General features: G+C 40.0%; 14 protein-coding genes and 1 long non-coding RNA gene across 21 annotated transcripts; 8 read left to right on the top strand and 7 right to left on the bottom strand.

Moving 5' to 3' along the window:
* The first annotated feature begins 1113 nt into the window (after window positions 1–1113).
* LOC103439660 (hypersensitive-induced response protein 4) lies at window positions 1114–3389 on the top strand. The gene is made up of 5 exons (XM_008378236.4): window positions 1114–1453; window positions 1562–1682; window positions 1753–1844; window positions 2112–2208; window positions 2774–3389. The coding sequence occupies exons 1-5, from the start codon at window positions 1259–1261 to the stop codon at window positions 3142–3144; spliced, it is 876 nt and encodes a 291-aa protein (XP_008376458.1). The 5' UTR covers window positions 1114–1258; the 3' UTR covers window positions 3145–3389.
* A 4220-nt stretch (window positions 3390–7609) lies between these two features.
* On the bottom strand, window positions 7610–13275 carry LOC103439662 (uncharacterized). Of its 3 annotated transcripts, XM_029106091.2 has the most exons (4): window positions 10518–13268; window positions 8388–8621; window positions 7997–8204; window positions 7610–7854 (listed from the first exon to the last, which is right to left on the bottom strand). In XM_029106091.2, the coding sequence occupies exons 1-2, from the start codon at window positions 12839–12841 to the stop codon at window positions 8606–8608; spliced, it is 2340 nt and encodes a 779-aa protein (XP_028961924.1). In that variant the 5' UTR covers window positions 12842–13268; the 3' UTR covers window positions 7610–7854; window positions 7997–8204; window positions 8388–8605. The 3 variants fall into 3 exon arrangements, with proteins under 3 accessions (XP_028961924.1, XP_070681574.1, XP_028961926.1); XM_070825473.1 differs by having other exon boundaries at window positions 8001–8621; window positions 10518–13275; XM_029106093.2 differs by lacking the exon at window positions 7997–8204.
* Window positions 13276–16647: 3372 nt separating this feature from the next.
* LOC103440085 (peptidyl-prolyl cis-trans isomerase FKBP53) lies at window positions 16648–20227 on the top strand. Its single transcript, XM_029106094.2, has 11 exons — window positions 16648–16798; window positions 16970–17043; window positions 17173–17408; window positions 17502–17641; window positions 18039–18384; window positions 18566–18691; window positions 19115–19379; window positions 19455–19539; window positions 19623–19664; window positions 19761–19809; window positions 19927–20227. The coding sequence occupies exons 1-11, from the start codon at window positions 16786–16788 to the stop codon at window positions 20003–20005; spliced, it is 1455 nt and encodes a 484-aa protein (XP_028961927.1). The 5' UTR covers window positions 16648–16785; the 3' UTR covers window positions 20006–20227.
* A 998-nt stretch (window positions 20228–21225) lies between these two features.
* Window positions 21226–22979, top strand: LOC103439664 (probable rRNA-processing protein EBP2 homolog). Of its 2 annotated transcripts, none has more exons than XM_008378239.4 (2): window positions 21226–21460; window positions 21920–22979. In XM_008378239.4, the coding sequence occupies exon 2, from the start codon at window positions 21929–21931 to the stop codon at window positions 22820–22822; it is 894 nt and encodes a 297-aa protein (XP_008376461.1). In that variant the 5' UTR covers window positions 21226–21460; window positions 21920–21928; the 3' UTR covers window positions 22823–22979. The 2 variants fall into 2 exon arrangements, with proteins under 2 accessions (XP_008376461.1, XP_017189001.3); XM_017333512.3 differs by having other exon boundaries at window positions 21459–21625.
* Window positions 22980–28551: 5572 nt separating this feature from the next.
* On the bottom strand, window positions 28552–32485 carry LOC103439665 (AT-hook motif nuclear-localized protein 6). The gene is made up of 5 exons (XM_008378240.4): window positions 31413–32485; window positions 30160–30227; window positions 29765–29896; window positions 29352–29513; window positions 28552–29175 (listed from the first exon to the last, which is right to left on the bottom strand). Exons 1-5 carry the CDS (start codon window positions 31780–31782, stop codon window positions 28879–28881), a joined length of 1029 nt encoding a protein of 342 aa, XP_008376462.1. The 5' UTR covers window positions 31783–32485; the 3' UTR covers window positions 28552–28878.
* Window positions 32486–32916: 431 nt separating this feature from the next.
* On the bottom strand, window positions 32917–37568 carry LOC103439666 (65-kDa microtubule-associated protein 3). 4 transcript variants are annotated; one of them, XR_011582913.1, is made up of 15 exons: window positions 37198–37568; window positions 36611–36698; window positions 36291–36497; window positions 35907–36158; window positions 35586–35795; window positions 35343–35498; window positions 35089–35248; window positions 34846–34997; window positions 34676–34763; window positions 34440–34513; window positions 34241–34315; window positions 33882–34155; window positions 33655–33762; window positions 33429–33518; window positions 33303–33335 (listed from the first exon to the last, which is right to left on the bottom strand). XR_011582913.1 is itself a non-coding variant. In XM_008378242.4 (14 exons), the coding sequence occupies exons 2-14, from the start codon at window positions 36680–36682 to the stop codon at window positions 33106–33108; spliced, it is 2040 nt and encodes a 679-aa protein (XP_008376464.1). In that variant the 5' UTR covers window positions 36683–36698; window positions 37198–37568; the 3' UTR covers window positions 32917–33105. The 4 variants fall into 4 exon arrangements, 2 of the variants coding, with proteins under 2 accessions (XP_008376464.1, XP_008376463.1); XM_008378242.4 differs by lacking the exon at window positions 33655–33762 and having other exon boundaries at window positions 32917–33335; XR_003775046.2 differs by having other exon boundaries at window positions 33303–33518.
* A 4083-nt stretch (window positions 37569–41651) lies between these two features.
* Window positions 41652–44867, bottom strand: LOC103439667 (protein YLS7-like). Its single transcript, XM_008378243.4, has 4 exons — window positions 44494–44867; window positions 43408–44314; window positions 42917–43191; window positions 41652–42653 (listed from the first exon to the last, which is right to left on the bottom strand). The coding sequence occupies exons 2-4, from the start codon at window positions 44141–44143 to the stop codon at window positions 41841–41843; spliced, it is 1824 nt and encodes a 607-aa protein (XP_008376465.1). The 5' UTR covers window positions 44144–44314; window positions 44494–44867; the 3' UTR covers window positions 41652–41840.
* A 2265-nt stretch (window positions 44868–47132) lies between these two features.
* LOC139197471 (cleavage and polyadenylation specificity factor subunit 1-like) lies at window positions 47133–48641 on the top strand. Its single transcript, XM_070824924.1, has 2 exons — window positions 47133–47662; window positions 47807–48641. The coding sequence occupies exons 1-2, from the start codon at window positions 47334–47336 to the stop codon at window positions 47874–47876; spliced, it is 399 nt and encodes a 132-aa protein (XP_070681025.1). The 5' UTR covers window positions 47133–47333; the 3' UTR covers window positions 47877–48641.
* A 937-nt stretch (window positions 48642–49578) lies between these two features.
* On the top strand, window positions 49579–58767 carry LOC114825909 (cleavage and polyadenylation specificity factor subunit 1-like). The gene is made up of 5 exons (XM_070824923.1): window positions 49579–49642; window positions 56925–57078; window positions 57670–57805; window positions 58209–58354; window positions 58666–58767. Exons 2-5 carry the CDS (start codon window positions 56929–56931, stop codon window positions 58753–58755), a joined length of 522 nt encoding a protein of 173 aa, XP_070681024.1. The 5' UTR covers window positions 49579–49642; window positions 56925–56928; the 3' UTR covers window positions 58756–58767.
* A 264-nt stretch (window positions 58768–59031) lies between these two features.
* On the top strand, window positions 59032–69265 carry LOC108173742 (uncharacterized). Its single transcript, XR_011582914.1, has 5 exons — window positions 59032–59175; window positions 59428–59603; window positions 59845–60016; window positions 60173–60629; window positions 67970–69265. It is a non-coding gene; the product is annotated as an uncharacterized lncRNA (long non-coding RNA).
* Window positions 69266–70187: 922 nt separating this feature from the next.
* On the bottom strand, window positions 70188–71333 carry LOC114825910 (uncharacterized). Its single transcript, XM_029104958.1, has 2 exons — window positions 71300–71333; window positions 70188–70699 (listed from the first exon to the last, which is right to left on the bottom strand). The coding sequence occupies exons 1-2, from the start codon at window positions 71331–71333 to the stop codon at window positions 70188–70190; spliced, it is 546 nt and encodes a 181-aa protein (XP_028960791.1).
* An 8477-nt stretch (window positions 71334–79810) lies between these two features.
* LOC103439669 (protein PSK SIMULATOR 1) lies at window positions 79811–81857 on the top strand. Its single transcript, XM_008378244.4, has one exon. It carries the CDS (start codon window positions 80042–80044, stop codon window positions 81593–81595), a length of 1554 nt encoding a protein of 517 aa, XP_008376466.1. The 5' UTR covers window positions 79811–80041; the 3' UTR covers window positions 81596–81857.
* A 2968-nt stretch (window positions 81858–84825) lies between these two features.
* On the bottom strand, window positions 84826–85278 carry LOC103410359 (putative zinc finger A20 and AN1 domain-containing stress-associated protein 8). Its single transcript, XM_008349074.1, has one exon. It carries the CDS (start codon window positions 85276–85278, stop codon window positions 84826–84828), a length of 453 nt encoding a protein of 150 aa, XP_008347296.1.
* Window positions 85279–86341: 1063 nt separating this feature from the next.
* On the bottom strand, window positions 86342–87369 carry LOC139197833 (uncharacterized). Its single transcript, XM_070825820.1, has 2 exons — window positions 86719–87369; window positions 86342–86566 (listed from the first exon to the last, which is right to left on the bottom strand). The coding sequence occupies exons 1-2, from the start codon at window positions 87367–87369 to the stop codon at window positions 86342–86344; spliced, it is 876 nt and encodes a 291-aa protein (XP_070681921.1).
* A 25349-nt stretch (window positions 87370–112718) lies between these two features.
* LOC103439670 (disease resistance protein RPM1-like) lies at window positions 112719–116031 on the top strand. The gene has a single exon (XM_008378245.4). It carries the CDS (start codon window positions 113011–113013, stop codon window positions 115846–115848), a length of 2838 nt encoding a protein of 945 aa, XP_008376467.1. The 5' UTR covers window positions 112719–113010; the 3' UTR covers window positions 115849–116031.
* Window positions 116032–120363: the final 4332 nt, after the last annotated feature.

Here is a 120363-nt window from a genome sequence, read left to right on the forward strand (position 1 = left end):
GGGTGGAGGGGAGAGGGTGGCTTGGTCGAATGCACCGTGGAGGTGCATGGTGATTTGAAGCCCTTATATAAATCATTGATTTTAACCATTACAGGTGATTCAGTGGTTAAAGACGAATTCCAAGCCCGTCTTCCACACGGCAGTCTTGGGATTGACTCTTGGCGCTGGTGGATGGTACGATGGTGGGCAGGCTACAGCTGAAATGACTTTGTGAGTCTTCTCGGCCACTGAAAATGTGAACTGTCATGGCGAAGTCACTAGCTGGTATGCTTTAAAGAACAAAAAAAAAAAAATTAAATCATTGATTTGTTTTCAAGATTTGAAGCCCACCAGAATTTCTTGTTAGATGATTGAAGCCCAAAATCCACTTACATGGGCTTAGAGCAAGTCTACCCCTAAGGACTTTATGCCAGCACCCAGCGCATTTATCCACTCAAGTGAATAGTAATAGATCTAAGTGAACAGTAATATACCAAATCATCTCCACCCCTAACAAAAAATAGCTAGTCCATTTTATTAAAATATTATTATTTTTATTATTAAAATATTATTATTTTTATTATAAAATAATAATTTTATTTTTAATTTCTGAATTTATAAAAAATAAAATAATAATAATAATAATAATAATATCTAAATTTATTAAAAAATTTATGTATTTTTTAAAAGTGAAATTCTTAATTTTTTGGGGGAAAAAACGTGAACCGTTGATCTGTGATCGGACGGTCCATTTTAAAAGTCAAATTTAATTTTTTTTTACCGTTGGAAATCCAACGACATACATTTCGCCACGTCGCCCACCCGGGGTTGGGGTGTGAGTGCGCCTGCTAGGCGGGCCCAACCTCTGAACGTCTGTCGGCTACTGGCCATAAAGGCCGCGTGAAAGGCACGTGCCAGCCCAATTGCCCGGTTCCTTGCTCAGTCAAATTTGGGCTGGCCTGGAGACCAACTTGGGCTGCGTCCCAGGCAAAAGGGTGGGCTGGAGTGGATTGACTGACTCCTAGCCTGATTTTTGTACTTTGTGCTGGGCTATTCCACTTCCGGTGGACTTGCTCTTAACTCTTAAGTCCAGCCCAATATACTGTTCTCTACGGATAAATACTCGCTTATCCAAAAGCCCAATCGTACAGAAGTCGGTCTCTCTTCCCGAACCGTATAAATAGTCCTCGGCGGTCATCGTCCGTCATCAAACCCCGTTCTTCCACAGTTCCCAAATTTCGCACCAAAAACCTACACAGTCCAGTCCAATCCATTCCAGATGGGCAATTCGTGCTGCTGCTTCTGTATCTGCATAGAGCAAGCGAGCATAGGCATCTTGGAGAGGTGGGGCCGTTTCGAGAGGCTCGCCGAACCCGGTTTCCACCTCCTGAACCCATTGGCCGGTCAATGGGTCGCCGGCATCCTCTCCACCAGGATCGCCTCCCTTGATGTCCGTATCGAGACCAAAACCAAGGTAATTCTTATCATCTATGTGAAATTCATACAGCAAAAGCAAGAATTTTGAGTAAATTGTAAATTTTTTGTTGGTGTTTGGATTGAAATTTTGTGCAATTTTGGGCAGGATAATGTGTTTGTGCAATTGGTGTGCTCAATTCAATACAGGGTGGTGAAAGAAAATGCTGATGATGCGTTTTATGAGCTGCAAAACCCCAAAGAGCAGATTCAAGCTTATGTCTTTGATGGTATTTCCTATATTGGTTAATTGGGTTTTTAATTTTTACGCGAATAATTGAATTGAATTGAATTTTGTAGTGGTTAGAGCTCTGGTTCCGAGAATGACACTGGACGAGCTCTTTGAGCAGAAGGGTGAGGTTGCTAAAGCCGTGTTGGAGGAGCTTGAGAAGGTAACATATGAAATGATGTGACGAAGTGTTTACTGTATTCGTGATCGTTTTGACGGTAGGATGCATGATTGTAACTATTTTATCGTCCCAGTGCTTTGAATTGAATGAGTTTGAGTTCAATTGGATTGTTGTGATTGCTTCTCACCTGTTTGTTTCGAGCAAAATTTTGTTGTTTATTGTTATGTTTCCTTCACTCTGAAGCTTGTAATACAAGAAATGTTTTGTTTTACACGATTTCTTACGTTGTATGCTGAAATTTCTGATCAGGTTATGAGAGAATATGGATACAGCATAGAGCACATGCTGATGGTTGACATTATACCTGATGCCTCTGTCCGCAAGGCAATGAATGAGATCAATGCAGGTACAATTTTCTTTGATTCGTTCCCTGATTTTAGTCTTACACCTGGACATTGTTTCTGCTTGTATTGCGGTCGGAAAACACATGTTTTGGGAGTTAGTATATTGTTGGACCGTGAGTCTCGGTTAGCCCCAGGTTTTGAGAACAAACATTTTGGAATGTTTATGTGCTATGGTTTACTCAGTTGCGTCTCTTCCGATTTTTGTACAGAAGTGTATGATACTAGTGACATTCTGACAAGATATTCTTATGACGTATCTGGCCTCATAATGTTTAGATTCTGCTGTTATGTTAAGCCGTAAATAAATTTGAGTTTGCTTCGTGAAAGTACTTTATATGTTGGAGCGAACAAACGTTGCTTTTCTTAACTTTGGAACATTTTCACCTAGATTCCTAGACTCGAGGTCATCTTAGAAGCTGAACTTATTTATCATATATTCCTGGTTATCTCGAAATGTTGAAGTTTGCAAACTGATCATTAGTTTGCAGTCTTTATATATGTTTATGGCTTGTAATATAAATGCTTATTCTTGTTTATTTACTAAATAATGGAGCATCTGTACTGCAGCTCAAAGGCTCCAGCTAGCCAATGTATACAAAGGAGAAGCAGAGAAGGTGCTTCAGGTGAAAAGGGCAGAAGCTGAAGCTGAGGCCAAGTACCTTGGCGGAGTTGGTGTTGCCAGGCAGAGGCAGGCAATCACCGATGGATTAAGAGAGAACATCTTGAATTTCTCAGGCAAGGTGGAAGGCACCTCCTCAAAGGAGGTGATGGACCTGATCATGATCACTCAGTACTTTGACACAATCAAAGACCTCGGAAACTCGTCCAAAAACACTACAGTTTTCATACCCCACGGTCCGGGACACGTTAGGGACATCGGTGATCAAATACGCAACGGACTAATGGAGGCATCTAGTGCTCAGCTAAACGCCGAGTGAATACGTCGTTTGGATAAATTCTTGATCACAATACTTTTTTTTTATCGAATTCGAGTTGACACGAGCAGGTTAGGGTTGTTACATAAGATATAGTTTATGCAATCCGATTCGTTTAATTTTGTTTGCATTTCTTTTGGAATGAAGAACATGGTATGTACTTGCACCATGTCGACTCTGTGTATATAAAGAAACAGTAATGCAGCCCAATATACATAGGTCTGAATAAAGTTATTATTTTGAATGAATGTTATTAGGGATTGTTATTTGTTGAGTCCTGATCCTCTCCGGATCCTCTTTGTGAGGATCCGGAGATCCGTGAATCGTGTTCGTTTATTGTACATTGAGCAGTTATAAATCATTTTAAATATTTTTATTTAAAAATAAACATAAACAGTACTTGATAGAAACTGATCGCACTATTTACAATGAACGAATACGATTCATGGATCCTCAAGATCCTTACCAAAAGGATCCGGAGAGGATCCTAATGGTTATGTGTTCTTAATTATTGAGTTCGACCACGTTTTATTTTGTGTCAAGAGTTAACAAAGTGGGCTCTGTCATGGGCCCACGGGAACATGGTCCGTTGTAGTCTGGACTAGCTCATTTGATTCGGTTGGGTCTCAAGTTGCATCCGAAGGCCCAAATCCAATTTTTGTTATGAATTGTTTTTATGAAGATGTAGGGTAAATTATTTGGAGTGATTCTCAAATGTCACGTTACGGTGTTATGAATCTACGTGTTATTATATGTTGCACAACAATATTGATATATTATGAGCAATATCGTAATGAAAATACGTGTAATAAAATTGATCGATTGGTAGCATTACTCAACAGTGTGATAGATTTGTTGAAACTTTCGTGAATTTTTATTTTATTTTAAAAAAGGTTCAAAATTATTACAAAAATTAAAAAGAATAGGTAATTTCGAACCTGGGAAGTATGGGTAAAAAAAGTCATCTTACCTAGTAGGATATTTGACCACATGCAGGATCACGGAGGTTATGCTTGGCAATTGGTAATTGGTATGGAATGTAATGATATATAGCACAAAATTCAAAGATGGATTTGTGTAGAACAAATGAGTGGCATACTAGCATTACAAATACGACGGCCCTATTCTATCTTGTAGACCTTACTCGACCTAAAACATTATATTTTGGCTCCACACAGATGTTGTGTCGTAGGGCAGGCAATAAGCAAAGAAAAAGTTAACCTAAAGTTTAATACTTAATCAACCTACTAATTATAAAAAGTGTTACCGTTAAACGTGGACCAATTAGTAAAAAACATAAAGTAAAATAATACGTTTTAGGTGGCCAACTTTGCATCGTACAAAAATGTAATCATAAAAATGAAGGGAATATTTAGAGGAGGATTTTTGGTAATGATAATGTATGATGACCATTAGGGTGAGATTAGATAATTGGAGATTTTGATTTGATGGGAGTGCACTTAATTTGTTTTCTTCGTTTCTGGTATTTACTTAATGACAAGAAATTATAATGACACAGGTGAGGTCTGGTAGGATGGATTTTTCAAACTTTTAAGGCTCAACATGTCGAGCAATTATACAGTATGCTCGGAATGCGGTCACGTGACGTTATTATTTTTTTCAAGTTATAATATGTAAATTTAATTAATACTTAAAATGAGAGATATCAATTATGTCCAAATTTATTGTAACATGTAAAATAATACAATCCGTAACTTGTGTTCTTGATAATTATAACCCTTTCTCAAAAGAAACGACAATCTTAGTTATCTTACCCTTATATTTAGGGTGGTGTTATCCACCACCTCTTTTTAATTTATATCATTTGATCATCTTTAATTCATTCGATCCGATGATCAAATAACATTTTTTTTATTTGATGTTGTTAAATTCAAATTTGTGGTTAGATTTTGGGTTTTCGAACAAGAAAAAAAACAAGTTTTCACTTAAAAGAAATAATCTCTTTCCAATTTAGCCACTTGGTAGGAGAAACCTTCTTGGAGGGATGCCTCTTGTAACAAAGTCAAACGAAAAAGGGGCAAAAGTGCACAAATTAGGATACAATGTAAAAGAAATAGTGAGAGCCTAGTAAGACTACTAGTGAGTCCTTATGCACATCCAATCATTTTCAAAGTGCTAGGCTCACTTGTCCATATGTGCGCGAGTGGTTGTGAGCGGTTAATGCATGTGAGTTCTGAAATGTATGCATCAACAGTTCAAGTCACATGCATGTCTGTTATACATCAATAACTCCCAATCACTTGTAGGTACCATTTCGCTACTCTAATAAAGTGGATAGGTTCGTAGTCATTACAATCAAAACTCAAGGACCACAACTTTTGAGAATCTTTTTATTCATCACCCTCAAATAATGGTGATACTTACCATCTTATTTATCACCGTTGAATGAGTTAAAATTTCAAAATCTGTATAGATCTCAAAATTTAAACTCATCAAACGATTAAAAATAGGGTGGTACCACCACTTGAGGATGGCAAACAAAAACTCCTCCACAACTTTTAGGTGTGGGGTTAGTGGTTACAGATACAAAAACTTTGTGAAAAATATTGATTAGAGTACTATCCTTGTCATGATAACACATCATACATATGGTTGAAGTTCATGTGGAATGAAATCATAGAAAGACAGACACCGTAGAATACCAAAAAACACAAAGGCAGGTGGTACACATATATTATTCATTTCCCTACCCCACCATCAAACACCCAATTTAACCTTTACTTTTAGCCTTGGCACAAATGGAAAGGTTGTTCATTTGTGACCGAAAAGTCACGGATTCGAGTCGTAAAAACAACCTCTTTATAAAGTAAAAACAAAACTGCATAAGATAAATGTCTCCCCCCGCGACCCTCACAAAACGGGAAGCCTCATTGACTTGGGGTTGCTCTTTCTTTTACCAAGCATGTGCAAAAACTTGAAGGTTAGTTGGATTGAAAAATGATGTATATACTTCTGCATAAATTCCATATCTAATCATTACTAATATATTATCATGACCAGTTTTTCACTTTCCCGTGTCAACTTGCTCAATTATTGGCGGAATACAAAGAAAATGTTTCCATTTGTCCTCATAAAACTAAAGTCACCAAAACATACAAAGGAGGGCCACAAACAAGAAATACCTACCAAAATTAATTTCATATCATGTCAATTCATATACTTAGATACGTAATTTTTCTCGAGTACTTACATTCATTCAGTGTCGACACGTTTGATTGTTGAATTCGGTCTACCTGCTCAAACTAAGTGGCCGAGGAACATCCAAATACATATCGACACTAAATGTTTACAGGTACTCAAGAAAAATGGCGGACATAGGGCTTCAAAATTCAAAAACAATCAAGAAAAAAAAAAAGAGGAAGAGGAGAGATGATATAAAGGAAGAAAGCTAATTATGGAGGAGCATTGAAAGTGTGAAGATTCTTGTAGAAAAGAGTGTTGTCCTATACTAATCATCATATCTACTTTCCCTTTAACAACATGAGTGGAGAGTGAACAATAAATCCATCCTCCTATACAAGTCTAAATAAAGGCTTAGGCTTGCCCTTTCTCTTCTAGTTGGTGAGTAGTCAGTATTTTGCCTCCCCCTGCCGACAGGACCCCCTATGCCTTAACCAAATTCAGTAGCAAATGAAATCAAGGGTAGAAAGAAAAAGTAACAAATTCTTACTCCACCACTAACTACACTTAACTCAAAAGTGAAAACTTTGAACTTCGGCAGAGCTGTTTGACTAGGAAACTCTCACACCGGATGGGAACAAAATACAAGAGGTTTCATGCTTTTGCGAATGACATAGTGGGGGAGCTCTATCCAAATTTTATTTTTTCATCCACAAACCCACTTGGTATTTTTTTTCAGTCTACTGCTCAGTCAAGTTACTATATTGGGTTTCTATGGCAAGAGGATGTTATGATTGGTATGGTTTATTGAAAACTCAACTGAGTATGATTTGAAGGTGCACCAGAAAGTGTAATAATTCTCCAAAATTTGGAAGTGCTGTTATAAGATACTAAAACAATGGCCAACTCAACGAGTGACTTCGGGGTTGGTTTGGTATTGCTGTGTTTTGAAAAAAAACTGATGTGAGAATCAGCGGCTGTGAAATAAATCAGCAGAGTGTTTGGTAAATTTTTTTGTAAAGGTGCTTTTGAAAAAAAAAAACAGTCTAATAGTGGGTCTTTTCATTAAAGAAGCACTGTAGCTCCGTGTGCTTTGAAAAAAAACCAGTTTTCCAAAGCTGCAAATAGCAGCTTCAGCTTATTCTCATAGTAGCTTCCAAAATAAGCCTTTTTTTTCAGTTTACCAAATACGTAAAACCCTCACAGCTTTTTTTCATGGGTGCTTTTTTTTTAAGCACCTCACTCCCAAACTAGGTCTTCATATGCCACTTTGTCCTCTGTTTTTTTTTTTTTGGTCCCATTTTTCATATTGTATCGTTCTTGCACATTATTTAGGGAAAAAAATCAGAATTAAATTTGAATGTATCACCTGCTACGGCCACGAACTGAGTTTCCTGAATCCGATTTTCAGAACTCTGCAAAAAACATAGTATGTGTATATATATAGTGAATACCACATAAGTATTCTCCCATCTTAAGGCAATTGCCACAAGGCTAAGGTCTTTCTCGCAAGTTGAACCACTGATGAAATCCGTTTACTTGTGAAGCACATAACCCGTTTCAGTTCTCAGCCTGCACAAAGAAAGGTGTGGCACTTAGGTTAACAGCTTCAGACACTCATGAAATTTTCAAAAAGTTGGGATTTTAGGTGGAGCCAATGTTGAAAGGGGCTTGGAGATTAAGTATGTGAATAACAAGTAAAAGAATCACCAACCTACTTATGCTCAATATTACTAGCCAAATTACATGCAGATTCAGTTCAAGTTCGTTGCAATATCCCTTTCAGTCATATTATGCACATCCCCTCCTTGCTTCCATTTTGCTCAAGACTTTTTAGCAATCATGGAAGGCCTATCTGATAACTGTGCGGATTGCAAATTTTCATCCTCCAAAAACAAAGTTCGAAAGGGCCCAGTTGGAGACTAAAAATGTCACAAGACATGGAATGTTTAAAGCACAAGTTACCAAAGATGATTAGAAATAATCTTAAGCTAAAATTTAAAACAATAAACACACAAATAGAGGGAGAAAAAAGATAGAGAGACAGACATACAACAGGGAGAGATAAGAGAGAGAGGAATGATGAGATATAAGGCCCCTTGTACCTTCCTTTTCGTTGACCATGACAACTAAAGCACTGAAATGGACTTCCACTTCCCATGGTGGGGCTCTTCAATTTCAGAAACTGATATACCAGCAGAGCAAATATGCCTAGTTCAATCAGTGTGAAGTGTGTCTTTGGCTACAAAGATTCGCTCTTGTGTTCTTACGAGGTTTGACCCATGTGATGACTCAAGCCCGGTTTGCCATCCACCCAACCCATTCAAGAAAACCCTATCCTGCAGCAGAAAGGAAGTGTCAAACATTTCAAACAAATGCCATTCGTGTCCTTCGGTGATTTCATTTCTCAAGCAAATACAAGAAGTTCTACGCTTAAATTAGAACATACCATTACTCGTTCCAAACATTAAGCTTTGACAGATATTTCCATCATAGGCCCGAATAGGTGTTCTTAATTTGGTATAAACTATAATTTCCCCAAAAACAAAGAAAAAGGAGTCCTTTGTACGATAGCTATACATTTCAGGTTATAGGGAAAACACAAAGAGAATAAGTTAAATGGTTAAAAGACTGAAAACATAAACATATTGGTATTGCCACTTTCTAAGAGTCCTGCCCAAGAAATTAAATCATGACAAGATACTGAGGCCAATGCAGTGCTAATTTGTACAGGTTGTACAACATACTCAATCTTGGTCATGAGCATCAATTCTATGTATTAAGTGTGGTACATGTCTATCCGAGATCTTAGGGCACCAGAAACAGAACTGCTGCGCATCTACTTGTCTAAACAATATGTCGTTCAGCATGGCACTTCATTTTGTGTTCAAGCACACTTAGCATAGAAGCCAATATTGAGAGTGTGACTGCATATCCAACAGATATACAATCCCTACACATATCTTGTCCAATAAGAAGTGGCACAGTGTCTTCCTATTGACTATTTCATTAGAAGTACAGAAAACTAGCAGTGGTACGCATGTAAGTGTCCTGGCGGGCACTTCAACCAGAGCGGTTACACTTTGGGGAATGAAAAATAGCGTAAACAAAAATTATAAGTTGAACAATAGAGGAACAGAAAAGGTTAGTTGTAATGAGCCATCAAGTGGCCAAATTGGTTTGGTATTCATCTTTCATTGATTCAGAACGTCATTCCTCATGGTCACCCTAATCCATATTACTACTGCAACATATAGGCATCACTTCAATAATAGAGCTCCTATTTTGATGTTTTACTATACTTCTTTCCTCTTCCGAGACAATCTAACATTTTTATATGTCCATTCACTGTCCAATTTGGTTTCATGTCATTATGTTGGGCATCTTGCATATTTATTTGAACACTAATACCACTATAAGCATCATTAAAAGGTCGTACCCAGTGCACAAGGCTCCCGCTTTACGCAGGGTCTGGGAGAGGTGAATGTCGGCTAGCCTTACCCCCATTTATGGAGAGGCTGCTCCCAAGTCTCGAACCCGAGACCTACCGCTCATGGGCGAAGGCACTTGCCATCGCACCAAGTGCGACCTCTACTATAAGCATCATTAATGCATAAAAATAGTCCCGAAGAATAAAAAACCAAAATTTTCACACCAGCCATACATGACCATCCAATTCTTTATATTTTACGTCATGAGCTAAACTAGATGCAGTAAATGGAAGATGTTACATAGGAGGACTTATCCAAATCAAACATCTAATACTCAAGAAGAAAACAACAATCAATAACTGATATCAACAATGGAAATATGATGAAGCGCATTTTTTTTTTAAGACAATGAAGAGAAACTGGACTTTGGAGGACACCGTATTAAACATAGAGAAACATACATCTCAAACTTCTCTTGAAAAATGTTACAATTTTATATGCAATCCCTGGACCACTTTTATGATTATAAAGATCAAAGGGCCTCTTGTTTACAAAGTACAAACCGAAGAAACCCACAATCATGTTTTGGCAAGAGATTGACTATTTCATTAGAATCATGAAGATATGCCAGTTTCAATAATACAATGTTCAAAATTCCTTCACATTAACCTTCCCTTCGAGCAATAACACTGAAATCTTTTACCTAGATGTGAAGTATATAGAAGAAAAAATAAAAAGAGAGGAAAGAATTCAATAAATCCTAGAGTTACAGAATCCTAGAGGAGTCAAAAAGAAAAACATTACACTGTGGGTGCATCGGAAAAGACCTCAGTCAGCATGTCATCCTCAACGTCTGCAGTCCCAAACAGCTCTGCTTCCTTTTCTTCCTCACTAGAAAGATCCCTTCTCTCAATTTTGGCATGAGCTGCAATAAATATCATCTTCTGTGCCTTTTCCAGGCCTACCCTTGAGTGCCTATGTACACGAATCCATCTCATGAAAGACCAATTGCACTTAAATCCACACGAGGTTGCATGGAGGAAGATAAGTCTCACTGCAACCCTCCCCAATGTCTTTAACTCACTTAGACAAGTTTCCCACACAAGTCTGCTGCTCTGTGGGTTAGCCATTTTCATCTTTCCAGTTACAGGATCTCGCTGTTTAACCTGCACTGCCTGAGCGTAAAGTGGGTCCATTCCTTCCGTTCTCCATTTCATGAGCTCCATCAATGCAACATGAGCTTCTTCTCTGGAAACCAACCTGGTAATGAGCTTATCTACATCCTTCTCCTGCTCATGTGTCAAGCACTTGAATGGTGGAAGGTACTTTCCACTAGTGTCCCTCATCAAGTATATCGGGTCAAGGATAAATGCAGCCGACCATGCTGGGTGGTAGTTCTTTCTGAATCGTTTTTCAACTATTTCCTCAACAGGTCCTTCAACAATGTTGAACTTGGCACACCAATCCTTTACTTTTGTTCTCAATTCTTCCCAAAGGGGTAGACATTGCCCGATTAATGGCCTCTCAGCCTCAATCTCCTGAGTCATCCCTCTGATCATCTTAACAAGTGAATAAACTGCCTCCAATTCATTCCAAAATCCTTCAGTTTGAATCATCCCTGCAACTTCCCTAGCAATTGGATCCTCCAGACATATCGCCTTATAAAAATCAACCAAGACAACCATTTGGAGTATGCGGGCACAGCTCAATATATCCTCCAGCATTGCGTAGATAGGTGCAAAGTTCTTTGAAGTATCACATTTGGGCGAAGGAACTTGGAGCAACCCAGCATACTCAAGCTCTTGTATCTTGCACTTCTCGAAAGCATGCCTAACCTCAGAGTTGCTATTTACAAAATTCGCAACCTTTAAGCAATTTTCAATGACAACCCTAAACAGTGGAAGCTCTTTGTTAAAATCCTTAATCAAAGACATGAACCCCTGAAGCTGACAGGAGACATTCACCATCCAATGGTTCTGAGTCTCCAAGTTCCTCAATGCCTTGGCCTTATATTTGTCTGCAACGATCCCCACACAACGCTGCACAGCATTCCCACATATTCCAGTAACTGAATCCCACAACACCTCCTCCGCATATTTCGAAGAAACTGACCCGCCAGTAAACACCACCTTCTGGAAAACACTAATCCCATTTGGAAGATTAACTGTGAACTTAACAACATTCTCTTCCCCACAAGAATCCCCGCTCTTCCACCCATCAGAAGCAACTTGGAAAAACATTGCATCTCTAATCCTAGCTTCAGACTCAGCTTTCACCTCATCAAACTTAGCATCAAGTCGAGCACCAGAAAGCTCACGCTGCAGCAATGCAGGCAAGCCCACCTGGCTAAGGAAAGCCCTGAACTTGGGATGCTCGAGGCTCGAAAATGAGACTGACCCACATGACTCATAGAACCACTCAGACAGTAGTTGAAGTGCAGAATCAATCTGCTCCTTACTAAGAGTGGCACCAGGTGAAGCTTTGGGACTCTTAAGTTTCTTCACACTATTTTCTAACATTGCCAAAGCACCCAAATCCTCCTTCCCACCAGATAACACCAAATGGTGCTGATCCAGCCCCATGCTTCTCGCAATCCCAACAGGGTTTGGAGACTGTGAGAAATTATGGTCACCGCCGAAGCGGGAAGACTCGATCATAGCTAAAGAGTGAACCTGTATCGGACTAGGACTAATGTGCGGAGGAGCTTGAGAAATAGGAGAAGGACTAGTACCCATTTGAGAGCTCCGCTTTCTGTGATTGTGAGACGACGGAGAAGGCAAGGAAGAAATCGGAACCGGAGATGCCGCCGCCGATGAATTGGGCCGCAAAACAGAGGTGAAATTCGGGCAGGTACCCCGTTTGAGATGCTCTGAGGCGGTTCTGGAGGGGTTGGAGGCGGAGAAGACGGCGTCGCAGAGTGAGCACTTGAGCTTGACGGCCTTGGGGATGTTGGAGTTGGGGATGCGAACGAGAACGGGCTCCAAGTGAGCCCAGTACCAAGCTCCTTTCCCCTTGATGGCCTTTGTTCGAACAGTTACCAGGCTTTCGAATCGCCGGTTGAGGGCCCTGGCGGCTATGTCGTCCGGCGAGAGAGATGGTTCTGTTGGGGTTGAGTTTGTGGACGCCATTGAAGCAAACGAGTCGAAATTGGAGAGTGTGAGTGACTCAGTGAGTGAGTGAAATGATGGGTTTTCAGTGAAAGAACCAAGCTTTTAGGTGAGATTGGTCCCTCACGGTGGTGGGTTCGGGGCATTTAGCCGGAAAGTGAAGGAGATGGCAAACTGGGTTTTGGGTTCGGGTTCGGATTCAAGCAGAGGTCCGTTTCCATGGCGATCTCGGCGAGTGAAAGAGTAGGAAAAGATGGGAGCTTGAAGCTTTTGAAGTGGGCTTTAATGGTGGAAGGTTTGTGAAATTCTCAAAGATTCAGCTGCAAAACTGCTCAACTGCACCTTCATCACACAACAGAAATGAAGGAGTAACGGAGACATTCATATAGTGCAGACTCTGCAGACTCTAGAGAGAGAAAAAAATAGAGAGGAGAGAGAGAATTTTATTCGACATGTTAAAAATACAAAGTTTTTTTACTATTTATTCTTCTGACAAACAAATTTTTTTCTTTCTTTTTTATTGTTTTTTCTTTCCATTTTTTTCCTGTTTGTGAGAATTTTTGTCCAAGACTTGCAAGTTTTATATGGTTCTACTGTTTTGTCAATGTCTAAAAGTGCTTGAAATTTCGTAGTGTTTTCTTTGATTTGGAATTTCAAATATTTACTCTCTATGCTTCTTGATTTGAGATTTTCTTGACCTTAAAATGACTTTTGTTTTGTATTAAAGTGATATCTTGTTGATTTATGATTCGTTTGGAAATACTTTGAAATGGTTAAAGCATTTTGTATGAAAATATTTTTGGTATTAATCTTTAAATCTTAAAAAAAAAAATTTGAAGTGCTTGTTACAAAAAACACATAACTAGTGTTTCTTACAGAAAAGAAATCACTTTAAGTGATTTGGAATTCAAAAATATTTTTCTTGACCTTAAAATGACTTTTGTTTTGTATTAAAGTGATATCTTGTTGATTTATGATTCGTTTGGAAATACTTTGAAATGGTTAAAGCATTTTGTATGAAAATATTTTTGGTATTAATCTTTAAATCTTAAAAAAAAAAATTTGAAGTGCTTGTTACAAAAAACACATAACTAGTGTTTCTTACAGAAAAGAAATCACTTTAAGTGATTTGGAATTCAAAAATATTTTTCTTAAAAGCGCTTTCAATTATTTTAAATGAATTTCAAAATGAGCTTAGTATTTTGTATGTTTTTATTTTGAATTAATATATATAAAGACCATAACCTATATCCTTAAGTTTTTCATTAAATTAGGCATTTGTTTCTCTCTCCAAATTAGCATAAAAAGAAATAAATTTTAGAGAAATGTAGCAAATGCAATATGATTATCTATTAACCATGCATGTATAAGTTTAAAAGTTGGAACCAGTTATTTGATTTTATGATGTGATCATCATGCTTGAAAGTTTGGTGGAGTGGTTACAAGTGTGACCCATAAACACTACTTTATGTTTAATTATTATTATGGAATTAATTTTATTATAAAAAAGAATAAATTGCAGTAAAATTACCAAAAAAAATCAAAGGAGAAGTTCATGAACATAAAAACATTTGTTTATTATGATATTTAAAAAAGTGGTAATGATTTTATACAAAGATGAACATATATATATGTGTGTGTGTGTGTGTGAGACTGCATTAGGTATATGTGGATGTGAAAAGTCAAAAAAGTATCCTTAATTATTTGAGTAAGAGGAGATGGCATCTTCACCTAAAGCATATGGGTGCTATGATCTATCCAACCTAAAGCTTTCTTCACATCACATAATTTTAGATCTAAGGTCCATTTCAAATTTTCAAAATAGAAGGTTGGGGAATGTATCAGAGACACGGGTGAGTACGTTCAGTGTCATAATATAAGTGACATAATTTTTCAGGTATAAAACTTTTTGTATTATGACACTTAGTGTACTTAGCCGTGTTTCTAGCACACTGAAAAATCTCTTCACATCTTACACATTGAACTGTGAGATTTTGGACTAAGCCATGAGCTATTCATAATAACTAGTTTTCGAACTAGCTAAATGAGTTAATTATGTTACCTCTCATTTACATGTAAAAATAAATGTCATTAGGCAATAACTTTAATTTAAATCTTTCAATTTTTTTGAGCCTAGACAATTACAAAAGTCGCCTACAAAATTTCTTCCAAACTTATTAGGCTAGATAAATTGTAAGAATAAATGCTAGTTTTGTAATATGAATATATGGATAAGCCAATCGGTTAAGATAGTGTGCTTGTCTTCTTACACAAGAGCTTAATTTCTCTCTCGTCATAACATAATATTTTAGAATATCACATCATCAAAAGAAAAAAACAATCTTGTTCTGTAGCATCATTTTCACATTATTTAGCTAATATAATTTATCTTCCCAAGTGCTGAATGATAATTAGGACTTTATCTTAAACTTACTCTATCTCAAGTTCAAACCCTTCATCTTTCCCTTCGATTGACGTAGTTTATAATAATTTGTCCACCAAATTGTACTCTTATCACCAGCCCAAAAAAAAATCACCGGCCCAAAAAAGTGTGCAAATGGGCTCAGAGGGAGCCCACTTACAAAGCCTGCACATTTCATCAATTTTAGCGTGCTGGGCCCATTTCTCAATCCATTACATTTCCCTTTATTTTATTAGGTAAATTACAAAAAACTACATCAACTATTAAGTCATTAACAGTTTCATATCTCGTCTTTAAAAAGTTTCAATATCATACCTTATCTTAGAATTTGTTGCAATGTCATACCTTCCGTCAGTTGACTGTTAGTTTCTCAGTTAAATGCTGACGTGGCATGAGGCGAGGCCCACTTTTTATTAAAAAATTTATTAAAAGCTTAAAAAAAACATTTATTTATTTTTAAATATTAAAATAATAATTAATAAAACAAACAAACAAACAAACCATCAGTTCGTCTACCCCTTCCCCATCCTCTTATTCTCTTCTTCCCCATCGTCATCTTCTTCCCTTGACCCCCTACCTGCAACCCAATTCATCATCCCCCCGCACCTGCACCCACCCTCCCTCCACACCCACCCTCGCACGCTCACCCACCCTCTTCCCTCCTATACACACCCCACTCCTTAAATCCACACCCATTCCTCCCATTTTCTCCACGCCCAGGTTCTCCATCCAAGGAATCGACTTGGCGAATGTGGTTTCCTGATTCCACCTTACGAACCCGGCGATGGCGTTAGACGGGATCTGGGTTTTTTTTTTTTTGGGTTGCAGGTAGGGGTCGGGGGAAGAAGATGAAGATGGGGGAGAAGAGAGGAGGAGGAGGAAGAGGAGGGGAAGACAAACTAATGGTTTTTTTTTTCTTTCTGGGTTGCAGGTGGGGGAGTCGGGGGAAGAAGATGAAGATGGGGGAGAAGAGAAGAAGGGGGGAGGGGTAGACGACTGATGGTTTTTTTTAATTAATTATTATCTTAATATTAAAAAAATATGAAATGATTTTTTTTAAGTTTTTAATAATTTTTTAATAAAAAGTAGGCCTCGCCTCATGCCACGTCAGCATTTTACTGAGGAATTGACAGTCAACTAATGGAAAATATGACATTGCAACAAATTCAAAGATAAGGTATGACATCGAAACTTTTAAAGATGAGGTATGAAACCGTTAGTTAGTAATAGTTGAAGTAATTTTTTGTAATTTGCCCTATTTTATTTTTTCATCAAATCAAACCAAACACCAAAAAGAAGAAAAAGACAAAAGCTTTCGGTTGCGTTGAGGTTTAAAATGTTAATTTCGCGCGTGAAGCCTCCTCACGCCACGTGGATATTATAGCACCTGTTGCATACAATAACCGTGCTACAGCAGGTATTCCAAACTCGAGGAAAGAATTAGGGTTTTAAGAGCCGCGTGAGGCTTTTGCCAGGGTTTTAGAAAGAGCTCGGAGCCTCGGAGCGTCGGAGCGTCGCTGTGCGAGCCAACGATACAGGAGCGATGGTATTCTGGGGTCAGTCTTCTTTCTCATTTATAATTATTTAATTTCATTTATTTTATGCAGTAATTTTTCACAATATTTCTTGAATTCGGAAGAAAATATAGCGAAAATTCTACGATTTCTCAGAAAACCGAAAGGTTTGATAAATTATTTATTTATTTTTGGTTGAATGTTAAATTGTAGGAGTTGAAATAAAACCAGGCGGATCGTTTGGGTATCAGTCGGATGAATTCGAAGGAAAGCTTCACATTACTCAGGTAATTTTCCTTTTTTTTTTTCCTGAACCTTCTGATTGCTCAGAGCACTCTGATTTTTTTAAGAAACCGTTGCGAATTGGGTGTGGTATGATGGTGAATTTTCTTGTTGACGTTGTGTTGATAAATCAGGCGACTTTAGGCCTCGGTGAATCGAAGGAGAGGTGTATAGTTCAGTGTTCCATTGGAAGTTACATTTCAGCCTTTGTGTGTTCTTTGTTACCAAATAAGAATGAATCGGTCCCCTTGGATCTTGAATTTGAGCCGGTTGATGGTTTGGTGACCTTCTCGGTGATTGGAACCCGAAGCATCCACCTCTCTGGTTACCAAGTGGATGAGAGCGAAGATGAAGGAGATGACTATAGATCGTATGTGCTAATTCATTTCACCTTTTGTGAGTTTGTTTTTGTAAGATTTTTATCTTTTCAACGGTAATTTTTATCTCTCTACAACAATTAAAGGGATTCTGTTCGGGAGAATAATGCCGAGACTGAGTCAGAGTCAGAGTCTTCAGAATACGATAATGATGATGATAATGTTGAGTTTATTGATGACGAAGATTTTGACATGTACCCGCCCTCGCCTGTTCCCAATAGTGGAGGTAAATTGGCATATTGGAAACCTATTAGACATATTTTTATGATTACTTGGAATAGATCTTTCATGAATTTCGTGACTGGTTTTTCATATTGGATCTGATATGAGACAAAGCATAAATATAGTTAAACTTTCCATGATGAAAGTTTGATTAACTTCATGATGTTAAATTTCAACTAGATCTTAATCTTCTCTATATTTTGGCGTACTCCAAAGTCCAAACCATTGTTTGGCATTATGTTATACTTAAGTATGGTTGTCTTGTTTAATGAAGTTGTGTTCCGCTGCTGGTAAATGGAGCTGTGATTTATTCATGATTGTCACTTTTTCAGCTGTGATTTATTCATTATTATGCTGCTATGTAGTGCCTGACTCGGTGTTTTCTTTGGCTTAAATCTTAGTTGTAATTGAGGAGATAGAGGACGATGACAAACCTACTAATGGAAACAGTCAGTCCAAACGACAAGTGAAAAAGAATCAATCGAATGACTCTGAAAAGAACACAAATTCTCAACATCAAATTGTTGTCAAGAAAAATGCCAGTGTCACTGTTTTGGAGAGTGAAGATGAAGATGGGTTTCCAATATCCACTAAACAGAAAACCAATATTGAGAAGCCTGAAGCAGCAACCGAACAGAAAGATAACAAAATTACTGAGAAAACCAAGAAGAAGAAAGTGAAAGATAGTGAGGCTGCTGGGTCAAAAAGGAAAGTCGAAGATGTTCACCAAGATGGTCAGCCAGAAGGGTGAGTAATTGACCATTTCAGTGGTTAGAGGTTTATCAGCTTTTAGGTTGGGTTTTTCTTTGATTCCCTTAGTCGATAATCAACAGGCATTTGACAACTTTGTTTATATTGTCTTGTTCTGTGGTGCCTGCCAAATATTCAGTTTTTGAATTTATTGAAGTGTTTCCTCAAATGATGTCAGGGAAAAGAAAAATAAGAAGAAGAAGAAATTGAAAGAGCAAGCTAAGGAGGTAAATGCTGATGACAATGAAAAGCAACCTGAGGTTTTGAAGAGCCAAGAGCATGAGCAAAAGCTATCTAATAAGGAGTGAGATCTGCTACATAATCTTTTCGTTATTTTACATAGTACATTTATGTTGTGTTTTCATTGAGCCATGAAGAGAAATTACCCCTGCCCCTCTAATGTATAGATTGTAAGATGGATTTGAATGCAACAAGCTTCAGTAATGCGGATTAGAACAAATACACGTTGGCTTTATGAATCTTTATCTGTCCAAAACTCGAGCCTTTTTTTATTTAATAATAAATTGAAATTATATCTTATATGGCCAACTTAGTATATATTTTGCTAAGAATTCCTGTCAGATTAGTAATTTGTACCCAAGCCAAGAGGTTGAATGGTTGGCACGATAAGACCTTCACTAGTGGCTTAGATTTGTTATTCACTATTCTCTCTCATACATTTGCTTTGTTGTTTTTACATTGAGTAAAATAGTATGTTCATACACAGGAGCTCTGACGTCGGAAAGAATTATATTCCTGGTGAAAATCTCACCGAGGGGAAAAAGAAGAAGAAAAAGAACAAGAAAACCCAGGAGAGTGAAATAAAACTGCACATGGATGAAACTGTTGGTAACATGGAAGATCAGAACGAACCTGCTTTGGAGCAAACCAGTGGCAAGCGATCTAAAGGGAAAACCTTTCCAAATGGATTGGTCGTCGAGGAGCTAGCTATGGGAAAACCTGATGGCAAAAAAGCTTCTTCAGGAAAAAAGGCAAGGCTTAGCCCTTCAGCATGTTTACATTTACCCTTTAAAGGATTCATGATGCTAATATTTGTTGTTTTTCAGGTCAGTGTTCGATACATTGGCAAGCTAAAGAATGGCAACATATTTGACTCCAATGTGGGAGGGCCACCTTTCAAGTTTCGCTTAGGTACGTTAATGCCATTTTACACGAATCAAGAAATAACTCAACTTCACTATGAGCGTCTCCTCATATTTTTTTCGGTTGTGCAGGTCTAGGACAAGTTATAGGAGGATGGGATGTTGGGGTTAACGGTAATTTTCTGAGATGTTCAAATCTGTCTTAAATCCGATCTACAACTTTTACTAAGCAGCTGTTGCATCTTTTAATGCGTATCTACCTTCCTCCAGGTATGCGTGTCGGGGACAAAAGAAGACTCACTATTCCACCAGAAATGGGGTATGCCATGATCATAACTGTATCTGCCCACGAAACAGGGGGACCTAAAACCAGTTGAACTGTTGTCCTTTTTTCGCATTTCCGCAAAACTTATTTATGTGTTTCCTTTGGATGCAGTTATGGAAATAAACGTGCCGGTAAAATACCACCAAACTCATGGCTTTTGTTTGATGTTGAGCTGCTCGATGTGAATTGATTCAGCTGTGGATTTGCTCCGTCCGCTTCCGACTTTTGAGTTCTTGTTCTGCTCGGAAAATAAACCGTGGGGATGCTCCGTCCGCTTCCAATTTTGACTAAAGGATGATGTTGCTTCTTTTTTCCTTCATTTCTTCGTAAGGACCTAGTTTTTGATCAAAACTTCAAATGAATACTTTTAGTGACGAATTTTCCCAATTTATTTGTACATTTTTGCACTTCACCCTCGCTTTTCATTAATCTTTCCTATTTAATAAAAATCTCTGTCGATAAAAAGAGGATGAAAATACCATTTTGATCCTATCAACAAAGCAAAAAGAAAAATAAATGTTATGGGCAATATAATTTTGCTGTTTTTTTCCTCTCCCTCACATGCGAGTAATCCCATTTGCCACCGCCATCTCTCTTCCACATTTCTACTATAAAAATAAAAAGGGAAATTTTATTTGAACTCATTTATTTTTTTACACCCAACTTACTCTCTACATCCATATTATTTTTTATTAAATAATTAAAATCTCTTTAAATCCAAATTTATTACCTAAAGTACCTTCTTAAATCCAATTCAAAATGTAAAGTTGTCTTTACACCTAATTATAAATAAAATCTCTTAATTGAATAACTTTTTTTTTTCAAAGAAGCTCGAAAATAAAACCATTACGCATCCTTTGCCCCCTCCTAGCATTTTCTATGGCTACTGTTTTTTCTGCTACAAAACCAAGATATTTGCTCTCTTTACCAAACCAAGACACAGGTTCTCTCTCTCAACCAAACCATTTACTTGGGTTGCTATCAACACCATCCATCATCGACAAAAAAAACTTATTTTTCTCTATAAGAGCTACTAGGATTTTAACTAGAATGAACGTAGGATAACAAGGAGTGATGTATGGTTTAATTATAGTAGGTGGGTATTGATAAATTTTAGTTTTATTTTTAATTCATCTTGTACTTAATAGTAATTATGCAATAGGGTAAAAATGATAATTAACATTTAAAATTTAAATTGAGTGTATAAAAATGTTACATGGGTTTAAATAAAATTTCCCAAATAAAAAACTAAACTCTGAATGTGTTGCTAGACAAAATGTTTTTGGATTTCAAAAAAATTTAGTGTGTTTTCTACAAAAAGTATCAGTCATGTGCTCGTAGGAAGCACTTGAAGTCTTTTTTTTAGGATTCATTTGCGTTGCATTTACTAAAAACTAGTCAATGAATCCGAAAAACGAATAATAAATATCCTAATCTGAATAAACACAGAAGCATTCCCCACATCCGAGGTCAAAACAGCTAACAAACAAGAAGGTAAAACTGGATATATAAAGGCCCAAGCCCACCAGTTTTGAGCCCAAATATTAAGCCCTTAAGCCAGATCGTAAAACCCCCTTCTTTGCGTCGACCAACACCATTGGAAAAATTAGGGTTTTATCGAGGTTTCAGAGGCCACAGCGGAAAGGTAATATTTTTCGCACTCAGCTTCCTAAATTCCAACCCTTAAAGCAATCTGATTTGAGCCCTATACTTTCATCATCCTCTTTCGATTTAGCTGTAATATTATCTGGGTTTTGAGTTCGGAGTTCTGATTTTTCCCATTTTCTGTTTGGTTGCCGAGAAAATTTGTGTAAGAAGTATCCCATTTTTGTTGTTTTCAATTTTCCTGAAATCCCAATTATATGTTTCTAGGGTTTGAATATGTTGTTCATAGGTTGTAGTGCGATAATAATATGATTTTTGAGGTTTGATGGAGTTTAGCTGGAAATAATACAATTATGTCGGTATTTGGAATGCTTCTGTGTTTATTCAGATTAGGATATGTATTATTGTTAGGAATTTGTTATTTGTTTTTCGAAATTCGTTGATCGGTTTTTGTACATTTTGCTTATTAGTATGTGGGAATTGTGTTTCTTTTTAATAGGTTTACTAAATGGGTGTGTCCAATAAAGAGTCCCGGTTGTTGAACGAGGATTTGATGGAAGAGGATGATTTCGAAGATGTTGGGTCTGGGTCAGAATCGGAGGCAGAATCCGAAGAGGAGGGTGATGTGAAATTGGAGGACCCGTCGAAGAAGGCCATATACAACAGAGATGGTATAATGGATAAACTTGGTGATATAAGCTGGCCGGAGAATGCGGGATGGGTGCACAAACTCTCTGTTGACATTGATCAAGAGCAAAAGGTGGACGTGAATGATGACTTGACTCGAGAGCTTGCCTTTTACACACAGGCTTTAGAGGGAACGAGGAAGGCCTTTGAGAAGCTTCAGTCAATGGGGCTTCCTTTTCTGAGGCCCGAGGACTACTATGCAGAGATGGTGAAGTCAGATTCCCATATGGAGAGAGTGAAGAGCCGGCTTTTGGTAGAGAAGAAGAAGATAGAGGAAGCGGATGAGAGAAGGAAAGCGAGGGAGTCCAAGAAACTATCTAAAGAGATTCAGGCTCAGAAGTTGAAAGAGAGAGCTAAGCAGAAAAAGGAGGACATAGAATCTGTGAAGAAGTGGAGGAAGCAGAGGCAGCAGAGTGGGTTTGCCGGGGGTGACAAAGGCAGCGAGTTGGATTTGGCCTTCGAGGATGCGAAACCATTCGAGAGGTCAAATAAGAAGAGGCCATTTGTGGCTCCAGGAGATCGGTCTGGAGGGAAGGCAAGACAAGGTGGGAAGCCGACGGGAAAAAAACCAAAGAAGAGGGAAATTAAGGATTCCAAGTTTGGATACGGAGGGAGGAAAGGTTCCAAGAAGCAAAATATGGCGGAAACGACTAATGATTTGAGGGGATTCAACAAAGATAGTCTCACATCAGGAAATAAGAAAAGGAAGAGGTGATAGCATCTTATGACTTTGTTTTTTGTTCTACTCTCGTGTTCCGGCAAGGGCTTGCCCGTGTAGCCTATTGATTTTTTCCCGTGATTCTGATACATGTGAACTTTTAAGTTTTGTTCTGCTTTGCTTTAGCATCTTATGTAGTAATATTTATTGCTGATGGAATGTTGTACTCATCTGATACTGGTATTCATCCGTTCTACTCGTACGAAATTTTCGCAGTATTCATGCGGTCCTAAATGGTCTGTACTTCGTATTCTATTAGCCAGATTCAGACCTGCAGGTCTGGTGATTCCTGCTCTTTGGTCCCCTCGGTAATTTTTAGTTCTCATGTTAAAAACGGAGGCAATCTCGACATTATTCTTGGTGCCCTGGGCTTTGTGGCTGCCGGGGTTGTGGGAGGGAGCTTCGGCTGACGGAGACGGACGGGAGAATGGAAAATTATCTTGTTGGTGATATGAAGTACATAATTTTATGAAGGGGGACAGTTGGAGCGTGGGTTAAGTAAGAAAATCTGGTTTTACTGCAACATTTTACAATGCTACTCTATGTCTTTTACTTAAGGTGGCGATTTTGGCGCTCTAAATTTAGCTTCTCCAATCATTTATTTATAAAAAGAGTAAATTGTAGCAATGGTTCCTCAACTTTAATCAAATTGGAGCAATGATCCCTCAACTAAAAATCCATTGCCATTGGTCTATCAACTCATCAAAATGTGTAGCTATGATCATTTTTATCAATTTCGTTAGAATTTTGTCAAAATAAATTATGTTGGAAGGACCATTGCTACAATTGAGATTCCTCAACCCATCAAAACATGTATTTATTGTCTTTTTGGTCAACTTCATCAGAATTTTGTCAAAATGAGTTATGTTGGAATGATCATTGCTACAATTGGGTTAAAATTGAGGGACCATTGATTCAATTGGGTTAAAGTTGATGGACTATTTCTCCAGTTGGATTAAAGTTAAGGGATCAATGATAATTAATTTTTAGTTGAGGGACCATAACTAAACATTTTGATGAGTTGAGGGACTAAGGATAATAAATTTTTAGTTTAGAGACAATTTCTCAAATTGAGTTAAAGTTAAATGATCATTGCTACAATTTATTCGTATAAAAAAATTCACTCGCAGTTGGACTATCGAACCTTAAACTTAGAGTGCAAAAATCTTTACCCTTTCTCGTCTATGATGTCACTTTTCGATGACGTAGAGTTCAGGAGAAAACCAAGGAAGTTCCATGTGAGGTTCTTCGGAGGTACCTGTATAAACAAAACGACCGAATACCCACAAAAAGGCAAAGTTGAGAAGTTTCATCCCAAATTTACAATTAATTTTTTTTAATGATTTGATTTAAAAATACAACATGTCATTTTCTCAATTAGCTTTCACACCACACCTAACCATATGCTCCTCCAACATGTTCTCCCACAAAAAGCTTGTCACAGACACTTCTTTCAATCCCCTCCACACCACACCACTGCTTATAAATAGCTTCATTTCCTTGTTCTAAGACCACCATAAACCCGCCTTGCCCTCGCTTGTGCTCGTCGAGAGTTATCCAGTCCAATCCAATCCTACCCGTTGTTTGACCATGTTGGATTCTACATTGGACTTGCTCACTCAGGCTGCTTCCAACTCTCTATATGTTTTCTGCTTCTGCAACTTGATCATAGTCATGATCCTCGTTGGTTCAAAACCCTGCTCTTACGTTGATCAAGAAAGTGTCTCAACGGTCACCAGCAGCTACAAAACCAGAATCTCAAATGATCATAAACAAGTTGAAGATGATAAATGCGAGCAGGAGGGTACTATGTTCAAATCACCAATTGTTTTCGGCCAAGTGGCGAATCCCGAGAAAAAGCTCGCCACTGCCGGAGAAGACAATGGCAGTGGCGATCATCACAATGAAAGCAAGGAGTGTGACAATGAAGATGAGCTGAGAAGACGAGTGGAGGAATTCATTGAAAAAGTTAACAGAGGATGGAAGGCAGAGTTGTTGATATCCTCACATTTAAATTTAATCTAAGCAGACCCTGCGTAAAGCGGGAGCTTTGTGCACTGGGTACGATTTTTTTTTTATCGGATATTTGTATTAGTTTGGTTTTAGCAGGAGAAACAGTCTCTTTGCAGAATAAGGGTAAGACTGAATATGATAGACGTTCCTCTAATGCTTATAAAGCAAGAAGCCTTGTTGAATTGGATTCATCTTTTTTATTTTTTAGTTTGGTTTTAGTGATCAAGCTTAAAATTTGTACATTTGTAACTCTAATCTGATTTATTGAGGAAACTTTAAATGCTTGTGCCACTTTTTCTCCCGACTCTTTAATCTTAGTAATGCCGATTTTAAGAATAAGTGATTGTCCATCTCCGACTTTAATTTTAATTGTTTGAAATTCATCTGCACCTACAATCGTTTTGTGAACGGAGAACAAGTTGGTAAGAAAAAGCCACTTTAGGGTTTGGATGTTTCGGATATTTAAAACACAGAAAATGCATTTGATTCTCGTCTCACATGGATAAAGAGAGGAAAAAAGTGCTTGAAAAAGTTACAAAAGGGCATGTTCGTTTGTAGCCTGCAGGATATAAGATGTTGAACTTCTTATCTTCTCTCGTATATTTCGGGCCGTCATTCAACTTTCATCACTTCCCACCTGGCAATAACATTCGCTTTATAGTCCCTTGTCTCAAAATTAAAAGTTCAAGATCGAGCATTTCCGCTAGATTTTCGTCTTTCGACGTGGGATACAAACAACAATCAAGTCTTATCATATTAAGTGGAGTCGGTTGTATAAATCTTAAAATATCATTGCATTCAGTTTTGCGTCATATCTTCCGTTAGCTCTAAGTACTTTATATATTTTCTTATAGTATATTTCAAAGTCTTTGTAGGTCTTCATCAACTACTTTTGCTCTGAAATTTCATCTCATAGTCGCATCTTCTAATCGAAGCATCTATAGGTCTTTGGTTCACGTGTCCAAACCATCTTAACTAATTTTCTCTCATCTTATTTTCGATTCCGAGCATTCCTACTTTACCTCGAATATGCTCATTCTTAATTATATCCTTTCTTATGTGCCTATACATCAATGTTTTAAAAAACTCACCTCGAGGCGCGCCTAGGGCGCCCTTGAGGCTGGGCGCCATGGCTAACGCCTCAGTTTTGTTGGAGTGGGCGAAAGGCTTCGCCGGAGCCGCCTAGGCACGCCTCAGTGAGTTTTTTTTTTCCTTTACTCCCAAACCCAAATTTTGGGTAGGATTTTAACTGCCTCATACCTCTTCCTTGTATTTTTGTCTCTATGCCTTTTTTCTGATTTTTTTATTTTTTATATAATGGATGTGTGTAGAGGTCGCACTTGGTGCGATGACAAGTGCTTTCGCCCATGAGCGGTAGGTCTCGGGCTCGAGACTTGGGAGCAGCCTCTTCATAAATGGGGGTAAGGCTAGTCGACATTTACCTCTCCCAGACCCTCCGTAAAGCGAGAGCCTTGTACACTGGGTACGACCTTTATATAATGGATGTGTGTGTTGTTCGCGTGCATTGTTATATGTGTGCTCATTGTGCTTTTCATCATCTATTTTATGCATATATAATATAATATATGTATATATATGTGTGTGTATATATATTTATAATATATGTGTGTGTTCAGGTGATTATTGATTAATAATCTTCTTATTTTTAATATAATATATGTGTATGCTCAGTGTATATATTAAAAAATTTAGGTCCCGTGAGGCCGGGCTTCCCCTCGGACGCCTCGTCCACGCCTCATGCTTTTAATACACATACATTCACCAAACCATTCTCATATTCTCTTCCCTCATTGTTTTTCAACGTGGGATACCCTTTCCAAATTATGTTGCCTCTTCTTTGCCCTCTCAGTTCCCATACACTCTTATCCTCTCTTATTTGTATGATCACGGTTAAGCTACATCAACATTTTATATTGATTTTTAAGAAAGCTGTCGATTTGAAGGCCAGGTCAATGCCATTGCCTGTCATTGTACGTGTTAGTCTCAAAGCAATTTCGAAGCAAGTTGGTAATCATACATGAATATACAACCGCTACCACCAACCTTTAAATACGATTTAATTTAGACTATTCTTATTCTTATTAGTCTCTTTCACATAATCACCCAATGTTGTATTTTGTCAACATCTTGCTAAATTTAGTCAATTTTAAGGGGTCAATTATCATTATTATTATTTTGTAAAATAGACTAACTGATAGCTTTTTTATGGCAGTTCATTTTTTGAAGTTCGAAAAGACTTATAGATGCATTTCAGCTTAAGGAGGGTCATTTAAACATAGGTAAAGTGAATAGTATCATGATTGACTTTTTAGTGCAAAAATATGATTTTTCATTAAAGTAAACAGTATCGGGAGCTTTCATTAAAGTTCCCTTTAAACATTGATATAAATGTCATAATTTAATCAAGACATGTACATGTACTTCATTTTTGCAAAAGAGAAGAGACCAATTAGGGTTTTTCTTTTACAAGGCTATATGTATTCTAAATTATTATAATAGGTAGAGAGCGGGAATGCAGACTTGGGTGCACAAGACAGACACAACGTTTTGAGTAACTGTCCTATCGCACATATAACAACTCACTCTTAGTCAAGTAATACTTTCAATATTGAAAGGACCGAATTTTCCGGCTTGTGTTGATTTAAAAATAAAAAAAAAAAGGCCAAAAGAAAATAGAAGACAACAAAGTTCCATAAATCCAGGAATGGTGATAAGGATGTGAATCATGTGATGACATAAGAGGGAAGGAAAAGGAGAGGATGAGAAGGATCCATGTGAGGTTCTTGTTTGGTACAATGGACTTTTCATTAGGCTAATGAAAAAAGAGGCCCTACAATATGGAGCAATTTTTCAATATGTCAAAAACACGATTTTGTTATGCCAAGTGTTATAATAAAAGTAGTTGGATATTTAAAAATAAAAAAAGCAATGCATTATAACATTTGGTGTAACAAACCGTGTTCCGGCACATTAAAAATTTTCTACATAATATGGTTGAGAATAAGCTTTCACATTATACAGAACATCATCTCCTTTCATCTTCTGCACATAACTAAAGCTTTCCACCCCCACCCTTCCTCCATCCATACAAGCTTGCTTTTAAATCTCTCTCTCTCACATACCTTCACAATGCTTGGTTCCACGCTAGAATTAATCACACAGGCAGCTTCCAACTCCGTGTTCATCTTCTGCATCTGCAACTTGATCATAGTCATTATCCTCGTGGGATCAAAATCCGTCTCCAACAACGATGAACGAAGCAAAAATCGTATCACAAAGGCCGCCAGCAACCGTGCGGATGATGAACAAGGCATGGAGGAGGCCAAACACGCGTGGAAGGAGAAGAATGGCTTGATGCAGGTCAGTCAATTTAGTGTACAATGAACAGAACGCATCAGCCGACGATGGTAAATTCAGCAGCACCGATGGAGACAGCGACGATGATGAAACTGACACTGACGATGAGCTGAGGACGAGAGCAGAAGAGTTTATAGAAAAGGTTAATAAGGCATGGAAGGCAGAAGTACTGAGAACTTCATGTGTATTCTAGGCAGCAATCTTGTGTTGCAGTAATAAAACTCTACCGTGGCAATGTAAAGAAAAATCATTCAAAGAGAATGTACTATAAGAAAAAAGCACTTACGCTCATAAGCACTTTTGAACGTTTAAGCACTTAAAGTTTGTAAGCAAAGAGTCACAACATCCATTCATATTCCAATTTTCAGATAAAAAGAACTTGAAGGACAAATGACTAGTTATGTTTTTCATACATCTAAAAATGCTACATCATACAACACTAGAAATACATGGACACAACAGCCACGTACGTGACGAGCCTGATCACGATCAAAAGACAGACCTAAAACCTAATAAAAAAGACTACCAAATCGGGGTTAAAACCAACACAAGGTACGTTAAGCCTAGTTTGTCTTTCGTAAAACAGTCAAACAAGGTTGAGAGAGCTAGAGTCTGAACAGTACAATTAAGATACAACCGTCACACGAAAGGAAAAAGCATGATCAATAAGAAACTTCACAGTTTGCTTGACCAGAGCCTTTAGATTCCTCTTGCAACAACAATGATTTACTCTCAGAAGCTGAGTTCTTGTAGCTGTGCACGGGATTCAGAGAATTAGAATGATCCCCGTGGAAGGAAGGAGCCATCAGAATGGGCTTTACTCCGCCATAGACCTTCATTTCTTCACCAGACACTGCATTGACTATGATAGGGACAATCGATGATGATACAGGCTCGAGTCTCTGCTTCTTTGGCTTCTGTTCCAGCTGGTGACCTTGCAGAAAACTGCCCACCACAACCTGATGCAGTCAAAACAGTTTGGAGGAAAACATTAATTACAGAATTCGTTTTTTAGATAGTAAACTACAATACCACAACCAATTTATAACATAATATCGAAGTGCTAGATTACTTGATGGTCAAAATAACAATTTAAACTTGTCAAAATTACTATATAATTGTATAATGATGTTACCTGCACGGGGCCAGCAGCGATCAGCATACCAGCAAGTCCACCCCCAACCACTCTACCGTCTGGACCTGCCAAAGCAACACTCATGCCACCGGATCTGCTCTTTGTTACTGCATTCTCAGTTGGTATATACGATCCTGACAAGGACAGTATCTCAAAGCGGCCCTGTAAAATCAGCAAAAAGAATTTGAGATGTTCTGAGCAACAATGACATATACTGTCTTTTCTTCAAGAACGAGAACTTCCATGATCATAAAGAAAATACTACTGAACGTTATGTTCTTATATATAGAGCGATTAAAAACAGAACGCAACATGCACGAGACCGATTACGTAAATAGCTTGCAGCCAGGAACTTACATTGATACAATAATAACTAATAACAGATAATTTCAAAGACAAGCACACTGCCGTACCTCATACGTTAAAGTACCCCCAGAAGAACTGGCCTGCCTAAGTGTAACATTTGAAATGGTACCATTTGCGGAAAGTATGCAAATAGCTCGAGCTCCTTGTTGAGAGAATGACATGATCTTCATTGTAACATCCTGCAAGAACCATAATTACCATCAGAAATCAAGTACAACCTTGATCCATAGCAATAGTACTGGAAGAGGACCTGAATCAACTTTCTAGTTTGTAATTTTTGTTTGACGTTGTTTTTTGCTCGTCTTTTAAACGTCTACAAGAATAATAACTGGTTTCACGAATTCTAAGATGAAAAGCTTTCGGTATCAATTAGAATAGTAGACCCGACAGTTTGTACTGACATGAATATTTGTTTCACATATAACAATTTTCTGATGCATACCTCGCCGGAATGGACAGTAAGGATGTGTGGTGTAAAGTTTGCACCAACCGAGTATGCAATTTTCTCACCTACAAAAAAATAAAAACCGTCAGTGAATCCCAAATCAAATGATCATTTTAAAAATTGGAATTTGCATGATTAAAACGCCCAGAAGTATCCCAATTAAAATACAAAATTCTAGTTCAAGGATCTAATCACCAAAACGTAGAGCAATCAAAGAGACGAAACATTAACAAACAAGTGAAGTCTCATCTAATGAACATAATACTCGTAAACCTGAAAACGACAATGCAAGGAGATAATTAGATGAATTCTAGGGGGATAAAGAAGAACAAAGCCCGGAAATTGTTGCCTAGTTCACAAGCAGAAATAATCGCCTCAAACCAAAATGATTACCTAATAATAGAAATTGAAAACTCCATTAATTTCATAACAAAGGTCACAGTTACGCCTAAGGGTGGCTAAAGAAACTGCTCGTAATCCTCAGGAGACGGGAGCTCTTGAACATAAGGTGAGGTGTCAAGAGTGGAATGGTCATATTGAAAAGAGTGGTTAACGTCAAAACTGACCCCAAAACATATTAAAATTGTAATTAGGAGCATATAAAGTAGGTGTTTATATCCAAATTCTCTGCTTGTGCTTTCTAGTTTCTTCATTTGTTCTCTTTTCTTTCTTATCTGATGCAAATTAGGCCAGAGTCAGCAAGGTGCTTAAGAGGTAATCACCTAATTAGGCAAGTCTAATCCAGGCACGCCAGCCTAATTAGTGGACTCTACCTATTGGACAAGCTAGCTACCTCAATCATTCTCTCATTCTGTTTCCTAAAGGCAAAGAGAGTATAATATAAATTGCAGTAGCCAGCAGAAAAAATCAGTAATTCCAATCCACATAAAACACCATTTACTTCCAGATCTGACACGGGAATCTGATCACAAAGGGTCCACTTGCAAACCAAATCCAACCAACATTCCCTTCAAATCTCACTCTAAAAACACAAATCCAATCCCAAAACACACACACACACAACAGTAAACATGATACAATCTGTTGACGGGGATTTTTGAATCTGCGTCATTATGCTCAATAAAAAAACGCTGATCCAAAAATCCCCGTCAACAGTGTCAGAGCTATAACAACAGATCATGATCATTTCATCCCAAATGTAAAACAGTAAAAACGGTAACCAACATTAACCGAAAGTCAAAATTTTCAAAGCTTTTATTTAAAAGGGTTGTTTCGTTTCATTTCGTTACCTGAGTTCCCAAACACGTCATGCTTGTGAGACTTCTTGATCGAGTCAACGGGCTTGCCTCTGCCCCTCTTCCAGGCGGAGAACTCTCCGGTCAGCGGAATCGACGACGAAATCGGCATCGGGGACAATGCCGAAGACGGGACGGGCTTGCTGTCGGGTCCGTATTTCCTAGGCCTGCCCCTCTTCTTCTTTCCGTCCGTACCGATCCCGGTCAAGCTCATCGGCGACGCCGTCGGAGCTGCCGCCGTTGTGGGTCCCCCACATGGGCTAGGGTTTTCATTTCTTGGGGCAATCCTGTAATCATCTGGAGCGTTCTCACCGCTCACTGCTACACCAGAAACCAACTTGTTGTCTTTCTCCTCCATTTGCATATGCAAATTTGCAGACACACAAAAACCACCCAAAACCCTAAAAAATCTTAAACCCTATAAACACTTGAAACCCTAGAATCTACCCATTAAAGTCTGCAACTTTAGGAAGCAAAAAAAAAAACCCAGAAAATAATTTAACTGAAAAACAATAACTTGAGCAGATTTCTGTTAAAGTAGGCTAGAAAGTTCCAAACTTTCAAAAAATTTGGAACCCAGAAACCACAAGTCGTCTCTAAATGCAGAAAGCTGAAGAACTCAGTGCTGCAACTCCTCCGGTTCTGAAGCTTGTCTCCACCATTGCAGAGAAAGCACAGAGCTCCAATGGCAGAAACTGAAATTTCAGTTAAAAAATTGTAAACCACTTCAAAGAAATTACAAGGAAACAAGCAACACTGATTTCAGAAATACTTCTGAGAAACGTGAATTTAGGGTTTTGCAGGAAAAGGAGGAGAAATAAATAAAGTATAAAAATTTGGAAAATTATAAATAAAAATGAAATTGTTATAATTAAATATTGATGAAATTTTATTAAAAAATTAATATTCTAATTGCAAATGCAAAGTATAAATTTTAGTTAAGAAAATGTTTCACGTCCGTCTTGGAAATTTAATAAAGGTGAATTTAATAAATGGGCAATGATACTAAATTTGAATATTAAAAAAAAACAATCAAGTTTTGTTTGAGAAAAGAAAAGGGCTCTTCTATTTTTTATTACCATTTATTTATTTAAAGTTGTATAAATAAATAATTCTCTCAAAGCTGTAAAGCTAACGTTAAGAGCTACACCAATTTTCCAACTACTGACAACTCCTTTGTCTTTTCAGAAAATTAAACTTTGACTGGAAGATTTTAATTTGAACTAAACACCCTTTTAGTTTGAGCTATCTACTGTTAATGCCATTTGTAAATAAAATATGCCCTTAAAAAAAACAACCAAAATCAAAATCTCGAGAAAAAAATTATGAAGAAGAATCAAATCACGTATTCTTCTAGATTTGCTCTTACAAAACATAATTGTTGTATATTGGTTGTCTGTCTTGTACAAAAACATTAATTCGTATTAAATATGAGAGTTACCCTGATTAGCTCTATCAAAATTCTCCCGAATAAACCATAAAATCGAAACGAAGAAGATTAGAAACTTAATGATCACATTAATCAACAGGGAAGAGGTTTAGACATTCTTAGACTATGTACATAAAACCAGGAAAGCCAATTACAATTGACTTAAAAATCAAAAGAATCCAATACAAAAGGGAAAAGAAATGCTAAAACAGCAATTTTAACTCTCAAAGTCTCACCAAACTTTAACTAATTAACCTATCAAACTTGTATCATTGGCTTCACATGTGTTCTAGGGAGCACAAATCCAGCTCTTCTTTCCTCGAACGAGTACTCAATCTCCTCAGGAATCTCTTGGACCAAGTTGGTAGCAAATGGAATTGGTGGAGGAGGAGGAGCTGGTGTGATAGCTGTCTGCATGGGAACTGACACAGTTGATGGTGTCGTTGGCACGAAGATTGGCATCACCTTGGGCGTCTTGTTCGCTTCGTCTGCAACAGTTCTAGGCTTCAGAGGAGTAGTAGCGAAAGCGACATTTTCTGTTGGAATGGAAACGGGAACAGAAATGGGGGAGAAGGGTTTACGAGTCGTTGGTGTCTCCACTTCAGAAGCATTTGGGGCACCAAAAGAGTGCTTTTTAACAGGAAGTCCAGCAACATCCAAGCCTCGTCTACCTGCATAAGCAAAGACGTGGATAAAGATACATTAAAATTTGATTGTTCGCATGTTTTCGTATGATGTCTGGAAAGCAGACTTTTTTTTTTCTGAAACACTAGACAGCAACAGAGATATGGTGTTCCAGTGTCATGCCTCATGTTTTGTTTAAAATGAACTCAACAGAAGCTTCTGAAACACCGACGCAACGAAGAATAAAACAAACATGTTTTTAGGTACTACTACCAGAGTCAGAGTCCCCCCCTGCAAGGAAACAGACGGTGAATAACCTTCAAGGCAACTAAATATATCCTTTTATTTTATTTTCAATACTCTCATTTGTCAACCAGACACAAATGAGAACTATTGGAGAAGAGATTAACCTGTGGACAAAGATGAAAAGCTATCATCCAGCTGATTGTTTAATTGCTCATTTTGGTGGACTCGGTCACCCTTTCTTGAACGCGGACGCGGAGTACCTTTGACGGAATGAAGTGGATCAGGTTTAGGAGCTTGCATTGAAAGTCTTCTATTGCTCGCACCTCCAGTTGACATTCTTGGACCCTTCTTTACACTCTGAGGTTTCGATGGACTTGGCTTTGACCCGTAAAGTGCCTCTTGTTCAGCTATCAACTGACCCTGAATCTTTTTCTGGTCCTGAAAATGGGAGATGAAGAGTTGTTACACGGTTCACAGTAAGATCTTCAAAGAAATATGTCCAAGTGAAACTGATGGGCCATACCCGCTGCCTTCGACGTTCTTGCTCCTTCTCCTCCCGTAATATAGTATACTCTTCAAGCATGGAAAGAAGACGAATCTGAACAGAAGTTGAGAACAAAACAATACAAATTGTTTCAGAATTTGTGTGTATGAAAACAAAAAATAAACTCAACTGGAATAGACCTCCTAGAGACTTCAGAAATACAAGGGAAGCAACTTACACCATCATATGTGAACTCAATGCCCCTCTCCTTCTCCCATGATATGGTTTTTGAAGCCAATGCATCCACCATTGCTGTATAAAAAACAGGATTGTAAAAACACATTTAAAAAAAAAATGGAAAAAACTGAAACCAGCATAAACATAACCAAAACAATATTCTTGACCAACAGTTTCATATATAGGCTAGTCTAGAATTATTAACCAAGGGTGCCATTTTACAAATGCGGTCAATACCTGGAAGTTTATTAACCAAAGCACGTGCTTTCTCAGCACGCTTGAGAGTAAGATGAGCTCCTCTTCCAGCATTGTATCGGTTTTCATCCTACACGAACGCAAAAAGGAACAAGTAAGCAAAGGGATTTCAATGTCGTGAAGGGAGTGACATGGTGATGGAAACAACTAACCCTGTTATACTCCTCGAGCCAGCACTCCTCATCACAAGCAAACAACCACTTCTCAACTTTTTCAAGTATGTCTTTCCTGCTAAAAGCTTCCTCTTTAACCTTTGAAACCTGAAGCTCAATTTGATCAAGGACACAAGCAGGGTCCACATCTCCTGCACAAGAAAAAATGATGCACGCGTTCAAAACAATTATGTAGGAATTTTCTGTTACCTCATGATATGCTGTTAAGAATTTAAGATGCACCTGATTCTATAGCTTCAATTATGTAGTCAATTGCACTATCTGCTTCTAGGACCATGTGTGTCTTTCTACAGATTTCCTCTAGCTCTGATCTCTTCTTAAGAACAAGCTCTTTCATTTTACTTGATTTCAACTCTTCCAACCGAGACACTTCTGCCTCAACCTGCCCAGTAGATTTAATCCCAGATGAATCCTTGAAAAATATACTGATCCAATAATATGAAATAATACAGAATTACAATATAAAAAAAACTCACATAATTGATAAAGTCCACAGAGAGTGTGTTTGGTTCAGTTATCTCATGTTCTGAAGCAGCTATATTGCAGGTTATATTCTGAAACATCTGTTGCTCCTCAATTGGCGTATCCATCAAGTTCCACAGCTCTAACATGGTAGTTGCAAGATCTTGAAGCTGTCAGAGATTAGGAGGATAATATCATTCAATTAAATGCACATAACTTCGACTAGAAACTCAAAAACGACAAAGAACATTCTTTACCTTCTGCATTCTCTGTAATTTAACCTCCCGCAATTTTTGTATTGCAGCAAGCAATCGCTGAATTGTATCATTACTTATATTCTTGCTTCCTTCGGAATCAACTAAACTGGGATGAACCTCACTAATTGTCTGTTTGTAGTCCATACCAAGAACTGAGCAAAATGAGTTCAATGTACACAGGTGGTCCTGTATCTGCTTAAGCCGATCACTCTGCACAACAAGAAAGAACAGATAAATGAGGACTTAAAGAGCATAAAAGAATACAAAATCAGATTAAGATGATATGCAGATGGAAAGGAAATTGAAAAAATAACTCCCAACCTTCTCAGTTTGGAGTGCATGTAGATGTCTGTGCAATTCTTCAAGCCTTCTCAATGACAAATCAGTTTCATCCACACCCGGTTTAGAAGAACTGTAATCTGTGCTTCCATTAATCTCACTTGAAATTTTCCGTATCTCCTCTAGAACTTCCAGAAAGTTATTTTTCCTGTCACATTTTCTTTTCTTCATCTCCTCCAGCTGTGGAATAATTTTGCTGAGCTCTTCCTTCAAACTTCCGGCACTTTGATCAGACTGAAATGACAAAGCAATTTGTAAATAATTCTGATTTTAAACAATAGCCTCCTTAACTTCAATGGGAACAGGTCATTTAAACTATTTATCTACGAAACAATAACAGTTATCTACAAAACAGTCGATCCTGACCTGTCTAATATGTACCGGTCGCTCCCCCATTGCAGAACATATTGCAGCAAGTTCTGCTTCCGAATCAGCAATTGCCTGCCGTAGCTGTGCCCTACACCGATTTGCCTGATCTACCTTTCTTCTGTATACTTCTAGACACTCCTGCTCAAGCTCAAGCAACATCTTATCCCTATCTTTGTCAGTCTCTCCGACTTCATTCCAAATTATCTACAATTTTCGTATTAGACAAGAAACAAAGTGAGATTAGTACTTTCAAGTACTCCAATTTCCATTTAAAAAAAAAAAAAAAAAAAAAAAACTAGACAAGTATTCTGTGATACCTGAAGCTCATATAGAAGTGATCCACATGTTGTTTCCATTTGCAGAAGCTGCTCACTTTGGAGATTAGACATATTGAAGCAGTGCTACCTGCCATAAACAATTTTCACCATCAAACCCTCACTATATGCATTGCATAAATTGACCATAAAATTCTTAATCATCTCTAAATAGCAACAAAATATATGGAAAAAAAGCAACGGAACCCTAGATTCCTCAAAGCCCAGACAAAAGTATCTCGAACTGCAGGTTTCTCCCAGAATTTTGGAGAAAAAGAAAATTACATCACCAATTCTAGTCCATATTAGGTCAGATTTCTATATGACACCAATTCTAAAATTGAATGGAAAATTCTCTCTTTTACAAATAATTCCCACGCAATTTAGCTCAAAGAAATTAAAATCAAAAGAACCAACCAGACCACAGGCGACAAAATCAACTAGAAGAAGCTGAGGAATTTTTTTTCAACAATTCAAAAATTTGATATCAAAATTCAAAATTTCAAATTCTTTCTCGAGAACGAAACGGGGAACTGGGGAAAATTGAAGAAAAATAACGAAGACGGGAAGAGGAAAACCCGGAAACAAACCTGAGAGAGCAAATCAACGAGCATAAATTTTCTATCTGCTGTATGAATTTTCTTGCCACAGCAGAGGCCGGCAATTGGAGGATTTTCCCGAGAAAATGTGGGTCTCGTTTCGTTTTTCTTCTATTGGAAACTTTGGGGGAAAAAGGTAGGATTTGGGGTTTGAATTTTAATGGAGATGTGAGATGCGTAACCGAAATGGGAAATGTTTAGAGAGAGAGAGAGAGAGAGAGAAGCTGTTTGAATGAGGAGAAAAGAGGACCGTTGAAGAAGGCAGAGGGGGCTTGTTAAAGATTTGTTTTTTAATGATTCTCCGGGACGAAGCAGGTCACGCACCAACGGCATTTGAATTTCAAATTTTCAGGAGAGGACTCAGATTTGCTGTAGTCGATTTATCGCTGCTAATATGTATTTGTCCAATGGAATTTTGCCATTTGTGATTAATTCTAAATAAAAAATTTAAAATAATTTATAATCGCACGATAAAATATAATGATTTCTAAGATTCCATAATTTGGATCCGAATGGGATCCAAATTCGAAAAATTGGATATAAGATTGTGAAAGAAAATTAATATTTTTCAAAAACACAATCTAACGTATACCAAATTTGAAAATGATATTGGATCAATGCGACAATAAATATGAAAATAAATACTTAAATAAGATTTATCTATCTTATTTCCTTAATGAAAAAAGAAAGCATTTTTGTCAAATTTAAACATATTTAAGTTAATTAGAATAGTCTGCCTCTCCTCTTCACCTATGTAGTTTAGGTTAGAATAATCAAAGAACCATTTGGAAAAAAAAAAATTCTAAATTGGAATTTTAAAAGAAAGTTTCTTATTGATCAAAAGTGAAACGTAGGACACGAGTACACAACTAATAGCTTATTTGGAAAGTAGTTTTTTTTTTTTTTTTTTGAATACATCAATATTTTTACACTAAGAAAATAAAGAGTTCGGCAAAACCACACAATATGTTGTCTAATTTGATATCGAATTCGTCATTCACAAGATTCGAACCTAAGACCTCTTACTTTTAAATGAAAAGGAATACCACAAAACCATAGTACAAAATGACCTATTTGAAAAGTAGTTTAAGTGACTTAAAGGTAGCGTTTGGTACGCAGACGGGACAGGATGGAACGAATGTTCTGTGTATATTTGGTACGCCCAGGATGGAACATGATGGTTGTTCCGTTCTGCGTTTGGTAGCACATGGACGGAACGGAACCAAAAACTTAAAATGACTAAAATACCCATGTTCCGTTTGTTGTTTGGTACAATTTTATGCGTGGAACGGGACAAGACTTTTTTTTTTTTTTTAAGTTGTTCAAATTTGAACACTATTATCCATTATTTGTTTTTCTTGGTCCAAATTTTATTCGGTATATGTTGTGTTCCGCATGCAAACCTCTTTAAAATTTGTAATTTATGTCTTCTATGATTTGTTGATGAAGTCAGACTTCCTCGAGCCAGTGAATATTGAAAGTAATGAGTTCTTTAGCATGAATAAGATGGCTAAGATGGTTCTGTTCATGGTTGCCATGCAATGTTGAAAAATATATAAGTTTAATGATCATGCATGTCGTAACGTTTTAGGGTTTAAACATTCAAAACTTAAATAGGTTATATTACAATTAAACATTGGTACTCAGCTTCTGTGGAGGATCGACACCTCTTTCACGTTTTAAATGAAAATTTTAACCAACAATTACATTTTCTTAACCACAAAATTCTACATACCAAACATTAAATCCATGACTTTGGACACCAATGACTTTGCTGGGGAAGCAATTGCGCCTCCAGATTTTCTGCGCGCTGGTATTACCGTTTTGAAGATAGTAAGGACGAGGGGGGCCTTTTGAAGCATTCATCTCTGCATGTTTCATGAACGGTTAAGGGGGAAATGTCATGAAACCCTGATTGTTGACCCTTTCATTTAATGCATGGCGTTGCATTGGATCCAGCGGCTTCACGCCTATAATTAGTGCCCCGTTAATTTGCATCCCATTCTTGCTAAGAGCCTTCTGAGCATCAGAGTAACTCTGCACCACCAGCAAAGTGAATGGTTAACAATTTTCAATAGCAGTTGCATTCTTGCAGGATACCTAGCCAAACTGAGCAAACGGAGAGTAGAAAGATGGAATATAGGTAAGTCTTTGGCAACCAAAACACAGAGACAAACATGGTCTACATCCATTTTCCCTCATATACGCACGGCGCACACATAATGGTGTTACAAATTCCTTCCATGCCATAAGCCAATAGCAGTAGCAAATAATTATAATGTGATCTTGTGATTACTTCCTTAGACACAAGTATTACTGATAATCTTAATCAATATTATGCCTCCGTGAGGCTATGTCTGCAACCAAGGCCAATAAGCGATCTTACTTTTGACATACATGGCAGCATCCCGCCAATAATAAAGCCCAACTTTAAGCAGAAGTGATGCACAATGCCATTATTATATTTGACAGAGACAAATCCATACATTTTACAAGTAAAACATCTTTCATAACACATAACAAAAGATAAGTCATAAAAACAAACTCAGCTATTTCCAACTACTCAAAAATTTTAATTTATATCAAAGTTTTGGTTAGTTTTACTCCCAATTTCAAGGGCATTTCTTACAGAGAGTCGATGAGTTTGACTCGCAAACTCTCCAATTGACGAATTCATGGTAACATTACCAGTTCAAAGAGGTGAAGAAATGAAGAGAAGATCAATGATTGATACAAGAAATTTGATTCATCAAACTCAAAATAATGGAGAAAAAAGAACCTGATATAGAATGTGCATCCAGTTGGCATCTCTTGGACCATGAACATGTTTCAAAATCACTCCACATTTTTCAAACTCTCGTATAACTAAATTTGTATCAGCTGGAGGGAATCTGGAAGGAAAAATAAGAACACCATCAGAAGCCTAAATGTGGATAGCTGAGCAAAAATTACATTGTAATTACTCAATAAGTTAGACAAGCAAGCCATAACTTTAGTGATTGAAGACTTGAAGACCAAGTACAACCAAATAAGCTTCAATCAGTTGAACGACTGACCTAAAAAGTTGGAGAGAGCTATGTGATAAAACAATACAATAAAGTGTTCTACGTGTTCCCAACATTTTTCTTTAGAGTACATAACAAAACATTTCCATGGTCCTTAAAACTGTGAACTAGAAGCTCAGTATAGCAATTCACAAAAATTAACTTCTATTCAACATACATGCATAGAAAATATCAAACACCATTATATCCAATAATTTACACAACACTTCACCGTTAACTAGTTGACCATTTTTTGAGTTTCCTTTAGGGATATCTACTAAGTTGTGTCTTACCCCTAAGTTCTAACAGTTGATTACCAAACAAGATCTCCCTTTTTTATTGTGCAAGGTCAATAAATTCTAAGTAATGAAGTAGCTAAGAGGAGCAGAGACTTGGGAAAGGGTTTGTGGTTTGACACACAACTTGCTCACCAGTAAGTAGCTAAGAAAGACAATATTTCAAACTTACAATCACATTTGACCAGGAATACATCCAAATGATCACTGACGACTTCAAGTTTAAAATGCATTGTAGTGGGATATTTGATTCATGCATATCGGGAACCTCCAATAACTGGGAAACTAGGATAATTTTTTTTAAAGAAAACTCTTTCCTTGGCACAACAACCACATGGAAATAAGGCCAGAGCCTTCTCATTTCCTCCTCAACTCATAATGGCAACAACTGAAGTCAATTAGATGAACCAACCAAAGCAGACCAAAACAGGTAGTGGAAATTACAAATGTTTTGCATATTAACTGGGTGTTAATGAAATCGAAACAAGCAAATCAGAAAAGAATAATAATGCCACTTCAAATTTACATCAAAATTAGGACCTCCTGGAAGCAATTATTTTACAAAGAAAGAGAGACCGAGAGGCTACACAAAAACAGATCGAACTTGGGGAGATGCAGAGCTGCTACACGGAAGAGGATGAGAAGGAAGGTTGCGAAGGAGAGATGCAGATGTGAAGAGGTTCACAACGGCTGAGAAGAAGAGAAGATAGTTTTAGGGTTTGTTGTATGATTTAGATGATGTAAATTTTGAAAAAGATAAGGAGTATTTTTGTCTTAAAATGTTGTAAATTTGTGTCCCACGGATGTGGAACATGTCGTTCCAGGGGGAGGTGGAACGAAAAATCATCCAAAACTTGTCCGTGGAATAGAGCATTCCACTCATTTTAAGCGCACCAAACGTGGGATGAAACGCCTCGTCTCATTCTGTTCCGTCCTGTCCCGCATACCAAACGCGACCTAAATGCTTCTTGCAAAAACACCAGTTATGAGCTTAGCAAGCAGTTCAAGTGCTTCTATAGGATTAATCTGCATCTTTACTAAGAATTGGTTTCAAAATATTTTCTCCAAAAACACTTTCAGTCATTTGAAAACGCTTCCAAACGAGTTCTAAACAAGCAAAGCACTTAATTTTATTCAAAAACACATAATGGTAACTAAACTAAAATTGCTCTCAAAATACAAATTTAGCCGCTAATCCTCCCACCTATTGCAACAAATAATTACTGTACAATCTTTTTCTTATATTTATAAATAATTTAAACAAAAAATTATACCATGCAAGCTTTGCCCCAACTCATGAAGAAGAGTTGTTGCTGCCCTCATACTCTCTCCTTATAATTTCAAGCACAAATTCATTCCATGTATCGACCGGACCCGGCATGCACCAGTGCAAGCAATCCTGTGGCGGAGGCCTTCCGTCAGGGCCCCGCTGTGTTTTCTTGTTAGGGTCGGGGCTTCTGTACGGGCCTGGATGCCCGTCGTGGCGGTACGCAAAAGGTTTCGTGATATCCATCAGTTTCAACTTCGACTTGTTTGTCACACCTTTCTGAATCGCACGGTTAAAACCCAAAACTTGTTTTTCATGCATTATATTCGTAAAGCCATTTTCCACTACTTCGCCCAGTGCAAGAGGCTTTACCTTCCCGGTGCATGATCCTCCAGTGTTCCAAGCTCCACCCTCGTAATGGTCAGGTGAATAAGAACGCACAATGGCGATCCCCGTATAATTCGGATGTCTAGCAACAGCAGTGAGAATTGTCTCGACAGATATTCCAAATGCTTCAATGTTGTTAACCTTCATAGGCCTTGATTTGTCCGGCCACCATAACTGCCCTCCCACAATCTCGTTGTTTAAGATATAGACCGACTGCTTGGCAAACCAATGGCCGGAAGAGAAAACAATCACATCAAACTGTGGGATGAGATCCATGAATTTGTCATCAGGGGCATCAAGGTGGAGCTTGGCCACACCCTCTGGAGCAAAATGAAATGCCTCAGATGTTTGCTTCACAAGCCACGACGACCAAATCCGGACAACAAACATAGATGTCGACTTGAAATAATAACGTTGCATTCTCTTGTTCCCACGGTTTTTTGGAACTTCTACCTGCATACACCACACAAAGATGCAAGCACTGCTAGAGTTACTTAAAACAGCATTATCTGCAAAAAAGGATGGAGATGCAATTTCATACAGCTGCTTTGAAACGCAATCGCTAAAAACGAACTCCACAAAACTAATTCCACATGCATTTAGAGACGTATAATACTAGCAGGGTTGATGAATCCAGCGTTGCGAAAATTCCATCTACTATAAGAAAAAAACATTTAATTCAAGGTAACTAGATCATAAAAAATTTAGACAATTACCTGCCAGAGCATGCACAACAATGACTCCATATGGTTTCGAGCAACCGAATCACCAATGAAAGCTATTGTTTTCCCCCTCATCAACTCTAGAAATTTCCTGGCATCAAAACGTGGCAGGTCACACTGAGAGGGCTTCCATCGCCAATTCTCATACTGCTTGTCAGGTCTCCCATTTCCCTGGCAATTTTGCATCTGTGTCAAGACAGGGCATGTATTGTTTGTATATACCGGTCCTGCTGAATCATAAATCCAACTTCCACTGTATAGATCACAGCCTGCATAATACGAACAGAAGTAAGTCAAATTCAAAGAAAAAAGTACTTGAAAATGTTATAGCAACAAGTCAAATTTCAGAAGTACAAAAGGCTAAATTATACATAAGTTCAATCAGAGTACAAAAGGCTAAAGAGTATAGCAAAATGTTAAATTTCAGCAAACATGAAAACATAACGGAACAACATGAAAGCATAACGGAACAACATGAAAGCTACCTGAATCAACGGAAACACCACTGGTTGCATTGTTGGGCAACTGAGAAGAAGCTGATGTAGTATCATTGGGCTCGAGTGCAGGTGCTGATATATCCTTCATCTCCTTTGTTTGCGAAACTATTGATGGATCACTTGAAGTCGAGGACAGTTGTGGATTGGACTCGTCTGACAAATTCTTATCAGTTTTAATCATACCGTCATCAATTGATGAAGTGGTTGAAACTGCAGGCTCTGATGGACCAGTTGAGTTTACTGATCCAACATTTTCATTATCTGATGAACCGGATGAATTCTTTGCCACATCTGGCAGATCTTTGATCTCTCTAGTTTCTGAAACAACCAATGAACCATCTGAACTCGAGGGTGCTTGTGAATTCGACTCGGTAAGAATATTCTGATTAACAACTTTTGTTTGTGGATCCACTGAACTTTTCGGAACTTTTGAATTAGACTCCGATACCATATTCTTATCGACACTATCTACATTGTTTGGAAGGGGAGCATCGTGGTTAGTGGGATTCCCTATAGAGGTAGAATAATCCAACTTCTGCATACTATCAACACCATAGAAATACCAGCTAACCGTTGAACCAATCGGGTAAGTCACTAAAACCCAGGAAGCAAAAAGTAAGAACAAAGCCAATGCCACCCCGGAAACTACCATCCACGAAAGAGCTTTCGGGTAGGAAGTCATCGAAATCGAACCTTTGGACGAAGCCCAAGTCAATGAAGTCATCGCTTTCCAAATCAAGCAATTCGTGTGAAATAAACTATCTAGCCTAAATTAAACTACCAATGGAAAACCCCAAAAGCATGCGTTCAAATGGCTAAAGAAAAAACCCAACTCATCATTTTCTTTCCAAATTAGGAAAACCCCAACTTTGAGCTCAACCTCCTCCAGCAAACCCTGAAAACATACGCAACAACAACTCCAGAAATTACATGTAATTCAAGCAACACAATGTTAAAAATGGAAACTTTATAATCATGCTTAATGATAATCACGTTTATAAGTAAATTTAATTACTAAAAATGGACAAACAACAATGGCTTCCAAAAGGGTATGAAGATCTAAAGAAAATATACCTTGATCAACGCTACACGCAATAGAAGATCTTGAAGCACTTAAAAGGAAACAACAAATGGAAGCATGAAGATTTGTTTACAGGGGAATTGGATTCCTGGGTAAGTGAAAAGAATGGGAAACTTGGATTCCCGACCTGGAAAGTTGAATGCTTTATGTACGGAACATGGAATCAGATCAATGGCGGAGAGCTGGTAGAAATGGAAGTAGTGGATGAAGATCTGGAAATAGGGGGCTTGGATTTAAAGAATCAAGATGAAAGATGAAAGATTTAGATGGGAAAATTATAATCTTGTTTTTATTTTTTATTTTTTATTTTTGGAAACTATTATAATATTGTGTTTTTTTGGCAAAACTATTATAATCTTGTTTATTTGAGTGATATGCGGCAGATTGAATTAGACGATTCGTCTTCTTGGAATATGTTTGGGCTGTATGGTTTGGGCCGTATAGATTTTTTTTTGTCAAATTTCTAACCGATTTTATTATTATAATTATGTACTTAACCGTGTTCTATGTATACTAAAAAATCACTCCGCATCGACTTACAATATAATTATGGGCCATGCTTGACATTTTGTGACGATCAATTTGTTGTAAGCGTCAAATTTAGAAACACTACTTTCTTGGGGAAAATATAAACAATACTAAATATCGACTTGTAAGAAATTTGTTGAATACTTAGATGAATGCAGATTATATGTTTGTTTCTAGTATTTTTATTATCTTCTAATACTTTATAATTTATATATCATTCTATTTTGTAATTAATGTATTCCAATGCTTAAAAACAATAAATTTACTTAAATCCGCCTAATCCCTCTATGCCCCTAGTTAAGCTCCGCCTAGTCGTCTAAGCACTAAGCTTTAGTCTACCAACCGACTAACGTCTAGCATCATTTAGATACTTGATAACAAAACGACATTTTTATTAAGAAGTTAACAGAAAATAAAAAAAACTTTTGATTTATTGGTTTTGAAGGAATTAATACATAATTGGGCCTGTTGTTGGGCAGCCGAATACAGCAAACCGACAACAAAATAACAACACTTGACAACCTTGGGCTCTGCCGTTTCAAATATGTCCAATATTAAGACATTAATTCCAACAAAAGATTTTCCTGAAAGCAAAATTTGGGGCAAATGCAAATGCAAATGCAATACACAAATTATATTATAGTTTAAATTGCCAAGATGCTTTTGTACTAATTTTTTTTAATCACGATGCACTAATTTTTTTTTAAATAATTAGTATTTAAAAATTATATTATAGTTTGTGCAATACTAATATAATTTGTGAGTAGTGTATTGCATCTTGGCAACTAAAAAAAATTATATTATAGTTTAAATAATTAGTATTGCACTAAATTTTTTTAATAACGATGCACAACTCACAAATTATATTATAGTTTAAATTGCCAAAATGCTTTTGTTATGCACATGACTCAATATACTTTCATAACATTGTTGCGAAATACACTTTTTTTAATCACACTTGTGGCAGAAAAATTGTCACATTTCGGCCCGGAACCCCACCACATCCCGGGCTCGACTCCACCGTAGCATGATATTGTCTGCTTTGGACCCCAACCACGCCCTCATGGTTTTATTTTTGAGAACTCACATGAGAACTTTACAGTGGATCACCCATCATGGGAATGCTCTCGCACGAACTCACTTAACTTCGGAGTTCCGATAGAACCCGAAGCTAGTGAGCCCCTAAAAGGCCTCGTACTAGGAAGAGATGAGAATATACATATAAAACTTACAGGATCCACTCTCCTGGACGATGTGGGATGCTACAAAAATTATAGCTCATTTGAAGAAGAATAAAAGTGCAATTGAGGGTAGTTTTATTCACACCTCACAAATTTATCAAGCCACCCCATTTTAAAAAAAAATCCTACAAAATTCTAATTTTATCGAATTTAAAATTTGTCATGCCTTTAAAATTTAAATGTTAAAGGTTGAACCAAAGTCACACGTAACTCATACAAAACTGCTGACTCTCCCCCCTTCTCCACCTCAACGGTCCATTAGTACTGTTTGGTAAGTGGGACGGGACAAAACGGAGTGGGACGAGGCGTTCCGTCCTACGTTTGGTGCGCCTAAAACGGGTGGAACGCGCTGTTCCACCAGAAGAATTTTAGGTGAATTTTCGTTCCGCTTCACCCATGGAACAACTCGTTCCACGTCCGTGGAACACAAAATTATAACATCTCTGTCTCCTTCTTCCTTCTTGTTTCGGTCCGAGAGCATCTTTACTCCCTCTCCATTCCGTCCCATCTTATCCCATCCCGTCCCGTCTCATTCCATTCCTTGGTACCGTTTGGTACGCAGACGGAACGGGACGGGATGGAACAGAAGGGGACGGAACGGGACGGAACAGGACGGAACGGATGATGTAAATATTGAAAAAGATAGGGAGAAATTTTGTCATAAAATGTTATAAATTTGTGTTCCACGAATGTGGAACGGGTCGTTCCAGGGGAAGAGGTGGAACGAAAAATCAGCCAAATTTCGTCCCATGAACAACCCGTTCTACAGTTTTCAGACGCACCAAACGTGGGACGTAACAGCTCGCCTCGTCCCGTCCCACGTACCAAACGGTACCTCTGCTCCCGTCTGCACACCAAACGATCCCTTAGGATCCAACATCCTCCCGCCAAACACCGAATTATCCCTAAAGGTTTAAGCTTTCACTCTCGCTCTCACCCCACACCCTCCCTTAAACCCTCATCTCCGTCCACACCCCATTTCGTCGTCGTTTCTCAGGAATCTCACAGTCAGAGTCTTCTGCTACCGAATTCTAAAATCCTAGGCTTCCCACGCATCAGCGGAGATGAGCGTCGCGGCCTACAAGATGATGCACTGGCGGACGGGCATCGAGAACTGCGCCTCGGAATTCATCTCCCACTCACTTGCCGGCTTCGTGTCTCGAATGCATCCGATTCAGACCGACGATATGGAGTCCAACTGGCCGCCCACCCGCCGAGAAATCGGCCCCATTCCGGACCTCGTCGTCACCGCCGGAAACGTCCTCGAAGTGTACGTTGTCAGACTTCAGGAGGAAGATGGCGCCAGAGGCTCTAGGGCTTCCGGAGAACCCAAGCGTGGTGGTCTCATGGATGGCGTCTCTGGGGCTTCCCTCGAACTCGTTTGCCATTACAGGTCCATTGCCCCAGTTAAACCCCTCTTTCGATTTTCATGGCGTTTGGCCTGGAGTTTAGCTCGAATTCGCTAAATTTGTCTGTCGTAATACTGTTTTTGAATTAATTACTGATGGTTTCTATTCAAATTTTTGTTTGCATGCAGTTGGATTGCTGAATGCACGGTAATGTGTAACGGTGGCGGTATTATCTGGCAGAGGCGGCGATGGTTATAGAAGAAGAGATTCTATTGTCTTAACCATGGAAGAAAAAATCGATAATATCGCCGATATTATCGGTTTTTTGCTTTACCGATATTTTAATAGGTATCCGAGGAATTTTCGTCAAAATATTGTGATATTTTAGATAATATCGCGATATTTTTGGTTTCTTGACAGTCAGTCACAACCTCGCCGGAGAATCAGAATAACTCTGAGCAAGAACGAAACCTGCAACCAAACGGAACAAAATCATCACTATCTTTCAACAAAAATCACCACTTTATACCAAAATCAGTGACAAAATTACACTAATCCGAGAAGCAAGGGCTTGAATTCGAGCAAGATCTGGAAGAAAACAGTAGAAGCTGAGAGATCGAGTACCTCACCGGCAGTTACAGTGATAAAGATCATCATCTTTGGAAGGCCGCGGATCGGACGGAGCTCAGAGATCAATGAGCAAGCATTTCACAGATCGTATTCGATCAGCGGCTGAAAGAGAGGAGAGAGAGAGAGAGCAGAGGGAGACGCGGATGAGGAGGATCGCGCCGATGGGGACGACGGAGGAGAGGTAGAGGTCGCGGCCCGCGGGACATGGTGACGGGCTCGACGAGGAGGAAGGCGAGGGAGGAGCAGAGGGAAAGGAAGTAGAGGGCGCCGATGAGGATGACCGATTTGAGGTAGAGCCACGGGGTGCGAAAAGGGGTATGTATGTTGCTTGGCTCTTGGTTGAAAAGGGGTGCGAAACTGAGAAACAATGGAGAGATTGAAAGGGATGGTCTGCTACGGAGAGATAGAGCCTTTTGAGGCTCTGGGCTCGAGGAAAGGGCAAAATATGTAGCAGCTGCTAGGGTTTTTCAATTCAAACAGGAAGCTGTTGCATCAGCATATATTGTAGTTGTTGCTGCACTTTGACACAAGTGTGGACTTGGACGTGTTGGGCCGTGTTTCTCTTCAATAGCACCAGGTCTTCAGTTCGAATCCAGGTGATCTTTGTCCTTTTTCTTCTTTTCTTTTTGTTTTATTATTTGTTTATTTTAATTTCTTTGTTTTCTTTTCTTTTTTCCTTTTCTTCTAGTTTATTTATTTTAGGCTTTTGTTTTATCTTTTACAGTTTTTATTTTTGTTCTTCTTCTTTTCTTTTTGTTTTATTATTTGTTTATTTTAATTTCTTTGTTTTCTTTTCTATTTTCCTTTTCTTCTAGTTTATTTATTTTAGGCTTTTGTTTTATCTTTTACAGTTTTTATTTTTGTTCTTCAATCTTTGTTTATTTTTACACACCTTGAGGACAAGGTGTGCAATAAGTTTGGGGGTGGGAAAGTAAAATTTTAGGATTTTAATTTTTTAGGCTTTTGTGTAAAATATTGTACTAATTCATTATATATAAATGATTATGGTGTGTTTAGACTTCTTTCATTAATTACTACATATTTTCTACACTCATAATGTTTGTCAGCTCGCTATATAATTAACTTGATATTGTTAAATCCATCATGCAATGCATTTCCTTCCAATTTTTTGTGATAAACTAATAGATAATTGACTAAATAAACATCCTGCAAAGTTTCAATAAAAATTTCCAAGTTTTTCTTACAATTTCCGTGGTTTCCATGTAATTTTTATCGATATCGATATTATCCCGATATTTCCATCGATATTTCCGTGTTTTCGGACTACCGATATTTCCGATATTACCGATATTTTCTTCCTTGGTCTTAACCTTTGAAGATGCAAAAATCTCAGTTCTTGAGTTTGATGATTCAATTCATGGACTCCGTACTAGGTGTGGTAATAAAGATTAATTATTAGTCTTAACAAGAACTTATCAATGTGATTAGTGCGTACGCACCTCAAGTAGGGTTGGATACGAGTTCGAAGGAGAAATTTTGGGAAGACCTTGGAGACTTGGTGCAAGGAATTGCTCAGACGGAGAAGTTATTTATAGGAGGAGATTTAAATGGACACGTGGGCAGGGAGACAGGCAACTATGGAGGTTTTCATGGTGGCCATGGTTTTGGGGAGAGAAACGAGGATGGGGAAGCTATCTTGGATTTGGCAATGGCATATGATCTCTTCTTAGCCAATACCTTCTTTAAGAAGAGAGAAGAACATGTGATCACCTACAAGAGTGGGTCGTCAAAAACACAAATAGATTTTCTTCTAATGAGGAAAGGGGATCGTATAACTTGTAAGGATTGCAAAGTTATACCAGGAGAGAGCGTGGCTAATCAACATCGCTTGTTGGTGATGGATGTACATATCAAAAGAGTGAGAAAAAAGAACAAGACTTGGAAGTGCCCAAGGACTAGATGGTGGAATCTAAAAGAAGAAAAACAAGCTATTTTCAAAGAGAAAGTAATCACCCAGTGTGTGTGGAATAGAGAGGGGGAAGCTAACCAAATGTGGGATTCCATGGCTAGTTGTATCCGAAAAGTAGCAAAAGAGGTATTAGGAGAGTCCAAGGGCTTTGCCCCACACCAAAAGGAATCTTGGTGGTGGAATGAGGAGGTACAAACAAAGGTGAAGGCTAAGAAGGAATGTTGTAAAGCCTTATACAAGGATAGGACCGATGAAAATGGTGAAAGGTATAGAAATGCGAAGCAAGAGGCGAAGAAAGCTGTGAGAGAAGCTAAGTTAGCGGCTTATGACGATATGTATAAGCGACTAGATACCAAAGAAGGAGAGTTGGATATCTATAAACTAGCTAGAGAAAGGGAAAAGAAGACAAGGGACCTAAACCAAGTGAGGTGCATCAAGGATGAGGATGGAAAAGTTCTTGCTACAGAGAACGCGGTTAAAGACAGATGGAAATGTTATTTTTATAATCTTTTCAATGAAGGACATGAAAGAAGTGCTTCTTTAGGGGAGTTGAGTAACTCAGAAGAGTGTAGAAACTACTCTTTTTATCGTAGAATTCGGAAGGAAGAAGTGGTTGTAGCTTTGAAGAAGATGAAGCATAGAAAAGCAGTAGGCCCAGACGATATACCAATCGAAGTGTGGAAAGTTTTGGGAGAGACAGGTATAACATGGCTCACTGACAATTTCAATAGGATTCTGAAAACAAAGAAGATGCCAAATGAGTGGCGAACGAGCACTTTGGTGCCTATCTACAAGATTAAGGGCGATGTACAAAATTGCATGAACTATAGGGGTATTAAGCTAATGAGTCATACAATGAAGCTCTGGGAGAGAGTCATTGAGCATAGATTGAGGCAAGAGACACAGGTTTCGGACAACCAATTCGGGTTCATGCCAGGGCGCTCAACCATGGAGGCAATCTATCTCTTACGAAGATTGATGGAAAGATATAGAGATGGGAAAAAGGATTTACACATGGTCTTTATAGATTTGGAAAAAGCGTATGATAGGGTCCCAAGAGACATTCTTTGGAGGATTTTAGAGAAGAAAGGAGTACGAGTAGCATATATCCAAGCTATACAGGATATGTATGAAAGAGCAAAGACTGCCGTAAGAACTCATGAAGGACAAACCGAAAGCTTTCCCATAACTGTAGGATTACATCAAGGTTCATCCTTAAGTCCTTACCTTTTTGCGTTGGTAATGGATGAGTTAACAGGACATATTCAAGATGATATTCCTTGGTGTATGCTTTTCGCAGACGATATAGTGTTGATAGATGAAACTCAGGAAGGGGTAAATGCAAAGCTTAACCTTTGGAGAGAAGTGTTGGAATCTAAAGGTCTTCGCCTAAGCCGATCAAAGACAGAATATATGGAGTGCAAGTTCAGTGCAAATAGAGGCCAAAACGAGTTAGGGGTGAGGATCAGAGATCAAGAAATAACAAAGAGTGACCGTTTTCGTTACCTAGGATCTATCTTGCAAAAGAACGGAGAATTAGATGGAGATCTCAACCATAGAATACAAGCTGGATGGATGAAGTGGAAGAGTGCATCAGGCGTTTTGTGTGACCGCCGTATGCCACTAAAGCTCAAGGGAAAATTCTATAGGACGGCAATAAGGCCGGCGATGCTGTATGGCACAGAATGTTGGGCGGTGAAGCATCAACACGTACACAAAATGGGTGTAGCGGAGATGAGGATGCTTCGTTGGATGTGTGGGCACACGAGAAAGGATAAGATTAGGAATGAGGATATCCGGGGTAAAGTAGGAGTAGCCGAAATTGAAGGAAAGATGAGAGAAAATCGGTTACGGTGGTTTGGACATGTGCAAAGAAGGCCTACTGACGCTCCGATTAGAAGATGCGACTATGAGACAGAGGTTCAGGGCCGAAGGGGTAGAGGAAGACCTAGGAAAACTTTGGAAGAGACCCTAAGAAAAGACTTAGAGTACTTGGATCTAACGGAGGACATGACACAGAACAGAACACAATGGCGTTCTAAGATTCATATAGCCGATCCCACTCAGTGACTTGGATTTTCCAAGTCTCCAACCGAGAAGTTTTCATCACTCGGGAAATTAAGGGAACACTACCTCAACCTACATGCTCCACTCACAAAGCTTCAACATACAAGCTTCAACAAAAGAAAATTCAAAGAACTTAGCGAAGAAGGCTTTGGTGTATTTAACACAATACGTTGAAATGAAGGAAAGCTTATTTATTGATATCCCCGATAAGTTACAAATATGTACATATACTTGAGTCAAAATAAACAAACAAGAGGGAGCCTTCACAAAGGTTGCTTAGGAGAAGTCTCAGCAGTCGGTAGAGCCCCAGAAAGAGAAGGCACCGGAGGGGGATCATTCGGAGCCTCAGTACTGGACAGAACCCTAGAAGGAGGAGGCATCAGAGGTTGATCATTTGGAGCTTCATTAAGCGGTATAGCCCCAGAAGACGAAGGCAATAAATGCCTTTGGAACAAACCCACAAATCTCTGATGATCAAGTAAAACCTGACCATCAGATTCCTTCATCTGGTCAAGCTTCCTCTTCATGTTTGTAGCATAGTCATGTGCGAGCCGGTGCAACTGTTTATTCTCATGCTTGAGCCATCTAATCTCCTGTTTGAGACTCATCACTTCAGCCGCCAATGATTCAACTTGGCGGGTTCGAGCAAATAGGCGTTGGGCCATATTAGACACAGAACCTGCACACTGAACACTGAGAGCCAGAGAATCCTTAACAGCCAACTCATCAGACCGTTTGGAAAGTAGTCTGTTATCTTTGGGAGTGAGAAGGTTCCTGGCCACTACCGCAACGGTCATATCATTCTTCATCACGGAATCCCCAACGGTAAGAGGACCAGTAGGGGAGACGAAGGATGGGCGCCATATGTTGTCTGGAGAAGGCGAGGCTGCCTCTTCAACAAGGTTCAAGTCAAAACGACGGTCGGAGGGGCCAGACATTTTCAAAGGTGTTGAAGAGAGAAGAGGTCGGACAAATCAAGATCTTAGAAGTGCAAGAATGAAGCTTCTACTGGTGGATATTCAAGTGTGCTTTGGAACTTAATGTCAGCCCTTATAAAAATCTGCACTCGACGAAGCTTCAGAAATCGAAGAGGTGCCTGCTCAGAAATCGAAGAGGCGTTTGCTTTCTCAAAAGCTGGGCTGCTCAGAGACCACGAGGGTCGATCTCAGAAATCGAAGAGGCGTTTGCTTTCTCAAAAGCTGGGCTGCTCAAAGACCACGAAGGCCAATCTCAGAAATCGAAGAGGCTTGCTTTCTCAAAAGCTGGGCTGCTCAGAGACCACGAGGGCTAATCTCAGAAATTGAAGAGGCACCTACTTTTCCAGCCTTGTCAGCACCTGTCACACGCACACTCAGCTTTGCGGAAATTATGGGCATTTTGTCGAAGATTTCTGGCGAAGTAGAAAGCACATGAATCGTACTTCAATCACCCACTTCCCACACGCAATAGTAGCTCATGGGTACCACAGATAACTTTGCCAAAGTTCTCTGACAAAGTTGAGACACGTGAAGCTTGTAGCTCCCACTACATCGCTCTGACCAAGAAGGGTAAAATAATAGCAAAGAAACAACACTAACAAAGTTTAGACACATAAATTTTGAAGGTCTAGCTACCATATTATTACCCACAAGGGTAAAGGAACAGTACCGCTGCTGGATAATTGGAAAGTCCCGGTGTGTCAACCTCTAGCAAACATGCCCAACCTTTACTCACATTCGAGAAAACACTCCCAACAAGATTGCTTGCTCCAAAATCGAAGAGGCACCGCCCTCCGAATCTCGAGAGCCAGACTCCCAACATGATTACTTTCTAAAAAATCGAAGAGAGGGTAAAGGAACAGTACCACTGCTGGATAATTGGAAAGTCCCTGTGTGTCAACCTCTGTGCTTCGTGGCAAGGTAGATTAGCAAACATGCCCAACCTTTACTCACATTCGAGAAAACACTCCCAACAAGATTGCTTGCTCCAAAATCGAAGAGGCACCGCCCTCCGAATCTCGAGAGCCAGACTCCCAACATGATTACTTTCTCAAAAATTGAAGAGACACCGCTCTCCGAATCTCGAGAGCCAGACCCCCAGTAAGATTGCTTTCTCAAAAATCGAAGAGGCATCGTTCTCCGAATCTCAAGAGCTAGATCCCCGACAGGATTGCTTGTTCAAAAACCAAAGAGGCACCACTTTCCCAACTTCAAGAGCTGGATCTCCTTGGATAAAGCTTGTCTGTAATCTTCACACGCAACATCAGCTTTCTAGATACCAGACCACTTTTTCAAAGTGCTCTGATAGAGTTAAAACATGTGAAGTTGGCAGCTCCCACTACCGTGCTATGACCAAGCAGGGTAAAGGAATAGCATTATTACTTGATGTTAGGGAGACTCCTATATATGTCGACCTCCATCCCCAACGGACAGGCAGACCTGCAAAAATGCTCAACCCTTCCTCTTATCTGAGAGGGCACTCCCAACGAAGCCTTTCAAAATATTCAGCTTTCTTTCCCCCCGATAACACCTCTGTAAACAAGCTATAATAGAGCAAGAATATCTCATATCATCAGGGTTAAAAGTAAGAGTATCCTATATCATGCTTTTTCCCTGTCTTTTCCTTTGGCCTTGTTCTTACCTGCAAGACAAGGAGAATGAGAGCAATCAGTCAGCACTTGGAATCAAGCTTCCAGCCAGGAACTGACTGCCTGGAACCCCTTACCTGATTACTTACCTGGCATTGCTCTCGAGTACTCATCTTCAACATCTTATGCTTCCAGGGAAGATACCGCATCTGCCTGAGGAACAGATAGGGCAAGTGAGAAGGATACAAGGAAGCATGTGGAGACAAGCGTAACAGCACACGTGCCGATACATCCACTACTCTGTCAAAAGCCAAAGTATCCTATATCAGCAGGGTCGAACGTACTCTAGATTTGATGGACTTGTTTTGACCCTCAAATTCTTCAGTCGGCCTTATACTCTAGAGGAAACCAGAAAACCCTCCAGCCTAGTTCAAGAATAAGCCTGTGGAAAGTTACTTCTTCAAAAGCAAAAGTATCCCATATCATCTCTTCTCATTTTTCTTCTCTTTATCCTTCATGCTGCCTGCAAGATAGGGAGAATGTGAACAATTAGCCGGAGCTCTGATTGCTTACCTTGTCTGTCACCTCTTTCAGCAGATCCCCTAGCTCGGCGACTTGGGGGACTCCTACTACATGGTTTGTATCGCGCTTGACCAAGCCTGAAACTATAAGTAAGCTTCAAGTGAAATTGATACATTACCTTGTGCATCTCCACCAGTTACAGATGCCACCCTTGGATGGAGGAAGAGTACTTCCAGAGAAGATGTCACATCTACCTATGAGACAGATAAGGCAAGTCAAGACGATACCACACTCCGGTACTTAGAAGTTTCGTGGTTACGAGATCATTCTCCCACAATATTTCCTAATGTCATTTGTACTAAATCATTCACTTGTACTCACTAAAGGAGAGCTTGAACCTATGTACTTGTGTAAACCCTTCACAATTAATGAGAACTCATCTATTCCGTGGACGTAGCCAATCTGGGTGAACCACGTATATCTTGTGTTTGCTTTCCTATCTCTATCCATTTATATACTTATCCACACTAATGACCGGAGCAATCTAGCGAAGATCACAAAAAGTGACCGTTTTCGCTACCTAGGATCTATCTTGCAAGAGAACGGAGACTTAGATGGAGATCTCAACCATAGAATACAAGCTGGATGGATGAAGTGTAAGAGTGCATCCGGCGTGTTTGTGTGACCGTCGTAGGCCACTGAAGCTCAAGGGAAAATTTTATAGGACGGCAATAAGGCCGCGATGTTGTATGGCACAGAATGTTGGGCGGTGAAGCATCAACACGTACACAAAATGGGTGTAGCGGAGATGAGGATGCTTCGTGGGAGGTATGGGCACACGAGAAAGGATAAGATTGAGAATGAGGATATCCGAGGTAAAGTAGGAGTAGCCAAAATTGAAGGAAATATGAGAGAAAATCGGTTCCGGTGGTTTGGACATGTGCAAAGAAGGCCTACTGACGCTCCGGTTCGAAAATGTGACTACGGGACAGAGGTTCAGGGCCGAAGGGGTAGAGGAAGACCTAGGAAAACTTTGGAATAGACCCTAGGAAAAGACTTGAGTACTTGGATCTAACGGAGGACATGACACAAAACCGAGCGCAATGGCGTTTTAGGATTCATATAGCCGACCCCACTTAGTGGGAAAAGGCTTTGTTGTTGTTGTTGTTGTTGTTGTATTAGTCTTGCTGTTTCAGTTGATGTCATATCATTTGAAGTTTCCTTTAAGTCCAAATCAGAACACACTTGAATGTTTTTTTTGGAAGTGTTGTAGTGTTGGAGTCACGAATGTTGAATCCCGAGTAAGAATTTAATTGTGAATTTGCTAATAAGGGAATACTCCATCTCCTCTAGCAGGCTTCTATACATCAACTGAATTTTACAGTTTTACTTGAAGTTGGTTGTGTAATTTAGTGATTGAAGAGCCTTAAAGTCTCTAATCTGTATTCTTTCTCGTTATTAACTAGTTATATATTTTCCATAGTTTGCTTAATCGTGTTATTACCTGAGTTTGGTTATGTATATGTTTCCAAAGTTTGTTTAACTGTGTTGCAAGGTGATATTAATTCATTGACGTTGACCTTTTTCCCAGCTCCATGCACTGTTTTGAGGGCCCAGAGTGGCTTCATTTGAGAAGAGGCAGAGAGTCATTTGCAAGAGGCCCATTGGTTAAGGTTGATCCCCAAGGCAGGTTCGGAGGCGTTCTTGTTTATGGCTTTCAAATGATAATTCTTAAAGCTGCGGAGGTCTCTTTTGCCTCCTCCACTTTGCATTTTGATCATCGTAGTGGTACTAGCAGTCTCATGTTGAAAAATTATGGCTTAATAAGTTAGTTTCGATTCCTGATATATTTACAATAGGATTTGGAGGGGAAAAGGAAAAACTGTTGGTTTAGCGACAGTTCTAAGCATTGGCTCCTATGCCCTTATTAGGAGCATACTCAAATTGGTCTACGATATTGTGTCAACAAATTATTGGCTCTCATATTCAACAATGTGTTGCTTAGTATTGGTCACTGCGTCTTAGGCTAAAAAGGTCGTACCCAGTGCACAAGGCTCCCGCTTTACGCAGGGTCACTGCGTCTTAGGCTAAAAAGGTAAAATTAAAGAAGTTAATTCTCTATTCCTGCTTTTTAAATTGTACGATTTGGAAGGGAAAAAGTGAAACCTTGTTGCCTTAGTAACAGTTCTAAGTGTTACCTATGCTGTATGCCTTTGTTAGTAGTGCTTTCAATTATTGGCTTGGTCATTGTGCCTCAACTCTCATGGTCCTCTAGTAGATACGTGATCTATAAAAGAGGGTCCTCCTGTATCTCAATTTGTATATCTTGTTGTCAGGGTGGCTCTGGTTTGGTTGGGGACGATGATGGTTTTGGTTCCGGAGGTGCAATTTCTGCTCGTGTTGAGTCGTCTTACATTTTTAATCTGGGAGACATGGACATGAAGCATGTAAAGGATTTTACATTTGTACATGGTGAGTTTGGATGTGGAATAATCTTTGGAAGAAGCAATATTTGTAAGACATTTAATAGACAAAGATTGTATTTGGATTTGTGGACTAAAAAGAAGATATTTGGATATGAATTCTTAGCGTGCATTATTTAATGAGACTTTAGATATTCTATGATAATGAAATTCATATGTGAATTTGAGTATTTGAAATTAACAGAATTTCATATAGGTTGCATAATTCACTTCATTATAATTATATTTATATTATTTAAAGTGTTATTTTCCTTAAAAATAATGTTGTGGTTATCAGTATCCATATTTTCTTGTCTTGCATTCCCGAGTAGGTTTGAAACAAAATAGGTTAGTTCTAATAACTTCTTGTGGCTTTTTATCTTTTAAAGTTTGACATAACGTATGTTGTATAGGTTACATTGAGCCTGTGCTGGTTATCCTTCACGAGCAGAAGCTTACTTGGGCTGGGCATGTCTCATGGAAGCACCATGCTTGTATGATTTCTGCACTTAGTATCAGCACAACTTTAAAGCAGCATCCGCACATATGGTCAGCTGTTGTAAGTTCCACCAAGATAAATTTATCTTCAAATTTTGAAATTACTCATTATAAATTTCTTTTCTTTATGTCCCCAACTATTTTTTTTATGTTCATACAGTCATTTTGATCCATAAAATCAATGTTTAAGCATTCAGCTGACTATGAAAATGTGAACAAATTTTTCTTGAAAGTCTTGCATGCTTTTGCTATACTGGAGAAATGTGTATGTTTGATCCAAGTCAGATGACCTGAAAGATTATCCTTCTTAATGTGGGAATATTTGGGAAGACATCCTTACATTCGATCTATTTTTACTTATATTTGTGTCAGAATCTCCCACATGATTCCTACAATCTGCTTGCTGTACCATCTCCAATTGGCGGTGTTCTCGTGATTAGTGCAAATTTTAATCTATTATAATAGCCAGGTAAGTTAATTTATTATAGTGGTTTTATTAGCTGAAGCACTTTTTTATGAGGTTTTTACCAACTTTATGCAGTCAGCCTCATGTGCATTGCCATTAAACAGTTATGCTGCTTCTGTTGATAACAGCTCTCTCTCTCTCTCTCTCTCTCTCTCTTCACACACACACACACACACAACCAACACACCCTTGTATTCCCTCCCTCCCTCTCGTCTCTTTGGCTAATCTCTCTCATCCACACTTTGTTTTTATATAATTTAATGTATTTTCTGTTTTATGCAGTCAAGAGATGCCAAGATCTAGTTTTTAACTGTGGAGCTTGATGCTGCCAATGCAACTTGGTTGCTGAATGATGTAGCCTTGCTGTCTACAAAAACTGGGGAGCTACTATTGCTCACCCTTGTTTATGATGGACGGTTAGTAATTACAATTTTTTTTTTTTTAATTTCGTTTGAGCAGAAGAAGCAGAGCTTGTTACTTTCTTCACCACCAGTGCATGACTTGCTAATTGTATCATCTTCTGTACCATAATATCTTGTACTTGGAGGGTATTATCATTTATATTTTGTATGATTCGGGAATTGTGTTGTGATTTTTTATGATGTTAGAAATACAAGAGGGCTCAAAATTTCATTTTATGAGATAAAGTCAGTTATTTCTGTATTCAGGTTTCAGAGGTGTACGCCAAAGATTTCAAGGGTGCCATATCTGCATTAGCCTCACTTCAAGGTCATCTGTTGATTGAGCAGGTCCTAAAATTACGTTAAACAAGTGGAATGGCACTGAACTGAATGGTGTGGCATTTTTTGATGTTCCACCATTGTATGTTTTGAGCTTGAATATTGTATGTATACTTCCTTAACTGTCTCTTTTAAATTGATTCGTTGTTTGATACCTGGATATCAGTACTTGAATATACGATTTAATTATGTGATGTGAAATCTGAGGGTGCACGTTGAAATGTTTCAAACTTCTCAAGTTGTGTCTTTAATTTGATTCTTGGTGTATAATGTTAGTCGTAATTTATTAAGATATGATTCTGAGCAATATGTGACCAGTGTCAATGGCCAAATTTGTCTTTGCAGGTCAAGAATTTTTCCTCCTTGGTGACATTCACAAAAGCATTTACTTTCTCAGTTGAAAGGAGCAGGGATCTCAGCTAAATCTGTTGGCCAAGGATTTTGGTAACCTAGATTCTTTTTTATCGATGGAAGTTTGCTGAGGCTTGTAGTTGCAGATGAACGAAAGAACATTCAGGTTAGTGCCTTGTAGCTGAGATATATTTTAGTCCTCTTTTAGGGCTCTCTTATTATTTTATTTTTTTGTGACTAACGATTCTTTTGGTTAGTTTTTCATCCCTGATTGTTGGAGGGATAGTTTACTTATTTTAAACACATTTTCTATGCCAAACAGATCTTTTTCTACGCACCAAAGAGGTCTGAGAGTTGGAAAGGCCAGAAGCTTCTCTCACGGGCTAAATTTCTTGTTGGTACCCATGTTACCAAGTTCTTGCGGTTGCAGATGCTCTCTAACTCAGGGACTAATCCAGGCTCCAACAAAACTAATTGCTATGCTTTGTTATTTGGTACCCTGGATGGCAGCATTGGTTGTGTTATGCCTCTTGATGAACTCACATTTCGTAGGTTGCAGTCACTACAGAAAAAGCTTGTTGATGCAGTTGCCCATGTTGCTGGTTTGAATCCAAGAGCTTTCCGCCAGTTTCGGTCAAATGGAAAAGCTTATCTGCCTGGCCCTGATACCATAGTTGACTGCAAGCTTCTAACCCAGTGAGTTCCATGTTCCTTCTATTTAGATTACCGTTCAAGATACAAAAGATTTTGCTGCCTTGCTTTTTGGAGAGAAATATTCCGTCATCTTTGTAAACCCAACAACAACAACAACAACAACAACAAAGCCTTTTCCCACTAAGTGGGGTCGGCTATATGAATCCTAGAACGCCATTGCGCTCGGTTTTGTGTCATGTCCTCCGTTAGATCCAAGTACTCTAAGTCTTTTCTTAGGGTCTCTTCCAAAGTTTTCCTAGGTCTTCCTCTATCCCTTCGGCCCCGAACCTCTGTTCCGTAGTCACCTCTTCGAACCGAAGCGTCAGTAGGCCTTCTTTGCACATGTCCAAACCACCGTAACCGATTTTCTCTCATCTTTCCTTCAACTTCGGCTACTCCTACTTTACCTCGGATATCCTCATTCACAATCTTATCATTTCTCGTGTGCCCACACATCCCACGAAGCATCCTTATCTCCGCTACACCCATTTTGTGTACGTGTTGATGCTTCACCGCCCAACATTCTGTGCCATACAACATCGCTGGCCTTATTGCCGTCCTATAAAATTTTCCCTTGAGCTTCAGTGACCTACGACGGTCACACAACACGCCGGATGCACTCTTACACTTCATCCATCCAGCTTGTATTCTATGGTTGAGATCTCCATCTAATTCTCCGTTCTCTTGCAAGATAGATCCTAGGTAGCGAAAACGATCGCTTTTTGTGATCTTCGCTAGATTACTCCGGTCATTAGTGTGGATAAGTATATAAATGGATAGAGATAGGAAAGCAAACACCAGATGTACGTGGTTCACCCATATTGGCTACGTCCACGAAATAGAGGAGTTCTCATTAATTGTGAAGGGTTTACACAAGTACATAGGTTCAAGCTCTCTTTTAGTGAGTATAAGTGAATGATTTAGTACAAATGACATTAGGAAATATTGTGGGAGAATGATCTCGTAATCACGAAACTTCTAAGTTCCGGAGTGTGGTATCGTCTTGACTTGCCTTATCTGTCTCGTAGGTAGATGTGGCATCTTCTCTGGAAGTACTCTTCCTCCATCCAGGGGTGGTATCTTTAACTGGTGGAGATGCACAAGGTAATGTATCAATTTCACTTGAAGCTTACTTGTAGTTTCAGGCTTGGTCAAGCGCGATACAAACCATGTAATAGGAGTCCTCCAAGTTGCCGAACTAGGGGATCTGCTAAAAGAGGTGACAGACAAGGTAAGCAATCAGAGCTCCAAGCAATCAGTCCCAGATCAGAACTTTGATTTCGAGTTCCGGCTGATTGTTCACATTCTCCCTATCTTGCAGGCAGCATGAAGGATAAAGAGAAGAAAAATGAGAAGAGATGATATGGGATACTTTTGCTTTTGAAGAAGTAACTTTCCACAGGCTTATTCTTGAACTGGGCTGGAGGGTTTTCTGGTTTCCTCCAGAGTATAAGGCCGACTGAAGAATTTGAGGGTCAAAACAAGTCCATCAAATCTATAGTACGTTCGACCCTGCTGATATGGGATACTTTTGCTTTTGACAGAGTAGTGGATGTATCGGCACGTGTACTGTTACGCTTGTCTCCACATGCTTCCTTGTATCCTTCTCACTTGCCCTATCTGTTCCTCAGGCAGATGCGGTATCTTCCCTGGAAGCAGAAGATGTTGAAGATGAGTACTCGAGAGCAATGCCAGGTAAGTAATCAAGTAAGGGGTTTCAGGCAGTCAGTTCCTGACTGGAAGCTTGATTCCAAGTGTTGACTGATTGCTCTCTTTCTTCTTGTCTTGCAGGTAAGAACAAGGCCAAAGGAAAAGACAGGGAAAAAACATGATATGGGATACTCTTGCTTTTAACCCTGATGATATGAGATATTCTTGCTCTAGTATAGCTTGTTTACAGAGGTATTATCGGGGGGAAAGAAAGCTGAATATTTCGAAAGGCTTCTTTGGGAGTGCCCTCTCAAATATGAGGAAGGGTTGAGCATTTTTGCAGGTCTGCCTGTCTGTTGGGGATGGAGGTCAACATATATAGGAGTCTCCCTCACAACAAGTAGTAATGCTATTCCTTTACCCTGCTTGGTCATAACACGGTAGTGGGAGCTGCCAGCTTCACATGTTTTAACTCTGTCAGAGCACTTTGAAAAAGTGGTCTGTGGTATCTGGAAAGCTGATGTTGCGTGTAAAGATTACAGACAAGCTTTATCCAAGGAGATCCGGCTCTTGAAGTTGGGAAAGTGGTGCCTCTTCGGTTTTCGAACAAGCAATCCTGTCGGAGATCTGGCTCTCGAGATTCGGAGAACGATGCCTTTTCGATTTTTGAGAAAGCAATCCTGCTAGGGGTCTGACTCTCGAGATTCGGAGAGCGGTGTCTCTTCGATTTTTGAGAAAGTAATCATGTTGGGAGTCTGGCTCTCGAGATTCGGAGGGCGGTGCCTCTTCGATTTTGGAGCAAGCAATCTTGTTGGGAGTGTTTTCTCGAATGTGAGAAAAGGTTGGGCATGTTTGCTAGTCTATCTTGCCACGAAACACAGAGGTTGACACACAGGGACTTTCCAATTATCCAGCAGTGGTACTGTTCCTTTATCCTTGTGGGTAATAATATGGTAGCTAGACCTTCAAAATTTATGTGTCTAAACTTTGTTAGTGCTGTTTCTTTGCTATTCTTTTACCCTTCTTGGTCAGAGCGGTGTAGTGGGAGCTGCTTCACGTGTCTCAACTTTGTCAGAGAACTTTGGCAAAGTTATCTGTGGTACCCATGAGCTAATGTTGCGTGTGGGAAATGGGTGATTGAACAGTAAGATTCATGTGCTTTCTACTTCACCAGAAATCTTCGACATAATGCTCATAATTTCCGCAAAGCTGACAGGTGCTGACAAGGCTGGAAAAGTAGGTGCCTCTTCGATTTCTGAGATCGGCCCTCGTGGTCTCTAAGCAGCCCAGCTTTTGAGAAAGCAAGCGCCTCTTTGATTTCTGAGATCGGCTTTCGTGGTCTTTGAGCAGCCCAACTTTTGAGAAAGCAAACGTCTCGTGGTCTCTGAGCAGCCCAGCTTTTGAGAAAGCAAACGCCTCTTCGATTTCTGAAGCTCCGTCGAGTACAGATTTTTATAGAGGCTGGCATTAAATTCCAAAGCACACTTGAATCTCCACCAGTAGAAGCTTCATTCTTGTACTTCTAAGATCTTGATTTGTCCGACCTCTTCTCTCTTCAACACCTTTGAAAATGTCTGGCCACTCCGACCGTTGTTTTGACTTGAACCTTGTTGAAGAGCCAGCCACACCTTCTCCAGACAACATATGGCGCCCATCCTTCGTCTCCCCTACTGGTCCTCTTACCGTTGGGGATTCCGTGATGAAGAATGATATGACCGCTGCGGTAGTGGCCATGAACCTTCTCACTCCCAAAGATAACAGACTACTTTCCAAACGGTCTGATGAGTTGGCTGTTAAGGATTCTCTGGCTCTCAGTGTTCAGTGTGCAGGTTCTGTGTCTAACATGGCCCAACGCCTATTTGCTCGAACCCGCCAAGTTGAATCATTGGCGGTTGAAGTGATGAGTCTCAAACAGGAGATTAGAGGGCTCCAGCATGAGAATAAACAGTTGCATCGGCTCGCACATGACTATGCTACAAACATGAAGAGGAAGCTTAACCAGAAGAAGGAATCTGATGGTCAGGTTTTACTTGATCATCAGAGATTTGTGGGTTTGTTCCAAAGGCATTTATTGCCTTCGTCTTCTGGGGCTGTACTGCGTAATGAAGCTCCAAATGATCAACCTCTGCTGCCTCCTCCTTCTAGGGTTCTGTCCAGTACTGAGGCTCCAAATGATCCCCCTCCAGTGCCTGCTGTTTCTGGGGCTCTACCGACTGCTGAGACTTCTCCTAAGCAACCTTTGTGAAGGCTCCCTCTTGTTTGTTTATTTTGACTCATGTATATGTACATATTTGTGACTTATCGGGGATATCAATAAATAGCTTTCCTTCATTTCAACGTATTGTGTTAAATACGCCAAAACCTTCTTCGCTAAGTTCTCTGAATTTTCTTTTGTTGAAGCTTGTATGTTGAAGCTTTGTGAGTGGAGCATGTAGGTTGAGGTAGTATTCCCTTAATTTCCCGAGTGAGGAAAACTTCTCAGTTGGAGACTTGGAAAATCCAAGTCACTGAGTGGGATCGGCTATATGAATCTTTGAACGCCATTGTGCTCGGTCCTGTGTCATGTCCTCCGTTATATCCAAGTACTCTAAGTCTTTTCTTAGAGTCTCTTCCAAAGTTTTCCTAGGTCTTCCTCTACCCCTTCGGCCCTGAACCTCTGTCCCATAGTCGCATCTTCTAATCGGAGCGTCAGTAGGCCTTCTTTGCACATGTCCAAACCACCGTAACCGATTTTCTCTCATCTTTCCTTCAATTTCGGCTACTCCTACTTTACCCCGGATATTCTCATTCCTAATCTTATCCTTTCTTGTGTGCCCACACATCCAACGAAGCATCCTCATCTCCGCTACACCCATTTTGTGTACGTGTTGATGCTTCACCGCCCAACATTCTGTGCCATACAGCATCGCCGGCCTTATTGCCGTCCTATAAAATTTTCCCTTGAGCTTCAGTGGCATACGGCGGTCACACAACACGCCGGATGCACTCTTCCACTTCATCCATCCAGCTTGTATTCTATGGTTGAGATCTCCATTTAATTCTCCGTTCTTTTGCAAGATAGATCCTAGGTAACGAAAACGATCGCTCTTTGGTATTTCTTGATCTCCGATCCTCACCCCTAACTCGTTTTGGCCTCCATTTGCACTGAACTTGCACTCCATATATTCTGTCTTTGATCGGCTTAGGCGAAGACCTTTAGATTCCAACACTTCTCTCCAAAGGTTAAGCTTTGCATTTACCCCTTCCTGAGTTTCATCTATCAACACTATATCGTCTGCGAAAAGCATACACCAAGGAATATCATCTTGAATATGTCCTGTTAACTCATCCATTACCAACGCAAAAAGGTAAAGACTTAAGGATGAGCCTTGATGTAATCCTACAGTTATGGGAAAGCTTTCGGTTTGTCCTTCATGAGTTCTTACGGCAGTCTTTGCTCCTTCATACATATCCTTTATAGCTTGGATATATGCTACTCGTACTCTTTTCTTCTCTAAAATCCTCCAAAGAATGTCTCTTGGGACCCTATCATACGCTTTTTCCAAATCTATAAAGACCATGTGTAAATCCTTTTTCCCATCTCTATATCTTTCCATCAATCTTCGTAAGAGATAGATTGCCTCCATGGTTGAGCGCCCTGGCATGAACCCGAATTGGTTGTCCGAAACCCGTGTCTCTTGCCTCAATCTATGCTCAATGACTCTCTCCCAGAGCTTCATTGTATGACTCATTAGCTTAATACCCCTATAGTTCATGCAATTTTGTACGTCGCCCTTATTCTTGTAGATAGGCACCAAAGTGCTCGTTCGCCACTCATTTGGCATCTTCTTCGTTTTCAAAATCCTATTGAAAAGGTCAGTGAGCCATGTTATACCTGTCTCTTCCAAAACTTTCCACACTTCGATTGGTATATCGTCTGGGCCTACTGCTTTTCTATGCTTCATTTTCTTCAAAGCTACAACCACTTCTTCCTTCCGGATTCGACGATAAAAAGAGTAGTAGTTTCTACACTCTTCTGAGTTACACAACTCCCCTAAAGAAGCACTCCTTTCATGTCCTTCATTGAAAAGATTATGAAAATAACCTCTCCATCTATCTTTAACCGCGTTCTCTGTAGCAAGAACCTTTCTATCCTCATCCTTGATGCACCTCACTTGGTTTAGGTCCCTTGTCTTCTTTTCCCTTTCTCTAGCTAGTTTATAGATATCCAACTCTCCTTCTTTGGTATCTAGTCGCTTATACATATCGTCATAAGCCGCTAACTTAGCTTCTCTCACAACTTTCTTCGCCTCTTGCTTCGCTTTTCTATACCTTTCACCATTTTCATCGGTCATATCCTTGTATAAGGCTTTACAACATTCCTTCTTAGCCTTCACCTTTGTTTGTACCTCCTCATTCCACCACCAAGTTCCTTTTGGTGTGGGGCAAAGCCCTTAGACTCTCCTAATACCTCTTTTGCTACTTTTCGGATACAACTAGCCATGGAATCCCACATTTGGCTAGCTTCCCCCTCTCTATCCCACACACACTGGGTGATTACTTTCTCTTTGAAAATAACTTGTTTTTCTTCTTTTAGATTCCACCATCTAGTCCTTAGGCACTTCCAAGTCTTGTTCTTTTTTCTCACTCTTTTGATATGTACATCCATCACCAACAAGCGATGTTGATTAGCCACGCTCTCTCCTGGTATAACTTTGCAATCCTTACAAGTTATACGATCCTCTTTCCTCATTAGAAGAAAATCTATTTGTGTTTTTGACGACCCACTCTTGTAGGTGATCACATGTTCTTCTCTCTTCTTAAAGAAGGTGTTGGCTAAGAATAGATCATATGCCATTGCAAAATCCAAGATAGCTTCCTCATCCTCGTTTCTCTCCCCAAAACCATGGCCACCATGAAAACCTCCATAGTTGCCTGTCTCCCTGCCCACGTGTCCATTTAAATCTCCTCCTATAAATAACTTCTCCGTCTGAGCAATTCCTTGCACCAAGTCTCCAAGGTCTTCCCAAAATTTCTCCTTCGAACTCATATCCAACCCTACTTGAGGTGCGTACGCACTAATCACATTGATAAGTTCTTGTCCTATTACAATCTTGATTGCCATGATTCTATCTCATACCCTCTTGACATCTACAACATCTTGTGTCAAGGTCTTGTCCACGATGATGCCAACACCGTTTCTCATTCTATTTGTGCCCGAGTACCAAAGTTTAAACCCTGAGTTTTCTAGATCCTTTGCCTTAAGACCAACCCACTTAGTTTCTTGTAGGCACATAATATTTATCCTTCTCCTCACCATAACTTCCACTACTTCCATAGATTTTCCCGTTAAGGTTCCTATATTCCACGTTCCTAAACGCATTCTACTCTCCTGAACTCTACCCTTCTGTCCTAGCTTCTTCTCCCTCCCCCGTCCAATGGAATCAAAGTACTTCTTTTGTGTGTCCCGTGTAAAGTTGATAGGTGCATATGCTCCCAAACAACTTTGAGTGGAGTCGTTCGAAAAGAAGTTTCTATGGCCCCCTTGCTCATTTAACACTGCATCCGGGTGCCTATGGAGATACAGCGACCCTTGCTCACTTATCACTGTGCTCGGGCCACACAGCGCGCCACTTACGGGTGACGCCCTAGCTTTAGCGCGATTTCGTTCTGAATTCATTTTCATAAGGATTCGACGTAACTGTAGAGTGCCGGCTGTCGACTACCTGACGCCCTCCCCCTCCTCCTTTACCCGGGCTTGGGACCGGCAATGTAAGATAAACTTACATAGGCGGAGTTCATCTTTGTAAACCCAATAATGCTAAATACTTTCCTGATGAAATGATGCACGCTTCTAATTCTAGATCAACACCATCAACAGTATTTGATGGCATGATAAAAACTGGTACTTCAATTTCCATCCTCCAACTTATGAGATGCTTCTATTGGAGGAACAGCTTGAAATTGCAAACCAGATAGGGACGACTCGTTCACAAATTTTTACAAACTTAAATGACCTCGCTATAGGAACGAGCTTCTTGTAAGTGCTGCGTTTACCTTGTTCGTGATTGTTGGGTTCCGCTGAATTGAGAAGAAAGAGGAGGGGTAAGAAGTGGGAAATACTGTTGCTCCACTGCGGTAGTTTTAGGTGACAAGAGTTGAGAGTTTCCGGCTAACCAGTATTGCTAGGCTCAGTGAATCGTTCGGTTTTGTTGTGACGAGTATAACAGCCTAGCAACCTAGTCATTTGTTTCCGCTGATGGGTTGTAAGTTATCATAGTCGTTAACCTTTGTCGGAGACCGCTACATTTGTTCACATGTAATAACCGTATTGATGAAATTACCATGAGTTTTAACCACCTCAATCTCTTTCGAACTCGATTTTCTTCTTTTCAAGGACATTTCTTTATGCGCTTCTGAGGCGTAATGCCATTTTTTTAAATATTACAGCAATGCCTTGTAACTCAAGACTCCTCTTTCGCTTTTGTGAAAGGAAGTTGAAATTCTGGATTTGAATGGAAATCAAATTATTGCACATATCAAACTATATTGTTTTCTGAATATATGTTGAAATTCCAAATTCTTTTGGAACGGAACTGGAAGGGCGGGCAGAAGTTCGTTGGTGTTGCAGGAAAGGAATGGCCTTTCTAACGTATATTCCGTCGTACCAACATGGCCGCACTGATTTGTTTTCGATTGGAGCATCAAGCAACTTCAGTGATGGTGAGCTGGTCAAGTAAGGAGAATCGACAAGGTGGAGAAGATTTAAAAAGAATCTGCAGCAGTGAGAGTCAAATGACTGATCGTGATCGTCTGCAGAAGTTGTTTGAGTCTTCAAATATGTAAGCCTGTTCGCTGAGGTGAACAAGAAGGAGGCCCTGTATGCCCTACTATACGGCTGAATCACCATCTTTCTGCCCGAGCAACCTGGTCCCTATTCGCTTGCTTGTTCGTTGGATGCGTTGTTTGTGTAACACGTATTGAGGAAGTCAACTTCTGATATTAATTTAAGACAGATTTGGGTATTGGTTTTTTTATGTAATTTTCAATTCCAAAAAATTGTGGATTATAATCTCTTGATTTCGATTCGATCTTTCCAAAAATCATATTTACTGATTACATTGTTTTGTTCGGTAAATAGAAGATTATGAGGAGTAAGGTAAAATGTTTGTAAAACACAAAGTAAAAAGTAAATCACTCAATCGTTGTATGAACTTTGAACGTCCTCTCCTTCCCCACCAACGAGAATAACAATCAAATATGAGGTGAATATATCTAATAGAATTTTAGAAAACAACTGCACGAGGTAAACAATGGCAGACGGAGACAGCAGGAGTGGTTTTCCACTGTTCCATAAACCTCGTGGGCCTATCATGACGATGCGCGTGTGCCCTAATTTACTAATTACTCAAGTGACTCTCTCTCCTCCTCCTCCTCTTCTCCCTCTTCATGTAGTGGACCTAATTTTTATTCTATTCGAAACATTGTGACGTGATGTTATAATTTAACTCAAATTATATAATGTATGCCAATCACGGTTGGCTGAGTTGGTAAGGATTGTTTTTTTTTTTCTAGACCAAGACCTAGGTTCAAGTTCCGTTGCCAACAATTCTTCTTAGTGGATGATACGTAAAAACTAAAAAAGGGGGTAAACCCCTATCTAAAAACTAAAAAAGGAGGTAAGACCCCCTCTGTAAGTCCTTAAAGAGACTTGTGGTATGTCCTAACCCTAAGATGGAATAGCCTCCCCTCTCCCTTAACTTTCAGCAAATAAACAAATGATATTATGTATATTTTTTTTATATAGAAAAAATACTACATTAAAGAGAAAAGTCCCTAGGGCAACCGATTTGGGTACAATAAAAAAGGAAGGCCTGACGGGTTTCCTACGGAAGAGTTCTATCCTAAACATGAAAATTAGAGACTGAATAACCCACACTAGTTATAGCATCTGCCAGAAAATTGACTTCCCGAAAGACATGCTTCCTGCAAATCTCCTTAAATGACATGGCAAGCTAGCAAATATCCTCCAGGATGACCTTCAATCTCCAAGGGGGGCAATAGGCTCTACAGATAGACTCAATCACCAGCTTTGAATCACCCTCCACCATAATGTGAGCCAAACCTTTGGCTTTAGCCATCCAAAGGCCATCCCTCAACGCCAGGCATTCTGCAGTCGAAATAGTGTTTTGACCAATAAATCTAGCTCCTGCAACAATAGGCTCTCCCTTCTCATTTCTAATCACAAACCCAACAGCCGCACCTTGATTCACCACAGAGCCATCAAAGTTAAGTTTAACAAAACCAACATTCGAAGGGGACCATCGAATAGAAAATGGTGGAGAGGACCTGCTACCATTGTAAACCACAGGAATTATACCATTGGCATCTATGAATTCCCTCCCTATATTGGGGTCCGACTTAACGATCCAGGTAGGGTTTGGAATTTTATTTTGGAAAACCACAAGATTCCTCTCCTTCCAAATCTGCCGGCAAACTAGTAAAACTTTACTGAGATCACACAAACCTACATCATTCTTAACAGTTAATTCATTGAGCCAATCATTAAAAGGAAGAAATTGATTTACTCTTATGTTGTTAGAGATAACTTGACAATTCCAAACTAGCCTCACAAAATTACAATTTATAAATAAATGAGATATGTTTTCATCCTCTAAATTACACATAGGACAGGTGGATGGGATATTATTGACATATGTTGATAATCTGTCTCTTGTATGAAGCCTTCCAATTACGAGAAGCTAACTAAAATTTTTAACTTTACGAGGGAGTTGAAGCTTCCACATTTTCTTAAGAAGCTCTCTTACATTCTCATTGTTATTATCACTATTTTGTATCCAAGTTGCCGACTTAACTAAGAACTTACCATTTGCATTAGGCTCCCATCAACACATATTGCATTGGGGAGTTATGGGGAAGGGAATACTACATATTTTATTCACAATGTCCTCATCGACTAAAGATGAAAGTTCATCTCTGTCCCATTGTCCATTATTAATGAATTGACTCTCCTTCATGTTTAGATCGATGTCATTAACATGATTGGGAGAAATAAAGTTGGATAGAGGGAAAGGAAAAACCCAGTTATGGGTCTAGAAGAGGATACTCTCTCCATTTCCCACAACCCAGCTCAGCCCCATTTTGATAATATCTCTAGCCTTAAGGATACTTTTCCAGGCACAAGAGTGGTGATGTCTGACTTTAGTGTTAAGCTCTCTCTTCAAGTATTTATTCTTAACAATCTATACCCACCAATTTTGATTATCCGTTAGGACTTTCCAGCCAAGTTTTGCTAAACGAGCATTATTAAAGTGATCACTTTTCATAAATTTCAATCCACCATTTTCCTTAGAGCTGCAAACTCTATCCCAAGCCACATGGACAAGTTTGCAATCTTTTCCCCAAAAAACTTTCTACTTTCACTATATATAGTTTTTGTGATTTTCTTCGTTCATAGAGAGAAGAAATACTCTAGAAACCACCCAAACGCAACAATAATTGAAGCAATTGGGCAGAACCCTAACCCTAGAAATTTTCCCTTTTCCCCCTGTCGACTCTCATTTTAGTGAAGCCTTTATTTATATTAATATACCTTAGAAGTGAGCCTTATAAAATAATTTATCATTTGTATTATAACATGTGTTCTTAGATATACACAAAACTTTCTCAATGAAGTCCTGCACATAGGAAAAAAGATGATGATAACTCACGTGCAAATAATTCGATCCATCTCTTTGGGCAAGGGGAATGAATGACTGGAAACATAGAAGAGAAATATAAAGAGCATCTTCTAATTAGGGTTTCGGTTTCGTAAAAGAAAAGTGCATGCATGTGGGAAGGTGGTGTTGTGTTATGGGACCAATGGATTCAAAGAATGTCGAGCTAAAGCACAACATTAAGTCCTTCATTTCAAATGTGATGAATGGGAGAGAGGCCATGGAGTGTGAGGAGTTGTTCCCTCTCATGTCCCAATCCATCACTACTACTTCCCTTATCTCTTTCCATTTTTTATAGGTATATATTTCTTTGCAATATTTTGTCAACTTTTTTTGGGCATAGCGTTTTTAATATTTTTTTTTTGGCGCAATGGAAATGTTGCTCCTTTATAATCAAAAGGTCACGGGTTCAAGTCATAGAAATAGTCTCTTTGCAAAACAAGAGGAAGATTGCGTACGGTAAACGTCTTCCCCCACCGAACTCTCGCAAAACGGAGAACCTTACTAACTTGGAGTAGCCCTTTTAAATTTTTAATTTTCCAAAAAAGGCATTGCACTACTAGAAAATCTAGAACTAGAAGTGGGATTTTAGTAGTGCATACTGATGTTATGAGAGAGAGAGACATACTGATGTTATGAGAGAGAGAGAGAGAGGAACACAAGTGTTTTGACAATGGCCAAAGTTGAGGTAGTGTTTGAATTTCTGTTTTCTAATGGGTCCAATTCCACGTCCAAATCAAAACTTTGGCAATGGCCACCCTGATGATTCACTGCTTCTTGACAAAACCAAAATTAACTTTTAATTTGTTTTTCCTTTTTATCTTTACCTTTTTAATTATTTTTTACATGGTCTCTTTTACTTCATTACTGTCAAAACGACAGCCCCCCGAGCATTAGATGACAGTAAAACAGCAGCATAAAACAATGTTCTTACAATCTCATTTTTATTAGCATGTCGCCTTTCCTTCCCTTAATTTAGGAAAACTCGTTTCATGTTACTCTCTCTCTCTCTCTCTCGTTTTAATTAGAATTAAGTATTTCCTTCCCTTGATTTAGGAAAACTAGTTTCATGTTAGTCTCTCTCTCTCTCTCTCAACATGAGTGTGTATTTCTTTTCTTTCATGACCGATCATGTTAAGAAAGAAATAAAGAGATAAGAATACTGATTTCGGTATAGGTAAGTTACTCTTGTCATTTAGGCAGGATAAATGATACCATAATTAATATCTTTTCTTTTGAGGCTTAAAAAATCTTACACTCAATTCTCAAGTTTGTTAGTACATCATACGTGGTCATTTTGATTTTCCCCTCCTCCTGATTAATTTAAGTCAAACTTGTGGTTTTAGTGGTGCAACCTCTCGAACTTTGTGCTAGCAGCCAAAAATTAGTGGAGGAAAGGAAACCCTAAATCTATACGAAAATACTCAATTAGGTAAAATGGTTTTCATGTACCATTATTCAGATTTTCAGATGAGAGAAAGAGACTTGCACCAATAATCCGAGTCCAATATATTCATTTCAAACAGATACACACAAACATATATACAAGCGTGTTATATAGTCATTTCGAAATCATATCAGATTTTGAGTCTTTGACTCAGAAGTGTGGCTTAAATTAAAAGCTTGCAGAATGTCCTTGGACTGTAAGGAGTTCGCATTATCCATCCATATGCCCTATAATTAAAAGCCTACGTCAGTCATCAAATACATTCAAAAAATTATTTCCAATCTTCATCGATCGATCCCTTTGACTTGATCGAGAAAGTGGGAGAGACTATATATACATATATACATATGTATATATCATCACCCACTTAGTTATAGGGGTGTGATATCTACACACCTAATTTTATTTCTCACACACTTTTTTCATTTTCGACCGTCGGATCAGATGAATTGAAGAAAATCAACGGATAAAAATTAACAAGAGGTGTGTGAGAAGTAATTTGGGATGTGGATAGCACATCCCTAGTTATAACTTATATAGGATGATGGCATCAGCACCATTATTATAAAGATATACGTATATTTATGTATATATGGTTTAAAATGCAGCCACTTAGCATGGTCTGACTCTGACCTGACCATCCCTCCGAGTCGACGTTGATAATGATTTCCTTGTTGAATGATGTTAAATGAGGGGGTTTGCGTGAAAGCAATGACAGGCCAGCATGCTCCAGTTCCAGCCACTTTGGCCATGGAAATCAGATTAAGACAGTCCGCATGGTGCAACACACACTTGAAAATTACCAATTTTTGTAGTCTCTTTTTCGATCATTTGCTAATTAAATATGATTTTAATTTGTTTTGCCTTAGCTCTCATAGTGTACTTGGTTACCATCATGAAGCTAATTGGACCCTCTTCTTGTTTCATCATCTCAATCCTTGACCTAGTACTCTCATAATTAGATGGGTCATATCCATATATATCAACGTAAAAAACTTGCAGTTTAGTTGGTCAAGAGTCTTACCATCCAGGTCTTGTTCCTTCCTTTGTATTATCAAATGCATAAATAAATAAATAAGATTTCTAAAATGATCAAAATACAAATCTTTGCTAAAATGATTCAGAATCTTGTATATATGTTGTCACTATTTGCTTTGAATTATTTCAGTAATTATAATTTGTAAACTCTTCATTTCAACCAATTTCTCTAAAAAAAAGCTTATCCATATCCAAGTTGGCCATATGAATTACACATATGTATACACTCTTTTCACCATGATAGTACTGTGATTTCGGAAAGTTCAATTATATATAACACCATTTGAATTATAAAATCGAAACTTTAGTCAACGCTCAAGTAATGGAATTGACTATATCATGTTGTCTCCCATGCAGATGCAATGCTGCCTGTTTCCGATTATAAATTTCAAATTAAAATTTACATATATGAAGTTATTTTGAATGTTAAGAAGTAAATTGAAATAAGTGGTGGATTGCCTTAGTGGATAGGGTTTTTCTAATTTTTTTTTTCAACTCCAATTTGTTGAAATTTTTTAGATTGACAGGTCCAAGGGTTCCATTCTAACAACACCGATATTGTTCCTAACTTTACCACCTACTCAATCCGTCAGGTGTGGGGTTTTACTACAAAAGGCTTCGGTATTAGTTAGAGTAGGGTGATCATATTTAAAGCCACCCTTGTTGACTACCCTCACCGACGTGGGACTAGCAACATGCCCCCTCACGTGTAAACCCATTTAGTGGTCCACACGTGAAGATCCACACATCGGTAATTAAAACAACCCAATTTAATGGTTCACACATGGAGATCCACACATCGGCAATTGAAACTCAGAGGTCACCACCATGGAGTCTACACTTGTTTTCAGTCTTTTCAGGAAGGATATTGTCTCAATCCGTCAGGTTTTAGTGTTTTACCACAAAAGACTCGGTAATGTTAGAGTATGGTAATCATATTTAAAGCCACCCTTGTTGACTTCCCCCCCCGGATGTGGGACTGCCAACACATTTCAGATCCTAAACTGTTTTTGTATAAATTAAAATAGTTATATCGCTTATAATAAAAAAATTATACTGAACATTAATTTATATCAAATTTAGCGATCCTGCTTCATTATTTGACTAGTTTTTATATAGAAGTCAAATGCAGCATTTTATAACAGATACAAAGTGCATGTTACCCATTTTTTTTCAGCTTAGTCGGCAGAGAATCCAAGATCTTCTTTGATTCAATAACATTCGGTACATTGCATTCGTAACAAAAAGCCATATTCGCATGTAAAAAACAAAACCCCTTCTTCTTAATTTATTCTTTATATACAATATTATCTGATCAAATCACAATCTTCGAAATTGATGTAAACAATTTAATTCTAAATTAATAAAATTTCTTGTCTTTGAAAAAAAAAATGGTAATCTTGGATTTGCACTGATACTCGCAACTTCGATAATATTTGACTGTTTGACTAATGGTAATCATATTAGTGTGCGTAATTATAAATTTATAAGAACACTATAACAAATCTGGAATCACGTACGATCAGGGGTTAGAGCTGTTTAATCTGCTTGTGCGACGGATCTAGTTTTCACCAATTGTCCATTCAGTTTCTGCCAAGTGTCATGGTCGTGCAGATGCAGACCAAGAATATACTGGGAGCTTGGTTGGCTTCCTTTTCCAACAATTCTTGAAAAGCTAGCTTTTTTTTCAGCAAAACAAACAAGTGGTACGTAGTACATTGCTATCAGTTGATCTTTTATATCACTGCAAATCCCGTTGCCTCTAGATATTAGCAATGCAACAGACAAAAGACAAAAAAGATGTTAAAAATGGTGCATACTCAAACCCTATTAATATATATATATATATATGTGTACATACATACATATGTGCACACTATGATAATGGATAATACTTTTCTCATTTCGGTAAGGAGGAAACCCTAATAGTTATAGTTGATCTTGTCAATATTTGTTTCCACACATACAGATAGTCAAACAAACAATTCCGAGTTTTGCAGTAAAATAATGACACGTAATGGAGAATTACTTCGTTACCAAAAATAAAGAATTTATTATTCTAATATAATATTGATCAACTTGATATGTATCATAATATTGAAATCCCCGCAAACAATGAGAAAGTATAAAGCTCTTAACCCTCCCATTCATTACGAATTATATACATACGCATGTCAAATTAACCCCTTCTATGCAATATCCATGTGAACTAAGGACTCATTAGAACAAAACTTGGCAGTCGGCATTGCCTTTTTATCTTTGACAGGATGAAAATTGTAATAATTAAACTAGTTGTACGTGTTTAGAGAGAAAGAGAGAAGCACTTTAACCAAGATATGGAGATGGAGAGGTGTAGGAAGGGGGTGATGGCTTGCCTATTCATTTTCCGACAAGTAAACAAAGGAAATCGTCTCTGCCGTTCCATTGGTAGGCAAAAGCTACGGCAAAGTAAAAAGGAAACAAACCTTTGAACATCGTCTCTCTCTCTCTCAGGCAGCAAGACCACACTTCCTGCTCACCATGTGATGAGGAATGAGTAATCTAGTGCCTTTTATTTAATCTTATATATATCCCTATTTTGTCTACACCCAAAAATACTTTTTTTTTTCGCCATACAATTATGTTATTTAGATGCACACAATAACAGAGCTACGGAATTAATGGATTCAAATAATGGTCATGCTTGGTCTTTCACTAATTAATCTCGTTTGATGTTCATTCGAGACGTCAATATTTAATATTTACCCTAAAATCTTTGATGATGAAATATCTTTAAGAAATAACGAAGGTAAAGGAAAGGAGATTGAGGATTGTGAGGCATGGTACTGAAACATTTCTCAACATTGTGAGGTTGGGAGCTTCTTTAATTATATCTCGATTGTAAAAAAATTCTGACTCCGTCACCAAACACACTTTATTAACTACATTGATAACACAATATTTTATAAAGACAAGTCTTACTATCGTTTGTGAGATTATATGTATTAAAGTATGTGTTAACAACGTAATCAGTTTTGTATATTCAAACTTGGTGTATTATCATTATGTTAGCTAGCTAGCTAGGATGCATGGTGAAGCATACTCTCCATCATGTCACTCTTCCAAGTCAACCTAAGGCCCCGCACAGCCGCTACCCTTCGATGAATTCAATTTCAAACAACATATATACTTAAGGTTGGTATTTGCACTATAGGAATATTACTACCACATCTAATGGCACCTAAAAAAATGTGGTTTGTGGCCAACTCTTGGGTCAAAATCCTACTTTAAGCTAAGGAAAGGTAAGGGATATTACAATTTTGTACCACATTAGTGTATTATCTGATATTGCAAGTGATGCGTACATGCCACGTCAATTAATGAATTTATCTCATTAAATGTTAATTGTATGAATCACTTGCCACATGTGATAGTACACCAATATGGTATGTCTAGCATTATTCTTTTAAGTTAGCATATCAACCTTTCTTCTTTTTTTCTTTTCATCTTTATCATTTTACATAGAATACAATATAATATTCCTGGAGAAATTTAAAATATATAGATCCATGATCAAATGAGAATTATTAAGCAGTATATACTAAATAAACTTTCTTGTTTCATAGAGCTTATAGGACCTAATAAGTCCTTCGGGTTAACCCAAATGACGAAGAAAAATCGCCCATAATAATTCATTTTCCTGTAGTGTATAGGTTACGAAACATGTTAGGGTTCAACTTCCTCAAACGTAAGAAGGAAGTTAAATAGATCTTATTTGGTAGTATTGTTTTCCCAAATTAAGCTAATTACTAATCATAACAAAATTTAGTTTGTGAGGTCACTACTTTTCTTCTTAGATTAGAGCTGGCTTTGCCATTGGGTACGCATCTTTCCTTCTCAAGTTAAAGTTGTTGGATAAAATAAATAATAAATAATACACGACAAATAAATCAGTTGATGAGAAACTAGTTTATTTCTTCAGAACAATCAAAAGGAAAAACCAATAATGGTATGGCCCTCCTACTCCATTTTTGTAGAACAAACAGCATCTAAAAAATAAAAAATAAACGTTTTCAGCATACAAACATCCCCCTAACAGTTCCTCTTTACCGACTAATGTTTTAACTACAAAATTAACCGGAAAAGACAAACCAATGCTTTAACTACAAAATTAACCATGCCTTGTGTAGGTGGTCGTGACAGCGGCGGCAACGTTCTGCCATTTCAAGATATGAATTAGGATTATGCTGTACTATATATATTGTAACCGATTGGTCTTGTCTTGCTTTCTCAATCTGTTGTGAGTTTTTTGCTTATCTGTTTGTTGGGCTGGTTGGCTTTATCCAAATGTGGTACATTATATTGTTCAATGAATGTTTCTCTTTCGACCAAAAAAACCATGCCTTGTGTATGTCGGCGTCACATTTTTCTCAAATTCACTCCTTGAGAAACCTTTTAGTGACAGATATTCTGTTACATATTTGTTTAGATGTTATGATATGTATGGACAACATAGTTGTTTTTTCGTACTGTTTTACACAATTAATATAGAAACTTAAAAGTTTCTATAGACTGAAATCAAACTCACAGAGTCTGGTGTGAGTCTTAAAGAGTGAGTGTAGTTGTTGAGTGTCATACATGTATCTAATGAGTCTGGAGTCCTATATAACAGCATACCACAATTATTAAACTCACCCTACTAAAGTAAATAGTAGTGTGTTATAGGAATCAAACTCAGATAACTTATCTATTCTATTAAGAGAACCCTCCTTGTCAACTTTTTGCCCTCTTTTTTTTCTTTCTATTTACCCTCATTTTTGATACACAATATTGACATGAAGAGGACAAATTAGTAATTTTGTATATTTTGAGAAAATGACAATCATATCCCAATTTTTCCGATTTTACTCTCACTTTTGATACACAATATTTACATAGAAAGATAAAACATTAATTATGTAATATTAAGAAAAAATATGCACTTATTAAGAGAAACTGTCACATCATTATTATTTCATACTCTTTTTAAAATTTTAAAAACTAATTAAACTCCTTAATAAAAATTAGAAAACAAAATAAAATTGTTCACACATCCAAAATGTGTGCTCATTTGCTAGTTCATATATAAAAGAACCAAGCCGACATAAACCATCTTGAAAAGCAAAAGCAGTAAAAAGTTTTGCGACCTTGCGTGGTAATATCACTGTATGCACCATGTCATTTACCCACGCTATAAAACCTAGCACGATCAATTAGTAACACGTGGGGTCGTGCGACCATCGTATTTGAAAAAATTTCTTAATTATACACATATTTTGATAGAGACTGACAAGTAATATCAAGTGGCAATGACCGAAAATTCCTCCTCTCCCTCTTTTGATTTTATTTAATATTTTAATATTTATTTATTAGACTTTATATGTAACGCCCACAGCACCTCACGAGCTTAATTTACATGTACAAAGCTTAGCCAAAGCTTTTCTTCCTCCACCACCTCCCTCCATTATTTCCACTATCTTCCTCTGTTCTCTCTCTCTCTCTCTCTCCAACTCCCACACTTCAATTCTCTCTCTCTTTCTCTCACTCACTCGTTCTACTCAGACATCTTCTTCTTCGTCTTCTTCTCAAATTTAAACATTTTTGTTAATTTATCATAAAATATTTACTCATGGCACTTGAGACTTTGCTTCTCAAGGTGAAGACAGCAATCTCCCACCGCTTCGACGTCGTGCGAACCTTCACGCACCACCCGCACCACCAACTCAAACCGGTAAGGAAGTCAAACGTCGGCGTCTTGGCCTTCGAGATTGCCGGCCTCATGTCGAAGCTCATCCACCTCTGGCAGGCCCTGTCCGACAAGAACATGATCCGCCTCCACAACGAGTCCATCTCCCCCGAAGGCGTCCGAAAAATAGTCTCAAACGACGACGATTTCCTCCTTGCCCTCGCCTGCGCCGAGCTCGTTGAGAATCTCCGCCTCCTCGCCAACTCAATCTCCCGACTCAGCACCAAATGCGAGGACTCCCACCTCCGCTCCTTCGACCGCCTCTTCCTCGAGTTCGCCAACTCCGGCCGCGATCCGTACAATTGGGTGCTCGGATTTAAAGAAATGGATGCTAACAATGTCAAGAAGTTGGAGAGGTATGTCACGATCACGTCCACCCTCCACAGAGAGATGGACGAGCTTAGTGCGCTCGAGAGCGCGCTGGGAAAAGCCTGGAAGTACAACGAGTACGAAATTAATAATCATTCCGCGCCGATGACAACTAGTACTAAAGAGCAAAAAATCGTCGATCTTCAGCAGAAGATCTTGTGGCAGAGAAATGAGGTGAAGTATTTGAAGGGCAGATCGTTGTGGAGCAGAAGCTTCGACACGGTCACTTGGGTTATGGCGAGGTCGATTTTCACTGTTCTTGCGAGGACAAAGCTCGTTTTTGGTATCGGACAATGCCCTCCGTCGTCTTTGCCTCGGAGTCTCTCGGCCTCAGCTACTGTCCATCCGTCCAACCAATCGACATGTCATTTCGTATCGGGGCCCTTGAGATCCCCGAAGCTTGATCAACAAGATTACAAAAATTCTCTGTGTAAGACGTACGTCACGAGTATCACAAAGATTGACCATCAAGATAAAAAAAATTCTCTGTCCAGGACCATCGTTGATATGAAAGACAGTTCGGAAGATATTGGGTTTTTTGAGTCCTACTCGAAGCTCCTCAAGCCACCGGCGAGCACATTAGGCGCGGCGGCCTTGTCGCTTCACTACGCTAACTTGATCATAGTGATGGAGAAGATGATAAAATTCCCACAAATGGTTGGCGTCGACGCGAGGGACGATCTCTACTCGATGTTGCCGAGCAGCGTAAGGTCTTTGCTACGCGCCAGGTTGAGAGGGGTAGGGTTTTCCGCCAGCGATCCGGTACTAGCCGGCGAGTGGAGGGAAGCGTTGGGGAAGATCCTAGAGTGGTTGGCGCCGTTGGCGCACAATATGATAAAATGGCAAAGTGAGAGGAGCTTTGAGCAACAAAACACGATGCCAAAAACAAATGTTATGCTTTTGCAAACTTTGTTTTTTGCGAACAAGGACAAAACGGAGGCTGCCATAACTGAGCTGCTTGTGGGTTTGAATTATATTTGCAGGTTTGAGAGGGAGATGACGGCTAAGGCCTTGTTTGAATGCAATAACTCCATTAATGGGTTGCACAATTTGCAGAGTTCTAGCTAGCTAGTGAAGGAAAAAGAATTAAACCGTTTTCTTTTTCTTTTTCTTTTTCTTTTTGTTGGGGTTATTTTAGTTCGTATTTTGGATTTCAATTTTGATTTCTGAAATTTTACCATCGTGTTTTGAATTGAGCTGCGTTGATAAGATCTTCGGGGTTCGTTTTTGTATCGAACTCTCGTTTGTATATGATGAAATAAATAGATATAAAATGTAAATGATTTGTTTCTTGAGATATTTTCCGAAATCAAAAGTAGGGGATTATGAATTTTGAGATTATAGTTCATGCATGATCATGTGAAAAATATTTGTTGATACTCTGTACCAATAAAAGATCACAAATTTTTTTTTTAAAATAAGGTGAATATTTTCTTGTGGACTTGTAACACATGTGTTTGGTTATGAACAATTGATTAAATAATTAAATTCGGCTACCATATAGATTCTAAGCAGAGATGCTAGGAACGAAAATTCAACAACAAAATTTTGAGTGTAATTGTAAACGCTCTTAACATTTTTAGCTACGAGTCCATCATTAGTCAAGACTCATTGGCAGAGCTAGTATGGGGTTATTATTCATTCATGACTCCAACAACGTCAACAATCCTATGTATATTTGTATGTGTATCGTATTAGATCCTATAAACAGCTAGGCAAACTAAATAACAACTTTCTCTTACTTTTTCTTCTATTTTTTCTTTATCATCCCTGTCCTTCTTTATCTCTTTTTGAGTGTAACTCTATTGTGCACTCCCTTGGAAGCCTTCAACATTACTTTACAGTTTCGTATAGTTACCCTTGATAAGCCTCCACATATCATTGTTGTTGATGACATATGTTAGCATATTCCTTTAACAAATGTTGATAAGAATTGAGATGTTCCTAGGTGCTCGACAAAATGGTCTAATGAAAATTTTTCCGTCGAAATCATGACTCCGCCATTACCAAAACTTTCAAATTCAGTTTATTCCAACGGGGATACTTGATACCGCACATTTTATTTTTATTTTTAATTTTATTTTATAAAGGACTCCCACTTAAACTCCTAAGTAATATAGCCTTTTAATTTTCCGTTACAGAATAATCTAGCCTTTTTATTGTGACCACTTTTTTTTATTTTCCTCACTATTTTATTAGAAAAAGTAGATATAAGTAAAAACTATGTCAACTTGAAATATATGATCTCTCACTATTCACGCACATTTTATGCTCATCAAAGGTACTTTTTATGGTAAGGAATTTGTAGCTTAATCAAGAGTATTCTTTGTAGCTGATGCAGCATTAAGTAATCAAATGAGTTACCAACGTAATCCTTTCAAGAACAAGTCTAGAATTCACCAGATAATTGAGAGAAACTCCAAAGGGTTGTTGTTGAATTGATAATTGAATGAACGAATGGTTACATCCAGATGACTTAAATAATGATTACAAAGGTTTGGAAAACTCAAAGGACTTCTAGAAATTTAAACAACATTAATTCAACATTAATGGACGAGAAAAGAAAGGTCTGATTTTATTACAAGACTTTAAACACTATTTTGGAAACTGAAATGACCTCGGATGGCTAAAATTTGTCGTACATCACGAGAAATCTGTGAATTGGACTTGCGGCGTAGTTTTCTTTCTAAAAAGGTATCATGGGCCCAAATCGGAGCTCGAACATTAAATCTGCAAATTCCTACTATGTCTTTTTGTCCTTCGATGGTCCATTTCCTCTTCGATCCATTCTGCCATTCGTTCTACATCAATAGCATTTGAAATTTCGATTTTGAATTTCTCTTCTCCAATATTGATTGAATAAAAAAACTACTCTATCCGCAAACAAAGAAAAAAAAAAAAAACTACTCTAACTTACGAGACTACCAAAATTAATTGGCCTAACCTCCATTCGCAAGCACAAGACGATATAAAAAATTGAATTCATGCAAGTAAATCATGTAAATCCAGAAGGGACTTCATGTGAACATGTGAGTGAATCTCTACCTTTCGGCCAGACCCAAACACTAGTGGACAAAATCCAAACACACAAATTCAAAGAAATAGTAATTAAAAAGTGTTTGATCCTCCAGCTAATGGCATTTTGCTTAGTGAAATTCATATAATTGCAAAGATGCATTGCCCCACTTATAATATATACTTTGTAAAAGATTCTTCGTTGACATTCATACGATCATTGTATTTGATGTGTTAAAAAGCACTCCAAATTGAACCATCTGGCATTGAAAGACAATTTATAGGGGATTAAGTGAATGTGTTTTAGTTTGAATTGAAAAATCGAATCTTGAGATCTTTTTCCTCTGTATTGATACGAATCATGCTGTAGGAGAGGCAAATCAAACACACAACTTTAAGTGACTGTTAGAGCATCTCTAATGAAGATGTCAAATTAAATGTAAAATTTCATTTTAATAGTAAAATAATCAATAAGTGAAGAAAATAAAGAAATATGTGTCCAAAAAAAAAAAATTGGCGTTGTCTTCAAATTTGGAGTGAAGAATGTCAACCATGTAAGATTTTGGCATCTCCTCTGAAGGAAGGGGATCCTCTTCAGATCCCTTTCCACCAAATCCACTTAAAATTCAACGGCTATAAACATGAGACCCCTTTAAAAGTTATAATAACTGTAGCCGTTGGATTTTCGAATCCACACTAAGTGGATTCCGGATCCTTTCCTTTGAAACCATAAAATCACCTTTCTTTTTGTTAAAGGAGTCCGCCTAGAATTTTTGGCATTTCTTTGGCAGATTTTTTATAGGCTACTCAGTTATCTTAAGCCCATTAGCCTTAGGTCCCATATGTTAAAGAAAAGCCCACTAATCCCAGGTCCATTATGTTAAAGGAAAAAAAATGTGTGATTGGTGTTCTTAGTATTTGGAGAGTGAGTATGTTCTTTTACCGGCTACGGGACCAATTGTTTGTCATTGATACTATTGTTGTGTACGTATTGATACATCATTGACAATACCAATATTGTACCAATGATATGTCTCCTTTTTTATTTTTTTTATTTTATAAAAATCGGACATCATGCATAAAAAATTTCTAATAATTAAATCTCGACTTTAATTGTAAGTCAATTAACTAAAATAATTATATTGTGTCTCAATATATAATCAATGACATAAAATCAAAAGGAAAAGAATTACAAACTTGAAATTGAGCAACTAAACTAACAAAGACAATGTTATATCTATGCCAACTAAACATTATGATAATTAAGTTGTTCACCTAGGACTCTAAACCCTCCAATGCAGCTTATCACCCTTGCAAAGAGGGTTTTGCTTGGTCAAAAGTTCTTGCCCAGTCTTCTTGTAATCCACAGAGCATGAGTGTTCTTCAGGGTACCTATGCTTCCCACAAAACACACCGCCGCAGCGGCATTCGAACCCTGTCGGGCCAACCCTTTTCTTGCAGCTCAAGCACCTCTTTTTCTGCGATAAATCTGATGAACCTTGTGAAGATTGCGAAGGCAAAGAAGAAATAACGGCTGCGGTAGCGGAGCTTGAGTCACTGAGTGTGTTGTCCACTGAAGCTAACCCTACCATGGCTGCAGGCTTAGCAAACTGCTCTTCTTTCAGGTATTGTCTGTAGCAATTTGAGCACATGTTCATATTCGTCACAGAGCCAAAGAAGCCGCAGCCTTTTGCACAGAGTGGAGGCTCCATGTTGGTGTCGTTTCGTGAATCCATATTTGGTTTCTTGAATCTCTTTTTGTTACTTTTGCAATCGCAGAGTTAAGTAATACAAGGGAGGCGGAAAATAGAACTTGAGATTTCGAACTTAGAAAAATGAACGCTCTCAATTAACTGAACTACAAGCCCTTGCGGCAAAGTTATACTTCTTAACAGGACTCCGAACTAAGCTTCTTAATTTTTTTTCGATTTCGATTATTAGTTAAGAGGTTTGGCGAGTATGTGAGTAGTTTTATAGTGCGAAGGGTGCTCGCACCTAGTAATGTAGGATTAGGAGTGGTATGAATTTCCTTTTCTTATTAGGATTGGTTTCTAATTAACCTGCTCTGTACAGATTTCTAAATGTTTTTTGTTTCCTTCTTTTTCTTGTAGAAACTTTAAGTCGGTGGAGTGCAACTTTGCTCATTCCCTAAAGTGGGGTAGTGCTGATCTTCCTTAATTGCCGTTAGATTAGTATTGATTTAATTAAGAATTTAAGATACAAATATCAAAACTTAAACTAATCTAACGGTAATTATTGGGATGAATATCACGCTCGCTTTAGAAGGTGGGCAAAAATACACTCAAGTTAGTGGGTTCGGAATCCACACACACACACACACATATATATATATATATATATAGGCCCTTTAAGGGAAGGGGTCCTCTTTTAATAGTTAGATTTGGCTTTAATAAAATTTTGTGGTTAAGATTAAATCACAAGCCACATAATTTCATTAAAGCTAAATCTATCGGTCAAAAAGGTGTTCTCATTTTTTTGAAAAATGGGGAAAAAATGGGGATCACTTCCCTTAAAGCTTCCTGTAGAATTTTTGATGTGTATTTCATGAAGAAACAATTACAAAAGAAACATATATATAGGAAAAGAAAGTAGACATAAGCCTAACTTGCCTAACTTGCCTAACTTGCCTAACTTGCCTAATTTCCTAACTTGCCTAACTTGCCTAATTTACACAAAGAATGTTGACTAGCCTAACTTCACTAGTCATCCAACATGTTTATTTCATGCATACATTTTAACACAAGATATGACTTGCATGCATTCTTCCAACACTCCCCCTCAAGCTGGATCGAGGGGATTCACTGAGCCAAGCTTGCCCAATAACCGATGAAACTGAGATGATGCTAGTGCCTTTGTAAAAAGATCTGCTAGTTGATCATGGCTTCGTGTGAACATGGTCCGGATGATTTGCGTTTGAACTTGAGCTCTGATGAAATGACAATCCACTTCAATATGTTTGGTTCTTTCATGGAACACAGGATTGGCAGCAATGTGCATGGCTGCCTGATTATCACACATAAGCGTCATAGGAGTAGAACTAGGAAACCCTAAGTCTGAAAGAAGCCCTTTAAGCCAAATGAGTTCACATGCAGTGGCTGCCATGGCTCGATACTCAGCCTCTGCGCTGGAACGAGCAATGACCTGTTGCTTCTTACTCTTCGGATAGTTGCACAAACATTGTTGAAGGTAGGCAGGTCTTGACTCATCAAGATGTGACTCCTTAGGTCCTCGTACTCAGAGCTCAAACTCCCTAACAGCTGATAAATTTTGTCTTCCTCAGCTCGTTTTAGGAGAATGGTAGGATCTGTGGTATGAGGGAGATATACATCCAACTCATTCCACATGGCTTTGAGGCTCCCAAGGTGTTGAACAAATGCTTTCCCTTCTTGTTGAGCACTGGCAATGTCCTTCTTTAATTGGAAGACCCGTGCATAGTTGTTTTGATTTCCATACATATCCTGCAAAGCTTTCCAAAGATCATGTGCGGAATTGGAGTAGCTAAAAATTTCAGCAACATGTTTCTCCATGGTGTTGAGCAGCAAGGACATGACAAGTTGATCTTTGCAGAGCCATGCATTGTATGTAGAGGAAGAACTGTCTGGAGCTTCCACGCTTCCATTTACAAACCCTAACTTCCCTTTGCCTCCGAGAGCTAGTGAAACAGCTCGGGACCAAGGAAGATAATTGAACTCGTTCAAGAGAACTGAACACAAACGTTGATTGGTGTTAACCTCAACGTCTGAGAAGTTTGGAGAGAGATTGTGCCGGGTTTCCTCATCATGGTTCACAGAACTTTCTTCAGTCATGACTTAGACTTTGAAAGAAAGAAAAAATTGCAGCAGCAAGAATGGCAGAGACAGGTTACAAATGAACCTGCTCTGATACCATGTAGAATTTTTGATGTGTATTTCATGAAGAAACAATTACAAAAGAAACATATATATAGGAAAAGAAAGTAGACATAAGCCTAACTTGCCTAACTTGCCTAACTTGCCTAACTTGCCTAATTTCCTAACTTGCCTAACTTGCCTAATTTACACAAAGAATGTTGACTAGCCTAACTTCACTAGTCATCCAACATGTTTATTTCATGCATACATTTTAACACAAGATATGACTTGCATGCATTCTTCCAACACTTCCTCTATATATATATATATATATATATATATATATATATATATATATATTACGTTGGTTTAAACCCTTTTAATGCATGCATAATCCATGTGGTATTTTGGTGTTTTTCTTATAACTACTTGATGCTTTTAATTTTAAGGGCTATTTTTGCACACATCATAGTATCGTCAATGATACTATGGTGAAAATACTTTGGACCAATATGTGAATTATTTTCCAGGGTAAGAGCGTCTTTTCAAGTCAAGTTTATAGATCGAAAAACTAAAAATAACTAAAAAGAAATCAAGTGAACTAATCCATCAATTACTAATAAGCTCTGACTGATTCAGATGAGAAACACAATCTCTCAATGGTAAATTTCCCTTCTTACTCTTACGTCCACTGTCGTCGTTTTCTAAAATTTGTTTGGTTTCCAAGCTACTCCGGAACAGCTACGGCTGTACCAAATATTAGTTTCATATCGATTCAAAACAGGAAAGAGAATTATATATATAAGGGTAAAAGACTGTTTACTATCCTCATGTTTAGTGATTTTCAACATTTAGTACATCAATTTTTTTTCATCCCAGAGTCATACCTAAAGTGTTAATTTTGGGACAATTTCATACATCTGTTAGTTAAACTGTTAGTTCTCCTGTTAAGTGATGACATGGCGCCCAGGTGGACAATGACTGGGCGCCATGTGTCATTAAAAATATTAAAAAATTAATTAAATTAAAAAAAAACGAACTGCAACCAAGGAGAAGAAGAAGGAGGAGGAAGAAGAAGAAGAAAAAAAAATTCGAATTTGGGGAAGAAGGAGGAGGAGGAAGAAGAAGAAAAAAAAAATCGAATTGGGGAAGAAGAAGAAGAAAAAAAAATTCGAATTTGGGGAAGAAGGAACAAAAAAATTCGAATCTGGGGAAGAAGGAGGAGGAGGAGGAGGAAGAAGGAAAAAAAAATCGAAAAACTTGAATCTGGGGAAGAAGAAGAAGAAGAAGAAACAACAACAACAACAACAAAGCCTTTTCCCACTAAGTGGGGTCGGCTATATGAATCCTAGAACGCCATTGCGCTCGGTTTTGTGTCATGTCCTCCGTTAGATCCAAGTACTCAAGTCTTTTCTTAGGGTCTCTTCCAAAGTTTTCCTATGTCTTCCTCTACCCCTTCGGCCCTGAACCTCTGTCCCGTAGTCACATTTTCGAACCGGAGCGTCAGTAGGCCTTCTTTGCACATGTCCAAACCACCGGAACCGATTTTCTCTCATATTTCCTTCAATTTTGGCTACTCCTACTTTACCTCGGATATCCTCATTCCCAATCTTATCCTTTATCGTGTGCCCATACATCCCACGAAGCATCCTCATCTTCGCTACACCCATTTTGTGTACGTGTTGATGCTTCACCGCCCAACATTCTGTGCCATACAACATCGCTGGCCTTATTGCCGTCCTATAAAATTTTCCCTTGAGCTTCAGTGGCCTACGACGGTCACACAACACGTCGGATGCACTCTTACACTTCATCCATCCAGCTTGTATTCTATGGTTGAGATCTCCATCTAATTCTCCGTTCTCTTGCAAGATAGATCCTAGGTAGCGAAACCGGTCACTTTTTGTGATCTTCGCTAGATTGCTCCGGTCATTAGTGTGGATAAGTATATAAATGGATAGAGATAGGAAAGCAAACACAAGATGTACGTGGTTCACCCAGATTGGCTACGTCCACGGAATAGAGGAGTTCTCATTAATTGTGAAGGGTTTACACAAGTACATAGGTTCAAGCTCTCCTTTAGTGAGTACAAGTGAATGATTTAGTACAAATGACATTAGGAAATATTGTGGGAGAATGATCTCGTAACCACGAAACTTCTAAGTACCGGAGTGTGGTATCATCTTGACTTGCCTTATCTGTCTCATACGTAGATGCGGCATCTTCTCTGGAAGTACTCTTCCTCCATCCAGGGGTGGTATCTGTAACTGGTGGAGATGCACAAGGTAATGTATCAATTTCACTTGAAGCTTACTTGTAGTTTCAGGCTTGGTCAAGCACGATACAAACCATGTAGTAGGAGTCCCCCAAGTCGCCGGGCTAGGGAATCTGCTGAAAGAGGTGACAGACAAGGTAAGCAATCAGAGCTCCGACTGATTGTTCACATTCTCCCTATCTTGCAGGCAGCATGAAGGATAAAGAGAAGAAAAATGAGAAGAGATGATATGGGATACTTTTGCTTTTGAAGAAGTAACTTTCCACAGGCTTATTCTTGAACCGGGCTGGAGGGTTTTCTGGTTTCCTCCAGAGTATAAGGCCGACTGAAGAATTTGAGGGTCAAAACAAGTCCATCAAATCTAGAGTACGTTCGACCCTGCTGATATGGGATACTTTTGCTTTTGACAGAGTAGTGGATGTATCGGCACGTGTGCTGTTACGCTTGTCTCCACATGCTTCCTTGTATCCTTCTCACTTGCCCTATCTGTTCCTCAGGCAGATGCGGTATCTTCCCTGGAAGCATAAGATGTTGAAGATGAGTACTCGAGAGCAATGCCAGGTAAGTAATCAGGTAAGGGGTTCCAGGCAGTCAGTTCCTGGCTGGAAGCTTGATTCCAAGTGCTGACTGATTGCTCTCTTTCTCCTTGTCTTGCAGGTAAGAACAAGGCCAAAGGAAATGACAGGGAAAAAGTATGATATGGGATACTCTTGCTTTTAACCCTGATGATATGAGATATTCTTGCTCTAGTATAGCTTGTTTACAGAGGTATTATCGGGGGGAAAGAAAGCTGAATATTTCGAAAGGCTTCGTTGGGAGTGCCCTCTCAGATAAGAGAAAGGGTTGAGCATTTTTGCAGGTCTGCCTGTCCGTTAGGGATGGAGGTCGACATATATAGGAGTCTCCCTAACATCAAGTAATAATGTTATTCCTTTACCCTGCTTGGTCATAGCACGGTAGTGGGAGCTGCCAGCTTCACATGTTTTAACTCTGTCAGAGCACTTTGAAAAAGTGGTCTGTGGTATCTGGAAAGCTGATGTTGCGTGTGAAGATTACAGACAAGCTTTATCCAAGGAGATCCAGCTCTTGAAGTTGGGAAAATGGTGCCTCTTCGGTTTTCGAACAAGCAATCCTGTCGGGGATCTGGCTCTCGAGATTCGGAGAACGATACCTCTTCGATTTTTGAGAAAGCAATCCTGCTGGGGGTCTGGCTCTCGAGATTCGGAGAGCGGTGTCTCTTCGATTTTTGAGAAAGTAATCATGTTGGGAGTCTGGCTCTCGAGATTCGGAGGGCGGTGCCTCTTCGATTTTGGAGCAAGCAATCTTGTTGGGAGTGTTTTCTCGAATGTGAGTAAAGGTTGGGCATGTTTGCTAGTCTACCTTGCCACGAAGCACAAAGGTTGACACACAGGGACTTTCCAATTATCCAGCAGTGGTACTGTTCCTTTACCCTCTCTTCGATTTTTGAGAAAGTAATCATGTTGGGAGTCTGGCTCTCGAGATTCGGAGGGCGGTGCCTCTTCGATTTTGGAGCAAGCAATCTTGTTGGGAGTGTTTTCTCGAATGTGAGTAAAGGTTGGGCATGTTTGCTAGTCTACCTTGCCACGAAGCACAGAGGTTGACACACCGGGACTTTCCAATTATCCAACCGTGGTACTGTTCCTTTACCCTTGTGGGTAATAATATGGTAGTTAGACCTTCAAAATTTATGTGTCTAAACTTTGTTAGTGTTGTTTCTTTGCAATTCTTTTACCCTTCTTGGTCAGAGCGATGTAGCGGGAGCTGCAAGCTTCACGTGTCTCAACTTTGTCAGAGAACTTTGGCAAAGTTATCTGTGGTACCCATGAGTTACTGTTGCGTGTGGGAAGTGGGTGATTGAACAGTACGATTCATGTGCTTTCTACTTCGCCAGAAATCTTCGACAGAATGCCCATAATTTCCGCAAAGCTGAGTGTGCGTGTGACAGGTGCTGACAAGGCTGGAAAAGTAGGTGCCTCTTCGATTTCTGAGATCGGCCCTCGTGGTCTCTTAGCAGCCTAGCTTTTGAGAAAGCAAGCCTCTTCGATTTCTGAGATCGGCCTTCGTGGTCTTTGAGCAGCCCAGCTTTTGAGAAAGCAACGCCTCTTTGATTTCTGAGATCGACCCTCGTGGTCTCTGAGTAGCCCAGCTTTTGAGAAAGCAAACGCCTCTTCGATTTCTGAAGCTTCGTCGAGTGCAGATTTTTATAGGGGCTGACATTAAGTTCCAAAGCACACTTGAATATCCACCAGTAGAAGCTCCATTCTTGTACTTCTAAGATCTTGATTTGTCCGACCTCTTCTCTCTTCAATACCTTTGAAAATGTCTGGCTCTTCCGACCATCGTTTTGACTTGAACCTTGTTGAAGAGGCAGCCCCGCCTTCTCCAGACAACATATGGCGCCCATTATTCGTCTCCCCTACTGGTCTTCTTACCGTTGGGGATTCCGTGATGAAGAATGATATGACCGCTGCGGTAGTGGCCAGGAACCTTCTCACTCCCAAAGATAACATACTACTTTCCAAACGGTCTGATGAGTTGGCTGTTAAAGATTCTCTGGCTCTCAGTGTTCAGTGTGCAGGTTCTGTGTCTAATATGGCCCAACGCCTATTTGCTCGAACCTGCCAAGTTGAATCATTGGCGGCTGAAGTGATGAGTCTCAAACAAGAGATTAGAGGGCTCAAGCATGAGAATAAACAGTTGCACCGGCTCACACATGACTATGCTACAAACATGAAGAGGAAGCTTGACCAGATGAAGGAATCTGATGGTCAGGTTTTACTTGATCATCAGAGATTTGTGGGTTTGTTCCAAAGGCATTTATTGCCTTCGTCTTCTGGGGCTGTACCGCGTAATGAAGCTCTAAATGATCAACCTCTGATGCCTCCTCCTTCTAGGGTTTTGTCCAGTACTGAGGCTCCGAATGATCCCCCTCCGGTGCCTTCTCTTTCTGGGGCTCTACCGACTGCTGAGACTTCTCCTAAGCAACCTTTGTGAAGGCTCCCTCTTGTTTGTTTATTTTGACTCAAGTATATGTACATATTTGTAACTTATCGGGGATATCAATAAATAAGCTTTCCTTCATTTCAACGTATTGTGTTAAATACACCAAAGCCTTCTTCGCTAAGTTCTTTGAATTTTCTTTTGTTGAAGCTTGTATGTTGAAGCTTTGTGAGTGAAGCATGTAGGTTGAGGTAGTAGTGTTCCCTTAATTTCCCGAGTGAGGAAAACTTCTCGGTTGGAGACTTGGAAAATCCAAGTCACTGAGTGGGATCGGCTATATGAATCTTAGAACGCCATTGTGTTCTGTCCTATGTCATGTCCTCCGTTAGATTCAAGTACTCTAAGTCTTTTCTTAGGGTCTCTTCCAAAGTTTTCCTAGGTCTTCCTCTACCCCTTCGGCCCTGAACCTCTGTCCTATAGTCGCATCTTCTAATCGGAGCGTCAGTAGGCCTTCTTTGCACATGTCCAAACCACTGTAACCGATTTTCTCTCATCTTTCCTTCAATTTCGGCTACTCCTACTTTACCCCGGATATCCTCATTCCTAATCTTATCCTTTCTCGTGTGCCCACACATCCAACGAAGCATCCTCATCTCCGCTACACCCATTTTGTGTACGTGTTGATGCTTCACCGTCCAACATTCTGTGCCATACAGCATCGCCGGCCTTATTGCAGTCCTATAAAATTTTCCCTTGAGCTTCAGTGGCATACGGCGGTCACACAACACGCCGGATGCACTCTTCCACTTCATCCATCCAGCTTGTATTCTATGGTTGAGATCTCCATCTAATTCTCCATTCTTTTGCAAGATAGATCATAGGTAACGAAAACGGTCGCTCTTTGGTATTTCTTGATCTCCGATCCTCACCCCTAACTCGTTTTGGCTTCCATTTGCACTGAACTTGCACTCCATATATTCTGTCTTTGATCAGCTTAGGCGAAGACCTTTAGATTCCAACACTTCTCTCCAAAGGTTAAGCTTTGCATTTACCCCTTCCTGAGTTTCATCTATCAACACTATATCGTCTGCGAAAAGCATACACCAAGGAATATCATCTTGAATATGTCCTGTTAACTCATCCATTACCAACGCAAAAAGGTAAGGACTTAAGGATGAGCCTTGATGTAATCCTACAGTTATGGGAAAGCTTTCGGTTTGTCCTTCATGAGTTCTTACGGCAGTCTTTGCTCCTTCATACATATCCTGTATAGCTTGGATATATGCTACTCGTACTCATTTCTTCTCTAAAATCCTCCAAAGAATGTCTCTTGGGACCCTATCATACGCTTTTTCCAAATCTATAAAGACCATGTGTAAATCATTTTTCCCATCTCTATATCTTTCCATCAATCTTCGTAAGAGATAGATTGCCTCCATGGTTGAGCGCCCTGGCATGAACCCGAATTGGTTGTCCGAAACTCGTGTCTCTTGCCTCAATCTATGCTCAATGACTCTCTGCCAAAGCTTCATTGTATGACTCATTAGCTTAATACCCCTATAGTTCATGCAATTTTGTACATCGCCCTTATTCTTGTAGATAGGCACCAAAGTGCTCATTCGCCACTCATTTGGCATCTTCTTCGTTTTCAAAATCCTATTGAAAAGGTCAGTGAGCCATGTTATACCTGTCTCTCCCAAAACTTTCCACACTTCGATTGGTATATCGTCTGGGCCTACTGCTTTTCTATGCTTCATCTTCTTCAAAGCTACAACCACTTATTCCTTCCGGATTCTACGATAAAAAGAGTAGTTTCTACACTCTTCTGAGTTACTCAACTCCCCTAAAGAAGCACTCCTTTCATGTCCTTCATTGAAAAGATTATGAAAATAACCTTTCCATCTGTCTTTAACCGCGTTCTCTGTGGCAAGAACCTTTCCATCCTCATCCTTGATGCACCTCACTTGGTTTAGGTCTCTTGTCTTCTTTTCCCTTGCTCTAGCTAGTTTATAGATATCCAACTCTCATTCTTTGGTATCTAGTCGCTTATACATATCGTCATAAGCCGCTAACTTAGCTTCTCTCACAGCTTTCTTCGCCTCTTGCTTCGCTTTTCTATACCTTTCACCATTTTCATCGGTCCTATCCTTGTATAAGGCTTTACAACATTCCTTCTTAGCCTTCACCTTTGTTTGTACCTCCTCATTCCACCACCAAGATTCCTTTTGGTGTGGGGCAAAGCCCTTGGACTCTCCTAATACCTCTTTTGCTACTTTTCGGATACAACTAGCCATGGAATCCCACATTTGGTTAGCTTCCCCCTCTCTATCCCACACACACTGGGTGATTACTTTCTCTTTGAAAATGGCTTGTTTTTATTCTTTTAGATTCCACCATCTAGTCCTTGGGCACTTCCAAGTCTTGTTCTTTTTTCTCACTCTTTTGATATGTACATCCATCACCAACAAGCGATGTTGATTAGCCACGCTCTCTCCTGGTATAACTTTGCAATCCTTACAAGTTATACGATCCCCTTTCCTCATTAGAAGAAAATCTATTTGTGTTTTTGACGACCCACTCTTATAGGTGATCACATGTTCTTCTCTCTTCTTAAAGAAGGTGTTGGCTAAGAAGAGATCATATGCCATTGCAAAATCCAAGATAGCTTCCCCATCCTCGTTTCTCTCCCCAAAACCATGGCCACCATGAAAACCTCCATAGTTGCATGTCTCCCTGCCCACGTGTCCATTTAAATCTCCTCCTAAAAGAAAAAAAAAATCAAACTGCAACCCAGAAGAAGAAAGGAGGAGGAAGAAGGAGAAGAAGAAGAAAGAAGGAAGAATCTGGGGAAGAAGAAAGAGAAGAAGATTTTTTTTTTTTAAATTTAATTAATTATTTTAATATTTTTTAATTTCACATGGCGTTCAGTTATTGTCCACATGGATGCCACATCATCATTTAACGGGAGAACTAATAATTTGACTAACGGATGTATGAAACTGTCCCAAAATTAACACTTTAGGTATGACTCTGGGACGAAAAAAAATTGATGTACTAAATGTTGAAAATCACGAAACATGAGGGTAGTAAACAATCTTTTGCCCTATATATAAACTGTAGGTCCTTCCTTTTGACAGCACCAAGATTTCATGAACCGTTACCCTTTCCTGAATGCATCAATGACAGGAACTCATGAAGAATAGAGCTTTTGGATGCGGTATCTTCGGAACTGGAATCAAGGTGATAGAAGGGTTGTACAGCAAGAGGAAGAAACTTGCCGGCACTTAAACTGATGTAAAAAAAATCACTAGTTTAAAGTTTAAGCGAGCTACGCAATATGCAGTCAATCTTCTCCATCTAGTCTGTCCTCCAGATGATTATAGTTTTCACGTTGGGCTTCAGTATATAGATGTCCACTATGTACTAAAGAGAGCTATATCAGCTTCGACTTATAGAGTACGCCACCCAAAGAGCTTTAAAGCAATAAAATTTTGAAAAACTTCAACTAACTAGAAGTCTATATTGTTTCAGTAACTTTCCGGATCCGATCTATAACTACAGGAACATCCTCTGGAGTCAAAGTAGTAAAATAACATCTGAACCATCCTGGTTCTATGCAGTGGCAGGCTGACCCAGAGTCACATTGATCTTGGGAATGTTCAACAGCTTATCCCATAACTCGAGTTCCCCTTTCTCACCAAAGGAGAGAATTAACCCACTGATCATATCAGCCCAACAGTATAAACCAGCACTAATCTTTGCACACTTGATATCGGTCACGCCCTTTTTTCGTGCGTCCGCTACATGCATTTGCAGTTCAGTCACTCTCCTTTTCCATGCGTGTACACGCACCTGATAGAAAAAAAAAATTCGTACATGGCGTTAGCATGACATCATGCTGACATTAGTATGTTCGAAACGTAAGATTGGGCTTATTATTGGGCTTATTTTGCTTTTGGATGGACTTTGCATGGCCCACCAGTTGCCCTTGCAAAATTGGACCGCTGTAACACGTTTACGTACCTGTAATCGGGACCAATTTACGGAATTGGATTCCGATTACGGGATACACCTTATTTTATGTAATCGTAGGGAATCAAAATACATGTGGGATCTACACACATTAAGTAATCCAACTCCTCATTTTGGAGGAATTGGACTCCTTACATAAGGGAAGTAATTGAATTCCTGGACTGGTGGGGAATCCAGAATCGACTTCTTTTATCAATTCTGCCTTCACTTGGTTTTTATTATTCCAATACTACCCTTCATGTCCTTCACCACCCATCTCACTCACAACCATTCTCCTCCCTCTCCATTTCCTTTCTCCATCACCCTTCTTCATCACTACTGCACAACCAATACCATGCCCAGGCCACATAACATTTGCAACCCAAATTCGTCATATTGCCTCACCCCCACTACCTGATATGACTGTCGAATCACTTTGCCCAAAAACCACCAATTGATTCCATAGCACCAAAACCTGAGAAAGAAATAGGCATAAGCAAACGAATTTCTTCGAATTCCTAGGTTCTTTCTTTTGCGGGGTTGGAAGGTCTTGACAGCTCCGAAGGTTTCTGGGTTCTTTCTTCTGCAGGGTAGGAAGATGAATGTGGCTAGGATTTTGGCTTTTAATTAGATTATAATATAACACAATAAATCAAGAATGGACATTTTAACTCTACTTTAATTAAATAAATAAAAATTTCTAATTAAAATGTTTTTAGACATAAATATAGAATAAACAAAAAACAATGACAATTTAGTAATCATATTGATTTCTATTCCGATTCAGATGAATTAGTAAACTACTTAGTTTCATTCCTATTCCGATTCATGAACATTTAAGTAAACAACGTCGACAAGAATTTGATTTTGACTCCTCTTCATTTCAATTCCCCCTCAACTCAATTCATCCTCAATCAGATTCCTCTTATTTTGATTACAGTTACGTAAACATGCCAAAAATGATTAAATGGGTTAGAGCGCATCTTTTGGACCCTTACCCTTGCCTTCCACCAGCCCGTGGACTCGCATTAAAGTCAAGAAATTGTTGTTAAAAGAGGCGAAATAATCCCCTTAACTAGCATTATAATGTGGTGGAATCTTTGTTTATGTAATTTTGGAATTACCAGCTGTATGTCAGAATTTTTGAATTGATATTCATGAATTTTAAAATGGTGGTTGTTTTGTTGGTTACTTTTTAAAATTAGAGTTGGCGAGGTGTTGATGCAAAACCAGAGAGAACCCGTTGGCTTTGTTAAAGGCAAAGCATGCAATTTACTAGTCAATCTCAGTTGGTGGGTGCCAATGGTTTCGTTGGATTTCAGATCTGCTGTGTCCAAGTTTTCTCCGCCACTCTTTGTCCGCATCATTTGTTGACGAGTGTCCTATAACACTGTAAACAGGAGAATGCAGACAAAGGGTGGGCCGAAGAAACTTGGGCGCAACAGATATGAACTCATTGGTTTGGTCTAAATTGTTGACCTGACCTATTGCTACAACATCTAAATTCCCAGCTCAGCTATTACGGTCACATTGCTAATTACCTTTCTAACTCGAATTATCAGTTCTCACCATAGGGATGAGAGAGATTTAATCCGCTCATATGTCAGTCAAATCCAAGGGATAAACCAGCATTGATTAATTACTAAACTTGAATCGGAACAAGTCTGCAAAGACAATTATATGATTAATTGATGGACCATACAATTAAATTAAAGATATTATATTCACACACCTCAAAATACTTCTTCCACACTTTTTTATTTTTTTTAATATTATTGAACATCATTAACACTTGATAGAAAAATATTAAAAAATTAAAAAAATGTAAAGTAATATTGGTTAGGTTGCAGGCGGCTTTCTAGATTGGAAGGTAACGTCAACATTTGTTTTTTGGCAAATATATGTATAATACATGCTGATTGGAAATTTGAAAGTGATGTGATAATAACAACCATTGACTAAGTCTAAGCCACCTCTCATTTAATTTAAGAGAGATTATATAAATATTAAAAAATTAAAAGAATCTAAGAGAATGTATGTGTTGACCTTAGAAATTACAAAGCCTACGTGGCGCGCAGGCCGAGTATATTCTAAGCTAACTACGTCCTTCGGTGATTGCGGGGTGTGCCAACTCGTCGGCCGAGGCTCGGCCGAGGAGTAAATTTGATGATGTTGCGTTGGGTCGCGCTACTGACTTCTGCGTCTTGCGATTGCGGCCGAGAAAGGAACACGTCTCGGCCTCTTGGGTTCTCGAGCCTGAAGACAAGGCTGCTACTCTTACAAAGTTCACGAACCGAATTCGGCTTTCAATGTGCCGAATGTAATAACTGTAACACCTCACTTCGCCGAGAAGGCTAATGAGATGACCTCGACCAATAAGGATTCGAAAACCCTTCTCGACCAAGACTTGGATAGGTAATTGACCGTTCTCGCCGCAGTGCTGTTGATGCCAACGGAAGATACTGCGAGACCGACCAATTCTACGGTGACAGAGCTATCTATGCCGACTTAAGATATCACCGGTTGCTTCCACAGTGCTGTTGATGCCAACGGAAGATGTGTCAGCGAAAAAGGAAAAGAAAAAGATCTCAAGTTGTGAGAGTTTGCGCAGGGCAATTTTGTGTTGATTTTGTGGGGGCTAATCCTGATGCACAGCTTCCGCTATTTATAGCACTGGACCCTGAATCTGAGATAGAATCCTATTCGGACTAGGTTTTCCCTCTCCGGATCAATATCACCTCGACCAGTCCTATTTTCATTAGGATTGTGAACCTAGTCCTTATTCGAGCCCTATCCGCTTCTAGGTTGTTAATCCTGCCGAGACTCCCTATTGTATCAGGACTCGGCTTGTCATTGCATTTTGACCTAACCGGCCTAGGTTTGGAAGCCCACAAGCTGAACGATCCATGGTCTTCTTGTCGCAAGGCCTTCCGGGCCGAGAATGATTCTACACTCGGCCCAAACTATTATTTTGGGCCCAAACATTGCCCCCTCGCTTCTGAGGTCCTCGGCCTGCAATCTTCGGCCGAGTTCCGGCCTTGAAGAAGCGAATCTACCATTCAGAATCCTCATACCCGAGTTCCAAGGCGCATTTATTGAGCACGATCGCACGATCTTGATCCTGCTAACCTACTCGCCACGTGGCGTCCTCTAACATGGCCAATCCCACATAATGACGTCTAAGGCGTGCGGCAGTCTGAACCGTCTTGCCATCATGACCATTATCTCAATCCGCGAGCCACTACCTCAGTCCGTGAGCCCATTTGTCATCGTGCGGTCGTCGAACCGTCTTTTCGTCATTAATTTAGCCGTCACACGCAATCGTGCGCCCCCAAAACCCTAAAACCTTCGGTCTTCTCAACCGCATTTCCCAAATGTTCATCATGATCAACAATTCCTTCGGTCGATTTTGCCCTTTGTTTTGAATTTCGAACGATTGCTCTTCCCCCCACAACCTCTATAAATACCGAAATTTCCTCATTTGTACTTCTACGCTCTCAAACTTCCCGAAATTCTCTGCCATTGATTTCTAGTGCCTCTCCTATTCCGAGTCTTTGTCTTTAAATCCCCAACCCAGAAAACCCTTTTACTCCGTGCTTCTTTCTCATAATGGCATCCTTCATCTCCAAGCTTTCCAGGGAATGTGACCAACATCAGAAGATCCTTGATCGGAGCTCGATCAAGACCATCCGGTTTGAAAACGACATGAACACCCAGTACCAAATCTTGGGTCCTCTCTTCAAGGCTACAATACCGCCGACTATCATCGGCCTTCTACAGGAGCACTGCCTAAAACCCTTGCTTCAAGGGTTTGAATGGTCGCGATGGGATGCGGCTAAACCCCAGGGCTCCTGGCCCTCGATGACCACATCCTGGGCAGCCTGGGTCGTTCGAATGGAACGACTCTTCGGCGAGCAATGGAAGGCCCTTGGCATCTACGACGCCATCCTCCTTTCGTCCATGGAAATCGTCCCCGACAAGGAACTTCTCCAAGCCGCTCTGTGCTTCTGGTGCTCGGCCACCAACACAATGGTCCTCCCTCTGGGTCCCATTGGTCCCACCATCCTGGATATTACTGCCATTCTGGGGACTTCGGCGACCGGGATCCCTGTCGATGCGACCCTCTCTGGGCATCCGTCGAATATCGACCTGAAAACGCTCTTCGACCGTCGGGCCTTCGAGACCTTGAGCCGTGACGGTCATATCCCGTCGAAGGAAGATATTCAGAAGCTCCACAAGAACTTCTGTAATTACAACACCCTCTATCTTCACTTCGCCGGCCGAGGAGAAGAGGACCTGCGAGAGGGAGAACATGAAGCCTTCCTCTTCTACTGGTACAACAAATACATTTGTTGTACCAAGTCAAACAAGTGTTTGGTCGAGAACATGCCGGTAGCCGAAGCCCTGGCTAGTGGTCACGTCTTGGCGCTGAGTTCCAACATTCTCGCCCAACTTTTCCGCTGCCTGGCCGAGACGACCCTCCAAAAGGTCGACCCGCACCAGAATGGTCCTCTCTGGGTCTTCCAACTCTGGTTGCAGGTATACTTCGCCTCCCTTCGGCCGGCCATAGCCGAATTCTCACCAACAGAGGCGCTTGGGTCTCAACTGGCCTCTCGACCGACACCTCCCCATCAAGCCGAAGAGGTATTTCGGTACCTCTTCGCTCTCGACGACTTCTCCAACGACGAGTTCCTAATATGTCGTCGCCGAAACTATCCTTCCTCCATCAGGCTGCCTATCTCCCCATGGAGCGCGGAGGAGGACGCCGATCTTCGTCAGACCTGGGGGTCGTTTGTGCTTGCCCGCGACCTCCCTCTCGGCTGCGATGGGAAACGGTCAGGATGGGAAGTATATCATCCGAACTTCCTCGCCCGACAACTCGGCTACCTTCAAGGCTGCCCTATCCCCTTTCTCTCCTCCCGAACGGTCCTAAGCCGTGGACGCGAACCTCGTTCCTCTGAGAAGGAATGTAGAACCGCCGTGAAGGAGTTCCAAGAGCGCTGCCAAAAATTCCGCCTTCGACCAGCCACCCCGGAAACCCAATGCACCGACACCTTTGGTGAGTGGTGGGAGAAATACACCCAGGAATTCTTTGGTGCGCCGGTCGAAGACGTGCTTAGCAGACTCTTTAGTGACCGGCCTAAGAAGGCCTCGGCCCCTCATCCTCAAGGTACCGGTTTCATTTTCTTCCTTTCCATCAACCTTGCATATTGAGTTGCCTTACTGAATTGTCTATCTTTTTAGGTAGTCGGCCTTTGAGAAAGACGGAGGCAGTTGCCGCTGCCACGACCGGGAAAAAATCAGTCGTGGCCCAAAAGGACAAACCCGCTGGTAGGGCCGTGCTGATCAAACGGCCTCGCCAAGAGGCCGAGCCGGCTGTCGAGCCTTCCCCGCCAGCCAAGCGGGTCAAACAAATGGCGAAGAAGGGTGCCCGGGAGATCCACGTTATCTCCAGTCACACGACGACTCCCAGTGCTTCTTCTCCCGCCACCGGCCATTCTGGGGTCGAGAAACAACCGGCCTCGGCCACAGAGACGACCCCAGCGCGGCCTGCCTCTGTGGCCGGCGCATCAGTTGTACCTCCCTCTGTCGAGAAGGCACCTGTCTCACAACAGGCGGTTTCTACGACCGAGGGAACCTCTCCCAAGAATCCAAAGCCCTCGGTCCTTGTGTTGGACGAGAGCGAGGGGAGCGACGAGGTCCCGCTGGCGCACCGTCCTCATACTCGTCGACAACCTCCTCCAATACCCGAGATGGCGGTTCAAACCGGCCCCTCCCCGGCTAATCGTGGCAAGCGCACGGTCGAGGAACCGATCCCGATGCCCGAGATGGCGGTTCAAACCGGCCCCTCCCCGGCTAATCGTGGCAAGCGCCCGGTCGAGGAACCGATCCCGGTGGCCGAACCTCTCGTTCCTTCTCAGGACCAGGGCGTCCCTGCCTCCTCTGAAGCAGCTACGCCAGTCGGCCCATCGGCAGCCGACCGGGGCAAACGGCTGCTCGAGGAACCCGAGGCTACGGCGGAATCGCCGGTCCATCCCCAAGACCAAAGCTTCCATATTCCTCCACAGGAGGTTACCTCGGCCTTTGTAAGTACCTTCACTCGTCTCCTCCTGATTACTTTTCCGCTTTAGACCTCTAAACAAAGAAAATACCAAATGTCAGGTGCCTGTACATTCTTTTCACCGTCAATTCTATGCGCCGAAGGGCGTTATCTATATTTTCTGGCCGCCTCAGTGGCCATCAAACGTAGATAACCTCCATCGGCCGTGTGAAGTGAGAAGCAATCTGAGACACTGGGCTCGGCCATTGAGTTCTTTAGGTTCGAGCAACGATCCTGGGGACATGGCCGAGGTCTCCTCTCGGCAGGTTAAAACACGACACCTTCTTGCTATTCTTGTCATGACTTCCTTTAAACTTAACCTTATTTATTTGTGCAGGCTTCATGGGAGGTTGAATTCAAAGCCCTCCTCTCCAGCACGATTGCAGAGTCCGGCCCTTCGGCCGCTCCGACTGATGCTGCCGATCCAAGTGCCCTAACCCAGCTGCGAGAAGTCCTAGCGCTCTCATCATCGCAAGTTCTTGAGCGCAACGGTCTCGATTTGCTCGGCGTGTGTCTGAACGACCTTGGAGCCGATGGTCGCCTGAGCGGAGATGCCATTGTCCGGGCATCGTCTGCCTTGGAGCGCGTTCGGGAGACATTTAGTATCTTCCAGACTGCTCTGAAGGCCGAACAGGACCTGCAAGCCGCCATGGCCGTTCAAGACACCCTCCGTCCGAAGATTGACGATCTACGGGCAAAAGGAGAAACGTTAGCCGAGCTCGACCGTCAGATGGCCGAACTAGCAAAACACCGGTCGGCCATTGCTTCTGAGCTTGCGAGGGACTTCGAGTCAGGCGGGAAGGATCGCCTAACTGAGTATGCGGCGGCCAACAAACGAGTCGAGCGGCTGAAGCTGGATAAAAAGAATCGGCAAGCCGAAGTCATCATGGCCGACGTGCGGTGGTTGGAGTTAAAGGCTCTGCTCAGCACTCTTCTTCCCTCTTCTCCTTAGATGTATTTGAATGTAAACCAACCGTCCTACTCATTTGTAAATACTTATCAATTTTAATGGATTGATTTTTTACTCACGCATTTCCCAAGTAACTGGATAGTATTTCTTCAAAAACTTCCCATTAATCGGTAATTTGTGAATCACACCAGTCCGATCTTTAAGATGATACACCCCTTTGCCGTATACTTTATGCACAATGAACGGCCCTTCCCAATTCGGCGACCACTTGCCGAACCTAGGATCTTTTAGTCCTACGGGCAACACCGTTTGCCATACCAATTCACCCTCGCCGAACGTTTTCTGTCGCACCTTTTGATTATAGGCTCGCTCGGCAATTTGTTTTTGCGCCACTAGTAAGTTATAAGCGTCAAGTCGCGCTTCTTCCAAATCTTCTAGTTCCTGTCTCATGGACTGATTATATTCAGCGCTAAACAAACTACTTTGTTCAATTAATCGCAACGAATTTATGCTCAACTCGACTGGTAGCACTGCATCGTGTCCGTAGGTTAATGCGTATGGGGTTGTTGCAGTCGCCGATCGGGGCGACGCTCGGTATGCCCATAATGCCTCGTTCAACTTCAAATGCCACATGCCAGGCCTCTCTTTTATTATTTTTTCGAGAATGCCGATCAACACTTTATTACTTGCTTCGGCCTGCCCATTCGCCTGTGGATAATACGGTGTGGACTGCTCCAGCCGAATGTTCAAATTTGCCGTGTATTCTTTAAACCTTTCGGCTGTGAAGATTGTTCCATTGTCGGTTATGATTGTTTCCGGTACACCGAACCGAGTCACAATGTGTTCCTCCACGAAGTCGCAAACTTCTTTAGATGTTAACTCGGCATATGATTTTGCTTCGACCCACTTAGTAAAGTAATCAGTTGCGACTATTATCCATGCATGCTTAGCAGCTCCAGAAGTCGGCGTGATTTTGCCGATTACGTCCATGGCCCATCCTCTAAACGGCCACGGCTTAATGACCGAATGTAGTGATTCGGCCGGGACCCTTTGTATAGGCCCATGGATTTGGCACTGCACGCATCCTCGTGCAAACTCGATACAATCTTTCAGTATTCTCGGCCAAAAATAGCCGTGTCGTCGGAGTAGCCATCGCATTTTCCGTCCAGACTGGTGAGCTCCGCATACCCCTTCATGAACCTCTGCGATCGCCCGAGCACTCTCTTGGGGGCCGAGGCATAGCAGTAACAAACCATCTTCGCCCTTTCGGTACAACTCGTTCTGGTACGTGACATAGTTCATGGCGTGAACCCGTGTCCTGCGACTATGTGTCCCGTTAGGATTATCAAGGTACTGCATAATGGGTTTCCTCCAATCATCTGGTATAGCCTCGGCCGCGCAAATTTCTATAGAGTCCTGCCGATCTAACAACGAAGGCAAGGACATGACCCTGGTGCGGATCACATTGTCTCGTCGGAGGATTTGCTGATTAACCAAGGCCGGGTATAGCTGTCGTAATATTGGTATCTCCCGGCCTAGCTTGCCCCCCATGAGTTGAGCACCGGAGGCGATTTGAGCCAACTCGTCTGCGTCGGTATTATGAACCCGAGAAATATGCTCGAATGTAATACCGTCAAAAGACTCGGCCAAATAGCTGGCGACCATGTGGTAGGGCGCCAGAGTACAACTCATGCAGCGAAAAGACCCATTAATTTGGTTAATCACGAGTTCAGAATCACCGAGGACGAGGGCACGAGTGGCTCGAAGGTCAAGAAGGAGGCCAAGACCAATGACAAGAGCCTCGTATTCGGCCTGATTATTGGTGCACTCGAAATCCAATTTGAGCGAAAAATACCAGCGATCGTTGTGAGGAGATTGAAGGACGATGCCCGCGCCGGCCGAAGACGAAGTACTGGAACCATCAAAATACATCGTCCAATAGTTGTCGCGGGTCACCACCATGCCGATTTCGACGTCAGCATCCCCGAAACCGTAAGGCGAAGGGTGCTGAGCAAGGAAATTGGCCAACGCCTGTCCTTTCACAGCTTTTTGCGGCACGTACTGCAAACTAAATTCGGACAACGCCATTGTCCACTTCCCAATTCGGCCTTTGACGATTGGTCGGGTAAGCATGTACCGGATAACGTCGGTCTGGGCAATGACTTGGGTGACCGACGGGAGCATGTAATGCCGGAGCTTGGATGCGGCGAAAAATACGGCGAGACACAGTTTCTCGACGGCGGGATAATTGATCTCTGGTTGATTGAGATTCCGGCTTAGATAAAATATAGCCTGCTCTCGGCCGGCATCATTGTCTTGCGCGAGGAGGCAGCCGATGGATTCTTCGGCCGCCGAGATATAGAGCTTAAGAGGTTTACCACGCCGAGGGGGAACTAGGACAGGGGGTTTCGTGAGGGATACTTTGATTTGTGTAAACGCCGCCTGATGCTCGCCGTTCCACACGAATTTATCTGAGTCCTTGAGTTTCAAAAGCGTGGAGAACGCTTTCATTTTACCGGCCGAGTTAGCAATAAATCGGCGGAGGAAATTGATCTGGCTGAGTAAGGACTGGAGTTGTTTCTTCGTCGTTGGGGGTGAGGCATCAACGATTGCGCGTGCCTTATTCGCATCGACTTCAATTCCACGGTGATGCACGAGGAAACCAAGGAAATTTCCGGCCGACACGCCGAAAGCACATTTGGCAGGATTCATCTTGAGGTTGTGCTGACGCATGCGGAGGAAAGCCTGTCGGAGGTCGTCCAGATGTGTCCGTCGGCGTTTAGATTTGATGACAACGTCGTCGATGTAAACTTCGACGATGGTTCCGATTAAGTCGTGGAAGATGGTGTTCATCGCTCGTTGGTATGTGGCGCCGGCATTTTTGAGGCCGAATGGCATAACAACCCACTCGTAAGTACCGAGTGCCCCCGGGCAACGGAAAGCAGTTTTATGCACATCGGCTTCGGCGATGAATATTTGATTGTACCCGGCATGCCCATCCATAAAGGATAACATCTCATGACTCGCCGCGGCGTCGATTAACAGGTCTGAAATCGGCATTGTATACTCATCTTTGGGAGTTGCCAGATTCAGATTTCTGAAATCGATGCATATGCGCAGTGCACCATTTTTCTTTAAAACAGGAACGATATTCGCCAACCATTCAACATATCGAGCTGTCCGAATAAACCCAGCTTTCAAAAGCCGAACCAGCTCGTCCTTGATGCTGAGTTGCACTTCCGTCAAAAATCGACGCGGTGGCTGACGGAAAGGTTTACATCCGGGCTTAATACGTAACTCATGCTCGACAAGAGTACGATCTAAGCCGGGCATCTCATGGTAGCTCCAAGCAAAGCAATCTTTGAACTCCGTAAGCAAGGCACGAAGCTCATCTTTCATTTGTTGGGGAAGTAAAGCACTAATAAACAAAGGCCGTGGGTCATCGGCCGTCCCAACATTAATCTCTTCCAGGGGATCCTTAACTTGGGGCCGATGGTCTTCGAGCGCGGCCGGGGCGACTTGAATTTTATCAAGAGACAAAACAGGACCATTATCTCCTTCGGCCAGGAACTCGACGAGGTTAACGCCCGAATTTGGTTGTTTAGATATAGTATACCAATGGGCCAGCAGTCGTTCCATAGTCGATGAAACCGCGGCCCTACGTGCTTCTCGATCGGTGTCAGACATCAGCCTCGGGGAGGAAATTGGCTAATCCGAGTCTCGCCGAATCCTGGTGGACAGTCTCGGCGCCAACCTCGATAGCTTTCTGTACAGAAATCCGAGTCGGCCGGCCTTCATCATTGAAGCCTTGCAAAGTAATGTAGCCGACGTGGTCATCATAATACCGTGCTTGGATCATGTTAGTTTCAAAGGGCTGGTTATCGGCTGGGTGAACAGTGACCGATTTGCCGTCCCAAAAAACAAGCACTTGATACAATGAGGAAGGAATACAACTGGTTTGATGAATCCAATCTCGACCGAGCAGTGCATTATACTCGGTTTTGGAATCAACTACAAAAAAGCGGTCATGTGAGTGCGACCGGCAATAGTCACAGTTAACGGAAGTACACCTTTGGTTTGAGATTTGTCGCCGACGAAACTACTCATTGTGATCCCTGACGGAATAAGTTCGTCGTTCGAGCGACGCAAGGCCTTCATGATGTTCAGAGGCAGGATATTGACGGTCGCGCCACAGTCGACAAAAACTTTAGAAACGGGATATCCCTCGATGTGGGCCGTCACATACAATGGCTTTAAATGGTGGAGTGCGGCCGATGACGAACGAGGAAATAATTCGGTCAAAGCGGCCTTCAGACTATCATCTTTCATTGTTGACTCAACTTCAGCAATAGATACAAAATCCACATGGCCAGTTTCCTCGGCGACTACATCACCATCGAGGAAATTCGGTTGAGCCGTGCTTGATTGAAAATCAGCAGGTAACACATGGACCATACTAATTTCCATGTTATCCAAGACTGACGGGCCCATCGGGTTGGGACCCTCCTCGCTAACCTCATCCCTCGTTTGGTCGACGACTGCGGGCTCTGTTTTTGTCAGAGTTGGACAAAAAGACTCCTCTGTCCCTTCTTCGAGGGTTTGAACCTGCGGTGCAGCTTCGGCAGCTTGTTGGTTCTGTGTGACCGCCGCAGGCGAGGTTGAGATCGACAGTGTGCTTGGGGTCAGGACCTGCACCTGCTCTTGGTAGTATAGCGGGGCATCTCTGGTATCGAGATAAGCATCCAGACGTGCAACACGTGCTACTTCATCGGTCGTGAGGCCGAAGAGAGAAACCGCCGAAAATACTTCGAAGTGATATCGTAAATACTGAAGATCCTCCATTGAGAAAGGAAGGTCGGCTGCAACGATATCAGTGTATGGGTCGACTTCAAATCCAAGGACACGGGCTTCTCGTATGTGCTGGAACCTTGCTTTCAATCCCGGGTCAGAGGTCTTCTGGATGATGCACTCGGCGTCCGGACAAGTCAGGACTAGATCAATGGTGTCCTGGCATGCTTTCGGCAAACCATACAGATCGTTGGCCGAATGTTTCTTATGGAATTCGCGCATATATTCCAAAGCCTCCCCAAGGAATGGTGGATGCAAATTCCGTCGAATTTTAATCAACGGTTCTTGTATAGCTGGCGGGGCTAATTTGCTCTCGGCCTCTTGCCTGAAATGCTCGAGGCGTGCCTTCATCTCCCCTGGGCGAAGAAGAAGTTTGATCCGTTTATCGGCTTCTTCGAACGTGGTCTCGATATCTCGGTCGACCAACCGTTTCCCCTGACCCAACTCTGTCATAATAGCTGGAGATGGTCGTTCATCACCAGTAGCAACTGTGTCCTTCGGCCGCCATTTAGGGACCGAAGTTTCTTGGGCTGCCTGTCGACGGGCCATGCAATCTATCCTCTAGTGCCGGCGTTTCTGGGATTTGGACAACGCGGTGTAGACGCCTTTCGAAGAATGATATGTGTACCAACGTTGATCTTTAGGCTCGGGAGGTTTGAAGGTTTTTTGACTCCGCGACGATTCCGAACTACTAGAATTACGTGTATAATAGTCCTCGTCATAAAATGAAGCGCCAAAATCGAGGCGCCGCCTGACTGAGGATGTCTCTTCCATCTTCACTTTTGGGCCGAGCCTATCAAAAACCCCTTGAGGTCGGCCGACGCCGGCTGCTTTTTGCTGAATTGCGGCCGTGGGTCGTTCTGTGATAGGCGAAGATGGTTTCTCCTCTGGCTCACTGCCGACCTTCGCTCTACATTTACTGCAAAAAACCGCCGTCCCACTATCTTCATCGGTGCTATAATCCCTCATAGGTTTAACAATAGCGGGTCCTGTTAAAGCTGTAGGTGGTTTGTTCGAACGAAAATCGGCCATGAAACGTGGCCGAGAATTCTGAGTCCGAAAGCCTTGCGTCGCAACAACTTCGGCCTTCCCTTTTCCTTTGTCCTTAGGTAGGTATGCATCGACCATATTCACGGTTGCTGTGGGGAAAGAATCAGCATCAATACTCATCTTCTTCTCTGGAAATTTCAGTTTTCCATTATCAATCCAGCTCTGGACGTTGTCTCGAAATACGACACAATTGTTTGTCGTATGTTTACTTGAATTATGGTATTTGCAATACACCTTTCCTTTAAGCTCTTCGGCCTTGGGAATGTTGTGACCAGGCCGAAGTTTGATAATCCTTGCTGACAACAGTTGATCAAAAATTGCGTCAGCCTTTGTAATATCAAAAGTATACACTTTTGACGGTTTCAATGTTCCTTCAGTGGCCGAGCGGCTTTTGACTTCCCTGGAGTCAACTTGAGTCAAGGCCTTGCAAACGTATGGCTTATCTATTACTATCTCAGCCGCATCCACACTAACGCATTCATCCTCGGTTGACGCATAACTGACAGTAGGATTCTTGTAAATCGTCCCCCGAGACGGAGTTTTCGAAATCTTTTCCTCGCGGAGCAAATAATCATACTGTTCGACATGTTGGGCTAATTCATACATATCCCGAACATTTGCCCCCAAGAATTTCTTTTTGTATTCGACGTCGAGGCCGTTCAAAGCAAGCCGGACGAACTCGACTTCGGGCAAGGGTACTCGGCACCAATTCCTGGCTGATTTGAACCTGGTAAGATAATCCATTGGGGACTCATCTGATGCCTGAGCCATCCTTGCTAATGAAGAAACCGACACCTCCAACCCTGGTCGATAAAACTGTTCGTGGAATTTCTCGACCAACTCCTCCCAGTTTTGGATGGAATTAGGAGGGAGATTGATATACCAAGCAAATGCCGAGCCGGTCAACGAGAAGTTGAACAGCCGTAATTTATGGAAATCACTATGAACATCGCCGCATTGCGCGGTGAAACGAGCCACGTGCTCCAACGAAGACAAGGACGATTCACCGGCAAAAAGGCTAAAATCTGGAATCTTGAAACCTTTCGGATATCCGAACGTTTCTATGTAGGCTGGGTACGGATGGATAAACTTAGGAAACTTCGGCCCTTTCTTCATGGCTGAGTCGATCATCCGCTGAACCTCGGTCATATCAACAGGTGTTGCTTCGACCCTCTGGTCGATTCCGTCCGACCTACTATTTGACCCTCCGACCTTTTCCAAGTCAATTGGTTTGGGCCGAGCAGGAATTGGCTCGGCCTGTACCATTGGTAACGGATTATTTCTTGGTGGCAAGCGCTGGAAAGGATCGAAAGGCCTGCCGTCACTGAATTTACTAACCAGCATTTCGAGCAATCTGGTTTGCTGCTCAGTGGAATTGAGTATCACGTCATGTAGCTTGTCAATACCTCGGCTAAACGTCTGCTCGACTGACCGAGACTGCTCGTCGAGTCGCTTTCGAAGAAACGACCTTGTTGGTGGGTCAGATCCTTCACCGCCATCCTCGTCGCAATCATCCACTATCCCTTCATTGAGAACACAGGTGTTCCTGTTAGGGATTTCTAGACTGCGGTGTTGACCGCCGAGATTAACTTCCCTCTCTCGGCGAGTCGCACTTGTGGACTCAGGTGTCCCGGCGCTAAGGGGATTCTGCGCCTGTGGCACACTTTGTCCTACGTTCTGAATCGGTAAATCGGCTGTTGATTTTCCCATAGCTGTTTTCTTTTTTACCGATCGCGTTTCAATTGGCATGAACTTCGTAGTTTTAGCACTGGGTCCCACTGGGCGTGCCAAAATGTTGACCCTAGAAATTACAAAGCCTACGTGGCGCGCAGGCCGAGTATATTCTAAGCTAACTACGTCCTTCGGTGATTGCGGGGTGTGCCAACTCGTCGGCCGAGGCTCGGCCGAGGAGTAAATTTGATGATGTTGCGTTGGGTCGCGCTACTGACTTCTGCGTCTTGCGATTGCGGCCGAGAAAGGAACACGTCTCGGCCTCTTGGGTTCTCGAGCCTGAAGACAAGGCTGCTACTCTTACAAAGTTCACGAACCGAATTCGGCTTTCAATGTGCCGAATGTAATAACTGTAACACCTCACTTCGCCGAGAAGGCTAATGAGATGACCTCGACCAATAAGGATTCGAAAACCCTTCTCGACCAAGACTTGGATAGGTAATTGACCGTTCTCGCCGCAGTGCTGTTGATGCCAACGGAAGATACTGCGAGACCGACCAATTCTACGGTGACAGAGCTATCTATGCCGACTTAAGATATCACCGGTTGCTTCCACAGTGCTGTTGATGCCAACGGAAGATGTGTCAGCGAAAAAGGAAAAGAAAAAGATCTCAAGTTGTGAGAGTTTGCGCAGGGCAATTTTGTGTTGATTTTGTGGGGGCTAATCCTGATGCACAGCTTCCGCTATTTATAGCACTGGACCCTGAATCTGAGATAGAATCCTATTCGGACTAGGTTTTCCCTCTCCGGATCAATATCACCTCGACCAGTCCTATTTTCATTAGGATTGTGAACCTAGTCCTTATTCGAGCCCTATCCGCTTCTAGGTTGTTAATCCTGCCGAGACTCCCTATTGTATCAGGACTCGGCTTGTCATTGCATTTTGACCTAACCGGCCTAGGTTTGGAAGCCCACAAGCTGAACGATCCATGGTCTTCTTGTCGCAAGGCCTTCCGGGCCGAGAATGATTCTACACTCGGCCCAAACTATTATTTTGGGCCCAAACAGTATGAGAACACGACTTTATCCTTAAGAGTGATGTCACGTACAAGTATTTGACGGTAAAATGAATGAAATTTTTTAAATCTAACAACGAGGTTTTAATTGATTGATTTCAAATAACTCAAAAGGTTAATTTACCAAAAAAATTGTTCAAGGAATTAATTTTAATTGGACAATAATTCAGGAGTCAAACCTGTTTTCACATCTTCTTCCAGGAAATTTATAAAAAATAATATACTTGCAGGCAAAATTGACTTCCACAAAAAATACAAAAATATATACTTCAAAGAATGGACATACGAAATTTCATTGTGAAATGAAGAAGAAACTGTACAGTTCCAGTTCACAAAAAAAAAAAAAAAACTGTACAGTTCCAAAAAAAATACGTATGTAGGTATGTGTGTGTATGTGTATATACACTTCCACAATAAGTCAAGCGTTTTAAACCTTTAATCATGCTGTACAGTTGCCCCTGTCTAAAGTTAATAAGAAGGGTATCTGTACATTCCAATTCATCAATTCTCTCAATTTGCTTCACTGTTTCTGCTTTTCTTGATACCCAAGCCATCTGCTTCACAGCATTCAATTTGCTCCTGCTTCATGCTTCTTCTTCTTGTTTTCAGATTTGGTTTCTCCACCCTTGATTCCCACTTTTCTTTGGTTTTGTCCGAGCAACCGTTTCCTCACCCAAACCAAACAGCTAGCATATAATTTGGGGTTGTTGGATATATGGCAGAACAAATTGTATGCTTTGTGATTGACAAGCTAATTCAACTACTCATTACCACAGAAGCAAACCTTTCAAGAGACGTAAGCAAAGAAGTTGGTTTCATAAAAAACGAGCTAGAGAGCATCCGATCATTCCTCAAGGACGCAGATGCTAAGGCGGCAGCAGATGGAGAGACGACAAACGACAGTGTCAAAACTTGGGTCAACCAAGTAAGAGATGCAGCTTTTTCCATTGAAGATGTCATTGATGAATATTTGCTCCGCATCACACGGCACCATCAAGATCCTGGATTCATTCGTTTTTTCCATAAAATTATCCGGTTGGCTAAAAAAACGAGATCACAGGATGCGATAGTTTCGAAAGTTGACCACATGAAAGAATTGGTTCGTGATATTCAGGAAAGAAGAAAAAGATACGAACTCAGTTCCATTGACCAGCAAGGTCGAGATAATGGCGAAAAGACTCTTCCTTGGCATGACCCTCGAGTGGCTTCCCTTTTCATTGAGGAGGCTGAAGTGGTGGGGATTGAATCTGCCAGGAAAGAGCTAACTGATTTGTTGGTAGGAGGAGCGCCGAGACGCGAAGTGATATCTGTGGTTGGCATGGGAGGACTTGGGAAGACCACTCTTGCCAATAAAGTTTATGACAATCACGCGGTGTTGGACCAATTTGATTGCTACGCTTGGGTTACGGTGTCCCAGACATACAAGGTGGAGGATCTTCTGAGGACGGTAGTCAAAATGTTCTGCAGTTCAAGGAAGGAGAATTTCCCAGAGGGAATTGACACAATGGATGAGAAGTCCCTGATCAGAAAATCAAGAGAGTATTTGCAGCAAAAGAGGTATGTTGTTGCGTTTGATGATGTGTGGAGAGTAGATTTTTGGGGGGCTATAGAACATGCTTTACCGGATAATAAAGGCGGACGAATAATGATTACTACAAGGAGTCAAGATGTTGCCCATTTTTGCAAAAAATCTTGTTTTGTTCATGTCCATCACTTGCAACCTCTGCCTCCAAACAAGGCATGGGAATTGTTTTGTAAGAAGGTATTTCAATTTGAATTGGAGGGAAATTGCCCTCCAGAGTTAAAAGATATGTCACTGGAAATCGTTAGAAAGTGCGGAGGACTACCTTTGGCAATTGTTTGCATAGGTGGTCTGCTGTCAACGAAAGTTAAAGTTGTGCATGAATGGCAGAAGTTATACAATAGCTTGAGTTCAGAGTTAGACAGCAATCCCCATCTTACAAGCCTCACAAGAATCCTATCACTCAGCTATCACCATCTACCATATTACCTCAAATCGTGCGTCTTATACTTTGGCATCTTTCCAGAGGACTACTCAATTAATTGCGTAAGATTGATTCGGTTGTGGATTGCTGAAGGGTTTGTAAAATTGAAGAAGGGCAAGACACTGGAAGAGGTTGGAGAGGAATACTTGACTGAGCTAATTCACAGAAGCCTGGTTCAAGTGTCAGAAGTTTACATTGATGGAAAAGCTAGAGAATGTCGAGTTCATGATCTTTTGCGTGAGGTCCTCCTTAAAAAGTGCGTGGATTCATGCTTCTGTCATGTGTTATCAAAAGACGAGTCAGCTTTTAAGCCAAAAACTCGACGTCTCTCAATGGCCATCAGTCCATCTGATGCCTTGGGAAGCATTACAGAGTCTCACATCCGTTCTGTATTTACTTTCAACCAAGAAGAATGGCCCGAGTCTTTTCTCAATACATTGAGGGGAAACTTTAAACTTCTGAAGGTATTGGATTTCATGGATGCTCCAATCAATCAACTTCCGAAATATGTGGGGGATTTGCATCTCTTGACGTACTTAAGCCTGAGGAATACAAAGGTGGAGTTGCTTCCAGATTCCATAGGCAATCTGCAAAACTTAGAAACCCTGGATCTAAAACAGTCTTTGGTGTATGAAATACCAGCCAAGATCAATAAGCTTGTTAAGCTGCGGCATCTTTTGGCCTACTATCGTGACTACAGCATGGAGTTTGGCGTGAATTTCGGAAGAGGAGTGAAGATACATGAAGGTATTGGATGCTTACAAGCTTTGCAAAAACTATACTATGTGGAGGCGAATCATGGAGGGATCAAGCTAATCAAAGAACTGGGAAATTTAAGGCAGCTGCGGAAGTTGGGCCTAAAAAAATTGAAACGTGAAGATGGAAGGGCTCTGTGTGCTGCTATTGAAAAGATGAATCACCTTGAATCTCTAGATTTAACTGCAATAAGTGAAGATGAAGTCCTTGATCTAGAATCCATTTCAACTCCACCAGAACTTATTCGGAGTCTGTACTTGAAGGGGCGTTTAGAGCAGTTGCCAAGTTGGATTTCAAATCTTCAACAACTCGTCAGATTGGGGATTTATTGGTCAAGGTTGAGAGATTCCCCATTGAAAGCCCTTAAAAATCTACCTAATCTGATGGAGCTTCGTTTGGGACAAATGGGATATGACGGCGAACAGCTGCATTTTGAGGAAGGAGGATTTCAGAAACTTAGGACTCTGGAACTCGAGGACATGGAGGGACTAAATTCATTGATTATAGACAATAGGGTTATGCCTCTTCTCCAAGAGTTTTACATTGATCGTTGCCCACAACTGAAGGAGGTGCCATCTGGCATCCACCATCTCCGAAATCTAAGAGATCTTTGGATTTATGGCATGCCGAAGGAGTTTGCACGACATATGGATCCAAATAATGGGCCACATTTTTGGATTGTCAAACATATACGAAAAGTTTGTTTTTGTTACAAGTCTAGCCCGAGATATGGCAAATATGAAACACACTCCTTGTATGATTTCGACTTTTCGTTTTGGTCGAATGCCTGATTCCACCTTGATAAAAAAAAAATGGGAGTGTCTAAAGACTACAGGTTTATGGGCCGTTAAGATTCAATTGTTACCTCTAATGTCCTTGGTTCTTGTGTAGATTGAGTGGGAGGGGCTTTTCTTCTCTGTATTTTTTTATTTTTATTTTTTTGTGTGTCATATGGTGTGGTGTGGTCTTCTTAGCATTTTCCTTGTAATTTTATTGGTGGTTGCAATAAATTGTTTTTTAATTAAAAATTAAAATAAAAAGATATCATCACCCTAAACTCAGAATGCTCAAATGGCAAGATTTTTTTATGAATGAATCAAGTTTTTATAGGATATAACTGACAACTATGTACCTCGTATCTTTGCTTTAAAAATGATTAAAAACCCTTCATGAGTTTTGTCCCTTGCTCACCAATTCAATTAACTGAGAAAAGTAATAAGATTGAAGAATATGATTTAGTAAATTAAATCATATATGTGAGTTTTTTCCCATCTCTAATCAAACAAAAGTATAGGGTGTTCTATATTTTGGTTCAACTTAACCTAATGATCTAATTTTTTTTTTTTATTTTACCCATTCTTTACTATCTTATATTCTTGATATTAATTTGTAGGATTATGGATTTTAGAAATTTTGTTAACCAAAGGGTAGATTGTGAATTTTAGAAATTTTAAGTGTTGAGCCTTCTCCTTTTGTATATACAGACTAATTCAATCACATATATTCAATATAGTTAATGTTTGTATGATGATATGACACATTTGAAATACACAGTATGCGTTCGTACATGTATCCTCGATTGCAAATGTAAAAAAACAATTCTTTATGGTTGTAAAATTTTATATACTTACTTACAAATGGAATTAAATTTCAAAAAAAAAAATATCAAAATTTACAAAAGAAGTACAAACACAAACAATTCGGGAGCTTTGCTCTCTCTTCATTCCCTCTCCCTCTCTAGCCTTTGTGTTACTTGCGGGTTGAGTAGGGCTTAGAGATTTGGGTGCTATCATATATACCATGTGGAAACAAATCACGGCGGAATCAACCTAATTAAAGCATTGGAAAATCTAAGGTAGCTATGAAAGTTAGGCCTGAAAAACTTAAAACGTGAATATGGACATGCTATATGTGCTCCGATTGAAAGTGAACCACCTTGAATCTCTAGAATTAAACACAATAAGTGAAGATGACGTCCTTGACCTACAACAATCCATTTTAATTCCACCCGAATCTATTTCGGTTTTCTCCACTTGAAGGGGCCTCTAGAGAAGTTGCCAAGTTTGGATTCGAAAGCTTCAATAACTCGTCAAGCCACGAATTTTTTGGTCAAGGTTGACAGTGCCCCACTGAAAGCCCTTCAAAACCTTCCTAATTTGGTGGAGCTTCGGTTCTGATACAAGGCATGTGATGGTATGCAAGTGCATTTTGAGGGAGGCTTTAAGGAACTCGGGTGCTAAAACTCAAGGACTTATTGCCTGGACTAAACTCATTGATCATAGACAACGGGGCCACGCCTCATGTCCGAGAGTTACAAATTGGGCCTTCCAGTCAACTGATGCAGGTGCCCTGTGGCATCCAGTACCTCAGAAATCTAAGCTTTCTTAGATGGGTTGTGATTTTCACATACCCTTAACTACCTTTCCCACACCCCTCCTTATTTTTTAATCTTCCATATATACCCTTCCTACTTTTTGATGGTAATTAATGAAAGATTAAATAAGGAGGGGTATATATGGAAGATTAAATAGTAGGATACCAATTAAGTACTAAAAAATAGAAAAGGGTGTGTGAAAATCACAACCCTCCTTAGATTTGTTGGCATGCCGAAAGAGTTCCAACAAAATATGGACCAAATAATGGGCAGCGTTATTGGATTGTTGAACATATACAAGATGTTCTTTTTAGTTACAAGTTTTGTGAGGAGTTAATGTGAGCAAGCAACGATGATTGTTTCTCACAACCCAGATAATCAATGCCTACGGCGACTAATTCTCACACTCAAACAAATTAAATGACGGGCCAAAAATTATACTCAAGTTTCAACACACTTGAAAAAGGGCAAAAAGCCGAAAACTGAAGGAAAGAAAAGGCCTTGCCAGCTGTACGTAAGACTTTTCTGTGTTGAAAAGCTTTGACCATGGAAAGCCCACCACGATATCGTTTTAGCCTCTTATTAAGGTAATGCCTAGAAAATTAAATTTATCATTAAAATTTATAAATGAGTATGTTTATTAATGTTTAAGTTATAATTCAATCATTAATTTTTATATTATTTAGTTTACAAAATTTAGTTTATAATTTTTTTTTTTTGAAAGCAGTATATAGCATTACCTCTTTTTAAGGCGGAGTAAGATTCTCTCAATTTCTAATCTCTCTCTTCTTTCATCATTTTCTATTTAAACGGTTACTATTAAACTACGTCAACATCTTGTTTTGAATTTTTTATATAAATAAAAAGATAAAAAAGAGGGTGAGTAGAGGAGGGAAGAAAATAATAATAGAAGAGAAGAGAATTCTACTTCTAACCCCTCTCCTCTCTTCTATTACTTGTTTGAGTTCCCCCATCTCCCATCCTCTTTTCAAGTCCCACTCTTTTCCCGGTCAACAGCGGTGGACCCTCTTAGTTATGTTAAATAGAGTCCCATCTAAGATAACATAACTTTTTAGTATAAAAAAGTCACATGACAACCTATGCCCGAATCACATTCTTTTTTATTTAAGTTATCTTCTTTTTTAGTTCAGGTTTCACAATGAATTAACTAAGGAAAATGAAACAAACTCTGCACTGTGCATGGTCATCGTGATCCATCGATGGACGATTTGAATAAAATGGCAAAATACAGGGTCTAGATTTCATTGTGTTACGTCCGCAACCCTATCAGAAAGAATACAAAAATATCCAAGCACGGATTGTTGAAAAGTAAATTGTCTACAGGTTTCCTTGATTCAGGTTGCTATGATTTACCTGAGTTAATTGGATAAATGTAGGGCTTAGATTTAATCTATCTATGTAAGGCTCATATGTCTTAGATTGTAGACAAGTGTCATTCTAATATTGGTGACCTTTTTGACGTAAGGCTCAAACTGGAGTGTGGTCACTGCTATGATTAGGGCAGCAGCAGTAGCCCTTTCAACTCGGAGGCAGATTATCTGCCATTCCACTTTCAATGTCATTTCGTGCATTTTTGTTTTGTGTGGTTACAGTTAAGTTATATAAATATTTTATATTTTTTTATAAAAATAATAAAATAAAAAATAATAGTAATATAAAATATTGATGATTTAACCGTGATCACATAAATATAAGGACATAAAAGAACATGGAAAATGTAAGGGTAGAAAATCTGCCTCCATTCAACTCAACACCGAAAGTTTCCATCTCTTTCATCTTTATACCATTTATTATTATTACTTTTTTTTTTTGGAAAACTCTTTAGACCTTTTCTTTTTCTTCACTTTTCCTCGTTGAATTATAGAAAAAAGTAACATAGTAGTGTGTTGAAACCTGATTCCAGAGCAAAAGCAATAGAGGTACTTGGTTGTATAAGGTAAGAACTAAATGGCAGAAGCGATGGTATAAGTTAATTTCACTAGTCATCACCACAGAAGCAAAACTTTCAACAACTCTTAGATTTATTAACATGCCAAAACAATTCCAACGAGATGAGGATCCAAAAAATGGCCGATATTATTGAATTGTTGAGCTTATACGAGATGTTATTTTTATTAACAAGCTTAGGACAACATGAAGCGTATATAAGATTCATGACCTGCATGATTCCGGCTTGTGAACGCCTATGCACAGGTAAGTCTTACTTAACACCAAAATACCTTGTCCCTCTGGATGCTCAAATCAAAATTCTTTTTTATTTCCAACTGCCAACATCATGTTCTTCAAGGAGATGCCACGGTTAATGGCAAGACTTGCATGAAACATGTTCATCGTGATATAACATTTTGATTCAATAATAAATATCAGTGTAAATTTTTCTACATAGAATTATTACACAAAGACAGTAAAAAAAACCTTTGTATAAAATTTGCTATTCCGGTTGAGTGTCCTAACCCAACTTTTTCAACACAAAGTATCGATCAAAGATAGCTGTCATCCACATTACTAGATTCTCATCGTAAACAAAATTAAAGCAAAGCCACCGGAAAGCAAAGACCTTTAATCATAATGTACAGAAGCCCCTGTCTAAGGCCCCGTTTGGGATTGAGGTGATTTTAAAAAAAGCCACTGTGAAAAAAAGCTGAGGGTCATTTTTGTGTTTGGTAAACTGAAAAAAAAGGGCTTATTTTGGAAGCTGCTGTGAGAATAAGCTGAAAATCAAAGGAAAAGCTGAAGCTGCTATTTGCTGCTTTGAAAAAAAGCCAGTTTTTTCAAAGCACACGGAGCTATAGTGCTCCCTTAATTAAAAGACACACTATCATCCTGCTTTTTTTTCCAAAAGCACTTTCACAAAAAAGTTTACCAAACACTCTACTGGCTTTATTTCACAGCCGCTTATTCTCACAGCACA

This window comes from Malus domestica, chromosome 07, assembly GCF_042453785.1.
Source record: "Malus domestica chromosome 07, GDT2T_hap1".
NCBI classification, from domain to species: Eukaryota; Viridiplantae; Streptophyta; class Magnoliopsida; order Rosales; family Rosaceae; genus Malus; species Malus domestica.

What these genes read in the sequence shown, in the direction of transcription:
- LOC103439665 (XM_008378240.4), bottom strand. Translation starts at nt 31,782, where the DNA reads ATGCAAATGGAGGAGAAAGACAACAAGTTGGTTTCTGGTGTAGCAGTG. An exon ending in TGACGTGTTTGGGAACTCAG is followed by an intron (nt 30,228 to 31,412) that starts GTAACGAAATGA and finishes ATTTTTTTGTAG; the next exon opens with GTGAGAAAATTGCATACTCG. An exon ending in TCGCTGCTGGCCCCGTGCAG is followed by an intron (nt 29,176 to 29,351) that starts GTAACATCATTA and finishes TGACTGCATCAG; the next exon opens with GTTGTGGTGGGCAGTTTTCT.
- LOC103439666 (XM_008378241.4), bottom strand. Translation starts at nt 36,682, where the DNA reads ATGTCTAATCTCCAAAGTGAGCAGCTTCTGCAAATGGAAACAACATGT. An exon ending in GACCGGTACATATTAGACAG is followed by an intron (nt 36,159 to 36,290) that starts GTCAGGATCGAC and finishes TTGTCATTTCAG; the next exon opens with TCTGATCAAAGTGCCGGAAG. An exon ending in CTTTTCATCTTTGTCCACAG is followed by an intron (nt 33,519 to 33,881) that starts GTTAATCTCTTC and finishes TTGCTTATGCAG; the next exon opens with GTAGACGAGGCTTGGATGTT.
- LOC103439660 (XM_008378236.4), top strand. Translation starts at nt 1,259, where the DNA reads ATGGGCAATTCGTGCTGCTGCTTCTGTATCTGCATAGAGCAAGCGAGC. An exon ending in TGTTGGAGGAGCTTGAGAAG is followed by an intron (nt 1,845 to 2,111) that starts GTAACATATGAA and finishes ATTTCTGATCAG; the next exon opens with GTTATGAGAGAATATGGATA. An exon ending in AATGAATGAGATCAATGCAG is followed by an intron (nt 2,209 to 2,773) that starts GTACAATTTTCT and finishes TCTGTACTGCAG; the next exon opens with CTCAAAGGCTCCAGCTAGCC.
- LOC103410359 (XM_008349074.1), bottom strand. Translation starts at nt 85,278, where the DNA reads ATGGATTCACGAAACGACACCAACATGGAGCCTCCACTCTGTGCAAAA.
- LOC114825909 (XM_070824923.1), top strand. Translation starts at nt 56,929, where the DNA reads ATGCACTGTTTTGAGGGCCCAGAGTGGCTTCATTTGAGAAGAGGCAGA. An exon ending in TAATTCTTAAAGCTGCGGAG is followed by an intron (nt 57,079 to 57,669) that starts GTCTCTTTTGCC and finishes TCTTGTTGTCAG; the next exon opens with GGTGGCTCTGGTTTGGTTGG. An exon ending in GGATTTTACATTTGTACATG is followed by an intron (nt 57,806 to 58,208) that starts GTGAGTTTGGAT and finishes TATGTTGTATAG; the next exon opens with GTTACATTGAGCCTGTGCTG.
- LOC103439669 (XM_008378244.4), top strand. Translation starts at nt 80,042, where the DNA reads ATGGCACTTGAGACTTTGCTTCTCAAGGTGAAGACAGCAATCTCCCAC.
- LOC103439667 (XM_008378243.4), bottom strand. Translation starts at nt 44,143, where the DNA reads ATGACTTCATTGACTTGGGCTTCGTCCAAAGGTTCGATTTCGATGACT. An exon ending in TGGTGTTTCCGTTGATTCAG is followed by an intron (nt 43,192 to 43,407) that starts GTAGCTTTCATG and finishes CGTATTATGCAG; the next exon opens with GCTGTGATCTATACAGTGGA. An exon ending in TGTTGTGCATGCTCTGGCAG is followed by an intron (nt 42,654 to 42,916) that starts GTAATTGTCTAA and finishes TGGTGTATGCAG; the next exon opens with GTAGAAGTTCCAAAAAACCG.
- LOC103439664 (XM_008378239.4), top strand. Translation starts at nt 21,929, where the DNA reads ATGGGTGTGTCCAATAAAGAGTCCCGGTTGTTGAACGAGGATTTGATG.
- LOC103439670 (XM_008378245.4), top strand. Translation starts at nt 113,011, where the DNA reads ATGGCAGAACAAATTGTATGCTTTGTGATTGACAAGCTAATTCAACTA.
- LOC114825910 (XM_029104958.1), bottom strand. Translation starts at nt 71,333, where the DNA reads ATGGGGCTGAGCTGGGTTGTGGGAAATGGAGAGA. An exon ending in GGTTGTGGGAAATGGAGAGA is followed by an intron (nt 70,700 to 71,299) that starts GTATCCTCTTCT and finishes AGAATGATGTAG; the next exon opens with GTTTGTGTGATCTCAGTAAA.
- LOC103440085 (XM_029106094.2), top strand. An exon ending in GAAGGAGATGACTATAGATC is followed by an intron (nt 17,409 to 17,501) that starts GTATGTGCTAAT and finishes CAACAATTAAAG; the next exon opens with GGATTCTGTTCGGGAGAATA. An exon ending in ATGGGATGTTGGGGTTAACG is followed by an intron (nt 19,665 to 19,760) that starts GTAATTTTCTGA and finishes ACCTTCCTCCAG; the next exon opens with GTATGCGTGTCGGGGACAAA.
- LOC139197471 (XM_070824924.1), top strand. Translation starts at nt 47,334, where the DNA reads ATGAGCGTCGCGGCCTACAAGATGATGCACTGGCGGACGGGCATCGAG. An exon ending in GAACTCGTTTGCCATTACAG is followed by an intron (nt 47,663 to 47,806) that starts GTCCATTGCCCC and finishes GTTTGCATGCAG; the next exon opens with TTGGATTGCTGAATGCACGG.
- LOC103439662 (XM_070825473.1), bottom strand. Translation starts at nt 12,841, where the DNA reads ATGGCGTCCACAAACTCAACCCCAACAGAACCATCTCTCTCGCCGGAC.
- LOC139197833 (XM_070825820.1), bottom strand. Translation starts at nt 87,369, where the DNA reads ATGACTGAAGAAAGTTCTGTGAACCATGATGAGGAAACCCGGCACAAT. An exon ending in TTTGTGCAACTATCCGAAGA is followed by an intron (nt 86,567 to 86,718) that starts GTAAGAAGCAAC and finishes TGTGATAATCAG; the next exon opens with GCAGCCATGCACATTGCTGC.